Below are 131,801 nucleotides of genomic sequence, written 5' to 3'. Positions count from 1 at the left end.
ATCAATATATTCAATCAGACCTAGGCCATAATTAAATTCGAAATCCTAATACTTTAGGAAGATTCTAATTGTGTTTGTAGGCTCTATTTCCTCCCAAATATTGAACGTTTTGTTCCTCTGAAATTCACTTTATAGAAAATTCTCAAACGGACCCAAAACCGGTTTCAGTAACCTAAGTTTAAAGATTTTTTTACTACCTTTAGAGGCTCTATCTGCATGTAAATGTTCTATGTTTCGAAAGTTTGAAATTCATTTTGCAAAACTTGGGGATTGGATGGAAATTACTAGTAAATAAATGATCAAAATCTTCAATCAGACCCGGACCGCAATTAGATTTGAAATGCTAAGACATTTAGAAAGTTTTTAACTGTCCTTGGAGACTCTAATGCACCTAACTGGTTAATGTTCTATTCTTCTGAAATTAGCTTTATAGAGTCTGATATTAGGGGATTTATTTGAAAACCACCAGGAAATAAATTAGCAGTCTTTAAATAGTTATTTTTGTACGAACAGAGGTGTTCCCTGAGTTATTTGAAGGCAGTAATCAGACTTAATATGTACATCGTTTTTATAAAATTTGCCAGGGGCGTAATGTGCAGAACTCCAACATGCTCCATGGTAATAGATAAAATACAAAATCTTCATAAAATGATGAATTTCCGGTAGTAACCTCAAATATGTTTAAGTAACGAATATTCACAAAATGGCGAACTTAGTGCTTCTGTGATTTTTTCGTTCCACTCACATTTATTGAGAGTTATTCCAAAATTAATTGTTTACTACGAAAGAATGGGCCTTAAAATGTTCGGAATCTCATAGGGGTCAAGTCCGCCACTACATCTAAGTCAGAGGCGGTTAACTCAATTAAAAATATGAGGCACAATTTATGTTCAAAAACATTCAAGAACATTCTGGAAGGTTCACTTTTTTAATCCGCCTGCGACAGCCCTCCATAAATACACCAACTTTTTAATATTCGCGCCGTCGTTATAACATTTTAAAACGGTGGTAATATTTTAATATGTCCTTAATAATAAGGGGGGGATAATTCGGCAAATCCCCGGGGGATTTGGCCGTCGAAGTAAATTCGCCCAAATTTAAAATATGAATACGGCGGGATTTGGCAAACATAATGATATAATCCCGCACGGTAAGCAGCCTTAATGCTTCAGAATTAAGGCCGAATATAAAACGGTCTAGCGTTTCCCGGATTACTGTCGTCTAACTTGCCCGGAAGTTGGTTTGTTTTTGCCTTTATTCGTCTGAAGCCCAAGGAAAATGGAAGGCAGATATCGCTGCTAAATATAAAGGGTGATCGTTAGAAAAACTTTCAAGTAGGTAGTGAATCGTAAACGTGGGACGTTGATTGAGCAATTTACTATTTACCATCAAACATTTTACTAAGAAATGAATCGATCCCAGACGTGACTCTGATATTTCGACGCCTACTTGAGGCTTTCTTTAACAACCACCCTTTGTTATTCGCACAATTTATATGGTGCTCTGGATAAACATATCAATAATTGGCTAAATATAACAATAATTGACGTTGTGACCTGTTCTCGATCGAAGAAGCAGCAAACGCCCATTTTAAGTATAGCTCGACTCAAATTTAATACAACAGACAAGCGAATGTGGGCTCGTTAATATGTAAATAACTTCTACCGATACGTGTTACATTCCCGTTTGAAATGCTGCTGCGATATCCACACCGACAGAATTTCCAGGTAAATGGTAATGAGCTTTGTCTGATAGTAACGTGTGTATGTGGAGAAACAACAATAATCCTAGTCATAAGTAATTGTTTCCAGAAAAAGGAAATATTGGAAAACTCGCGACCTTCATCGCCCTATAGAGTGCGGCGATATTGTATCTGAAGCTATAAATATTTCGCAATCTGAAAGAGGCGAGATCTATTGAGGAAGAAAACCTTTTGCAATAACATGATAAGACATTTTATGTCTTTTGGATAAAGAGTTTTATTTAAAAAGGCAGCATGTTGTGAATATTTCGAAAGAATTTATTTGCTGTAACATTGTCCCCACTTGCGCCAACATGTAAGATATAATAATAAAGCGCAAAAAATAGTAAATACCGTCCTTTAGTGGTATTTTTTTGTCAGTAAAAAATTTGTACTTCTCCTTTGACATTTCTCGAAAAAAATTCAAAATTTTCAGTGTGCGGTTAGTTCATCGGTCCAATAGACTCATATGGATCCCATATTGACAATTGATACCTCAGTTGTGATCATGGAGCTTTGGAAAGGCACTTTTTTCAAACAATTTGCAGCATTTGATAGAGGGCGTAAAGGCGATTTATTTGAGATATTTTAGAAGGCACTAGAACTCCACACGTTCTCAAATCATAAAACCTTAATCGCCGACATTTCGGGAACAGTTGGAACAATTGCCCTAAAAAATTATTCAAATAATTAACCTTCTTAATGCGCTCTATGACCCTACGCTAATTTGCAAAATCTCTTTTGGGCTCTGAGATGCGAATGAATCCGAAATAATATTTACTTTTCTTGTCTTACAGATTATCGTTAATACTCCGGTTTCTATCAAACGTTACTTTATCGAAGCGGAAGGGCGCGGATTTCAATCTGCTATCGGCGCTAAGAAGAATGTCGATTGGATTCACTGCAGTAGGTTGAATAATCTCGGTTAAGTTGTTAGTAATGGTAAGTGTGTTAGTGCAGATGATCAAAAATCGGAACTACGGTACAAAAAGTAAATTTAAAAGTTTTAACACTCTGTACATCTGAAACTAACGGCTTCCGACTTAGGTTTATATGAGTTACTTGACTTAAAATAAGGTACTCCATCGAATGGTAGAGTCCTGATGGTATACACCGACTCACCCTGCATACATTTCGGTGTCATCTTGGGCAGAGGTTTGTTATAGAATTCTTAACCCACATCGCCGCATAGAAATGTGAAACTTTTATTATATATTTTTTTAAATCTTGGTTCATTAGGAGGTAATAAAATATTGGAAAAACTTTGTGGTAGAACACGATGTAGCTACATTATGTTGCATAAAAATAGTCTGTAAATTACATGTTGAGTAAAGTTTGGTATTATAAAAGTCGCACCCTCATCATCCTACCGAATTCTAACTTTTATAGAAAACTATGAGGAATTTCGTGAGTTAATGTAGTATATTAAAGGTTTTTGGGCAAATGCATGCCTGCCCATAAACAAGCAATAATTTGCCAGTAAAGTGCATTGTACCCCGACACGAAGAGACATTAGCCCTATCGGCATGATGGATTCCGTCAGCATATTTTGGCGCGCGACGATATGCTAAAAGGAAATTAAAGATCCGGCGATAAACTGTAACGGCCCTGAGGCTGCAACTTAAGATATCGGGCACGTAGTGTGAGATTAATAAGGGGAACTTTTCTTTTTTGCCCGACTATCGATCCCCCCTTGGAAAAATATGAACGCGCCTTTGCCATCAAAATTAATTAATTCATCCCCCTTCTGCCCACGCACCCCGCACATTTTTGGCCTCGCGATGGTGAAGAAATCCGGGGCTAATTTTCACCCTCTATTTAACTATTCGGCAGACAAAGGGGCTGCGACCCATAGATAAGCGGCGCCACTTTGAACAACAAACTCCGAGAAAAATGCCCCGAATTCCTCGCGCAACTCGCACGAAATAATTTATAACCGTGTAAGCATAAATAAAATTCCTCGGAGAGTTGAAGTTATCTGGAAAGGGGAAATAACGACAAGTAGATAGGGCAGCGTGTGAAAATTCCTGTGGTAAGTTAAAATGCCGCCAACCTTTGTCCTTTGATGCTATAGGGAGATTAACTAATTTCTACGCAGAGGCGGAGCAAAAATTGCTCAAAGCTTCGACTTGTCCAAACGGTAAACGCGAATATAACATCTCTTTTGTAGTGAGATATTTATCGTAATTCCAAGAAAATGCAAAACTGAGACGTTGGCTCCGCCACTGGCAAATTTAGAATTCCACCGACTATCGTCGATCTTTTGTGTCGTATCCTGACCGATTTACCGGATCATTAACTATTGGACCCCTCGGCGGTTTCGGAAAGCTTTCGCCAGAATCGCTAATAATATTTCGGGATCGATAGCGGTCAAGGCATCAGTATGTCCATTATAAGCCAACTGACCGGAGAGGCAGTCAATGCATGTCCGGGCCCGGCGTTTCGGTCCATTATGCCAAGATGACGCCTTTAATAGATATTTATTCGTGGCAATTTGTCCCTTCGTTAAGTCTTTTATATTCCTATCGTTTTATGTTCTAAGCCGTTTAATACCGGGGGATGCAACTCCGCTCCGTCTAATCCCCCGCTCTGAGCTCGGATTAAAGTATCGGTCAGTCGGGTCTTAATCCATTTGACGTCTCAGCTTGGATGGCCACTTTTTGGCCCAGTTCCTATGCAAAATGTTGCAAACGAACACTTCAGAAAAATCCTCAGCAATTCATGCACAATTTTATTACCCAACTGATAAAAATTATGGGTCAAAATATAGGGAGTTGAACGTATCTAAGTTGTGAGTTTAACATTAATAAGGTTTTAGGTCAAATTTGATAGAATTGTTGGTAAAGTGTTGACGGAAGTGCAAGCTGAAACTTTATGGTGGTCTGGAATTTCTGAAGATTTTAAACACGGAGTTGTAATCCACCAGTAATTTAGTTACGCAACTACTTTATTTATTTACTTTTTTTACTAAACGAACTCTCAGTTGATATTTAAGGGCTTGCAAACAAATTTGGAGCCTGGTTTGAGTTTGGGAACCGGGCACAAAATTTCACTTATATCAAAATCCCACAAAACCCACCCTTCGCGGAAAAAACCTACTCGACCTTGAGTGCGTCCTAATTATCAAACCTTGCCGGACATCGGGCCGGACTTGAGGAAAAAAGGGCCACTCGAATCCGTCCGATGGTGGCGCGTTAAAAATAAAAACTTTCCCCCCTTTTTAAAAAAGCGGAGCACAAAGAAATAACGCCCGCGCTGACAGCCCTAAAGGGTTTTCCTTGAGAGGGTTTCAATATTTGTCATTCGTCGTTTGACGAACTCGACTCGAATACTAAGGAGACCTTTTTATTTTATTTTATTTATGTCGATTCCACATTTGGCACCGGGGAATATTTTTTATCCCTTTTGAAGTATTGCCTCGAGTTTGCCCTGTCGGCAGAAGTTTATTGCGATATTGACTTTAAAGGGTAAAACCGCACTTCTATAGGTGCAACGTCTCCATTGCCTTCACCCCCTTCATCCTCTACAAACCTTACTGCTCGTTCGATTGAAATAACATGTGTTTTAAATAGCCTCTTTTATATTGGAGAAACTACCCTTTGCGATCGCACGAGGAAACGTATATTTGCCAGGCTGCATCGGGGATAAAGCTATACAGGGGGGTTTCGAGACTTCACGTCATGCAGAGTCGATAAATCATGTCAGTCTTAAGGTTTAGGCTGAAGTTTCTAAAACAGCCTTAATATCAATAAACAAATTGGGGCTTCGCCCGGTTAGGCAGAAACTGTGCTTACTCACTTGAAACTGAACAGACTTACGAGTCGCCTGGGTACATAGCGGAAGCCCTAGGTACACATTTGATTGCATAGAGCAGAGTCAATATAGAGCAGCCGTATACCTGAAATTGGAAAACGGAAATTCCGAATTGATTGTCCGAAAACTATATTTTCTTTCCTGTTATACGACAATATCGAACCGCAGGCTGTGGATGTTGTAGGTAAATTCAAACTCTCTAGTTAATTGAATGAGTTGGCCTATCTTTATAAGGGTTAAATGAGAGGAATTTGGCATATTTATGGGGAAAAGTGCGCCTCATCCATATAGGAAATCCCTATGAAGGTCCCCGAGGCAGCTCGTGACGAGAATTCCCGAACGTGTCGTAAGTGTGCAAGTCACCCCTCATGATAAATATCAGTAATGGAAAAATAATAACTGAATGCGTACGGGGAACGCCCCCATAACTCCATGGATAAACATCATTGTTGTCGAGCACTCACAGACACGATTTTTGAGTTTCCATCGTAAATCTCAATCGTACTTATAGGGCTATAAATTCCCACTCCACCGCAGTTATTAGCTGTTTACAAGATGGCATTTTTAATTCAGTTTCAGGCTCAATTTATAAACTGCGAACGCAGATTTTAGCCCCCTTCCTAATAAATAATCAGCGAGGTCAGATTTAACAAAGCGGCTCTAAATTTAATTTTTACCCCGCGCTTATTGGCCTCAAATTTCACGCCTGTTTGAGCCTCCTGCCGGGATTAATTGCTAATGGCCCTAAAATTGGCTTGGGGAACAAAAAAAACTCCTCGGAAGATCAATGAGCACATGCTTTATTAACTTATTGCAAGTTAGTTTAAATTTTCTTTCGTCTCTGACAAAAATAGTGAAGGCACCAAATCAAAAAATGCCTTAATATTTTGGGGAACATATCCCATTTATCTGAATATAATATAGCTACTGGGTCTATAAATGATCCACACATTTGAGAAATTCGCAGATAGAATTGGTCTTAATCTGGCCGAAATAGTGAATGTGCCATATCATAATATACTATAACATTTTTGGAAAAGACTCAACTCAAATAAATCTGAATAATAATGAAAATCAACAATCTCTTTCGCCACTTGCCGAAATTTCCAAACTTCGTGTCCATTTCTGCATAATTATTTATAGCCCCTAATGGAGTGTTTTCGCCCTCGAAACAAACATTTCGTCTGCCATTTTGTCAAGATATTTTTAATTCGGCGCCAGTTGTGTAAGTGGTCATTTGAGGCCTCTAATGGACTATTTTCGCCGCTAAAACTCTCATAAACAATGCCGATCGTGTAACATTATGCAAACGGTCAAATTTCCGATTTACGAGACAGATTTCGAACATGCACAAGCGGCGATATTGCAGGGTGCGTGCGGCGACCTCGATTGAAATTTAATTTAGTAGAAATTACACAAATCAGGCCTCATAGTGCAAAGCACAATTTGAGGCCTACGAACATCCATTTTTCGACACGACAGATTGAAAAAATAAAAAAACAATTTTTCGAATTTTCGTTTATGCATTGAGGCTGTTGCCAGTGCTTTAATGGCATTTTTTTAATGGTACGTAACTAATAACGAACTGGGAACACACGCAAGCCTGTAATAGCATAACTAAATTTATACGATTTCCTTCAATTGATATCAGGTCCTTGGTTTTATTTGCTACAAAACGTGCCAGGCAAAACGACATTGTTTTACCGGTGGTTATCACGATTATTAATATTTCTTTGCCACCTTCCCTCGTTGCATGCACGAGAGATATTAGTTTTTACACAGCATTCGTGCCTTATGCCTTCATTTCCCTTCAAGTACCGCTTTTTATCGTCATAGACACGGTCAGAGAGAATTTAAGCACTGATTTGTCGTAATAACGGAAATATTCGCTCTCAGTGCTTGAAGCGGTTTCACCATAAAGTGGCACCTTTGTCGCCCTAAAAGATCCATTTGTCCGGTTAACTCGGTTTTACAAATTCCATTAGGGCGGTGATCGATAAATCAAGATCTCCGATCTTTTATTTATTTTCGCTCCATTTTAATTCGAATTTAATTGTTTTCCGAACGTGCGGACGTCTGCCATTAGCAGCCTCTCCGACCTGAATTATTAGTTTTCATCGCTGGTTTTAATTGAGGTTTTTAAGTACTTTTTAAATTATTACTCCCGATGGAGGCGCGAATCGAACACATCCAATTAAAGCGCTGTGACAGTGACGCTTTGAGCCTCAGCACCATAAGTAATCGAGCCTCAAACCAAACAAAGCTGTGGATTTTCGCGCGCTAAAAGCCCACAAATAAGCTTTATGTGCTGATTTCCAATTAGTGATGAAAAGTGCTGCTGGTAGATTTCATTCGATGCAGTGAACAATGACCCGGCTAATTGAAATTGCACCAATCACTATCGCCTTTTTTTGAAATAGTAAAACCCCATTACGGCATCGGGGGCGGCAGCCCCCGCAATTTTTCCTGCACTTTATAACGGCCCTAACGAGCTAATAATTGGGCCACTGATTGTATGATGTAAGTTGTAATTGAAAGATCTTATCGGAATTACGGCCTCAATGCGGTAATATAATATTCTCGATGATACCTCTAATAGAAAAGGGTCGAAAATTAGAAAAGGAGCAAAAAGTAGGCACGTTTTCTCCATCCTTTCTATATAATTAATTTATTTCGATTATGTATGAGTCCTGGATACCTAAATGAGACTATTCGATAAAGCTCTCTTCCTTGTTTCACGGTATTTTCAATATAAAATGGAAGTAAACTTACACATAAAAATTGATACATTTTTAAAAAATTTAAAACCAAAAATTTTACAAAAATTCGAAATTCCCAATGCTAAAGGGAGCACAGGAATTATTGCAAAAAAGATTCATAGTTCAATATGGCCTTCAATGTAAAAAGGGGAACCTATTTCATTTACTTTGGATGACATGGGAGAAATTTATAGGCATCCTTTCCCCCCAGTGCAGTATAATTGGGCCACAGAAATGTTTCCCTATTATAACATATTGCGTGGGACCGAAAAAACCATTCATATCAATTTAACTTCTGCCGGATATGGAGAAGGGAACCTGGGGAGCAGTGAGGTATTTAGAAACTTTTTTCCACCAAAACCGGAATTTAAATGATCCAATGATTCGTCGTCAAAACTACCTCACAATTTATAAATCATCCAAGGAAATATGTAAAAATTGAAGTTCACTGAGGTATTAGGGGGTTTTCAGATATCTTGTGGCTAATCCGAACCTGTCCCTTGGGCCCTCTATCATACATTCACCAAAACGAAAAGGTAGCAAACGGGACGTTACCGAAACGGACATCCGCTCGTTCCGCAAGACACTGTAAGAAACAAATGAATCAAGAGCCAAAGGGCGTCATTTCTCATATATGCGATCCCCTAATGGAATGCCACAGTTGTGCGATTGAGATGGGTTAGGGATAAAATTAAATTTGAATGGCCGTAGACCCTAAGGAGGACGCGACTTGCATTACGCCACGTACAGAAATTTATTCAGTTTTCGAATAATTTAAGAGGACGAGCGGATGCTCCGAGAAGTTGTCAACAACGGCCGGCGGAGCCCTTAATTTGATTTAAAAAAGTAATAAGGAAACTTTTATCGTCTTTGTAAACTTCAATTTTTGTTTAATTGGGCAGTTTGCTAGTAAAAATTTATGGCGTTTTTCAACAAAGAAGCGCATGGAAAGGGAGTTTATTGATTGTATGCCTCCAGTCGTTTTTGGAAGAGTTTCGTGAGGTCTGAAATGTATAGAAATCAAATATGTTACGGTTAAAAAAAAATCCAAGAACGTGAGAAGTTTTACTTTTCCCTCATTGGAGGGTTTCTGGTATATTAACAGACCTATAAAATAGGTTTGCAGTGGGCGCTCCTTCACCACCTCCTGATCCCTTACTCAGTTTACATTACCCTTCAAATCATTTGGAACTGAATACTTTCTTTGAAATCACCTTGTATGTGACGCATTTCCGGTAGGTGAATCATACGTTGTCAATTATGCATCACGCACCGCTTTTTCCTCTCTGCTTCATTTCTCATCGGTGTCTCGAAATAGAGCCATTACAATATTCAGACAAAAGACCATCGCATGATTATTAGCATTATCGGGCCCGCCGAAACGGAACAACCTGTCTACCCTCTGACAGTTGACGATCGATATCTAGTTGTAAATTTAATCCTGGCGTGCCGTGAAACGACATAATTGTTTCCCTCTCTGCATTTTGTATTGTTAAAGGTATCTATTGCATAAGCGATTTTTGAACGTCGGTTCATACACGGATAAGAACAACAGAAAAGGAGACATCATAATGTAAAATCCATAACCAAATGAATGAATCATAAGGGCCAATCGCCGATACGGGTCGCATCAAAATATATTAAAAATGCATCAGAGAGGGGCTCCCAAGAACCATTAGCTTAATCCCTAAGTCCGTCATTATGGTTTAAATGAGCGTCTTTCGTGACTATTCAGAAAAAATTGTACCATTAAGTATCTTCCTAGGTTTAAACACTTTCATTATTTAAATAATTATCTGTCATCGGCGAGCAGTCGTTGAATAGTCTTTAGGTTGCCCTCTTCAAACGAACTGATAAATAAAACAATGCGAAGAAAAAAAAATTAAATTATTTCTTGGAATCCCCTTATTCCTTGGGAAATGACGTAGAGAATTGGAAATTTAAAAAAAGCGTCAATGAAAACTAAAATTCATACAATTCTGCCACTTTTTGAGGTTTCAGGACGTACCTGATTTTAATCTGCGACAATCGGGTTCCTTCCTCGAAAGCTTCCGCAGTATGTCCTTACCTTGAGAAATGTGGCAACGTTGAAGATGCATCAACAGATTTACCTATAGAAACATTGGCATCGCCGCCACAGACAGGCACCACAACAGTTGAGCCTCCAAGGTCTACTACAACTTCATATGAGTAATGTTATTGCGTTTCCACCGCGTTACGCACTCGCACATTACGCATTAACCGTTCCCCGACACTCTTTTACCGTGTTTCCTTTTCCGAAAAAGGTTTTCGCGGGAGAGTTACGAAAAGTCCATGAGGTAAAACGCGAAGAAATTCGTTCGTTTGACAATCAGCGCCATTTTACGCTGATTGTCAAACGCTGCATTCCGTGCTGCGATGCGCGAATTTTTCCCCGAGCCGCGTGCGACGCATTTTGAAAAATGTAAGCAAGAGAGACAGAAACAGTGCGCCCGATTTGTGCAAGCTGACGGAATTCATCGGGAGGAATTTTTGTGTTAATTTCTTCAACTGCATCCTTTATTATGCGGATATTTATTCTCGGGTAGTCTTGACAGAGCTGAGGGTCAAAAACGTATCCGCACCTCCACGTGGTGACCCCTAGATGCCTTCTCCCTCGAGTCCGGCTAACCAACCTCGGAGGATGGAGAGAGAGAGATAGTAGACGTGGACGGCAGAAGAAGAATATGTCAATGGGTAAAATGGTGGAGTGCCTGGATGCGAGTTTGCCGACGGAACAACCCATTGCAGGAACAGAAACGGGCCCTTGGGATAAACACGGCAGGAAAGACCATAGAAAGTTAAAAAAACGAACTGCTAGCACCTGAGGACGGCCACACACGTATAGATGCCACAAGGTAAAGAGAAACATCTCAGGAGGCAATCTAAATACGCAAGAACCATTTCCATTGCCGGAGAAAGAAGCAACATTCTTTTAGGATGTGTACAGCAGGATTGGTAACCACACAATAGGGGACCAGAAGGGTTTAGACGAAGTGATCGGGAGGAGGAGGAATGGCGTTACCCCGCAACTTGAAAGGACACAAATCGAGCATAGGGAAGCGCGGAGCCATCACGAAGACCCTCTCGATTGCACGAAGGGCGAAGAGAAATACAACAGCACCGAAATGACTCAAAAGGACATTAGATATTCTAAAAACATAATAACAGATCAGGAGAGCGCGGGATTAACTACAAGAAGACGAGTGGAGTAGCTAGTAGCTCCTCTCCGATAGTGACCATTTATTCCTCAGGGACAGGTCTTTAGTCGAAGAAGATTCTTTATTTCCAAGATTTTTAGTGGGTAGACGCTTCGGCGAATCCCACATTACCCGGTTTTGCAGAACACCAGGCCGGGTGTCCTGTGTGGGTGTACAAATTTTCCTCCCGACAAAAAAGTTCTGACAGAGCTAAGGACGCTCCCTGTGTCCACCGGCTCAACACATAATACTCGTAAAATCCTGGATAATGCAGCTTTCGAAACCCTACAGGAATGTTTGCGTTCAGAATAGCTACATGATGCTGATTCGAGCAGTTCTACAAAATAAATCAGGAAGCGCCCTTAATGTAAACTGCGCTCTATCCATTTTTCTCCGTTAGAGGAAATAATGCGTTGCGTAGGATTTTTTTGCTCTCTGATTCTGCTGCCTTAATTAATTTAGATTGCCCTATTTCATTAGGGATGTGCCGACCTGCAAGGTCAAGCCCTTATAAATAGAGCCGTCATCCGCCCTCCGAATAATACGCGAACATCTGTCTTTATTAAGTGAACCATTTACCTTTTAAGTAATAACCCCCGTTTAGTTCCTTATTTCCCAAACGTCAGCGGCAAAATTCAGGGTGGATAAATTGCGCCTGTAATTAATTATTTCCCAAAGTGCACCAGTTGGGAGTAAATTTCGCAATTATGTAAAGTCTTTAGGGTTGTTTTGTTGTGCGGTTTTCGAGATATCGGCCCTGATGGCGGCAGCAACAGGGGCACCGGGGGAGGCCTGGGTAGTCGCGTTTGTAAGGCGAAATTGTGTTCTCCAATTCAAACATCAACTGTTGCCAAAAATGGGAAACTTTTCATTAAAATATAGAAACTAAAGCTCCGTTCTGTCAGATGAAATATCACAGAGTTGTTTGGATTTTCCAGTAAAGTCAAATATGCAAATTTAACTTGTATAGTTGGTGTGCTGGGAATGAGCTCATGAATAATGCAGCGCCGTACTTTAAATTACTTGCTTTCTCTCTCTCCCTCTCTCTCTCTCTCTCTCTCAAAAAAATTACGAATTAAAACCTTTACTTAATAACCTTCTGAATATTTATTTAAAGGTAAATTATTCCCCTTAAGGGCCTGCTACAGGAATCTTACTTAAACTTACTTAATAAGGTCATCGACAATCGAGAGAGGAAGAGGGAGAGCGAAATAAGGCAAAAAGGGCTATAGTTTTTGTCAGAAAGAGGCCCATTTAGAAAGCTGTTACACATAGTTGTTGGCAAGTCAGCATATCTGCACTTGACACCGGACAATTTATATTTTCCCTCGGTGGCGGTTTCTTTGCCCCCAGTCAGTGGGCACTCTTATTTGACCCAGAAAAACACCCTTTAAAGTCGTTATAAAATCATTATCGAACATCGAAGGACTTTGATTTAACTGCCTTCCTCTATTAGTTCGCATCGTGTAATAAAAACTTTTAATTTCAGGCTTAAAAGTTACGGCTGATATGTCGGCTAAGGAAATTGGCTATATTGTGTACCCCAGGCGATTAACGCCAAAGAAACTGCCGCATAAAACCATAATAACGGTGCCTATGTGTGGATATGTAAAATCGTTAAGTGTCCCCATTGTTAACGTGACATATTATTACGTATTATAGTGAAGTAATAATTTGTGCTAAAGCAACTGATTAATGGTGCATCGTACACAAAATAAGCAACAGCGTTTGTTTGCGTACGGCCTTGCTCATAAAAGTGAATTGAGCCTCAATTTGTTGTGTGCCAAAGTTGCAAAAATTGAGTCAAAAATAATGCGCATTACTTAAATAAGAGTAGTTTTGAGGGCGACTAAGGTCTGGAATTTAAAAATGGCATAAAATGCGGCAGAGTCGGCCTTAGAAAGTCTGGCGCCCAGGGCGAAATTTTTAATTACCCAAGAAAAATCGTCGACCCAGAAAGTCCGCCACCCTTCCTGGTCTGCCGTCCAGTGCCGTCGCCGAACCTGGATCTTCCATAAGGCCGGTACTGAGGAGGGGTACCCAAAATAGGAACTTTCCGCCTCTATTGTCCTCCCAATCTTTTAAATTTGGATAGTTCCAATTCAATCAATTTTATTTGAGGAAATCGGAACCCCCACAATATATTGATGAGTTAATCTAACTAGCCTCCGCCCCTGTTATCTGTTATAAAATTCAAAAAGAGACATTTCCCGTAATCCGCCCGTACATATAGATACATTTGTCCCCATGCTGACATTACCTGTTAAGGTAGCTTCCAAACTTAGAAGCCGACTTTTTTTCAAAGGATCCCTCAAATATTCATCATCACATCCGAACCTCCGGTGAATATATAAAAACCTACCCCTTCCCCCTCTTGACAATACGGGTCGCCCCTAATCGTTCACTCGCGCTGTGCCGAAGGCCGATCCGAACATTATTTATGAATCACTGCCTGGAACAATTTTTATTATTTATCTTAGCCAAACATTTCACTTTAGTACACATCCCTTTCTGACCCGCCAAACATAAATCGAGCAAATAATATATTTTTTGTTTTTTGGTTCATGCTGGTGCATTCACCATTTTGGCCAGGCTAACGAGAAATACAGACACCTAAAGCTGCAGCCGAGCAACCCGCAATGAAACATTAAATTGGCTTAGTTAAGGGCTTTGCCACATGTGCATCCCTTTGCATCTTGCACGCCCCATTATTTTTAGCCGCGAAATATTTTATTTATCCGGACTTTCTCGCTTGTCTATTGTGTGCCAGATTAATGTCCGTTTTCGGCTTTATTTCATCTGTTAAAGGGGGGATTTAGCTCGCTAAAACCTTAATTTAGGTTATTCATAATATGTTTTCTCTACACTAAAAAAAGCAACTTAAGCCCTCCCTCTATACCTAAGTAAACAAAACACTAATGACACGTTAAACTGGGACCTGTTATCAAAGAAAACAAACGGAGCGCACGAGGGAAAAATACGAAATGAGATTTTTTTTCGGTAACCGAATATTACTTTAATCTCCAGACCGGAATGGGTGATGTAAACTCAATTTAACGAGATATGAAAAAGTGTGTTTTTCCTTTGAACTTCTTCGCGACATTCCTCGTTAGCGCCCCCTAAATTCCGATGCCAAATGGGGTAATTGGGCATTGTTTCATCGAGAGAAATATCTTGACAAAAAGGTGGAAATTGATTATCTATTGACGAAATGGTGGACGTGCAAATTATTTTTTTATGGCCTAGTACAATTTACAGCAAAACCAGACGGTTGTTAAGCGAATATAAAACGAGATAAACAGTTTGCTGTTCTTCTCGAATTCTTTATGTAAACTGGAGCTGTCTGGATACGATCTGCGCTCGGTTACTTTGGGCACATTCAACAGGAAATTTCATTTGAGGAATAAATTAAATAGTCCAATTCGTTTTGACAAGTAGATAGTGGTCGAAATTCGGGAGAATCCGGCTCGGTTTTAATTAAAAATTTCGCAGTATTGTTCGCCTCAAATTAGATTTTTTTCTTCTAGAAATTAGACTGTTGTCTTATTATGCGACTTGAAATGAACAAAACAAATTAGTTTTAAATGAGACCCTTTGATAAAAAAAGCCGAATTATTTTGATCACTTTGAAATGGAACAAGAATTGGGGAAAATCAAAGTTGAGTTTCCATTTGGACAGTCAAGAAATGGCCTGTTTGAGTCCGGTAATTAACTAAATGGTTTCTGTTTTGAAGCAGAAATTATTTGCCTGTATTTACAGGACAACAAGTTTCATCCACGTTAACTGGGACTAATCCAGTGAATATAGCACTGGATTTGTTATCCTGACTACTCTGAGTTACTAAAAAAATTCAATCAAGTCAGTTCGGATTAATCTGGTAACTTCAGATTACTAAAATATTCACGTTTAAATAATGCAGTTACAAAGTTTCGTTATTTATTCACAATGTTCTTGAAACTATTCACACCGGAATACAGTGACGTAAATCGTCTTTTTGAATGGTTAAAATTTTTTTCCGTGATGTTACTTCTTCGTTATGTTCCGTTTATCACTTTATTTTTGTTAAAAAGCGTTTTCCTTTATTAAATGCCACAGATTCTTGAAGAATCACCTTGTAAATTGAATGTCAAAATGAGTAATCTTGGTTTTTAATAGCATAACTCAGTTAGGACCGATTCATTTTCGATCGAAACAGTTTGTTTGAAGAGCCTTTACCATTTTGTCAAGAAAATTACAGTTCATATTTTTACATCATCGAAACGACCGCTGCAGTCTCTTTTATGTCAAAATAAATGTCAATGGTCGGTAACTTCGTCATTTTTCAAAGTCGATCCAATGGAGTTTCCGGTAATTGTTGACTAAGGAAGTCCGTCACTATTTTGTTAAGAAATTTCGCGAACACCTCAACTCACTTAAGTTTTACACAGACCACTGACAAGCGATTCAAACATTCCTTTATAAACGAACGAGCGGTAGAATTCTCCTTTATGCTAATGAGTCCCCATTGTCCCCCGATTAATTCCGACGCCATTTTCGCGTGTCGGCATGTGGGGTATTATTCATTTTTTTATTTACCAAAATAATTGTTTATTTTGTCGCCGGAAACATGGATGATTGATTTATAATCCGGTTGTTAGGAAAAAGCAAAAATTTCGACTTTTTACCGGGGATTTCCGGCTAGAGCGTTTTTCTCCCACTTACGTTAAAAGTCAAACTGCGAAACTCTCCCTAAGTGAAGAAACATTTGCATGATTACTGAAATGATGTTGATGAGTGGAAAAAACACCAGGAACAAGACAATTTCGACGAGCTCTTCCGCATTGGAACTTCTTTACAAGATTGCAACTTAACAAAAGATCTAAAACCTCCGAAATTTAGCTGAAATGAAGGGGGAAAGTGGGGCGTACTGTGTCCACAGACTGGACATACTGCCCTGCTAAGCGACTAAGCACCAGCTCAGAGTTTTCGAAATTCGCCCAAAGCATAAATTACCTATTAAATTGCAAACGGCAGACGCATGCACCATTTTGTCAAGAAATTATTAGTAAGCTTTTATTGCAACGCAAAGGCCTTGTTATTAATGAATCCAATTTAAACGTTTGAGCAGGCAAAAATCACCAACGTTTTAAACGATGTACTTAATGCATTTACCCCTTTAATAATTTATTTAATATTTTAATTAAATTCGCGACATGCGAAAGCGGCATTTATCCTTGACACGAGTCGTCGTAAGAAGTTCGCGTTTGCCACCCTCCTCCTCTCACCCCCTCAACCGGGCTGGGAAGTCATTTTTCAATATAAACGCACTTCTTGCTGTAGTGTAGTTGTTTCCTCTTTTATTAAACGAGTGTCGGTAAATTTTAATAAATGCTCCGGGCTTTAAGAGGAAAAATGCATTTTCTTCAATTTCCCCCATATACTGAAACCGCCGAATTCGGTTGTAAATTATTTACGATGTAATTCTGAAGTTGAACGAAACGCCTCAGGTGTCATAAATACCGTTGTTTTTATACATTTTAAAACAGGCATTTCTCGAATTCCACCCTCCTTGCCGTGTCTTGCATTATTTATCGCATTGTAATAGGACTGGGAGTTTTTGGGCCTCCGATAATAGTCTAGGGGTGTGCAATATTAATTTCTAAATCGGGGGCAGAAATTAATATTTACCGACGAGGTCGAAATATGGCTTACGGTTTCCCCGTTTATCACCCCCAGGAAGGGGTAAAATTAAAATATATTATAACCGGAGCAACCCTCATCAATTACCAAATATTAGCTACCGAAGTAATCGATAACGCTTTAATTTCTCCGACTATTCGGACGCAAGAACTAATCCAATCTACGGGAGAAAATAAAGGTTCAAGCGAGACAAGTCTATCTGTTCCAGAATTAGCTGGAAAACGTAAAAGAACCGAGGTATTAACCGGCACTTTTCCAAATTACATTGAATTTTCATGTTTCTGACCCTGGTCCCCATCTAAAATTTATAAAATTAACCTCGAGGACATTAGTGGCACTTTTATTACGCTTAAAACGAAAGGGAGGACTGGCTTTATCGTGCAGAAGGCTGTTTTCCAGTCGGACATAAACGTCAGTTTCGTGGCCGGAAAATTGACCATCTTCCATCGGACAAAATTTATATAAGCAGACATAAAAACCTGTTCAAATAACTATTTAACATTTTAACAATTTTGCAAAATTCGCTCTGATCGCCCCCTCGACTTTTATGCTTCTACAGAATGGGCTGAGGAGGATACGGTTTTGATAAATTCATTCTGGGATTTGCTGTTAGAAGAATACCGAGTGTTTTCAAAAATGTAAGGATACGCTCCTGATTATTGAAGAGTTTTCCAGAGGTAAATTTTTTATTTTACGAAGGGTGTTAGATCTTTAAGATTTGATCGAAGTCATAGACTAATGTCAGTGGCTCGTTAGCTGGCGTGTCTGAGTGATATTTAATAGTTCCGATCCGATCTAAGCAGTGCATAACTATACTTTATAATTTTCACAAATTGGGTAGACCCAGTAGGAGGTGGCAAGAAAATTTCAATTTCCTGAGATGGCTCTTTTGGAAGCATTCAATTTTTAAATGGGTGAAAGGCTATTTTTCGAAATTTCTGAAATTAAATGCTCCGGTCCTGATACCTACTGCTTTTAATCAAGGCAGGACTGTATTTACAATTTTTGTAAATGATACAGACTTAGTGCTAGTTGACAGACAATTTTCAATTTCCTGAGACGTTTCCTTTGGCAGTACCCAATTTTTAACTAGGCCAAATCCCACTTTACCAAATTTCTGAAACCAAACATTTACGATTTTTGCTAATGGCCCGGAATTACTATTTCGTATCTAATCTCTTGTTAGTCAATATCGACGTTCTTCAATTGAATTAATGTTCCCCTCTATGCTTTTTGAACATCTCTATTCCGTTCACTCATCTCAGTCGATTCCACGATTCGCCACAATCATTGTCCCTTGTTTATTCGACCTGAAAACGTTCACTTCTCATCAGACCTGAAAGCAATCCAAAGATATTATTTGTGCAATATCGAGGCCTGCCACCAGGGACTCTTTTAAAGTTGACGGTCATCTATAGATTCTCTAAAGTTCTTCTATAAGTGGACACGTGAGGGAAAGTTTCGGAGCAACGAAGTTACGTTTCTCATTTCGGCAGAAGCTCCGCAATAAACCGCTTAATTTTTATCACAATTTCCCATTCAGCAAATATAGCAAAACATTAAAATATGCATAGACTTCCGGAAGCGCTAATTCAATAATTTCGTCGCTTCTCCGGCTCTGAATGGCCCCGCTCTAGATTTAAATAAGTCGAATGTGGCGACGTATCTCTATTACGTTTACGACTTTGGAAATTCAGTTCTGGAATAAATCCAGCGATGGGTTTCGCATTAAAACTGCCATCGAAGCGAACTGCAGTTTGCCAGTTTATTTACGCCTCGCCTCACTCCCCGCGAAAAGCTCTTCTTCGCGTCTGATTACCGGCGCCCTTAAAAACTGCGGCGTTAGAAAAACCTCCTTTAGGAGTGTCTTCCGCTTGTCTGGGCCTCGTTTCCCGGACTTTTGGCCTTTGACAACTGCTTGAATTATTTATGAACTTGGAGACTCGGGTAACTACCAAAGGTATCAGTGCTTTATTAGGATTTCCCTATTTTTGTCCATTAACCTCATAAATCTCCGCGCTTCAGCTTCTCGAGCTTTATTGGCTTTTGGGTGGCTGTTCAATATGTTTCAATTTAGCCGTTTGATTTAAGGCTGATTATTAGCCCTAAGACGCCACCTTCCAAAACTATTCTTCGCGTGTTGCCGAGGTATCTGGAGGAATGCAGGATGTCGTCACTCTATTGCGGTCATCATTGCGGGGAAACACGCAAGTCTGAGGGTCAGTGGATCATTTATCAATGTTCTATTTTCGATCTGCAATGTTTAAGACGTATTCGCCGTATCCAGAAGTGGATAAATCCCTCTTTCGCCTCTATGCTTTAATAGCGTTTTTAGCGATTTTGGAGTGCCTTTAAAATGGAGATGCCTGAAAATGTTTTTCCAAAGCTTCAGTACCTCAGCCCCATTATCCAGGTTTTGTGGAAGAAAATGAGAAATCCACGAGCGTAGTAAACAGAGCATGCGTAATCCAGCAGCTGGCACAACACTTCTAGATATTGTTCAGTGGATATCAGTGTCGTACGCCAATGCATTAGGAATTTTCGAAAAATATTTCAAATTAACTTAATCTTCATAAAATGAAAGAAATTGAGTGAATTTTCAGCATAAAGAAAATCCAAGGGCAGAATACATGAATATACGAACTCCGGGTTCTTCGCAGTCGAACTCTCGTACGCGAATAGATTGAGGGACTGAGGCGTGCAGGAATTTTTACAAACACTGATGAAGTAGAAGGGGAAAACTAGAGGTGTATTAAGCTGAATTTTTCCTGGAGACGATTTTTTTATATTTCAAGAGGGGCCATTTCTGCGTTGTTTGCAGGCGAATTTCTGACTTCGGCGGCAAACCCGAATTCATTTTCGCTGTTACGCATTTCCAGCGTTTCGTTTCAGCGGTGCGACATATCAGACTCTGCAGTTCCATAACTCACACTGATCTACTCCGTTGCATGTCGTTTTCAATGGAAATTTGTTAACACAGTTAACCTTAATCGAGCCCTCTCCAAACATCGTCCCTCTAATTTTTCAATCGAAAACCAGATAATCAGCACATTTGTCGGCGGTTAGTAACATATCGCCGCTAAATTTGGGCAATTTATTCGGGCCCCTTTCTAAATACGTTCGCTTAGAGCGAACGGGTAATGTTTAGCCCCTTGTTAAGCGGTTTTGTGTATTGGCACGCTGACAAATGGACTTTGGGAACCGATACAGGGGAGGTTAGACAAACAAACGGGCTCAAATGCACCCCAGACCGTGAAGCTTATTATTTCCGAAACTTTCGCTTTTTGTTAATTTGAGCCGAGGCATTTTCCCTTTTAATTTATCAGAGCCCTTTCGAGATACAGAGGCGCACAAAACCCGAATGCGAAAGCCATTCAGGCGCCCACGAGGCAAATAATATATTATTTTCCGAGCAATCAATTACTCAAACAGGTAAATTTGGCCCGAAAAACTTCCCTTTCTACCTCCGAACAGATGGGTTAGAAGATAATAAATCATTTTTGGGCAAAAAAGGCAAAAACGGGATAGAGCAACAGTGTATACAGGGCGCAAGTCGCAGCTCGTTCAAATTTTGCCGCTCTGATCAATGGAGAGCCGAACCACGAACGGCTTAGTCTCATTCCGGACGTTCTTCTGCGTTAACGCGTCGCTGTGTTTCGGCCTTTAGATCGACACTTTACGACCGACTGTGGGAACTTTCACGTCTCCCATCTCCGAGTTTCTTCGGTAAGTTTTTTTCCATCCAAATCACCACTTAGACAACAAGCCTTAACAATCCAACGCGATGAAATTATGAGAGTCATACACACATGAATTATGTTCCTGATATCAATAAAGAAAATATTTGCTCAACCCCAGAAGTAATTTCCTCCTAATTGCCCCTCATATTTCATTGAAACAAAAAATGTCTAGCGCAAGCTCTTAATGACTTCTTTTGTTTGAAGTTTGTTTCCAGAGGGCCAAGATTTAATTGGTTTTCAAAGCCAGTCCTGTCAAAATGGCGAATGTATTCAAAACAATTTTGTACTTTAATAGTAGTAATGTGGTCGTCACCACAGATTCCCCCGGCCTAATGTGCTTGAAGCAGTATAATTGAAGTCCCGATAAACTAAACAACAGAATAGCAGTAATTAACGCATACCGGACACTCAATTAAATTAGAGGATTACAGATGCCATTTGGGTGTTTGTCAAATTGCGCATTGTGCGCATACTGTTGGGGGTCGTTGCTGAGAACCCCTCGCAATTGTTCAAATTCGAAAAAAGAATTATTTTGATGGATTCTAATGATTTTTACAAATATTTCAGTGTGAGATGTCTCGGGAACTAGTGGAGTAAATTCCAAAATTTTTCTAGATTTGTTGAGGAAAATCAACGCCACCCTATGTTTAAGCATAAAGAATCGTAATGACTTGAGTCAAAGCCTCAAACTGACGTCATATTGATTGCCGACATTATTAATATTGCAACAATATTCATTAAGATCAGAAACGTATTGGGGGCGATTTTGTATGGTTTTCGAGGTTTTTGACGTGCTGACATTAAAAGATTGCTTAAGACCTATGGGGGACGTATATAAAGTGCTTCTCTAACCGCTAAAAGATTTTTGAAGATGTTAAAGAAATAAAAATGAATAAGCCCATGGTGGTTAACCTTGGAAGTTCCACGTCACTGACTTTCATCAAACTTGAAACCCCCAAAGTTCTTTTCAGATTTTTCAGTTTCGTGCCTTCAAAAGTCAGTGGCGTACTAAAGAGACTTATCGAGAAACTAGATAATTTGCGAAATTTTCACAAAATTATATTAGAAATTTGGTCATGAGTAGTAGAGACAAGTAACGGTACCGGTGTTTACACAGCACAAAACCAAAAGTTCTCTATAGATTTGTCAATCTAGAGCACTATTGCTCAAATATCAGGGGTGTACTGAAAAGATTTTTCAAAAACTAGAAGCTCCTAAAGATGTTAATAAAACCATATTAAAACAGTGCCTCGCCAAGGATTTACATCTTGAAATTCTTAGAAACTTCTACAGACTTTCACGCAATTTCTCAAAGGAGAAATGAGACTTACTGATCACTTTTCGAGGCAAATTTACATATTTTTTCAACTACGTACTAAGGGTTCAGGGGTTGTTCCAACATCAGACGCGAATGCTAACTGCAACAGGATCCGGTGACCCTTATAGGGCCGCAGCAAACGGTTGTTTTCACTTAGAGAAAATAGGGCCTCCCCATAACATTCTTGAGGGGTGAATAAAACATCATTACTGCAGCATTGCGGGGGTCGAAACGAGTTTGCCTGAGTGCTGCCCTATCGTAAATTTGTTCGGGGGTCAAGTTTTTGACACCGCGATCGCGATTCTCCCCCGAAAACGACCCCTTCAGGTGATAAATAAATAGTTTCTTCGCACGCTTCGCTACCGGGGTGCATTTCTCGTGATGGCACACGCATTGGGGGTGTGAAAAGTGCCGAGGGCGACACGGATACGGCTGATTTTATTTCCGCCCTTTCGGGGGCCAGAGGGATGAAAAATTAAATTTCCCTCGGCTTTATTAAGTCGAAACTGAGAGAGTGAATTAAACTTTGCCGCGCAGTTTTTCTTTATTAACTTGCGTTAGGAGTGTTTACAGGGATAAACATGCGTCTCAGTCTAAATCCGGAGGGTTGCTAATTATGTAAATGTCGTCCGCCGCTGCTTTCAGTTCCAGGTAGCATTTCTTTTATCCGAAAACACTTCAATCATCGCCTTTCAAATATTAATCGAAACACATTTACGGAATAAACCGTTCGACGGGCGTAATTACCAAATCTGTAATTAAACTGCGCCTAAAAACCTCACGGGTTAATATTTCATGCGCCCCTTTCTGGGCAGGTATGAACCCCATTGCATGTGCCATGATCGATCTTCGTGTTAAATCGACATAAAGAACCCTCGGTATTTGCTGTGGGTCGCCGCCGTTATCGCGCGGTTGCAGAACGCCCGATGCCTAAGCAAATTTTCACTTCCCAGCGTGTGTCGATAGAGGGGCACATACCTAGTGACCAGAAAATCCGGTGACTTAAAGTCTTCAAATTTATCGAAATCAATGAAATTGAAACAATGGCCCTAACTGCTCTGGTTTGTTCGCGCCTGTAAGGCTGTGCCCGCGATCGACCCTTAGATCCGGCCTATGTTTTATAGGGCACATTCCTAGCAAACATACCGGTAAACTTCGCTTGAACACAGGTTTGAATGGAACCGAATTACATATCAATGGTGCATTTGAAATACGTTTTGAACAATTACCACGGGCGCTTGGAAAATTTAGATCAAGTCTTTGTCGCCTAGCGAGGATTTACATACATGGCCGCGGGGGTTGGTCCCCGGGGATGAAATCAATTTCACCTTTGAATATATTCGTTCCGTAAATGTTATCTTAGTAACCGACGGATAGCGTTAACCGCCGGACAATTAAACGGCGCCAAACAAACTTCCAGGCGAACGCACTTGTTAATTAATTTCGAATCGCAGGTGTGTGTTCATTAACGTTGTCGGCCATGATTGCCGGGGACAGTCAATTATTTCGGACAATCGTGGTGACGTCATACGTAATTGCGGCGGTGGTAGTTGATGGATTAACTACCCTTTTTTTTGTCAGTTTCGGCCCTAACGAACTCGCAGAAACGATTGCAAGTGAAGGTCTTTTCGGGGTCAACGCGCACCTTAACAAAATCCCAAAACGGCATTAATCAAAAGTTGGCCTATTCAAAAATTAATTAGGATAAGTGAGCAAAAACCTGAAACTTGGAAGTTTCGAGCGGCAAAAGGTATTCAGCATTCGTTTGGCCGTAGGCAAGAAGTTCCCTCGCTTTCAGAAACAAATCGTTGCTTAAGTTCGATAAACTGTCAAACAGCGGTGCAGAAAGGAGGCCCTTTTAGCGTAATTTGAGGCAAATCCACATCTCCATTTTCCTCCTCTTAAAAGGCGACTAGTAATCTTCTAATTACTGGCTAAAATGGCGAATGCGATGGCGGAGAATGTCGTCAAAGATATGTTGTGCAGAAATGGAGGTAAATTATTACAAAATAACACACATTTTAATGGCTTCGTTGTTTTTTTGGGTTTCGCATCAAAACAGTAAAATGCAAATTCGCGTTAGTTCGAACATTTACGCCATGCAGACGGTATTTTTGCATTTGAAATATTCACTTTTATTAGCCAGTTTTGTGCGATGTATGGAATCATTTAAATTAGAAAAAACTTTTTGAGCGCAAAAACCAATAATTTTTTGGTATAGTCGACGTTGCATTGTCCATAGAACAGTAGCGGGCATAATTTCGAAGAATTATTGATGACATCGTCTGAACTTTTTTCCAAAGGTTGAGAAGGAAGGATTTCGAAGATCATCGAGGACGACTAGTAAAATCCCCTAGTGTACCTGCTCGACTACCGCGGACACCATCACGGTAGACCCAGGCGATTTGTAGTCGTGGTGCCGTTTCGTCTTTGGCTGGGGCTTTCTCGGTCAGAAAGCTCCAGAGCGGGTCTTAGAGCCCTAATAGCGTCGGTTTTCAGAGGGTGCGGACCACACACCGCCTTGGCCCTTTCGCCTCGTTAAGATCGGCGAAAATTGCCTTTGCGTTTCAAATGGAATTATGAGGGGTGTTTTGTGACTTCGCCTCCGAATATTTCGTAATGCCACGGGAAATTTCGACGGCCATTTATCTAAATTACCGCTGGCGGGGCGTAAATTACTCGGTGATGAATTTATGGGTCCGGGCCTGTTTCACTTAAGCAAACATGTACGAAAATATTAAGATATATTCGAGTTTTCTTGGGAAATGCACGAATAGTAGCTAGGCCCTAGGGGAATAATTTCCTACTGCTGGTTCACCATTTTGTCAAAATTTCCTCAGAAAGACAGATGAGCCAGGGGACCATCTTCCGGAGAGCCTGAGCAAAGCCTCGAATTCTACAGGAGGCTTATTTAATACGGCCCTGACTTCGATCTTTGATGGAATTTTTCATTAGTGTCATTCACCATTTTGTCATCATTTCTTGACGAGCCAACACAACCTTGGACGAACTCTCAAATACTAAAAAAAATTAATCCTGCAACTCGGTTTTTTGATTAGACGTTGCAAGGCACAAATTACTCGATGATGAATTTATCGGTCCGGGCCTGCTCAACTTAAACAAACATGTAAGAAAATAAATATTAAAATGTATTCGAGTTTTCTTGGGAGAATGCACGAATGCTATCGATTCTCGGGCTATTCGGCTGGAATTACCATAAAAACAAAATTTAAATTTATTCATACTTAGATGGGCCCCTAAAAACAAGCTGCCGCCGCTGACTTGTTCCATATTCTTGACATTTTTTCTCCAAACATCCATTAGGCCCGAGGAGAGCGTATTTATAAATAATGTTTTACCTTTCGTCGCAAAACTCCAATTCCTTTAATAAAGTCTAAAAGAAGACTTTCTTAATAACACAAGTTCCTCGGTATTAAGTAGAATAATTATTCAAAACTAATTAAAACAAACGCCGTTCGGCGGGGAGAAATTGTAGCAAAAATGGCCAAAAAGTTGACAAAATCCCTGTGACATGAAAACCTAATTGAAAGCCGGCGTTGATTAAACACAAGTTTTGCCAACTTTTAATTATACGGCCCTGTGTTCGGTACACAGACACACACCGGCGGGAACACGTATTGTTAGGGTGGATGTATTATAAATTTGGGTCGCAACTTTGGTCGTTATCCCACTAAATTTAAATATACAAACATCAGAGAAAAACTCCATAACTCGCTGTCTCAGAGCCGAAGCCCCCACCAGCCTTTGCGGCTGCTCTATGCACTTTAGCAACAATTTTCCACCAATTAAAAACCTCCCACGCTGCGTACTTATTAATATTTTAAAGTAAGCAACACCGAAACTTCTTAATGACTTACCGATGAAGGTGCGCCTCTCTTCGCTGCACTAATCTGCCTGCATTTTAATTGATAATTTCGATTAAGGCTTAATACACATCGACAGCCTTTCGAAGGCGCCTCAAAAGACCTCTTGGGATGGAAATTTAATTTTGGCATTAGAAAATTATCGACTAAAGGGTGGAAAACTGTGAAATTATTCAGGTAAAAAAAGCGGACTGTCTGTTCGCCATTTTGTCTGCAATGAGTGTGCACAATGCACTGGCGGATCCAGAGCAGGGCACCCAAGACGTTATAATAATCAGTAGCGTGGCAAGTTCTAAGCTTTCTAAGGAGGTTACAGTTTTCGCCTTGGGATGTTCCGACTTTTCAGGCACCTATATAAATAAATAATTCAAAATCCCAGTGACCTTACAACTGGAAAGAAGGGTGAAAGCCATGGCAATTAAGTCCCACACTTAATTCCCGGCCTCCGTTACCCACTCGGGGTACAGTCTCGAACTTTTAAGTATCTTCAACACGGAAAACGGGTTACAAATGAACTAATTACCGTTACGAATGGGCAGGGCCGTTCCAGTTTCAGCCACGCGAATCTGGAACTTTTCGCGATTGAAGCATCATCATTTCCCCCCAACGTGAAGGGGGGGTGGGGGTGGTTACGGAATGTGGATGATAAGTCAGGGATGCTTTTTAATGTATCGGCGGCAAAAAGAGGATGAAAAGTAACCCGACGTCATGCACTCTCACTCCCAAACCTCGCAACTTGGCTTTTATCCGAAAATGTGGAAGCAAAAATGGATAAAAGCGGAGCGGGGTGACAGCGAAGGTACGGGATTATATAATTCATGGTGCCAGGCCAGGTGGCCGGATTCCCGGAATATTTCAAGAAGTGTTATTCGCGACTTCCCCCTCGTTTCTTTGACTGCATTATGAAATAACCATTTTTTACGCTTTGTCCAATATCTTTTATCGACTGAGGGTTCTGAATCTAGCGCATATTAGTTTGCTCTCGAAAGGCCAAAACCTCAGAAATGAATTCCCCCCTTAGGGAAAAATTTAGTTGCGTAAGAGCCGAGATTTCAACCCGGGGGTAGACTTTACATATCGGCCCTAAATTGCGCGAAAAAAAGGGCCCTCTCAGTCCAAACTAGGATTTCTATATGCAAATGACAAACATGGGAATTCCCTTCCGTAATACAAAATTTTTCCATCTTTATTAAGGCAGATAATTAAATCTAAAAATACACGCATTAAGAGGGAGGGCACACCTCTCAACCATGGAGAATATAATTGCCAATGGAGAAGCGTGTCAGTCTCGTGTCATGTTACCTCCGTATTTTATTAAGCCCAAATGGAGAGATTTCCACCAAGTTTGCGGCTTTCATTTTCACGCAATGAAATGTTTATTGTCCGCCTTTGGAACGTTTCCATTTTAATTTAAAATGTACGTATGGGAGGGGGCGATTTTAGGCTCACTCGGTATGAAATGCGGTGTGCGATATTGTTTGTTTTAAATGTATAAATTTTATATTCTGACACCGGAAACGGTGGGATGTCAATTAAAATACGCGTGTGTGTGAATTTATGTATGCATATGCGGATATTTTCATTTATATAATAGAAAGTATCAGTATTGAGGGATGATTTATGGGGAAAAAATTGCTTTTTGAGGTTCTGCAACAACTTTAATACCCTTTGGAGCTGCAATTTTAAGTCCCGCACAGTAAATGATAGAGGTGAAACTCCGAAATAACGCAATTTTCACGTATTACTAAAAATTTTCAAGTCTGTTTTCGAAATATCAGACCGTACTGAATTTAAAAAAAAATGTTTTTTTCATATTTCACCTCATCCTTATACAGGGTGTAACATAGCATTAAAGAGATATTTCAGGGGGCGATGATACTCTGCAAAATAATAAAAAAATGCTAATAGATCCATGGTCAAAAGCGCACCATTTTTCATATAAATGGTGGCAAAGTTTCGCATTTTTTTATCATTTTCTTTTTGTGTAGATTTATTATTATTTTAAGAGGTTTGATTAAATGTTACAAATTACTTCTGGTAATTGATAACTGTTCAGGACGATTATTTTTTTCCTTACCTCCTTCACAAGCTTAATTGGCATGGATAGATATTTTTGCAAATTCTACGAAAACGATGAAAGTCACGAATACAAGAGACTAAATAGACGGAATTTAAATTCCAGAATCCATACAGGATGTTCTAAAAAGAGATACAAAGCATAAAATAATATATTCTGCAAAAAACAAAATGCCCTGTATACAGCTATCGATGATTTTGACATATTGTTATAGGTCTTAAAGAAAATGGGTGTGCGCAATTTCAAAAATTCAACTCAAAGCAATAGGAGAAAAAACAAAATATGGGAAAAAAATGTGAAACTTTGCCACCCTGTATATCGAAAATGGAGCATTTTTGGCCATGGATCTATCAGTTTTTTATTACTTTGCAGAGTACTATCGGCCCCTGAAATATCTCCATGACGATATGTTACGCCTCGTATAAATTTTACACTATAATCCATCTTACGAATATAAAATATCCATGTAAACAAATGCATGCCACTTGCACGTGTTTCCACTCAAGACGAAAGTATTGAACAGGACCGTAGTAAGGCCACTATTACACTGAAAAAGTTTTTTAAACAAGTTCTTTTAATACATTATATTTCGCAACGACTACTAAAACTAAAATCCAGTATACCAAAAGGGTATAATAAGCTAAAATACTGTCCACCTTGTAACGTTTGCAATAAATGCTCTCCATTCAAAATTAAACAAGTTCGGCCCTGTGAAACCCTGTCGTACTTGTGCAATATCGGTCATTCAGACGACACAACCAACCAATCAGCGTCGACCAAGCTACTGATCACGCGTTTGGTTTGTTTACATGGATATTTTATATTCGTGAGACGGACCATAATTCTACGCCCCTGATATGACTATTCCACGCCACTGTCTTTCAAAACATACAGATTAACCTACCGAAAGAAGATTTCACAATCCTGTAATCGATTAAATTTTCAATTAATACTAAAACCCGTACTTCTCAACTAGTTCGAGCAACGTTTCGAAGGTCGAAACTTCCTCAGCTAAATAAAAAATTCGCAGAGCTTTTCTGTTAAAATTAGTAACATGCTAATCTCCTTTAAAATGTTGCTAAAGTTCAACTGTACTATGTCACGACACTGTCATGACTGCAGTCTTAAAGCGCAAAGCTTTCGCTGATGAACCAACGATTGACAGCTTTGACGTCCAAAAATCAGGCACGTATTCAATTAATTTTAAGAATTTCAATACAAATTTTCAGTTTAACAGTTTGACTTTATTGCAGATTTCTCTAAACATGAATGATTGGGACTCTTTGAAGCTGAAAGTTTCCTCTATAGGAGCAATAATTGCCAGCACTGCCTTCCAAGTATCAGGGTCATAGCGAGACCTCAGAGACCCACTAGTTATAACTGCTAAAAATGTCCCCATTTGCTCCCCTGATATTGCTCCGGTTGGAGAAGGAGTACCCGCTGATATTGCCGCATGAATTTCGAGCTGCAGCAATCCCGTGTCAGCGCCGTACTTAACAATTTTTCCGATTCCTCGAGAAACTATTTTAAACTCTGTTATTTAATGCACAAATCTCTCCGTTACCCAGAAAGATAGTTTTGCATTGAAACGGCTCTATCCGATGCTCAAATTTTAGAGCTAATCCCCAGTGCTTCGAATGGAGGTATTTGGCTGCTCCTCGACGAAGCCGAGCCGGGTGTTAATTTTTAAAGAACTAAATATAGGGAACGTATGTAACATTCAAGCTAGGGACTTACTCTACTTTATTTGTTATTCATTAAAGTAATTGCCGATTTAGGAGCGTAGCTGGAAAACGCTCCTCTAATTACGTGCTCTAAGAAAATGTCAGGAACTAGGCGTGAGCAAACACCCATAGAGCGGTAATTTGCACGTTTATACTTTATTAGAGTAATTACTCGAGGGTTGTTTCTTGGATTGCTTTATTTACGCATGTTGCAGGATAAAAACAAACGAGCCGTGAAATAATCTCTCTCTATACGGGAATACTCGCCAGCACCTGCGGGGGGCCCCGATCATCACGAGAAATGATAAATTTGTGAACTTAATCAGGTGGAAGTTGCCGCTCTCCGAAAGCTTTCCCTTGTACATTATTAAAACTTCCGGGCTTGAAATGAGTTTCGTTTTTTACTTTTAAATTGGGATTAATGCCGGAAATCGGAAGTTTAAACCTCCTTAAATTCTTGCAATTTCTCGCAATAAATCTCTATAATATGAAACTGTTTCGTTGCAGGTCAATGTGTGGCTCAACATGCGGATTCTCGGATTACATCTGATAAAGGCCATTCTTAGCTGGAGTTTGTGGATCGACGCGGCCAGGGGATTCGATATAAGTAAGTAGTGCCCTTTTGTCACTTCTCTGAGAGGAAGGACTACAACAATTTCTTGAATAAAGACAAATTTCGCTAGTTAGATTCTCCCATTTGCAATTCCCATGAGTGCGACCCTGTAATGAATACAAAGTCAGCGGCGCATCAAAGACCTAGAAAAAGTTCTTGACGGTAGAAGGTTGCCCATTTATTTAGCTCTCCAGCAAAACCCCTTAACCCTTTTGGAAATCCTTCGAGCGTAAGGCTCTGATTTCTGGAAAATAAACTGGAAAACTACTTATTTTGCGGCGCATTTTTTAAGGTTTGAATACATGCAAATATCAGTGGCGCGGCCTCTGTTCAAAGACTACGAGAAACTTCTGAAAATAATTTTGAAAATCACCAGTTCGCAAAAGACTTTTTAACATCTAAACAAAATAAATATCAGTGGCGCGCACTCGATCCAAGGACTGCAAGAAATTCTTGAGCTTATATATTACCCCAGAAGTGCACGATTCCGCTTAATGGAGAAAAATTTCAAACTCCCCAATTTTCTGTAACACGTTCATGGGTGCAAATATCAGCGGCGTAGTCTCTATCGGAAGACTGCAGTAAATTCGTGAGTGAAAGGGGTTTGCATCTTAGGAATTTTACTCTTCAGAGATCTCTCGATGGTACGTAATAACGCGTTTTAGAATACATTTTGTCGCATCTGAATGCCCACGAACATCAGTGGCGTAGCAATAAATTTCGCCCCCTCAGGACTCCCTTGAGAACGGCCCTGATAATCATAAAACGCATCTGACAAATAAATAATGCCAATGAACGTTGTCAAAATTAGTCGGGAAGTGGAAGCCTCAAAGGTAAATAAAATCGAGTTACTCAGTATTCCCCCTCATTAGTTAGCGAGTTATTTTCAAGAGTGCTCCCGAGTAATTTATTTTTTTACCTCATTAGGTGCTTTCATAGGAAAGTTTTTGAGGTCGATTCACTATTAAGTTTGTGTAGGATGAGCCGCCTCTGAAGAGAGCTCCAGGGGCGGCTCCTTTTTGCCTCTCATGCAGCTTGGAAATTTATAATGCACTCAGCCTCGGTTTTCGCATATCTTTATTCACGTTTTTGTTCTCTTTTTAGTCAGCGACGCTATTTGTTGGCGATACGTCCTACAACGAGATAAATTTAACAGGGCCGGTTACTTTATATCTGCTGGGAACTTCTTGGATGAAATACGAGCGCGGGTATATACGTGTGAAAAATGGATTTCATTTTCGATGGGAATACACAACTTCGCATTTTTTCCAAGTGCACCGGCGACTAATTTGCATCCACCAAAGCAAGACGATAGCACGGGCCCTATCGATGTTGGATCTCGTGAATAGCGATATTTAATTTCGGATCGAGTCACATTGCATGCCCCGAAACGACCTTTAGGGCGGGCAGATCACGATAAGGGCGACAATGACCCATCATTAGCAAAGCGAAGGAAACGACAGTCATTTTTAACGTCGGATAAATACATGCAGAGGCCGATAAGGCACGGTTTTATGGTGTTGATATAATAATGGGATGTTTGGAGCCAGCCATCAGCGATTGTGCTGAGCCTAGGGGATGTGTAATTATTCAGTATATCACGATTCCCTTTTAAAGTTTCTAGCAGATTCCACATTGGGCTATTCGTCTTTTGAAAGTGACACGCAATTTACCTCGGGTTTCCATGGTGGATTCGGTCCGATGTGCTCTGGGAGCTGAAAACTCACCTTAAGGGAGGCTCGCGGGGATGTAGGGGGCACCGTCAGAATTGCATTTCCCCGATGCACGGCCAATTAAAAACTCATTTCGCGCAGATTGAGAAAAAAAACTGAAATTGGCAATTTTTCTGCAGAGACTCTATTGACCCAGTGACAAAATTAAAGCCTCCTCGATTTCTAATATCCTGCTTGATGGACCTGCGACACCGGGAAAAATCCTGCAAATTCGAAGCGACGTCGCGAATAAAATTAGCTAAACAAATACATTCTTTAGCTTTCAGGAATGATAACGATTTTAAAGATGGAGAACGGGAATTTTCGTGCAACACAAAGAATGCCGCTCGCTTAAGTCTAATACACGTTGGAAGGCAATATTTCCCCGAATGCCATTTCAGTATAAAGTGAAAGGCATTATCTGCATTTCGACTACGGTATTAGTTTTTGCTTTGTTGTGCTGTTTGCCCCTTTTAACCATACACAACTCTCAATTCATTAAAATCTCTATTAAAATATCCAGTTTCGACTCTCTGGCAAGTTACGCAGGAAAAAGCGTGACAAAGAGTAAGAATCTTGAAACCCGATGGAGGTATCTCATCCACCTTTGCCTCTCGACCCACTTCTGTATTATCAGGTTTGATTAATAATATTACCTAAAGAAGAAATCTTCTGTGTTCGTTATTCACAGAGTTTTTTTATAGTCTATAGATAGACTTTACGCCACTGATATTTATTCCATTTCAATCCTAAAATTTCATCAAATCTCGGATCCGCCAATGACTTCATTGAGAACCTCGGAGATTCTCCTGCAAAGCAGGAGACTTGCCATGGGGTTTTACTGAAGCCAGTGGTGTTCCTAGAAGGCTCTAAAAACTGATGAAATTGAATAGGAACTTGCAAGTCTGGATCTTCATTTTTTGAAAATTTTCAGGAAATTTTAAAAAATGATACACGCCACTGACCTGAATGGGAATTTTAAACCCCGAATACTTCGCACAAAACCTTAAGCTTATCAGTTTATTTTGCTGAAATCAGTAGCGCTCCTAGCACTTGAAAATTGAGAAAAACGAGCACTCTATCGGTAAGCTGTCCGTCTACAAGAACAGTTATTTTCCAGATTAAGACAGTCTGTAGAGCCCATTAAGTGTTTTCTTCTATCACAAGCCTTAACTGACCATGCACACGAAACTTTGGAACATTTAACCGGAAACTTCCCCCTAATTACCACCCTCTTGTGACACAAAATCTAAACTTGCCCCCGCCCTAATCCCCAGAGCCTCCGAAAGTGACGCCTTTCCAGTTAGCTAAACTTCGCACGAAGTGCAAATACGGCAAAGATAGACTTCTAATCTTTTGAGTGAAGCTCCGAAACTTGAATTGATTAGGGGAGCCCTAGGGGTAAGGAGGTGGAGGAATCTATTCATATACACGAAGTTTATCGGGACTAATAGTAATTAATGGGCGATTGTTAGGTGATGGAGAAGTAGCTACGCCGCTGACTAAATACTCGTTCAGATTTCGCGTGTCGCCCCAGTCACGCCAAAACTTCTACTCCCACCCTCGAACAGCCCTCGGAGCGAACTTTATAAAGTGTAAATACGTTTACGTAAACGTCTAATCTTTTAAGTGAAACTGCAAAGTGATTACACGAAGTCTTAGGATTAGTTGCTTTCTGGTCCCAATGGCGGATGCGCGGGAATTTTTTTAAATTAATTAATCTAAGGGTAGTTTCAAGCATCATTAACCTGAGGGAATGTGTCGTGACTGGCTAATCGCCACGTAAATGCATGTAACGGTTTTAATTCCGACACTACAGCGATAGCCCTATGATCGATAGTTTCGGCATTGTTTAGGGCGCGAACAACCCCTTCTCGCGGGCATCGAAAGTGGCGTCGTGCACCCCGCTCGTATCCAAATAACTTATCGACCTTTTATAATAAAAACCTTTGACGGATATTAATGGTCCGAGTGCACGCCACCAGACGACAAAAGCCATGGGGGGTGAGTTTTTTGCATGCCCCTTTTTTAGTTTTTGGCCAATTGATTCGCTCCGAACTATACACTAATTAATATTGGCGATTAATTAAGCCCGATAAAGACTGTATTAGCAAATTAAGTGTCTTTCGGGGAGGGAGGGGGGCTTTGCAATTTTCATCTCCTAAATTTAAATTTAGAATGAAATCATGGCAAATTCATATAGGCTGGAAACTTCTCGTCGGACCGTAAATAATGCATAAGCTGCCAACTCCAAGTGTGAGTGAGGTATAAATTTTAAGTGTTATAACTTCGTGGGACTAAAGAAGCTGGTTGCTCAAGGGACGCGGGAATCTTGCCCAAAATTCGAAACGGGGGAAATTATTGGTAAACTGAAGCCGACAATTTCCATATTAAACAGAACGAGAATGTAACATCCTTATCTACAATAATCTTCCGGCTCCGCGAAACTCAAACAAAGCCCCGATGCCACTTCAGATTTAAACAGTTCCACTCCAAGTTTGAAGTGCGGATTTTCACTTCGATTAGTATGCTTTCCAGAGGATTGATGTTAAGGCTCTTGCCTGATTACCTACGTACGGAAAATGACGTAGAAACTTCTAATGGTCTGCGGCGTATTAAAACTTCGCACCCTGTCTTCCACACATCAAAACAACCACTTTAGTTTGCCTTGAACCACCAATAACGAAAAATAACCTCTCAAAGTATATTAATCCATAAAAAAACATGACAATATTGTCAAAATACAACAGTGTCGTAGCATAGGAAGGGGGCTTGACCATGGGTATCGAGACACCCCAGCTACGGAAGTAGACACCTTGCATACAATACTAGGTCAGTTGATGGGCAAACTCCGCAGCTGTACGTAGATGTTTGAGGCAGTTCAGGTTAGATTTATGAGATTCAAATTGTGGTGGGGCACAAGCGCATCCGCCATTTATTCCAGAAAACATTGCTCTTTTCGAGGCAATCATGGATTGTATATACTGTCTCTGGTCCTTTCGTCTTCTAGAAGATCCGAATGAACACCGCGTAACCGCTCGACTAATAAAGGTTTAATGAGGCCCTTGACTCGAGACGATCCCCCGACACCAGAAAACGATATTATCTCGGAAAATTAATCATTCCGGCACGGTTTCAATTATAAACGTTATAGTACGGTTTCCGGGCCGTCAAGAACTCCCGGTCCGGACAAGACTGCGTTTCAGACGTTGGTTTTGTCCTAATTTAGTGGATCTGTCACTTAGCCGGCCTCGACCTGCCTGCCGAGTTAATCTATTATGGTTTCTGGTCCTTAAACTAGGAGATGCACGAGGCACGACTTTGTGCATCCATTTTTCGGATTTATCGGCGCACCCTCAGGTTAAGGATTGCAGATTTTGCGGCAGGCGCTGCGTGTACCAAAGTCCCGAATTAATATGCCCCGCTAGGTATATTATACGCGATGAGAACGGGCGCACGTGAGGAATATCCGGATACTTACTGCAGTAGAACACGTTTCGGCCAAGGTTGCTGCCAAAACGGACCTTATTATTCCATAACATTGGAGGAAAAGGGCAAACAAAGGTGTACGAAAGCCCTCCATAAGGGCACCGACGAGAGAGTGTATTTAAGAAAATAAATATGATAAATCTACCCGAGGCGGCTTTTCATCCCCCGCATCCATTATAAAAGGGCATTTACAGACGGTCCCCGGTCTTTAGGAAGCTTTGTTTGGAAATTGCGTTCGATTAAATAAAAAAAATTTAACTCGGATCATTTCTCCATTAATGAGACAATGGAGGGCTGTTTTGGAGCTTGAAAAAAGAAGGCATTTAAGAGGCTTAAGTAGCATGTCTTTGCGATGATTAATGGTCACCATTAAAAACGAAGAATTTCCTGCAAGTTTGTAGTGTAACAAGATTTATATTAATGGAGAAATAAATACCGAAATGTAACCAATTGAACTGAAAATATGGGGATAATTGAAAAGCTGCGTAATGGAGGGGCAATTGATTATATGGAACTCTCCAGTCCATTATTCTAATGCCCAAAAATGTCCCACTAATTTAAATAAAAAATAGGTATTATATTTTAAAAAAATACAGGGCTTTCCAAGACTGTCTTAATCGACGTTGAATGCCCTAAAAATTTAAGAAGTAGTGTTAATTCCTGGAAACTAATTCTAACACTGTTTATCTTGTAAAAACCCAATTTACGATGTCCCGAAGTGAGCTACTTTTAAGTAGAGACCTAAATTTTTAGTCGCGCATCCACCATATTGTCTAGATGCCTTACACTATTTATTATACAACATATTTCGCCACACGACTTCGTACTATGGCCACTGCCAAACCAGACCGTAAAATGAGCACCTAGAAATTGTCTTTCACACTCCAGGCAGCGCATATCCGGCAATATACAGGCGCTTTCAGGTATATGCATAATACAAAATACACGGTACAGTGCATGTACCGTGTATTCATAAACCACAATCTCCTCTAAAGTGGAAGATATTTATAACGCGAGAGGTAATAAACGGTGTCGGTACACGACCATGTCGGTAAACGCCTGGAGATGGATTCGAAGAATATTTGAGTGCTCCATTATGTTTTTTTTTTTTGAGGATCGAAGCTGATGAGCGAAGCTGTGTACAGCTGCACACAGAGCCGTGGTAAAGGTTAATTAGCTCATTGAATAGAAACGCTTCCACGTACTCAGAGCTTAATTGAAAATGCACATTGTCTAATGGGTTGAGAAGGCACATACAGAGTCACACTACAATCGAGGGCTTTGTCTATTGTTACCCCTTGCAGAAGCACACAATAAATGTGTTAAATTGCACGTTATGGATTCCAGCTAAGTGGCGTGTTTTTAATAATCTTCTATGGAGAAGTCATAAGGGTTGAAACGGCAAAAATCCAATTTCCTAGGAAATTGCGTCGTTCCATTTAGCAGCCGGTTTTTCATGAGTTAAAGGTGCCGCCCGAAGGGTCATTTAAGCGTTGCAACTGTAACTGGAACATTTACTATTATCCCCACTCCTGTTTTCTTTGTTTTTGAGTCAATTATTACGTAATATATTAGCTCACCCTCAATAAAAATCGATTATGTACGTTTTTATTAGGGCGAGAGCCCCCTTTTATTTTTATTCGAAGCCAATCTTCGTGACCGTTCTCCAACTTTATAAAAGCCATTTTCCCCCGATTGTGACGTAGAAATTCGGGTTTTCTTAACTAGAAGTGGACGAACAAGCAGTAAAACGTTTTTACTTGCCGTCTGCTGGGGTTTGACTAAAGTCTCGATTAAATCAGTGCCTCGGTTAGGAAAAGTCCCAGTAAGAAAGCAGGAAAACTGCAAAGCTTTTCGACACGAAGCACTATTATTGTGAAGGCCGAATTTGCTGGGGATTTAGCTGAGGACGAAGACATTCCCAGTTAAATGACAGAAAATGCGGGGAAAAGTACAAAATTCAGGCAACAAAAAATATGCTATTTGAGAATTCCCTGCCTATGTCGGTCTATAGAATTGAGTGATTTTGCATTAAATATTTATTATTAAAAATTTTCGAGTCTTTGATCCAAATTTGACACGCCACTGTCTTTGAATTTGAATGTTATTACTTAGGCTGATTACTCGATTTTTCCTCTTATTGCGAAATTTTACCCTGTATTTGCATATTATCGAGCTCGATTATCCTCCAGCGCAGCGTTGCACAAATGTTGTAGAGTTGCGAAGGTCAGATATTGAGGAGGAATTGTTATTTGTATGTGATGTTTCAGCAGGGATAATCTCCCACAAATTTTGGTTTGATAAGCGCAAATTTTTATTGAAAATCCCCAAAAAAAATTATCGTCTAAATTCTTTCAAAACTCCCCTTTTATGCCGCTGAAGGTGTACATATTTTAAACATATTAAACATATATTAAAAACATATTTTAAAATTAAAATAAGGACCTTCAACACAACGGCGTATCCAGGACTTTTTTTTAATAATAAAGTCCCAGATTTACGAATTTAACAACTGTATTCAAACTCGTCTTAAGGCGCTCCACCGCACGCCACTGAATTTTAAAGGTTAAAGTGCAATTTTAAAAATTGGCTCAAGGATTTTTATAGGAAAATATCGGATATTGTAGAAGCACCTTTAGAGGGTTATATGTTGCATAGCACAATAGTGTATTTTGTTTTTCATTTTTTAATCAGTAAAAATGTGTTATAGACTGTAAAGCTGTACATTGCTGTATTGTAGAGTTACATTAACGTATCATTGGTTTTATCTTCATAACATAAGTGCAATTAATAAAATTTAAGTATCTGAAACTGGGAGAAGTTGCGTGTTTTTAAGGCTTCAATATGCAAATAAAAATTGGCAAAATTAGAGATACCGCATGTGTAGTACCAGGAAATGGCAAAATTTTAGAGCTCTGGCCCTACATCACTTTGAACACAAAAGCATTGTCGGCAGGGAGTGTACAAACAACAATATTTGCTTTTTTAGCTGTCGCTGCTCCATATTCTCCTATTTTCCTATCCGAATTCCGGGGCTAAGTGGCCACAAATCTTAATAACATGTCTAAACATGCACTTGTTCCATCGTGATTAACGATCGAAACCTGGAAATTTCGTCTAGACCGGCACCGTCCTAAAGCAGCCCCAGGTGGCTGACGATTAAACCATATCAGAGCCTGAAACAATGATTACAGGGGGGGATTATGTGGCATCGATGTAGCCAGATGTTGCACCTGAATATGTTCAGTGGCGGACGCGAGCGTCCGCCCTCCTGAAAGCTGCATCTGCGCAGCGATGCACGCCTCTGGCTGTTATCTACGTAGCTCTCTATCAGTTTAAAGAATATTCTGAACGGGTCCGCACTTATATCAATCACAACCCCGAGAGGGGGGTTGAGATGTGTTTTGACAAGCATAGATTGATTATAATGCCGGCGCGCATATTTATTAGATGTAAGCAAGGCATTAGACGCTCTTGTTCTCTTAAATATCCCCAATTGAGCAGGGGGAGGGAGGGGGGTAGGTTGATTGATGGGATAGTTTAATGCTAAGAAAGCAGCTAAAATTCACGCTCAAACCTGAATCAATCTCTCAACATTTGTGAATACAAGAAAGGACGGGAACGTAAAGCAAGTTTGGACGCTTTGAAAGACTGTAATACGGGAATTGAACTGCGTTGACGTCCCGAGTAATGCTGCCAGAAACACTTGAGAAATTCGCCGATCGATGTTAAATTTGAAGTGAGATTTAAATTTAGGTCTGGCAACGTGGATAAACATTTGACAGCTGTCTAATTTCGCGTCTTGTCACAAGCGAAACAAAAGTGGAGTGCGGCATTGCCAAATCTGGTGACAAGAGTTTACACGTCCCTTTAAAATGCTGCTGATCTGGGACATATCCTTCTAAAAAGTTATGAAATTTTGACATGAATATATTGCGTCATTTTATTGTGCAATGTTGCCGAATGTTTCAATAAATCTGTAGTTCTAAGATGAGATATTAAAGTGAGAAAAGTGAAATGAAATTACCGTTGCTTCACGAGTGCCCTATTCTCTGCTAGGACTACAATTCCAGAGTTTTAAGGACTTTCCTGCAAATAGACCAAAAGGATTTGCTTTCGGTTCATTACAGGACGTGTTTCTCTTAGCGCAGCATGCGGCTCAAGACCAGGCGCTAAAAAGCTCTACATTAAAACAGCAACTACATCCGCCACACGCAGCCCAATTTATTATTAAAATAACATCACGTTCAAGTACCTTCAACAGAATACAAATAGTGAAATATTAATTTTGAAATAAAGCGGCCTTTCCTTTACATTCCGGCCTTTCAATAGGTCCATGGCTAAAATTGTATAAATATTTTAGCCAAAATTAATTCCCAAACATTGGACTACACGTCCCGGGGCTGAACAAGCATTAATATTGTATCATTTTTAAAGTTCTATAACGGACGGACTAGAACAGACCACCACATAGAATTGAAATACATAGTGTCGGGCCACGTCAAGGCTTAATAAATTTTTGAATATCGGTTTCACCGAAACGACGCCCCGGCGCCCTGTTTACCCTCAAATACCATTATCCAATAGCGCCATGTTTGTTTTTATCAAATATTAGTGTTTGGATTTAATAGGGTTAAGCGTCCCCGAGGCTCGTGCCATCAAGATTGCATTAAGCGATATCTGCAGAAGAGCGTTTTTTGGCCCATCATAATCCGGTTCTGGAATCCGGCGAGATGGATCGTAAACCGGGGAATTTGTTTCACCTAAATGTACCATCAGAGAAACTGCTCGGAATAATAAATTACTCCCTCCAAGTGTAATCCGACTTTCAGTTAAAAGTTTTGCGAAATGCATAATTAGAAATACTTGGAAGTTCTTTCGGCCTCAATGAGGACGAATTCTCGCTGTAAAAATCCCACGAAATTGAAAATAGTTTGGAAATTTGGCAATGTGGCACCACGCAATTGTTTTCTCGATAAAACGCGGAAATTACCCAGAGTTGCCGGATGGAATTAAAATCGCCGAAATTTGGGACGCCCCTGTAAAATTCGGGAATTTTCGTAATTCGTAGGCAAAGGCATAAATCAAACGAGATTTCCCTCGGCGAAATGGCAAAAGTGGCACATGTTAGAGCCGATATTGGCCGTAGAAACGTCACGAGACGATATATAAAGTTTCAGGAAGGTAGTTTTATATTTACGAGCATATCTTTATTCCGATTTGTTTTGGATCTGCCGACGGTCGTAAACCGAAGGCTCAGCCCCCCCATCCAAATCTTGGATAAAACGACGTCAGTGATTTTTTATTTGCTACCCCGGGGGATGTCGTCAGCAACTATACGGGGATGTAAACGTCGTTATTGATAAGTCACAAGTATGTACATTTTACGAGTAGTCATAGAATTATTGATAATAGATTTTGTGACATAATGGCGAAGGCACGTCTGATAAACGTGAAGCATTTTGGTTATAAAAATTCTGATATAGCAATGTTCGTGAAATAGCCTCCATTAAAAACATTGTGTGAAACGGCAGTGCATTTGTTTGATTTTTTACTTTATTTGACCAAAATGGTGATTTAATTGCTTCAAAAGATAAACGGCCATTTTGAACATGAATATCAGCCGTACTACGGGCATAGTTTTAGTGTTTGTTTTTTGGAGTCTACAAGTAAATGTTCGTCAAATGATTTTGGACCAAAACGGTGTATTGAGAAAAATTCAAAATGGTCGTAATGCAATAAATCAGTAGATGTAATATCAATGGAAATGTAAATAAGTAAAAATTGACAATATTCCTTCAAAATAGCAGGACACTTGTTCCGTAAAGTACGGCGCCATTTTAATTTTTCGCACAATTTTTAATTCGGTTTCAAAATTCAACTTGTAATGCTTGCAGTGTTTCAAACGGACAAAAATGGCTCATATAGAATAAACAATAATAAGTTGTGTAAATTTGGAAACGAGGTGCGTATGACGTGAAAATTAATCAAATTAGCGATATAACTTTTTGCAAAAATGCATCGCCATTTTGATTTTTGGCAGCTATTGTAAACGAGAATTTTGACTCACAATAAGTACAGAATTTTAAAGGATATTTTGGCCAGAATAGTAGGCATTTTCCATTGATATATTCAGCAGGCAACAGGTTTGACTTCATCGTTCGTTTTCGCCTTTAGCGCTGTTTTCTTGAATCAATAAGCGTTTGCTGAGGTATTCCGTCACCTCAAACCGATTAGACTAAGGTTACAAACAATCTCTCCGAAAAATTGAAAGGAAAATGTTTATCGGCCCTATGCCTGGCACCTTTTCACCCACGTGTGCTCTTCCCTCAACAAACTAACTCTATGAACGTTGTTCTGTGCCAGGGTGCGGCGCTAAAATTTGATTTACTCGAACCTCTGAAAACTCAATTTAACTGGGACTTAAATCGATTCTATAAGTGTCTTTTAGACATTCTTTCGGGGCAAAACGCGAAAGAATTAGGGCGAAACAGCACTTCAAGCATTGTAAAATTTAAGTCTAGTTCTTGGTCTGGAAAACACTTCACACATTATGTCTTTCTTTCCAAAGAGAATTCGCTCTACATCCCAATTTGATTTTTCTGAACGATATAAAATATGACCCATAAAAGCATTCGAGGCCTAAACAACTTTAGCTTTTTGAATTGAGTTCCACTTACTTCAATTCCCTCTACATCAGTGTCGGTTCGGTTTGAAATTATTTTAAATGAGTTAAAATCCATTTTTGGAAAATGACCGAAATTGGCAGTTTTTAGAACTTTCTTTCTAAGTCATCTTACGCTATTGCAATTTTTCGCATTCGCAGATACACAAATTTCATTTAACTTTTTCCACACACTCCACGAACTATTGACGTTTTATGTAAGATGGCTAGTCATTTAAATTGCAAGAAAAAGCAGAACTACTACTATTGGAGATATTGTTGACCTTTAAATAAGCTTGTCTACGCCACTGTCTTTTTGCATTGAGAGCAGTAGATTAGGAATATTTGTCTCAAGAATTCCGTGTACGTCAGGAATTCCGTGTCTCAATGAGAGAAAAATCGAAATTAACAATTTTTGAAATTTGTTTCTTTGCTCGAAATGAAGGTAGTTGCGATTTTATAAATCATTTACAAACAATCGGATTTTATTTTATTGTTTTCACAAATTCTCATCCTTCATATCTCCTTGTTTCTAGCTCATCAGTAATATAATGCATTAACACACGTTTTGTGTGAATGTTTCATTTATTGCCTTCCACAAATTCCCAGAAACCAGTGGCGTATCACGTAGTCTTACTGCTTCAGTGTTCGACCATTGGTTGAAAAAAATTTGCCCCTAAACAAATTCACCTACGCCACTGTAGATGATTTTTATACTGAGTATCGTCGAGAGTGTTTTAGATCTCTCGAAACGTTGAGGTCACTGGTTAACAATAGTCGCAACTTATAGATAATTTCGCCTCAAGAGGCAAATTTGAGTTTGTTTATACGCAAACTAGAGACGTCGGTACCGTTTTACGCGGCATCGTTGAAAGCATATACAAGTATCACCAGTTCAAGTTGTAACATAGGAATCGTGCAAGTGGGAGAAGGACCGCATAAGGCTTAATGTGCCTCCGACAAAGACCAACAACGAAGTAAGCGGAAGCAGTTCGGCAGGCGTTTCCACTTTCATGTTTAGATTAGTATCGATTTCGCTGCCTTCGCTCTGGCTCAGTTTTGAATTCACCGAAAGATCATACATTAATGTCAGCGAATTCAGATCGTCATATTAATTAATGACATAACTAGGTTATGTTATAATGGGAAAATGTACAATAACTTATAAATCGAAACTAATTTAATCCATCACTAGAACTTATATCAGTAAAAGTTTTGAAACGGTAAGAGATCTGGCAACAGGATCTGGATTGACTCCGCCCACTTTAGCCGCTAGTCACAACCCACTTCGTTGATCTTTGTCGGAAGCATATTAAACCTTACTCGGTCCCTGTTCCGCTTGCACAATTCCTATATTCCGAATTGAACTGGTGATACCTGTACATGCCATTGCACTTTTTGTGCATTTAAAAAATGAACTTAATTAAGCCTCTTTACAAAAAAATTTTGTAGGCCAGTGGTGTGCCCTCGGTGAATGTGAAAGCTTTGAGGTAGCGCAATCTGCAAATGCAAGCTTCAGGTCGGCTACCGATGTCCCTAGAGGCTTGACAATTTATCCGGGATTTTCTGGCTAAATCTGGAAAATCGAGCTACCTGTCAATGATGCCCCCAAATAAACAATGCTGCTTAAATACAAACTAGTCGCTGCCCTTTCCTGACAGTCACCGGCACACATTTATGGAGCCCCAATGAGAGTTTTACTATTTAATGAGGTGGAAATTGAGCCCATGTATTTTTAAGGTCGGTATTAGCCATCCAATGTTGGCCTACCGGTAATTGTAAGCCTTCAATTATAAATGAAGGTATAATATAACAGTCTGCTGCCAGTCCGCAGTGAATAATCCATAATTCTCGTGTTCCTTTATAAAGTTAAGACCCTTTATTGAACATTTGATAATAATTATTATTAGTTCAATTGCAGCCGCATTAATCCGATTCGGTCGATAATCGGACAGTGTTAAATTTCCATTAATTACTAATTAGGGTTCTGTTTTAGACCGAACGCTAAGCCCTAAAAATAGCGGGAAATTCGTCATAATATCGAAATTAAATTTTGCATTTTCTAGTGGCGGTATTAAATATTGCCCGGTTTTATAAACAATTCCCGGTTTCGAATACAATAAAATCGAACCGTAATTGAAAATATCGGACATGTTAATACGGGCGAAATTGTACATAAGCCTGTTTATTTCCCTCTCGGAATAAGCTTTAAATGATGCATTTCGAATTAAATGCAGGCGAAAGATTAATTTATCACAGTCAGAAAAAAGCAATAATGTGTGTTTTGCGTAAGTATCGCTTACCAATATCCCGATTGATTCATTGCAGGACACTGCAATGTGCCTTTGGGCATGGAATCCGGAACCATTCCCGACGACTCCATAACTGCCAGCTCCTCCTACGTCTCCAATGTTGGCCCCAAAAACGGAAGGTAAGTGATCAAAGCTACTTCTCAGACGGATCCTCACCTGCAATTCCTGCCCCGGCTCGTTATTATTCCGTTTCCTCAGCTCTAAATAAATAAAATTTCTCTCCTCCATCCCTAGCAAATGGAGTTTCAGTGTATACGTCCACATATACAATAAGATAAGGCAGGTCTCACGTGCGCAAATCAACCGAGTGTCCTTTTTTCCTTTTCTTGAAAGCTTCGCGTTTCATGGTACACTTCCAAGCTAATCTGAATAATACTTTATACATCTGGAGTCGAAAGTTCATTTGCAAAGCTCTCTCGCAGTCCAGAAGGGGGGACAAAGCTAATTTAAATCCCCAAAACGTGACTGGAACTCTAAGCGCCTGGATTTTTCCCCAAGTCTAGACTGTTTGTAGCGGATGTTAAGAAGGATCGCTAATGGCGATTATGATAAAGACGTAATGTCCATTCTGTTCGGAAGTTATTTTGGATGGATCATCCATGCCAGGAACACAAGAGTTCGGAGTGATAATCATTTTTTACTGGTAAAGCGAACGCGGCGAGAGCTAGATGAAACTTGACTATTTGAAACCAGAGTTGCCTTCACATCCAAGAAAGTGATTCCGGGAAAAATGTAAGAGATTACAAAAATCTTCTTCAAGGTCAAGAAGTTTAATATACCAGGAAGTAAGCAGAAAAAAGGAAAAAAGTTTTAAAATCCTGTTATGAAATCTTAATAATGACAAATTTGTTTATGGGGCAAAGATTTTTTTTCACCGTTTTGTCAAGAAAATAGAAAGGTTTCTTCAAATAAATTACCTTAAACAATTTATTACGTCACTAGTCAAATGTATACATGCCTATGATTTTGCTCTTAAAATTGTGAAAATGTGATCCTTCAGCAGTGACTCAATTTCAAATTAAGTCAGTTAAAAATTCAAAAAATGTGAGTAATAATCAAAATTAAAAAATGCTCATAGTGCAAACATTAAAAAAAATTACAAAAATTAATAAGCCAAAAGTTGTAAACGAATACAAACGACGTAGAGAGGCTTGAGAGGTAGAGGAAGCATTTGATAACACTTCCTTTGATGTCATTTGTGAGACCCTCGCAGGGCGGGATGTGGAGTACAACTGATACTTTTTAGCAATAAAAGAAAAGAGATGTCACGAACGAAGATCACTCTCAATAAAGAAAAGTGTCGTGTTTAAACTTTGGGAAGCCATGAAAGTAAATAGGTCAAGAAATTTGGTAGAGTTTTTTTCAAATAGAGAAGAGGCGCTAAACCATTGTAAATCATGTAAAACCGAGCAAGGAAACTATAGAAAGCTCCTACAAAAAAGAAACTAATGGTCTTTAAACCTTGGAAAACTAAGCTAAGATGATGAGCAGCTTCTTCTCACGTGCTAATAGTTTTGCGATTTATAAATAGGCTTTTTTGAGATACTTTCCAAAATCTGGCCTGAAATTAGACTACACTGTTAATGGGCCACCTGTGCCTACTTTAGGAATAACATCATAGGCGTACGCGCTTTTTTCTGCTGGAATAAAAATGCGACGTAAGCAATTCAAGTTACAAGCACTTAACTTTCTTCTTGACAAAGTGACGTAAGAATCTCTAAGCCCACCACACATATCCTCTGGCTTTTTAATTACGTTTGAATTGAAAAACGCCCTTTTTCAGTGTTAATAGCTGCCCTTTCAAGGCACGGATCTACCTCAAAAACGGGGAAATTTAATATCAATCCCTGTAAAACGAAACGGAATAGGACTAGGCAAAAGCGCGGGGAGCGACATCAAACGGGAAAAACGCGGAATTGGGTTCGCGTAGCTCCCCTTTTCATTGTTATTAAAAAACAGTAAATATTTCATAAAAGGCCGTTTTTGTAGGAGCCCGTAGCCGCACAAAAACAAAGGGAATTACATTCTGTCAGAACTGACAGGAAAATTAGGCCTCCGAAAAGATTACCCGACGCCCAAATTTGACATGTCTAATTCGGCTGACATGGGGGGTAGTTTGTTTCGTTTTAGGGGGGGGAATGATGACAGTGTCCCAGCTTTATTTACGGGACGGAGCGGACCGACATTGACTTCTCAATAAGCCAAAAATTGAGAAGTTCTTGCTGAAAGAGAGATCAAACAAAGCGGTAATTAAAGGAAAGCTAACACTTCTCGGACTAAATTTTTCTTGTCCTAATTGGTCTGTAGACCAATCTCCTTCACTGTAGACATTCAAAAACGGACGTCTTTGTTTTTTTTTTAACAAACGGCAAACAGAGAGACTCAATTAAATTAAAAAGTAACTTTAAGGCTCGCTCTATTGCAGCGGAAAGGGTCCAAATTGGAAATTCGAGCGCAGAGAATAAGACTGCTTTACTTTATCCTCCAGTTGATTTAAATAAAACCAACAAGTGCAGCAACAACGTTCCCGTCGGCAAATTTACGGGAACTTCTCGCATTTCGATTGGGAAACGTTGGAAAACGAGTATTACGTAACTTCATTGCATGTGTAAACAGACCACGAGAGGATTTTGGACAACTAGGGGAAACCGTAGGGACGAAGCGATGAAGGCATTGTGATTTTTTTCTTCTTGGCCAAGAGACAGTAACACCTCACAACGGCATATTCATCTTTTTTTTTTACCCATCTCTTCATCTTCTAAAAATATCTCTGGTCCCTCGTGGATTCCACTCAAACTTCCAATCAGAATGTTCTTGACAAAATGGTGGTTTACCAGGCGACATTCTTCTAATCAAAAGCGCCTTAGAGTGTCAGAGATCTTTCCACCATTGAATCTGAAATTAAAGTAAGTTGTTTTAATATAAATTGTTAGTTTAGAGAATTTACAATGGAAATGTAGTCCTTTAGCACTGGTTCAATTTCAAATTAAACGAGTTAAAGTCAAAAACAGTTGGTAAAGTGAATGTCAGAGGCGGTAGAACTGATTTGACTGTAGCGGAAGTCCTCCGTTTTGTCAAGAAGGTTCTAACATTTTCAAATATAAATTAGTTTAGGTAATGAGACACGGTGTGTCACCGCCTTTTTGCAAGATTGTCTTAAGCAAGGTTAGTGTCCTAATAAGCAGGTTTATTAACGCGATTCGAGCAAAAGTTCCCTTTCAATCCAAACTCAATTTCAAAGTCAGTCTTGATTTATTTCCCCGAGGGTTTATCGGATTAAGCGTAGTGTAAATGAGTGTGGGAAAGCCGGTAGAAGTTTGCCAGAAATAAGTAAAACTCGAGGATAATAAGATTCCCCGTGAGTGCGAGAGCCAGTAATTCCGTTTGGACGCACCCCGATATGAGCACTAACGTGCCAGATTATCCAGTCTTTAATAAAGCATTCAACTTTTCTCAGAGAGAAAGAGGGAAAAAAGCGAGACACAAATTAGGGCCCTAAACTTTCATTTAGCCTCAAGTTCGACGACAGCGCGTGTTCGAGAAAGAATTCCAAGATTCCTTTCCAGAAACTGGACTTCATCAATTTAAAAAAGCCGTCCACTCACCGGCCGGCCATAAATCTGGATCTTCTAGGCGAAATAAAACGCCCACTGTCCGAAACACGTTGGAGAGCCATTTTTAAAATCGCGAAGTTAACAGGGGGGTAATGAATATTTATTCACTGCGGCCAATCACCCAAAAGCCCCCGGAAAGAAAACAAACAATGCGGATTTATCTGTTTCAGGTTAAGGGTGGAGAGAGCGGGAGGGGGCTGGTGCCCCAAACAGCAGATCGAGAAGGGGGTCCGCGAGTACATCGAAATTGACTTGGGAGAGGTGCACGTCATCACCGGGGTACAAACGCAAGGGCGGTACGACCGGGGCAGGGGCCAGGAGTACGTCGAAGAATACCTGCTTGAGTATTGGCGTCCAGGCCTAGAAGAGTGGAAGGAGTACAAGCGATGGGACGGAAAACACGTAAGTGCGATATTAAATAAGTTTACGTGCAATATAACGTGCGGAAACTGGAAACTTCCAGGGAATGTAAATTAATATTTTGCCTGCAAAGTAGAAACAATCCTTGAGTCGAGGACGTCGTGAAGGTAACCCCCCAGGGGAGAGGCAAAGGAGGATCACTGTCGAAAGGCATGAAGAGCACGCCAATGAGTTTTCATCTCAAGAATTCCTTGGTGACTTTGGGAACGGCTTTTCTGAGAAAGTTAATGTTCAGTTATTGCATGTTGAACATTGTTCCACGAAAATATTACTCTTCGGATTATTTCTTGACTCTAATGATTGGATAGATAAATAGTATTAGATTCTAATGTAAAATTTCTCAACATAACAATTCCTAATATAAGAGAGAAATCCGTGTTAATCTCTACATAAAAATTCATTAGCATGCGCTGTCAATTATGGCAGTAACTTCGTTAGAAAACTGATCCTGGAGATGCACTTCCGTACTTGCAAATCGCCCTTCTATGCTTCTGATTTTTCCTTCACTTTCATACAAAAGAATTCCGGGAAGTTCTTGTGTTGCAAGAGGAATTTGAGCAACTTTTGAGTAATAATTCATTGGCGTGCGCCTTTAGCTAGACTCGACAGTAACTCCATTAGAATTAGAGTTCAGGGAAACACAAGACAATTTTTGTATCAAAATTCAGTGGCGTATGCTGTTAATTTTCCCACGAGCTTCGCTAGGGAACTGAACCAGCAGAGACACTTGAATACCTAAGTGGTTTTCGTAGTAAAGTCGCCGTGCTACGCTCTTCACTATCGCTTCACGGTGGAGGGAAAAAACGGGGAAAATTTCCTGTAGTTACAATGAAATTTGAGGTAACATTTTTGTAATAATTCACTAGCGTACACCTTCAATCACTGCAAAAAATGCGTTAAAAACCTGCTCAAAAAAATCCTCTGGAAAAATTCTCCCACGTTCACTCCTAATTTTTACACAACTCTTTAGAAGAGAATTCTAAGAATTGACTGGGATTCGAGAGAAAACAATTTTTGTGTTAAAATTTATTGGCATACATTAGTGATTTTCATTCATTTCATCTGCAATCCAATTCATTCAACGTTACTGAATTTTACCCACTTTTGATAAAAAAATAAAAGTAAAGTTTTACTGGCCTTCAACATAAATAAATTGTGTCTCGTTACTTGTGCTGATTTACACGCTAAAGGCAATAAACGAGCGTCTTCGCCATTTTGGCCAGATTTACATTCTGGATAATACAAAACGTCAGCTAAAACACTATTAAATACGGCAAAATTGCAAACTTCTTGACAGCATTAAAAGCTCATAATTTTCATAAAAATATCCAAATTGAGTTTTTACCTACAATATCCGTCCTGTATAAATCCAGTTATGGTCCACGAAGTCTCTTAAAATCAATGTAAAACCACGGAACAAAGTTTATATCCTTTAATCCCTTTATGTGTTTTCATAATTTTTCAGAAAGGAAATATGTATAAAAATTCCTTAAAACTCAATTTTAAAGTTTTTAAAACTTTAGCTAGATGACGCATCTGGCAAACGACCTTGGGAAATTTATTCACGGATGAAGGTGCTGCAAAATGTAAACAAATGGTAAACAAACCGAAGAGAGCGAATGAAGGCTGATTTATAGATTCATGTAACGTATCGTTAATGTACTGTTAAGAAATTAAACCCATTTTACGTCAATTTTAATTTCACAATTACTCACTTCCTTATGGTTGCATTTTGCCGACCAGGTTTCGAATTCATTTTCAACATTCCCAATAAAGCAATGGCTGCTAACAATAGAAAACTGGGACTTAACTGAATAACAGTGCAATTTTCTGTTTAATTTGTATTGAGGTTATCACAGTTTAGGACGGTTGGTACCATCTTTAGTTGACAAAGTAATATCGGTTAAAAGAGATTTATAATATCTAAGTAGGCGTATTGACAATTTTATCCAGGTTTAACATGAGACCTCCAACAATATAGCGTCTTTAGTGCAATATGGTCCTTCGCCATTTTAGCCAGATTTCTCTCCTTTTGCTTCATAACTGCATTTTCTCTTATTGAGCAATAAAAATTTTTCAAACGTCGAAAACTCCCCATTGCAGTATAGTAAAAAGACGCTTTAGAATCGAGCAGAGGTCTGTTTTCGACCGGACGTGATTGGAACTGGGCGAGCCACGTAAGAACACGGCTTCATTAAAGTTGGAAAATTAGAAATAAAGAAAGGGCGCGCTAAAAATAAAGTGGCCGCAATGATAAAAATTCCGGGCGTGAATCTCCGGTTTGCCTTTTCAGTTTTGTCCTGGGAAAATCGGGTTATCTCTGCGAGCTTAATTAGACCGTTAGGGAATACGCGAAACCGTCTCAAAAACGGCCAAGCAGCTGTCTCTTAGAGCTAGAGCGACTCCTTATGAATAGAGCTGGTGCTCGGGCACGCGAATGTTGCCCTTAACAATATCGATTCGAGCAGGAAAAGATTGCGGAAGATTTATAACATTGCCGGCGGAATTAACCGAGGGCTGATGAAGACGTATGAGCTTTGAAGACCTTTTAAATATCCATACCTTGTCACAATAAGCCGGGCAAAGCTAATTCCACCTACTGTTTACTTTATCCCCCCTGTAAAAGACATCAATTAGCTGGTGTGTTCTGTAATTTCAGCCCCAACAAAGGACTTTAATTGGAGTAAGAGTATGTGTTTCTGACTGGCGCGAATTTAGGCATTAACCCGCTCGTGTGGATTAAATATCTCCGTCCGTTAAGCGAATATACGTTTGTTTGTAATTTTCATTAGCTTTACCCCGAAAACTGAAAAATTTCGTATAGTATTTACTTATCCCTATTTGAGGGTATCAATTACGTTACGGGTTACGATTTTGGGCCTGCTTCAAAGGAATTTAATTGCCGCCTGGATTCCGTATGCAAGGGCCGGAATAAACAAATTTCTTGTTTGCCCCCATCTCCACATATCTGACGCTAATTAGGCCGCTTGGTGGTACCCTGTAAACACGTCAAAAACACGGAAGACAAATACCTAAGGGAATTTATCAGCAACGTTGCATAGATGTCTCGAAACGTGAGTGGTATTAGTCACAGGTAAAATAGAAGTAGGAAATGGCAAATTTCAACCGGCATGTCACGTTTCGCCTTTAAGAGATGCAAAGTGAATACGTGGACTATCTTCGGGGCAATAATGCCCGGATTTTGCAGTTTTACTGCCTAGCCGTGCGAAATTTGCAGGGATGCAGATCTCACATATCATCTCAAGGACGTCTCCCTCTGCCAAAAACGGCGAAAACTCTTTTTCCGCTAAGAGACAATGGCGTTTTAGCAATTTTCCTGGCAAAATTTGCAGTTCGTTTTAATTGCCCGTAACTGGGGAAATTAAAGTAAACGGAACTCTTTCTAAACCGGGAATACTGTTACTGTTATTGCGGAGGGCCGGCTGGCTTACACCGAGATTAGGCCCCGATTTATGTCACTCGCGATTCGATTAGAGCCGCAGAATGGGCTCCATTTGCTCGATTTTTTGTCTCCTGTTGATCGAGGAAACTCGCCCGGCAAAAGTGGAGTTTTAAGTCTGATTTACTCACTTATTTCTCCACTCGGCCGATCGATGCGAGGCGCGAGGGTCAAAGTAGTTTAAAAAGTGCAGATGGTGCCTCAAAGTTTCCCGAGTTGTCGTCTGTTTCCTTTTTATGGAGCCGCCGCCTTATTAGTATCGAAAGGACCGCCCCGATTGCCATCGGAGCTTCTTACCGCTGGGTTTAATGTTTTTCGGGCCCTTGAACGCGATTTGCGAAAGGGCTCTTTGCGCCGAGGTTTGGTTAATTAATAAGATGAATTCCGTTGACGCTAAGTACGGTGTTAATTAAGAATTTTTGAATTTTATACTAGCGAATTGCTTGATAAACATGCCCAATTCGATTAAAAAAAATGGCTTTCAGAACTCGGAAAACGCATAACCAAATGTCAATCTTCTCAAACGATTCCAGCAACAATTGTCCAGCATGGAAAAATTGACTAAAAAAACTAAATTTTCAGTTCTACGCTGAAAATTTTAGAAATTGCTACGCTAGATTGCAGACCTATAAATGCTAAGCAAAAAAGTTATAGTCGCCATTATGTGTAGAATAATTCTCCATTGACGGTTTATGGCAATTTTAATCCAATAAATCATATAAAAGAGAACAAGCGAGAATCAATGAACGACATATACAGTACCTAGACAGCAATGGAACATTATTTTAAAAAGAACTTGAATGATATATTAAAAACCTCTTTTACCGCCGCCCTACCACCCGACGTACTGGAGCGCGCCCGCAATTTGTCATCCGCCATTGTGTCCAGAATTATCCATCACAACCGAAATTTATTTGCCATTTTCGTATCGGAAAGCCCGATAAAGTTCAAGACGAGTCAGAACAATACCGAAACTAATTTCCCAGTAAATAAACGAGCGCTTTTATTAAAAATTATCCTGTAAATGACGTTTCTCATACACGAAGAAATCCGCACAAAGCGGGGCAAGTTCTTTCTTGTTCATATTTGAGAAACTACACAAAAGATGCATAAAGATATCTTATCTGGGGCTCTCAAGCAAAACAATGCATTAAAATAGAACAAGAGTTGTCGTATTCCTCTGCGGGGACTTTCTCTTGGTATTTTTAATAAAAACAATGGGGGATTTGAGCGGGTATCATAACTCCGTTCTGTATGGGCCGAAAATTTAAATTAAATTTCCCCATTTTGTTCTTAAGGAGGAGCCTTTTGTGGGTCGCCCCTCTCTCTCCCCTTTGCCGAGCTTTTAGTGGTTAAAAATTCAAGACAATTGCCCCGCTGATTCGGACGTTTTAATTAGGACAGAAACCGCAATTAAGCTCCGCTAACTTACCTAAATAATATTTTTCTTTCAAATTGCAGTTCTTCCAACTCTCGAGAGAAATTAACTTAAAGTCATATATTTATTAGTATTAGAGGAACTTTTCTTTTTGCAGATTTTGCGAGGCAATACAGACACAGCCTCAGTGGAGAGCCATAGATTAATGCCCACCATATTTGCCAGCAAAATTCGTCTTTTGCCGTATAGCATCCATCGCAGGACTGTATGTCTGAGAATGGAATTGCTGGGGTGTGCCTACACAGGTAAGCTGCCACTGTTCTTTAATCCAATGCAAATCCATATATTATCTCGCAGAATCTTGCCGGGAGGAAAATGAACTTTCAGCCGCGAAGTTAGTTTTATAATTTAGCAGAAAATTAACCTTCTCTTTGAGTTAGAGAGATAAATCCCGAGTAAGTTTCAGTTTGCCTTCGCATGATGCGATGTTCTTCGCTAGAATTCTAATGATTAAACGAAAAGTGAGTGCCATGCAGGGAACTTGTCAGAGAGGGAAAATTCACCCTCTCCCCCACCCGTTCTCCAGAACCTATGACTCTTTGCAAATCCGAAATTAATAGCTGCGAATTGAGCTAACAAACTCACCCCTAATCCGTGCTGAGAGAATATTGTCGATTTGATTATCCCCTTCCCCCTCCCCTTCCATCACAAGGGTGGTTTTCGATTAATCCGTAACTTCTGCCAGATGTTTCTAAATATTCATTTCGGTTTGTAGGAGTTATGAGTAGAATTTACTGCCTCGCTCAGAAATTTCACGTATGACCGGTTGGGGATATTTTTCTTTATTAACCCCGTAAATTCTTCCGATCTACTAAACAAAATAAAAACCGTGGGCCAATTTTGAATCACTCGGATCACGTCCTGGTAAGATTTAAGCCCTCGGTCCGGGGAGTTTTGCCCTCAAAAGGTCAGCGGCTGCGATGGGTTCGTGAAAGGGGCGCGATAAGGGGCGAAAACTCCCTCGGTAATAATACAGGCATTTTCTCCTGGATTTTCCGTGTTCAGGAAGCATTTCGGGCGAGATTGCACTGCGGCTTGTATTGATAAATCATCGCTGGCAGCGGTCAATTGTTGCAGCCTGGCCTGGTCCATACGGCCAGACGTGACATGAAACATTGGTGCGTGCCTTCCTATACAGGGTGTTAAACCAGAAATTTTCCTTTGGACAACATTCTCTGAGGACAACTGTGCTCTATTTGGCGACAAGTCACTTCGAAGTTTTTTTAATACGCTAACAAATTTTGGAATGCTTAAATGCCTTCAATGTTAACCCTTTGGCTGAGTCTGTTCAGATCGATGGATTTCAAAATTTCATCTTTTTTATGTACCAAATACCTCATAATTTTGGCGAATTTTCGTACCATTTTGGAGCATCAAAAGCAACCAATTTTATGTACTTTTCACTGCCGACATTTTATTAACTCCACTTTGTCCTTGAATATTATCTTATTCAGACCGATGAAGGGTAAGGGTGTTTAAATTTTATTTCTTTTTTTACGGCGTCATGCAAATATTGGGCATAGAAAGGGAGGCAAATTTAAGATATCACTGAAGAGGCACTTTCAGTTCGAATACTTAAAAATTTATCAGAGTTGAAAGACACCAAGCGACGCCTATTGGTGCTATCTTAGTACTGCGCCACATTCTGAAGGTACCTCTCCTAGAGGTGAAGCATACTATATTTTCTGTGAAAATCCATAGGCTTGAAGCTAGGAATTTACTCAACGACACGATCTATTTCTCTGCAAATTTTCGAAAATTTTACTTAAAAACTCCATGTTACGCCACTGTGCTTGCAAAATTTAGCAGGTACTCTAAAGGTATCTTTATAATGTCAGAGGTTTCCATCTTTTTATGAGCTCAAAAGCGTGGAGAGCGGAGTAAAACAAATCGAATCAAAGATAAAAAAAACCTTTTCCGCTATAAATAATTGAGAATTTGTCTGCTTGTGCGAAGGAGCATTGTGAGAGGTAATAGTCTAAAGATCCCTTTACGAGACTCAAAATATTCACTTTGTGCTATAAAAACCTAGATATATCTCTTCAATATCTGTTTGTTTTAATTTTTTTCTATAAGATCACAAAAGCATAAACATTAATGTAAAAATTATACAACCAAATAACGCCAATGAATTAACAGAAGAAATTTTTAAAATTTTTAAATCCAAAATCCTCAACACAATGATACAGAGACGTGCTGGAAACAAGAGCAAAGTACCTATAGATCCAAGATTAAACCACTTTATCTCAAAATTTTTGAAAATGGGGACGATCTAAAACGTATGTATTTAAATAAAAGAGATACGCCAGTGACTTCTGTAGGTTTCGAAATCACAATTTTTGAAAAAGCGTCACGGCTAAAAAATTTAGCTGCACGCCAATGCTTTTGGCATTCTCAAGGGTTTACGAGTATAACACATACGAGTACTTGAGAATTAAATTCCCGGAAAACCGTCACAACAAAGGCATTCTAAGTAAGCCACTGTTTGCAAGCATCTGAACGCCCATGAAAATTTTATTTTCAAGTCCTGAAAAATTCAATTTTTACCTTGCCGCCAGATTTTAAGGACGTGGCTGAAGAGCTTTAAACAAACCAAGGTAAAAATGAGATTTTTGACTCAAAATCCTTGCACGCCTATTTGGTTATTACACTTCTATTCCGAAAACAAGACGGCGGTTGCGTAGTTCAGACAGTGGTTCAAAGCAATTTCCCGAAATTCCAGCTCTCCATTTTCCCCCAAAATGACAATGAAACTTCGCCTCAGCATCACCACATGACACGCTGCACTCACAAACCTAAAGATCTAGTCTTCATACTTCCCTTTCTTCTCTGAGCTGCAGCAAAGTTTCAGGCCTCAAAAGACGACTTTTTCCAGATGGAATGTTGAGCTACAGCTCCCCAGTAAGCGACGACAGTCAAGGCCTTTACGACAGCAGCTATGACGGTCATCGTTCCCAAGGAACTCTATCTAATGGCCTGGGGCGTCTAGTGGACGGCGAAAGAGGTCTGGACAACTTCAGAATGGACATCAGCTACGGAAAAGGCAACGGCTGGGTAGCCTGGAAAAACGACTCCTTCGACGCGGGTTTCCTGGAGCTGGTGTTCGAATTCGACCAGCTGCGCAACTTCTCCACGATGCAGCTGCACACCAACAACTTCTTCTCCAGGAACGTGCAGGTGAGCAGCATCTTCTCCCTCAACTTGCACGTTGAAAATTCTTGAAGTTCTAATTATCCATTATAATTAGCTGTTGTGAATGAAAATGAGATTTTGTGTGCTGATTAAAACAGGGTGGAAGTTTCGTCGCGTTCTTAAATTGGAACGTTAAATATTTATGAAGGCGTCCTTTACAATGTCAGCTTTGTGGCTCTGGATGAATCTTTAATTGCTGCGCAGCATTGCACCGGAATCTTTTAAAGTTGTCTTAATTGAATACGTCCCTGCATCAAACTTCTCGGCCTTAAGATGTAAAGTGTTGTCGAAGGGCATAAGAAATTCCATTAAGGGAGCGGGTAATTAAGTGACTTTATATGGCATTGGAAACGCTCCCCGTCGGCTGAATAATCTGGCAACTTTAAGCGCTTCCAGTGAGAGAACTTTCCGTGCCTCTTATCGCCATAAATTATCCCTAAGTAAAACGAATAGTTCTTATAATCCGGTCCTGGATACCTCCATTACACTAGTGTTTGATCTCGCAGGTGTTTTCGCGAGCCAAAGTGCTCTTCAGTATCGGAGGGCGCTTCTACAACGGCCCCACGCTCTCTTTTAGCTACATGCCGGATCGGGCCCTGGAAAACGCCAGGAACGTATCCATAAATCTACACCATCGCATCGCCAGGTTCGTCAAAGTGCGTCTCTTCTTCGCCGATCAAATGATCATGCTCAGCGAGGTCAGTTTCGAGTCAGGTAAGCACTACGTGTCATATCTACGATCTAGTTCATAATGGGGTAAAAACCAGGCGGGTAAACATCATAAGGGTTAAAAACGATGCGTTGTAAGCGCCGCCTGTGTGAGGGCTCTATGAATAGTATGAACGAGGTTAAAGGGATCCGGGCCATTACTCTGAACGCTCCTCATTGTTGAGGCGATGCAATATCAAAGCGGAGAACGTTAGTTCTCTTTAAAAACGTCAGCGTTCGCCGGTTTGGTTACAGGGAATTGAGTTTACATTGTTTCATTACAGCAGCTGAAATGCAAATTTAGATATTTTCTCCTTAAAGCCTTTCGATATTGTCTCATAACGTCAAGTTCTAGGTTAAATTAGAGGAGAACGCATTAGACGCAAGCGTGTTAACCCACAAACGGTTATTAAGGATAATTCGCTATTTAGTTAGGAACTTCCTTACTAAATCGCGAAGTCACTAAATTCGAAATAACACATGGGATACTTCGCGATTTAGTGAGGAATAAATTTCCGAAATCCTTGCAAATTCTTTCGATAAAATCTGGTTAAATTCGAAGGCGAAATCCTGATTTAAAAAGGAGGCATGAGCGGGAACTACACGTATGAAGTCATAATTTAGTGAGATAATGCCACACTTTCACAAATCAATTCTTCCACAGACTATAATATACGTCTATACTAGTACTACACACTGCCTGCCAAATATTTGATATTCGAACAAAAGATGCTTTAGACCTTGCTACCCTCATATTGAGACGTTGGCCCGCTGGTCGTGACCGAATTGCGCATTCGCCATTCGATCCAGATCACTGTGTTTGGTCTCGAACGCACGATTTATTATAGTTTAGACTAACTTTTGGCCACAAATAATGTAATCCGACAAGTGGAGTGCTCGTCTTTTGAATGAAATTCCGAAACTTGTAGAAACTTTGTAGCACTGCAGACGGTTTTTACATGCCGGTTAAACAAGCGGGCAAACTAGTTTTAAAGACAATTCTCGAAAGGGCCGGATTTGCATATTTCCGCTTTAAATTCAAAAACTCTTGCCGCGAGCGGGAAAATATCATTTTCCACTATAGCTCTTAATCGACCAACCTGCGATTCTCTTGTTGGCCGCTTTATGACTGCCGGATAAGATCTAGATTTTTAACGGGGAAAAACACACACTTCCTTTACATGCGAAAATCAAATTTGTGCGGCTTTATGCGATTAAACTCGTACCATAAGGTCGGATCGTAAATCGTTTATTATGTCGCCACGATATTTGCTTATGTTCTGTGCCATTGAGACGGGCTAATAGAGATTTTTTCCTCGGGTTTCAGTGCCGATATCTTGGAACGTAACGGAGGAAGACACCCTGGATTTGCAGGAAAACGAGGTTATCATCACGTCGAACGGCGATAAAATGCTTCAGGCCTTCGAAACAAGTGAGTATCCCCGGGAATTCCGACGATTCCGGTGAAATATTACTGCGGATCATATGCAAAATCGCGGCTTTGTGCCGAATACAAAACGTTTATTAACTGATAATACTCGGGAGTTTTAAAAAATACAAATTTATAAAGCGATTTGCGTGTAATCCCGGAATTTGTTCGGCGGGGGGGCAAACTTATCGGCCGCCGAATCGAATAATTTCCCCAAATAAAATACCCCCGGATACACACAAACTTTTCCCATTAAACTTATCGGCCAATAAATGAGGATTTTTGTTTGTGAAAATCCTTTGTTGTAATATTGATTTGCCTATTTCGCAACTTATTATTGCCGAATTCTCCCAGCTGCCGATGTGTCAAATAAAAGTGCCCTTATTAGCATCCTCCTCTCTCCTGGGAGGGGTAGGAGGAGGGTGAGAATAAAAAGCGAGATGTCCTGTGACAAAGGGAAGTTAATGGCGCCGATCGGAATAATGTTTGAAATTAAAAACCAGAAAGGCAGAAAGTTTTTCCATTAAAATTTTGTTAGTGAAAAACGATTGGCCCGGTGGTTTTTGTCCTCCTTTTCGATTCCCATTTCGGTCCGAAATGTTTTGACCTAAAGCGGCTTTATCCAATTTATCCAGATTTTGCTCAAAATTGTTATAATTACTATTTCGTCATAACTGACTGCGGATTTAACTAAAATAAACAGGAGATGACGCCAGCCTCAAGGGAGCTGCACTGTGGCATAAAATCTTGAATGTAAGATTCTTCCACCATCCGAATTCCAGACATTTAGAGCTTTTCACATTATAATTTTTGAAAATATGTTGGTTAAAAAAATCAGAAAAATCCTTTTTAAATTTTAAACTTATCCCCCAAAAATATAGACGCGTACTGGAACTTCAAACATTCAAATTTTTGAGAATGGACACAATTGAAAATTTTAAATACTGAATTTCTCAAAGCTATGTTAAAATTAAAGACAAATAGCGAAGGTGCGCCTTCGCCATTTCATCCAGGCTTCTTGAATTTTTTTTATTTCCACAAAATGTTTTTGCGCTAATATACAGGGTGGCACTTATTGCTAAATGTTAAATTTTACTAGACCATTTCAGGTTCCAGTTTTCGTTCATTTTTGGGCGCAAAATGACAAATTTCGACAATTCTGCTCGTGTTTTTGTCGGTTTTGTGCGCGATTCGAAAAAGATGATTTATGGCAACATAGTAATAGTGCTGCAATACGCGATTTTAAACTGGTCTGGAACAAATTGTCTATCTCGGGATTTAACGCGTTTTCTATCGATCGGGCTGGACAATAAATAAACGGTTTATGTTGAACGGTTTTAGGTAAAATCTAATGGATGTTTGCTGTTTTTAAACGTTTCGTTGAATTACCTCGTTTCGGTGCTGTTTTTCCGCGTCGAACGTAAATGGCGGGCCACTCGATTATTTTTCGGCCAATATTTCGACCGGATTTTTAATGGACTTTTTAATCGAAACCACGAGGCTCGTGTATGTTATCCGACCAAAGTGAATCAGCCGGAAAAAACGCACAATAGATAAACATTTAAGTGTACTAATCCATATGCAGCGCTTTCGCCATATTGTCCAAAATATGAATAGGCATGTTCCATTTTAGCGCATTCACCATATTATTCAGAACAAAATCAAAGATCACCTAACTTTTTTAATGCCAACACCATATTGTTAAGAAGCAAATAAAACTACACAGCACCCCTTTCACCCTATTTCCCACAGCTGTAGGGCGAAAGAGAGTAGATCAACACCGATCACCACTTTCCGGTGCCTTTACCATTTTATCCGAGAATCGAGAAATTAACCAAATGGTCCTTCGCCATATTGTCCAGATAGTTCTGTGTTCGAGTTTCTCATATTAAACAGTATCCTATGGCAGGTCCCAAAACTACGAATGCATTACCTTAATTGTCAGTGATGAACGAGGAAACGGTGGAATTAGATTAAGGACTTAAGAGTTTTTAACTGGACAGATGTGTTGCGGATGAGAGACTCGACTAATTCGATAAAAAAAATATGAAAAACTTTAAATTAGTACTTGTCAGAGACACCCATTTAATTCGTGTTATGTGTTTTACCTCTGGTTAAGAACGGTACAGAAAAAACAAAAGCACTGAAATGAAAATAAGCTTTGTTGCCCTTACCGAAACCGCAGTTACCTCCTGAATATTCCACATAATCAACTCTATAACAATTAAGTCCGCGAAAGCAAAAACAAACAATAAAAGCCGTGTAAACAATAACACAGCGGATTTAATTTGCCGTGGGAGGAGTGAGAGGCGGGGGGTGAAAAAAGATCGGTCTTTTATAATGCCAAAAAAGGGCCCCCACCATTGTTTCCGCTAAATGACGCGTTCTTTGTTGCCGCGTCTAAATCAAAATTATAATGGTTTCGTACTTCCCCGGGCATCATCAATCTTTATTCAAACACAAAGAAAACCACAGCCGAAGTTTTCTATATTATTCAATTTAAGTCGCGCCGGCGGAAAGGAGCGGGGACGCCTATGTAGAGATCGTCATTGGCGTGCTGACCGCCGTCATGCTGCTGCTGTTCATCATCTTTTTGGTGGTTCTCATCATCAACAAGCGGCACAAGTTGCAGGGCTCCCCCACCCTGTTCCGCAACCCATTCGGGGTAAAAATGAACATGAAGGATCTGCTGATGAACTTTTCATCGGGCCAGGCCAACACGGCCAATCAGAGCGTACCCATCACACCGGTCAGCCAATTGGAGACTGTCACGCCTATGACGTACGAGCAGTATCGCACGTCCCTGTCCGGGAATTATTACACGCTAAGATGTGCCGCAAACCCGGAACCGCCACCTCTGGATTCTCCAGAGTCCAGTGGCGAGTGCAGCCCTCCGGAAGTGCCGCCTCTGCCTGACTCTCCGGAGGTCAGTCCGGTGGTTAATTACAATAGGACTTTCCAGAATTGTTCCACGTTAAGTCCCAAGTCCAAGGGAGCAAATTTGGGGAACTATTTGCCCAGGGAGTCTGGCGAGAGGGGGAAGAAGTACTATACAGCTCCTAGGGAGAAACACAGGGTGAGTTGGATGACTCATATTCCTCTGCTAGTTTTTAGTAGTTTTGCGTGAGCATGTAATGTTAAACCTCAGAAATACATTTTTCGCCCACACTAACACCCGTTGAGATACGAGCCATTTCCAGCTAATTTGTTCTTCCATACTTCATTAATAAACTTAAATTTTGTGGATCTCATATGGGTGGAGTTCTGGATTTTTTTAATATCACTTACAGTATCGGACAAAATTAGAGCAACTTTTAAAATTCTAATCTATTTTTAGATTATTTTCGCCAAAATAAATTCTTTTATTATTATTGTTAAATCTAAAGTGGTTTACCCTTTTTTACATGGAATACAAATGTTTAAATGAATTTTTAATACAAAAAAATAACAATAAATGGAATGCACTAAATTTGTTTGCGACAAAATAAGAGCAACTCGTTTTAGATTTTGTTCATTTTTCATTATTGTTCGATTTATCTTCGGAGTAATAGTTGCAAATATGCCTCGAGGTGTTCATTATTCCGTTGACCTTAAACAAAAAATTATTACAGCCTATCAAAGTGGTAAATCACAAAAAGTAATATCTGAAGTGTTTGGCATCAGAAAAGATGTGGTTTCAAAAACCATCAAACAATATAACCAGCGAGGAACGATAACAAACTTGAAACGTGGTGGTCGGAAAAGAAAAACTTCAAAAAAATTAGATCGCCGCCTTATAAGACTAAGTAAAAATAATCCTAAAATGTCCCCTCGCCAGCTAATATCAGAAGTAGGGGAGGAAAACCTGTCATTTCGGAAAGTACAACGTCGGTTAGTGGAAGGGGGTTTAAAAGGAAGAAGACCAGCCAAAAAACCCAAACTTTCAAAAAAAAATAGAGATGATAGGATGTTATTTGCAACATATCATAAAGATTGGACACCGCAACAATGGAAAAGAGTTCTGTTTTCAGATGAATCGAAGTTTTGCTTATATGGAAGTGATGGAGCTCAATGGGTACGTCGTCCAGATGGACAGAGGCTCAACCCAAAATACGTAAACACTACAATTAAACATGGAGGGGGGAACGTTATGGTTTGGGGTTGCTTCTCCGCTATTGGGACTGGTCCAATTTATAAAATTACGGGCAAAATGGATAGATTCGTCTACCAAAACATTTTGAAAAATATTATGTTGCCTTATGCCGAATGGGAACTACCATTAAAATTTATTTTCCAACACGACAGCGATGCGAAACACACGGCTAAAATCATTAAGGCTTGGTTTGCGCAAAATAAAATAGAAACAATGAAGTGGCCAGCCCAGTCACCAGACCTTAATCCTATTGAGAACCTGTGGGAGATTGTAGACAACAAAATTCGAGAAAAAAATATATCGAATTAAGATTTATTATTTCAAGAAATTGAAAAAGCTTGGAAGTCTATTGATCCACATATAATAACCAATCTTATTTCTTCTATGCCCAGAAGATGTGAAGAAGTCATTCAGAATAAAGGGTACTGGACTAAATATTAATTTAAAGCCGTTTTGTGATAATTTAAAAGCGTATTATTGTAAATAATTATTCAGTTGCTTTAATTTTGTCGTGGTTTAATTTAAAGAATGTATGTTTATTTTGATTTTTTCCTTAAGGATTGTTATTAACTTTTGATTTATATGTATCAGTTCTAAAATACCTTTCATATTACATTTATAATTAAAAATCTGATTTTCAGAAAACATATTTTTAATTAAGACCAATTTTACAGAGTTGCTCTAATTTTGTCCGATACTGTATGTCCTAAATTTTAGCCCCAAGCGTTGCAAAAATTTCTTGGAAAATTTTCCCCATAATATGCAATGCTTAAATCAAATTTTATGGGTCACTGCCCATATGGAAGGAATGATAAAACTTTCTTACTTTCCTATGGAAATGCATCGAGTCACGACTCGTTTCTAGCTAACTTTTTCTGAAGATTTCATTAACGACATCTAACTTCATGTTCGCATGCCCCATATGGGCGTGACCCTGATTTGCTTTTTCATTAAGTCAAAAACCCCATTCGTATTCAGCCATACGTTCTTCTATAAGGAGTTAACTAATGACCTCAAAATCTTCGGCCAAATATAAAAGAAATGAAAATTCATCTCGTTTTAAACGTCCCCCCAATATTTGGGGGGAAAATAAATCACGAAAGCAGCCAATAAATTAACGGGCATTAGCGCGCGAAGGGATGAGAAACGAAGATTCGACTCTTGGAGATGTTAAGTAATGAAAAATGGGGCTAATAATAAATCCCCCCCTGGATGCTTTGTCACTCCGTTAATGACTAATGGCACTCCTTTTTCATTCAGGTGTGCCCTCCAGTGGTGTGCTGGAACATCGTCCCAAGCATGGGACAGCCGTACTCCTGCAAGGAGGCCGAGCTCCTGTCCATCCCCCGGTACTCGCTTAGACCCGTGGAGAAGCTGGGCTCTTGTCCCGCAGGGGAAGTAAGTGAAAAGGGGAGGACGAATTTGTTCCTATTTTTCCGCTGTCCAGTCTTATCTGCGTACACTTTACATGACAAAGAATCCGCTCAGGCGGCGACATAAATCAATAGGCAATTTAACTTGCAAGAAAGGACCATTGTGCTGACTTTCGACAAAGTTAACTTATAGGGTCCAGTGACTTTGTGAACTTTGCGATTCATGTATTTTGAGGGGATTATATTCGACACTATGGAAATTTGTAGCCGGGGCAGGGTGAGATTCACGCCCGCAAATAAAATCCGCCCCTAATCATAATCACGGGAAGAAAACTTATTCCGGAAAGTTGCTCAATATTTCCTCATTTCGAAGCTAGATAAGATCAGGGAATTTTTTTAGTACGTAACATCCTAAATCTTGCAGCTCTCCCTTTACGAAACGGAGAACCTTGAGGACCTTATACCGGGTGTTTGCAGACTGGTAGTGGTACGAACCTCCAATTTGGAGAGGCACAAAGGAGACCCCATGGAAAGTCTCAGAGAGGTGCGCTTCTTGGGCAGCCTCAGCGACCCCAATGTTTGCCGCGTTCTTGGGGTATAAATCGAGGCTTTTCTGAGAGAATAATCGAAGATTGTGGGTTGCAATTTCTTGCAGGCTTGTCCCTCCGAGCAGCCCCCATGGACCGTGATCGAGTACGGAGAGATGGGAGACTTGTGCCAGTATTTGCAGTTCCTGGTTAATCGGAACGGCAGCATCAGGCCCTCGGAGGATCAGCCAATAAGGTAAGTTTGTTTATTAAAGAAAAAAGAAATAGTTTCCGCGGTTGCTCTCGCGAAAGTAAGTTTAATATCCGTTCTGTTCGCTCGGCTTATCGAGCTTGTCTGGTTTTCTTTTCATGTTTAAAGTTTCCGGGCCTTTCTTGAGGGGAAGCGAACGCGGGTTTGATTTCGGCGGTTAAGGAGGACAAGTCGCGGATAAAACGCACTCTAATGTCATGTTTTTGGGATAAACTGTTCAAGCAAAGGCGTCACGAAGCACTAAAATTTCGAAACACAAAATTCCTCAAAGATTGATAGAATTTTAATATCCCTATGGTTTTATTATATGATAGTTGTTTATTCACCTACGCATAAATCGAAGTTAAATGTCCAATAATCACAGATGTTTTGTTTAGCGCAAAAGAGGCAAAAATACCTACGCCCATGATTTTTTCTCGATTCCCAATACAAACATCAAACGTTATTCTGAAAATGGAACTACGTTACTGTCTTCTATTCTCCGGGGATTTCTCCAAAAATTGCACAATTGTCAAATCGCTCTTCCTCCATATCAAAGATACAATGATGGGAATTCGGATTTAAAAAGAGCTTATTTAGGGTAAATACATGCTGCGCCACTGTGCTTTTAAATATAATAAATTGAAACGAAATCAAAAAACTTTTTGGAACTGCTTGAATGACAACTTTGATAAAAAACGATTTCAATTCGGACTGAGATTGCTATGCTCCAGGGGCGTGCTCAGAGAATTTTAAGTAAAATTAAAACCAAGGGAGTTTGGTTTAAACCCGTAATTCCGCCATAGACGTAGAGGGAATCTTAATGAAATACCCTCTTTCTCTAATTTTTAATTGGTCGGGATTAACCGGGCGCATTGTTTTAAAATCGGACCATGTGCGGGGAAATCCAATTAAAATCCTTTCAAAACCCTGCCGAGATAGTTCGGCTCATTTACCCCCTGCCATTGACTCCGTTATTTCGTTCGGGCTTTGTTGTGCACGTTCTCCCGATAAAATACCCCCTTTTTTTGTCTTTTGTGCCGCCCCTGAAGAAAATCAGTTTTTTGATGTCACCAGTCACTATTTATAGTAACAAAATTCGATTTGACGTTGACATTTTTGTAACACGACTTTGCATTGGTAAAAAACTCAAACTCTAAATAGTGACAATTTTAATGCCAAAAGGGCCATTATTGTTATTATGGAGTCAAGGGTCCTAAATTCATAATCTAAGGCAATGTCGTTACCAAAGCCGCAATAAAACAGGCCCCAAGACCGCGCGCTCTGTGTGTGTATACTCTAGAAATTGGGTTTGCTCGTGAATCTGGTTTCTTTAGAGACGTGCAGAATAACCCAATTAGGGTGATTGTAATTAGGGTCGGATCGATTTGCGCCCGAGACTGGGACAAGAACAAAGCAGGAATTCGAATCGATGCACACGTCGTTATAGCCTGTCAGAATGCATAATCATCAAAGTATTAGTTAGCAATTAGAGTAATAATCATATTTGTGAGGTTAACCGCTAGTTAAGCCTGCCTATAGATGGATAAACGCCGCCTAAGGGCCAAATTATTACTGTACCGTTAACTTTAACATCAAACTAGTTTCCACAGAAGTAAGGAAACCGAGCAATATTAGAGCAATATTTCAACGTTTCTATGTAAAGCAGCTTGCAGTTAAGCAAATTAATAACTTGGTCCTAAAGGTCCCCTTATCAACTTCCTTAAAATCTTCTTTCAATTTTATTGCAGCTAAGTTCAAAGTTAAACTAAGCATAAACTCCTTTTGTTGCATAACTGCCCCTCAGTACACTTCTGATTCTCTTAAAGAACGAAAATAATGAATCTTCTTGACAATTGATGAACAGAAGATTAATTTTGGCGTAATTGAAGTACCTATACGTAAATGGCGCAGGATTTTCACTTAAAGTATCCCCCGTTCCCAATTTCGGCTTCAATTCTTTTATGAATATTCGCTCCGTTTCAGCACTGGCAGCCTGATCTACATGGCCACCCAAATCGCCTCCGGCATGAGGTACCTAGAAGCCAAGCATGTGGTTCACAAGGATCTAGCTGCAAGGTACCTCTACTTCATTTTTCGTTTCGCTTATTCCCTTTTAAATAAATACCAATCTAGGAATTGTTTGGTGGGAAGGGGGTACATCGTCAAGATCACCGACATTGCAATGGCGAAGCCCCAGTACCGGAAAGAATACGCTGAAATCGGGGGACGGCCTCCAGCTCCAATACGGTGGCTCCCTTGGGAGAGCATCCTGCTGGTAGTTTTAACGTCCAAAAAGAGGTGTTTACACTGCTTATTTTCACCGAATTTAGGACCGATATTCGTGCTCCAGCACCGTGTGGGCCTTTGCAGTCACCCTTTGGGAGATTATGAATTTTTGTTGCGAGAGACCCTTTGCCAACCTCTCCAACGAGAAGGTGATCCAGAATGCCGAACACATGTACTATGGGGGAGAGCTGCAGGTGAGTGTTGGCCCTAAGGTCCCTTTCGCCCGTTGCTTGACGGGAGTTATTTCCAAGGTCTTGCTCAATAAACCTCCCAACTGCTCCACTGACGTCTACGATTTGATGTGCAGTTGCTGGTGCAGGGACGACACCGATCGGCCCTCTTTCAAATTCATTCACTCCTTCCTTAAGAGGGTGAACAAGGACTATGTTCCCATGGAATAAGGAATTTTATTTCAGCTGTAGGTTAGGCCCTTTATACCCTAAGGCTCATGAAGATATAGATGTGATCCCGCGGTGGTTTCTCTTTAAGGAACATTTCTACTTATGTCACTATAGTGCTTCCATTACTCATCATCATCGTTCCCCCATCTGACCTATTTTCGACAATCATTATCACGCTGTTTATTAATGATATAGAGCTATATTATTAGAGAGAGACGAAGGTTTATTTATTGCTGTGAGAGCGACTGAGAGGGAGAAATTGGAAAATATACTATGTATAGGTAGATATATAAAAGTGTAGGTATATTATACATAATCAACTGCTCATTGACGTCACTATGTGAATATTCGGAGCTCAATGCCTGCGCAGGGGGTTTGAAAGTTTTGAAGATTTTTAAATTTCAAAGGAAATTAGCGTATACTTACTATTTTTAGATGGACCAACGAAGTACATATTACTGTAACGATTAACTTTTGCTATTAAATTGAATATCGTTTTAGTCTTTAGAAGGTAATTTAGGGCTGTAAGGAACTATTGGACTGCATATCTTAAGGATAGCACACTGTTTTCCCCTTCTCCTTTCCCCCGTTTCCTGTGTCTTTCACTATATACTCTTATCCCTGAGATGTCTGTTATTAATGCTGTTAGTTGTTTGATTTGTTGTTGCTCCAGTTTCTGGAATTGAGTGGAAGTTTTAGCCGAAATCTCGTTAGAGCTGGGGAGTAGAGACATGGACGAATAAATGCCTTGAATATTTACGAAATCTATGCCACGCCACTGGCTGTGATATATGACCCGACCATACTTCTAGAGCATTTCAAAATTTAAGTAGAGACAAAATCAACGTTTACAAGCCTATGTTTTTATTTTTTGCAAACCCCCCAAAATCGATCCCCTTGGACTTGGTCCCGACTCAAAAACGAAATTTTCCCTACTAGTTTTAAAATTTTCCCTCTGCTTTCCAATAATCAGATGCGTGCGCACGATTTTTAACAGCTCTAAAACCGCAATTCGATGTGCCCAAACTTATCTAAAAAGTTATTATCTCTACTTCCCCATGATCCAGGATTCCGGCTGAACTTACAACCCCACATCCCTAGAGGAAGCTTGTAAATTATACTGTACAATTAATAATACTACTAGGACAATTAAAAACATTAGTTTTCTACCCTACATTATTACGTGTTATAAGTTGGCGCTAAAATATTTGTAAAGATAAACATACAGACCTATCTTGAGGCAACTAAGAAACCGCTTGTATCTTTTAAAAGTACATTTATAGTGCGAGAACTGTTCATAAATCAATAATTAAAGAAGATTTTAAAACACTTACTTGAAAGTATTGTAGACATCCCCAAACAAACGACACCATGTTTCGGTGGAATCCATTTGTAAAATCTTTAGAACGCACTTACACATGGTGGCGCCATCTATCGAAGGCAGTGCTAAGTATTCAATAAGCAACAGTTGTTAAATTAGGTATATACTTTCACGGTACACTGCTCATCACCTAATGGTCTACGTTGGTAACTGTGAACTGTAAAAGCGGGGGATGAAAACACCAATGAAGACATTGCTAGGACTTAGTAAATTCTGTGCACAATGAGAATTAGGCGCACTTTCAAAATTATGCAGCTGTGTTTGACAGTTGAATTCGGGCAGACTCGGACTGGTTCGGGCACCCGCACCACACCACGTAGGCACGCGCCATCCAACGTTGCCAATACTATCAGGAGTCACCAGACTCTGATGTACCTAATACTAGTATAAAAACGACTTACATCCGACGAATTACTGAATACTTCCATAATTTGGCACCACCGTCCGCATATGTATGTGCTATATCAAATAGGAGTAAATCACGTATTCCCACTTTTTCTACAAATGTTGACAACGAACTCCTGGTATATTATGGAAGCGTGAAAAGTTACTAATCGCGCTTTTTCGGCGTGTTTACAGCTTTACTGTTATTTGAACACATGTTGGTTTTGTTTACTTGTACTGTTTACAGCATAATTGAGTTAAAATCTCTATATATCAGTGCCCGAAGTGTTTTCTATAGGTTTTTATCATGGAGAAGCAAAGTAAGTACTGAAAAACCCAATTAAAATATTCAGAAATCTGTAAGTTTCATAATAAATAAGTGTTAAGTCTGATGTTTAATCAATTTAAAACCTATAGAACTGCTAAAAAGAAAACAGAAAGCCGCAGGCAACACTGTAGCCCTTCTCTCTGCCTGCACAGATCTTGCCTCATACTACTCATCAGTTGGTCAGTTCTCGAATGCTACCAAAGAGTATGAAGTGCTTTGCCACATCTACAAAGAACAGAAGGAAATGTTGCTCTATGCACAAGCCCAACGAGGACTTGGGGAAGCCTATATGGGGCTTCAGGATTTTACAAAGACATTGCAGCACTTTAAAATCTATCATGGTAATTTTCTGAAGAAGTCATAATGATTGAAAGTAAGATCTATTGTTTATTATAGAAGTGGCAGTGCAGGAGCAGAATGCTCTGGAACAGCAAAGAGCCTTGGCTCAACTAGGGCATTTATATTTAACCTGGTTTTTAGAGACTTTAAGTGAGGGTAATACAAAGCTTCTCAATGAGGCTTATGGCTATTTTGTAAGGAGCATGAAGAAATGCGAGAGGTTCGTCACAGTCTCTGAGCCTCAAATATTGTGGTTATTCTGTTTTTTTTAGCCTCTCCGATGGGCTAGAAAAACAAGATATGATTGCCCGTCTATTTTCCAATTTGGGCCTTGTCAAAGAGTACTTGGGCGACTATGACACTTCATTTCAACTGTATGAAAAGAGCATTAAAATCTGCCTGAAGCACGATTTTTTCGAGCAACTTTATCGTGGCTATCTTTCCCTGGCGTCATTATTTGAAAAGCAGGAAAACTTCCAGGACACCATAAAAAACTACAATTTAGCAGTGGAAGTTGCAAGCAAGCAGTCTAAATTTGGTGTTTTCATGGGATATCAAGAATAATATTTTTAGAGAAATTGAGTCACAAGAGAGTCGAATTGATCTGTGCAGCTCTGCTGGCTAAAGCAGAAACATTGATTAAACTTGCTGACTTTCAGGGGGCCAAGCAGGTGCTTCGAAAAGCCTATAAGTTTAAGACTCCTAATAAGAATGAGAAGACAGTTATTGAGAAGCATTTGAGAGTTGGTAGGAACCCACTTTTAATCTTAATAAAATAGGTATAACTTTGAAATAATTTTTAGTGGCTGCAATGTGTAAAATTGAAGACGAAATTATAGTATGCAATGAGCAGAAGCAACTGAAAGTGTTATATGAGAAAATGGGTGATGGGGCATGTAATTTAAAGAACTTCTCAAAGGCCATTGAGTATTACAAGAAGATGCTAGATGCGGCCGAGCGAACCGGGGTCAGCGATAAGGAATTGGGAGAGTGTTACTACAGTTTGGGTAAGTTTATTCATGTTTCTTTTGTAGGGAAAAATCTACTCAGAAGTCAAGAAAAATGAATTTCTTCCGTTAGCGATAGTGTGACACCACTGACTTTGATAAAACACTATTATTTTCAAGATACAATACTAGATATTCAATAAAATTTCCTTTTTCCCTCCAGGTGAAACATACAAAGACAATGGTGATTACAAGGAGGCAGAACTCTACTTTGAAAAAGAGTACGACCTATGCAAAAACAATATAAAAGAAAGCCTAAACACTATGTGCAAAATTGCCGATTTGAAAGAAATGGCCAAAGACGAGGCCGAGCAAATTAAGGCCATATATGAGAGGGGTTTAACTTATTGCAGAAAAAAACAAAACCTTAAAGAGGAAAAATACGTGGCGAAGCGTTACGTGGAATTTTTAAGAAGATCGTTTGGACATAAAGAGGCCTTCAAAATTGAGAGGCATTTGCAGAGACTGAATGAACAGTTGGAGGAAGAAGAGGAGGCGGAGAGTTCTTCCTCAGAATGCGAAAGTGAAGACTCAACTAAAGTTCCTATCGGTGAGGACATAGTTCTCAGTGAGATTACGGATATATCTGAAGAATCGGACAATGACGTACCAGAGAAAGGGGCGCAAATGACTAGGCGTCGCAAGCAAAGCAACATCAAATTCAAGAAGAATTTGAACGGAGAATGGCCCTTGCATGTGGCCTGTATTAAAGGAAATTTGAAAATGGTTTGTTAGCCTAAAAACCATTTGAGGATCGAGCACTCTTTACGGCCTTCTAGGTGAAATACTGGTTAGATGTGGACCATCCAGTTAACGTCAGAGACAACGCGGGATGGCTGCCTTTGCACGAAGCGGCAGTGCACGGACATCTGGATATTGTGCGGCTGTTGCTAGACCAAAAGGCGTCCATCAATGATCGCGGTGGTTCCGAATGCAATGGTACTTATATTTTGCCATTCAAAGATTAGTTTACGAGCTAATAATTCGACCTGAAAGGAATAACGCCCCTGCATGATGCGGCTAGCAACGGTCACTTGGAAGTCGTGGAGCTGTTGTTGAATCGAGGAGCTTACGCCGTTGCTAAAACCGACGACGGAAACACACCACTTTTTGAATTAAAACGATGGTAAGTTGAGTTTATAACGTAAACTTCATATAGTGAAATGGCAAGACTACGTCGCCTTAACTATTTAAGGCTTCAATAATATGGCACAGGCTTAATTTTTTAATAATGGTCAATCCTGAATGAAATGACACCTACACCATTTTCCATTTTCTTTTTACTTATAGTACTTCCACACAATATTAGGTTTAACAAATTTTTTTGCTTAACAAAATATTGCTATCTGTAAGATGCGATCTTTATTTCAAATTGAAATTTATCAAATAGACTGTTATTCCCTTCTAATTCTTTTATTGCAAAAATTAGGTATGATCGTGTTGAGGACAATTTACCCGAAGAACAATTAACCTTGTACCACAGCCTAATACAGCGGCTTCAAAAGGCACTGGAGAAGGCCGGACAAAAGGACACAATGAAGACGGCTTTTGATAAAGACATCGAGTGCAATCTAAACGTGAATGTGGGTTTTTTAAGGCGTAATATCCAAGAGGAAGATAGTTGTGATGATGAAGTTTCGCATGTGAGCGACAAGAGTATATCCGAAGAGTATCAGAGAGTGATGCAAAATCTACGTTATAAACCTCAAAAGCAGTCCCCTTCGACTTGTCCTAAAAGAGCCGCTTTAATTGATGAGGCCGAGTTTGTTGAGGCTGAAGATTGGTTGGAAGAAGATGTGAAGCAAACCAAAAATAAGAAGAGAAAAACTGGGGATTTTATTTTGGGGCATAACTCTCCAGCTAAAATCGCGCACAAATCACCAGCAAAAACTTCGCATTGCTCAAATATAGCTTCAGACTCACCCCTTGAAGATCCAATTCCCAATCAACGACGTTACTCTAACGCCAGTAGCGACGGCAACCACTCAACCAAGAAAAAACAGGTAACTTTATTGGATTCTGACTTCAACACAGGGGCAGCGCGCAAAAATATCTACTCAGCTACCAGAAACATTCACGCAGAAGCAGACTCCACGTCTGCACTTCCTTCTAGTGTTGTTCCCTCGCAAATTGTAGCGACTCATTCGAATCCTATGCTCTTTGTTGACGTAGAAATCAACAAAAAACTCTTTCGAGTGCCTCTCTTTCTGTCACAGCTACAGGACAAAAACATTAAATGGCTGGCGCAAGAGGCTGCGCTCAGATACGAAAGGTGAGTAATAATTTCTTCCAGAGACAGTTTGAAATAAACGAGTTTATAGTAAAGAGTTTATGATGCCCGTGCTGGAATTGGAGACCGCAAACGGGGCAATTTTAAACGAGAATGACCCATTAAATTTGCTCTTCCCCATGGGGAGTTTGCAAGCCGAGAGAGTGATAGGGACAGTAGTGCAATGGACACTTCCCTCAGTATTGGAAAAATACAAGGAAATATGCGCCAACATGGGAATCGGTAAGTTCCCACTAAAAATTAAAAAAAGTAAATCATATCTCCATATCTCTTAGATCCGTCCCAAACCATCAGCTCCTTTATTGAAAACCTCTCAGTGAGTCTAGATCTGTCCTCACGCGGCTTCTTATTCGACGATATCAATCCTCTTCTTAAGTCTGTGATTAACCAAAAATCACTAACAGAAATTAACTTAAGCGGGAATTTCCTCAATCCCCAATCAATAACTTTGCTGGGCTCCGCCATGGGGACTCTGCCCAATTTGGAAGTCCTCAATCTCAGCTGTACCGGACTCCAAAGGAACCACCTGGAGATTTTGGCCAATAGCATAGTTGCTCATGGATCCTCTCTGGAACGACTCTGGCATCTAGATATTAGCGATAACATTAACCTGAAAAATTCTTTTTTAAGAGATTTAAATATCATCGCTAAACATCTTAATTTGAAGCGACTGTGCATGCGGAACGTGGGTCTCTTTGAACCTCTATATTTTAAGGTGTCTTTGAAAACTGTTGAGGAATTTGATGTCAGTTATAACCAGTTGACGAATGCGGGGATTAAGAACACGATGCAATGGCTAGACGGCGGTGTGCTGAGATATTTGAACGTGTCCAGGAATAAAACTGAAAGGGCTTTGAGGCAGATTTTGGACATTTTCGGCAGCGACCATATGACTATGCAGAAGATCTACTTAGAGGAGTGCGGAGTGTGTGATTCTGATCTTTTTGAATTACTGCGGTGAGTTTTTCTTTCGATTTTTAATCTAAATATTGTTTCTTTTCCATTCAAATAGCTCGGCTCCTAATATTGAATCGATAAAGGCCTCTTACAACCCAGATCTGACCTCCGTTAGCTTAAGAAGACTCTTGGAACACGGGAACATGGATTACATAAATCTATGCTATTGCGACAATATTTGGACCTACTTTAATAGGGAAGACAATGGCTGGAACATCGACCTGAAAAGCAAGGCCAAACTCAAGATTTGTGCCTCCGAATACTGTGACTCTTTAGAACATATGTTTAGACAGAGCTGTGGAGAGGATTTGAAGGTAGTTATGAAGCGAGGGATTTTTACTGTGATGTTGAATTCTTAATATTGATATTATATAACTTGTTAAATTCCCTAGTTTAATGAAAAATACGCTTTATAATTTTAAGAGTAATTAATTATCATGTAAATTATTTTTGTAGTAAATAAAAATACTTAAATATCCTCATCTGTAGTGAATTATTCGAAATTAATTATGGTTGGAAGTGACGTTATCTATGATGTACTAAGTAAGGTATCATACTAATGGCGGTAAAAAAAATGTTTTCAGGGCATTCGTCATTTTATTTTTCGAATACAAAAACTCCACCAATATTTGTAATGGATTATTAGAAGAACTATTAGTTTCAGAAGAAATTTCGGATAGTCCTCAATAGTACCTTGGATATTTCATAGTTTACTTCACATAACTACAACGAAAGGCAGATTCCTTAAGATAAACATACTTTTATTTAAATAAAAATACAATTGAATTAAAACTTCTCCAAATTGTTTACAAAGAAAACGCGCCTCACACTCAAGCTTTAATATAACATTTTATTAACGAAAAGAAACTGTCCAGTACATTGGCTTCACTAAAACTGTAGCCAAAACGCAGCACAAGTTGAATTCAATAGCTAGACGGCGCCATGAATATTACATATGACGCATTCAAATTTTCATAGAAAACTGTATATTGATACAGATATTGGGCAATTGTAAAAATAGACTGAAAAGGACATACATACACAGTTTCCCTCGCTAAAAAACGATCAAAAACTACAGTAAATAAAGCTATAATGTTACAAAATGGTTGCACATTGAGCAAAACTGTTTTAGAAGCAAAAACTGTTCCGAATATCTCTTGAATGACTGTAAAGAATGCGAAAATGCATTCACAATATTCCTGCCTGCAAAACAATAAGTTACGTAAGCATTTGAATAGGCAATGAAGTCACATAAGCGGTCTTCAAGGTTAAGCTTCGACTTGTTCGGAAATTCCTGGAAGATCGCGTAACTGCATTGCTCACATCAGGGCGATTCCTAGATCCAGGTTTTAAGTAAATAAATGACTTAGCCTTACATAGTCCAAGCACTCGTACGGCTTAATAAATTAACTACATTAATTAAACATCAGCTCTCTCGAAAACACTCTCGATAAACTTTGAATAAATTCAATAGTAATTGCTTCAATTGACCGTAAACTACATTCCCTAAAGTGGCCGAAAAACCATTACTTCCCACCCATACTGTAACAACACAAAGCATCACAATTTCCGATTAATTACATACTAATAAGCGCGTTCAGTCGATAAAACTATTCATTCACACTTAAGTGAGGCCACTGCCGTCCTCTGCTCAGTCTTCAGGTTAAGGTGTTTCCGGTTCCCGATACTAAATGATATGCGCAGACGCCTAAAGCAGTCCCAGACATTCCCGTATTTAAACCGGATACAATCAAATTAACTCCTTTCCGAAGGTGCCATGACACGTCACAGCATCCCCGGAACCGGAGCGATTATGGCCGATCTAAAACGTCGCATACAAAAACCAATCACATGGGGATTATATTCGCGGTACGTAAACCTACAATTTTGGGCACATTTTTAAAATGCATATACAAAAGGAGGGGAAAATAAATAAATAATATCTCCGGCACGGAAGTCTTTGTCTCAGTTGTTGTTTGGCGAGCTCTGGCAAAGTGTCTGCACGATGCTATCGAACTCGTTCAGGTCACTCTCAAACGTTTCCAGCTGTTTCTGGAGCTCGGTTACCTCTACGGGGTGCACCTCCTTAAAGGCCTCAAGGGGCGGAGCCTGCTGCCACTCCCTAAAGAACTGGGTTAGTTCGAATTTCTCAGAGGGTGGTTTCGCAAACGGCGTTTTCTGCAAGAAAAAGCTTGGATTAAGTCTTTCCATTTTGAGATGCCAGCAAGGGGGAAACAAGGGTTATTTCAAGGATTAGTAATGTTTAATTAAAAAAAAAAACAACAACGTTAAAGTGATAAATCAACGACCAATCTTAGTTTCAACCTTTTGATGAAAACCCTTAATAGCAAATTACTAACAATTTCTCTTAAGTTTTTTGTGGCGACGTATGGGTATACTGCAAATTTTAGTTTAAAACACTCCAAACCTCACGTATTACTGGTTGCCTAAAACACGTAGTTTTCTAAATTGTTTGCATTATTTTATTCATAAAATTATTTTGCTCGCTGAGTATAGTTTTTCTTCAATTTTGAAACAGCGACTTATAGGGGATGATAAAGGGAAAATTCTAAACAAAATATGTGGGAATATGAATCTTAGGTGATTAAATTCAAAATTTACAATTTTTATTAAAATTCCGAAAATTAGACATTAGAACAAATGATTTATCTTATCTGTGACATTTTACAAGCACTTTATCACGAAGTTTAAATCCCTCTCGACGAAAAAAACACAAGCAATTACTCAACCCGGCGCCGTAGGTATTATCAAAAACCCCATTGAATTTGCAATTACAAGTTATCGCAAGAAGCAATATTTCCCTGCACTATAGCCTTGAAAATCTAAACAATGAATTAATGGCATCATATAATAATACTTCTCGGAGAAAACATCGTTAGATAAAATATTTTTTAGAAAAAATCATAAACAATTACTGACAAATGCAATTAAATTGCTGATAAAATTATACCACTCATTATGGCCTCTATAGAGGTCACGTAAAGCCCTTTAAAATCAAGACAACAACTGATATAATATTGTGCCCACCGATCTAAATTTTCCTTCCGATAATATTGGGTCAATCAATAAGGTCAAAAAACAAGTCTTCTAAAGCAGGAATAGACCAACATCAAATGTCTGATCATTCGAAATAGCAGGCTAAAAATACCCGACCCTGAACTTGTTTACAACAAATTTGGGTACATATTCGTTACGTAAATATTTGAGCAATGAGTGAGGCGTTAGTGGCATGCAAAGGAAAGCAAAATCAGCCAAAAATGAAAATTACCAAGTCTACCATGATAAAATCGTCGCCGGTGGACACCATGGACACCTCTGGCTGCGTGGTAAGATTTCCATTTTTCTCGTTTTTCTCAGATTCAGTCTTCTGTTGTGCACCATCCTCTCCGCTCAATCTCTCATTCTCGGGAGACGCCAACTCTTCAGTCTTGTTTAGGGCGAGAGTGTCTGCGAAAAAAGTGCAAAGGGGCAGGTCCAACAGCGGCTCTTCAAAATGTTTCATTTTCCTCTCGGCAAATGCCCCGACTTTCATCGTTTCGGATAAGGACGAGGTGCGATCGTCGCTGAAAAGAAAAACAGTCATCAATATCGACATTCCTTCACGGATTGGAACAAAGCTTCGTATGAACGACGAAATTCCAATGATAGTGGTCGAAAGTTTTTGCTGACCGAGGCCAAAAATAACGGCGAAATCCCAATTAGTCAAAGTCTGGCGGGTGCCCGGTACGCGGCCTTGGCTAATAATGGAAAGGAAAAGGCAGACGTACGGCACTTGATTGGAATTTTTATTCAATAGATCATTACGATTGAAGTGCATACCTAATCGAGTTCCGAACCTCCAAGTAAAAGGTGCTATTCAAACAAAGAAAAAAAATTTTATTTTAAAAAAACCTTGACCCAATGGTGAATGCACAACGGCGAATATATAATAAAATCATGTCAAATTCGGAAGGAAATTTAATTTAAAAGTCATCTTGGTAAGATAGTAAATGCTCTCGAGGGTGTCTACATGACTATAGGTCTGACTGAAATTGAAACCAATAACACTGATTTTATTTGTCATCCCGACAAAATGGTGAATGTAATATATGGTGCTTAACACCACCTGATAGTTTCAATTGAAACCAACACGGCAAAGTTTCCTTAAATCTTCCTGACAGAATGGTGAAAAGTTAACAAACTGCAGGAAATTATTGAGGGCCACTACTGAAAGTCTTAGCTGAAGCAGGTTTTTAGCATATACTATATAGCATATAAAGTCCTCCTAATGACACTATTTTTCGTAACATAAATTCTAGTGATGCAAAGTATTCAATTAAATTTTCTATTACATATTGAAGAAGTAGGGAGAAGTAGTTTGAAGCCACTACTGGAACTCTGAACTGAACCTATTTGAACCACAAAATTCCTTCTATTTACACGATCATTTATTGACATAAATTCTACTAAAGTAGATACTTTCAAACCCCTAAAAATCCTCGAACTGGAGAGAAATTTGATTAATCTCAAGACTTTCTTGCCGTCTAATGTCTAAAAAATGCCCATTCAGGACTTCCCCTTTTAGACTATGAGTAGAATAATAATGAGGCTTGAACATGGGAGAGTGGTATTATTCATTCATCAACATCCGGTATAGTTTGAGAAAATGGTTATGGGTAGTAAAGGTCGTTGCGTTTCCAACTAACGTCCTTGGTGAAACGTGTTTGGCTGTCACGAGCCCCGAGAGTAAAAGTCGACCGATTATGCAAAAAAGCCACGATTACTTAGATTTTATTGCAATCATAAGAAAACTGGTTGCTAAGGGTAACAACACACAAATAGCTGCCCAGCAATTTATTGATGCAATTCTAATAAACTTACATTATGTCCTATTCCTAACTGCCAAGTCATTGGTACCATCGTCACAGAGTGAATTAATTTTTTCCTAAATATTCAAAGCAAATTTGCAAACAATGTGGTCCTAATGAAACCTCAAAGGCGGTCAACGACCCCGCTTCTTCGATTAGATTAGTTACTTTCCATATTTATTTATCTAATAACAATAACAGTACAAACTTATCATTCGTTAACAACAGCAACATAGGACTAAATCAACTATAAAGCCTATTGACGATGTCAGATTTTTGGGCTCTTTGTAATGTTGCTTCTAATGCATCTAGAGAAGCCTGTAAATGCGGTGACAGCTGCCCTGGTGCTGACCAATAAGAGAGACACACGCCTGACGCGGCTCGACCTACGTCCGCGTTATCAAAGTGGGTACTTAAATAATGCCAAACGGCGGCGAATATGTTTTTCCACGTCCAACTGACGAAGCTTTAGATAAGGGAGTTGTATACGAGGACCGGTCTTTTAACGTACCAGGACTGGTCCATTTATATTTGTTTTATAATTGCTACTAACATTATTATCATCATTAACTAAACAACTATTTAGGTTATTTATTCCGGTGATCATTTGCGGCAACAAGGGCGTATCGAACGGGTTCCTTCCACACTCGATAAGGTCACTTAATCTTAGGATCAAGAAATAAAGTGTTTAAATCCCTCCACTGAAGGCAAATTGTAACAGCTTAGGCCGAGACCCATACTAACCGGAATAAGTATCTCATGGTGGTCCCAACCATATTCACCAAAGTCTTGACTTTTACAGGCCAAAAACCGCACTTTCAAAGCCGCGAATTGCGCTAAAAGTAACCGCCGACTGCGCGCCACAACTGTACTGCAAGAAGGAATGACTGAGACCTCACTGCCTCCCCGATCTAAACCGTATTGAAAAGCGCATACCGTGGACTTTGAACCGCGCCGCTATTCAAAGGGAAAAACAACGGACTTGAATGGTTTGTGAGAGGATATCTCTGAGGAGTTTTCGTTTTTACGCAGCTACACGTTAAACGTCTTTAATTTTTTAGATTTACGCCCTTGTCCGGCAACGTTGCATCTATGACAACTATCATAAATATTGTTAAAACGCCAGGTGATGTGTTGCCATTTCCCTGGGTTGACCCAAAGCTCCGCTGATAAACAATGACATAATCACGGGTGTAGAATGTTGTTTCAGAATTGATTACATTAAATAATAACGGCGTAACACGATTGAGGCATTAACTGCTATCGTGCGCGATGCAATAAACATAAACAAATAAAAATCCTGTTTTGCAGGATTTACCTCTGGGAGCAGGAAGTCGTTGCGCAAGCCTCTAATACAGCCGATAGGTGTGCAAATACATATGATTGCAATATCTTGAGAAATAAGCGTTACTTAAGAGAAATTTCTCTTTTTTAATTAGCATCCCAAAAGTGCAAATTGCAAACGCTTGATAAAGTAACCTTGCGGGTCGAAAATAGCATCGAAAATCGTTGAAAACTCGGTGAAACCGGTTTTGTATTGTTTCACCATTATAACTAGTAAGGCAGAATACTTTATTTGACAAATGGGCGATTCTCTCAAAAAATAAACAAGAAAAATGCAAATTTCGACGAGTAAAATCGTCGGAATCTCCTCGTAATACCTATCTGGTCACCGGCGCCAGTTGGCCGACAAAATAAGTATAAATTACGTCAAAAACATACATTTATAATAGCAATTGATTGACGAACAATATTATTGGAAAGTAGTCGTGTACGTGCACCATAACAGTCGGAGTTTGTCCTTGTGAAAGGTCGAATTTCAACTATTAGGAGGCCGTAGTAAAAACTAAATATTCAGTGCCGCCGCTGAGAAACTCAAATTAGGGTTATTTTTAAAGGCTAACGCTCCCTACAAAGAGTCTTTTTGGGCATGCAAATGTCAGTGAAGTCAATTATCTTTAAATCTAATTTTACAGTTCGATTTAATTTAATGAAACATTTCACTACTCAGGGGATTATGGAAAATAATTTAATTCCTCTACTGGAACTCTCAAATTCGAGTTGTTTCTTACACACTAAATCCCACAATAAAATTACAGCCCTTTCAGTGGCGTCCGCGTTTTAAAAAATATACTGAAGTTAATGAAAACCAGAAATAAATAAAAGCAAGCTAATGTTAGGCAACAAATGCCCCGGATATCACGGCGCATAGTTGCGAGGTACCCAACCGAGAAGAGTCCATTGCAGAACCACTCCGACAGGCTAAAAATAGCCCCAGCTATTTCACAACTCGGAGCAAAGTTCAGGGCTGCAAACTGCAAATTTTCGCGTTTTCAGAGCTACAACCGCGTTTCCTTGTAGTAAAGAGCAGCGGCAGAAACGTCATTTTCCACATTCCTAACGATGGAATTCCGATGCAAAGCCGTGTAAGAAGGCAACGACCTTTGTGGAAATTAATGACCGAGGCCTGCGATTATGATTTATCTGTAAAGGAATTTCCTTCTCGTGCACTTTAAAAGGTATCAATAACTAGGTCGAACATCTGACATGAGTCAATAGATACGATTTTAGACTTTAAGGAAGAAAACAATATTTTGATCTACGATGAGTCTACGTGACTCAGACCACAGAGTCCCCACAAACGGCCTTGCGTAACGTAAACAAGTTCCTGAGGACCGCCTTGACACGAACACGGAAAGAAAAACATATTTTGAACGTTTGAAAACATTCCAAATAAAATCCTGCACAACTGGCATTGTTCTAATATGATTCATATAACTGCAGTGGCACCCTTTCCTGTGGCGTGGGATCCTACCAATTACGTAGGCGACAGTGTCTCTGAACCCAAATAAAGGCAAACTCAAACCATTCAACTCAACCCAGGCCAGCAAATTTATGCATTAGAAAGTACCCAATCAAGTCACATACATAATACAGACGTAGGTGTGAAATCACCAAGGAAATAATATTCTCTACAAGCAAAAAAACTACTTACCTCTGGCTGTATCTTCGATTCTTGGGGCTCAAATTTGTGTTGAAATGGTCACTTTTCAGCATAAGTGAATTGTCCCTGCTGGTTTGGGTGGGCGAAATGGTCATTTTGGTGCGATAGGCACAGCTGAGCTGTAAGGTTCCCATAGAAGTACAAATCTGCCCTACTCGGGCTGTCTTAAAACCCTCCCCTAAACAGTGGTTCCGGGGCTCATCCATGTACATTCTATAGCACATCACATAAGAGTCCGGACCTTTAATACAAACATATGGTAATTTCCTGTCTTGGAGACCTCAGGGACAAGTATTCACCTTGCCTGCGAGATAGTTTATATGCAGGAGTCACCCTAGTTACTGAAACTAGAGACTTTAAAATAATACCCATTCGGTTGTATATGGTTTGGCTATTGGTGGTGCTATGATCACATTGCTCGTTAAGATACCTGGTACACCACGTCTCTAAAACCATGCTGTCGCCCTCAGCAGTACGTAGAGATATTTCCACACAAAAAGGAAACTTTCTAGAGAGCAATAAATCACCACTGTCATTGAGCACCCTTTTGGCTTCAATAACCACCTCTGGGACTTCAGTTATGTTTAGGTTAAACTGTAAAATTTATTTATTTTTTTGGTAATTCTATGTCTGTTTGAGTTTCACGGTAAAATTTGCACACAATAACCGTCTGTAACGATAAAAACAGATAAAGGAACTTACCCAATCTGGCCCACTTGCATGCAGCTTACAGGGTGTGGAGACTTTCTCGCCCAAACGGCTCTGGACGATCACTTCAGTGGCTTTCAGAGTCAGGAATTTGGTGAACTTGTCTAGCTCCTTTTTGTCGGTTCTGGATATCTTCATTTTGAGGTCCCTTTTCATTTGGAACTGTTTGGAGAAGTTTACCCGCCCGAAAACTGGCACTGCAACTGGCCGAGCAAACGACACGAAGTTGCTGATTTTTTCACTTCATATGTGAGCACTATAATTCTGGCACTTCCTGGAATATTTAGCAATAAAGATAACTATAGAGGATCTGGATTTGTAGCAGTTTTCTTGGAAAAAACGTGCAAAACCCAATCTAAACCCACAACTCAACAGCAGTTTATTTTGACGTTGACTGAACGAGCCTCTACTGCCAGGAATGTCAACTAAACTTTGCGTTATAGATACGTGTCGTACCTGGCATTGGTCAAAATATCTGTTAACTACTCCAATCAGGCGTCTCCAGCCGAGCATGGAGTTGTTATTAAACTCCGAGAACTTGAAGCTATTCTCTTGTCTCCCTTTTTACCATCATTTTGGACCAATTAGAGTGAGATAGGTTCATGTCCAGAGCACCCGGGAATCAGATATCATACCTCGAGATGATTCCCATTGAAAAAGCTAAGGTTGCACTACCGGCTGGTAGATGGTGGTACAAGTTTTTCCAAGAAAACCCAAAATATTTCTTAACTAATAATAGCTCTAGTATTTGCTTAATTATCAATTGTTATTATTACAAATTTGTCATAACCACTAATATAATTTTTTATTATTAATTAAAATTTAAGCATTTTTCGAACATTTATTTTTAAATCACCCGTCAAAGTTACCAGCCATGCTGATCTTTGCGTCAATCAAATGTCAAATACTTCACTTCATTGTGAACCATCATTAACGAGAGCCCCACGCCAAGAATTTCCCCAAAGAAATTGTGAATTTTTGTCCATTATTGCTTTCCCAACGACTTATGTAGACGATTTCCCGCTAGTTCTTCTAATAATTGAGCATTTACGGTGAAAATTCAATACGTGTTTGGCGAGGTAAGTTCTGAAAACTTCAATCAAATCGGAGCCTTATGAGGCGTCGAAAGTCGAAACAACAACATGGCCGTCGGCCACTTCGTTTCTAAACCTAACTGACTAGTACTAGTACACCTAAAACTGCATTGTTTACAGAATTGTGAATCGTTTTTGGCTGAATTACTTTAGATCTCCTATATTTAACTCACAGTTGTGGAAAAACGTGTAAGAATCGCTTCTTATTGCCTTTAGTGCCCACGCAATAGAAAGTTAATTTTATTTTTAACACACAAATGCCCTCATCCTTAGAAACGATCGATTTTCAGCCAGTTATCAGTGTCCTCAAGGTAATAACATGACCTTATTTGTTGTCAGATATTAGGTCTTGGCAACAAAGAATCAGTTGCATATTGAATTAATAATGAATCTGGCAAGATTCATATACACATCCAAGAGATTTACACTTTCTGGTTCATTCTGACTGGCAAAAGGATTGTGGCAACATAGTAAGTATTTTCAAAAGGTCTAATTATGCTTATTCAGAGGGAGTGAAAAGATTTTTTTGTGCATTAATCTGGTCAGATGTAATTCAACTTCCTATTCTATATGATAAATTTTGTCTGTGCGCTAACATAATCATTATTCCCTTTTGTATTTAAACCCTTCTTCAATCTCTACAAGGTTTTGTGATAATTACTAGCACATGAAATTTAGGGTGCCCAGTATATATTTAAACACATCAGCTTCATTGAGACTTTTTTTTATTCCCATGATTTATTGTTTGATAAGAGATATATGCACTCTAATAGCTAAAAGGTGGTTGATATGCTATATGTACGTTCGTTTATATCTTATCTAGCCATTCTTGTAAATACCTACAGGTTTGGTTTGATATAGATTACTTAGAATATGTGTTTTTTTTAATTTTGTTCAAAATGATGATTTCATGCAGAGAACAATAACAAAATCTATTAGATAAATTTCACTGAAAATCTTGAAATAATAGATAAAGATGTACCAAGAAGTTATCTATAAATCAATATCAAGTTGTAGGGTTATGGCTAGGCCTAGCCCATTTCGTTTAAACTCCTAGCATTGCAGCATTAGCTTTACATTTCTGAGACCCTAATTCAAACATGAAATTAAGAAATCAATAAATGAACTTTACTGACAACCTTTTTGGTAATGTGTATTACTGAGAAAATTATTCATCTTAAGGGATACATTGCAAACCTTGATTCACCATTTTCTGAATATCATAATTGAAAGTTTGTATTAAGCTCTTCGGTTGTCAAACCACACACAACAAATAATATTTCCTACCAATGGAGTTTAATAGGGGGCACCACAGAAAGGTAAAAGAGACATAATTAGCTGCTACCTGTTCACGTGATCTTATGGGAACTCCTGAAGTTGAAATGACCCTCCCCAATTGGACTAACTAGGTTCAAGGGCTAAAGAGAGTGATAGTTACTCCCGTACACTTTGGCAGAAAAATAAGTCCTATACACGTCCTGTATTCCCCCAACAAACTCCTTATTGTGTTTGGTCATTTTAATATGGATTTTTTGGCTAATGACAAATCTGCCTTCTGTCCATTGCAGCTCATGAATTCATGCAACTTTAGTGCACATATGACGGGGTCAACGAAGGTCACCTTCATCTCTACTACTCAAATTGGTATTTGACAACCATGCGTGTCTTGCGACAATATGTCTCCTTATATTTCTGATCGTTAAAGCCAACTCCTGAACTTTGACGTCGTTTAATGTTTAACTAATTGAAATTTGACTAATTGCCTTTTTCGCGAAAACGTACTTCCAGTGATCTGAACACTATTGTGTTCATATGCTAAGTACTAAGTGAGACTTGGAAAGATGTGGGTTTTACAACTGGTGTGGATGCGAAATATGACACCTTTTGTAAGACTTTTCTACGGGTTTCATAAGGTCTGTGCAAAATCTTAGGGATGGGCTGAAACCTCAAGGCTGGTTAAACAAGATTAAGCAACTCTGTCAACATATAAAGGACCTATACGTGCGGTATCAACAAACAAGAAGCAGTTAAGCCTATTCGTGCTATAAATTTGAGAAATATCTTTTAGAATTTAGAGGGGTCTCTGATGAAAACCAAATTATGAGTTCTAGAAACCAATTAAAAGTAGTTTGGAACATTTTTAACGATGTGACTAACAAACTTAAATCTCAATCCGAAATGGTTATTCAAGAGAACAAAACCCTCATACATAATTTGGAAAATATTTATAGCTTGTTTAAAGACAGATTTGATCTATCTATTGTGAATGCAAACTTTGTGCCTGTAACTGACACTTTTTAGTACCCGACAATTTTTTGTTCCTGCTACGAGCGTTTTAAGTCTTATACTTAACCTGCTAAACAAACATTCACTGAGCCTCGATGAATTTCCGTTCGTTAACAGTTCTGAAGAATGTGACCCAATCTATTTCTAAGCCATTGATTCACGTAAAACTTGAACATTTTGAGACCTCCACCTCTGTATTCTCTGTGGTTGGTAATGTATAAATTAAGCATCGTAAATATTTCCACCATATATCACTTATATGGTGCAAAGAGTCTCCGTTCCGCCTCTGAACTTAACTTTTTTTTCAACGGAGTCCGTTTGTACGAAGCTTCTAGAAGTTTATGATTCATAAGGGAGATAACAAGTTTTCCAGGCTTCCTTAAAGAGACAATATCGTTTTTTACCAGTAGTTTTGTGTTAAAAGTAAAGTCAGTGTTTGATTTGATATTTATTTATAGTATTTTTATTATCAGTTGAAACTGCGAAAAAACCTCTAACCGGCATATACTTTAAAGCAATTCAGGACATAGGCGTAACAAAAACTATATTTTCTGAATTATTATAACAAACAAATTTAGTATGGACATATTATTTTTTCATTAAATTAAAAAAAAGATTTCATTATTCTCTTCATCAGTGGAGTCGCTTAATAATTATTGAGGCAACAGAAGGTGACACACAATACTGGTTTTCTTTTTGTATAACAAGAGTTACACAGCTTTTCCACACTATGTTGTTTAATTCACTTATCATCTGCCGAATATTTTCCAAAACTGCACCGTTCAACCGATGACTTATTTATTTTTCGTAATATTTTTTTATAATCTCCCAAATTATTTATATAAGTTAAAAATGTAATAATAAGTCGATAACCGCAAAATTTTGTGTTTGTGATCGCGACATAGTTTGCCTGTTATATTCCCCTTTTTGAAATTTAAACAGTTTATTATGTCTAATAATTTTTTTGCCGTTTTCTGGAATATGCAGATTTTTGTACCTCATAAAATTGATTATGTCTTGTTTCTTTGTGCTATTATTAAAAGTCTTGACTAGTAACCGGGAATGATAAAGGGCGTTTTTCATTACAATGACTGAGTTAGGGGGGATGTTTGGTAGTAGTTGTTCGGTGATCCTTTTTTCGAATAATTGAATGGTCATGTGTTCGTGATTATCAACAGAGAATTGGCTTATATATTTAGCGGACAACAACAAGCCGTTTGGCACAAATCCATTTTCACTGCCAGCGTGCAGAATAATAATTCGTTTGCCTCTCGAACATGGAGTACTTAAATTGCATTTTTTTAAAATTATCTATCCAACCATATTCAATCACGTCATGAGTGTCGAACCACGTTTCATCTAAATAAAGCATACAGCTTTCTAACTGTGGACACTTCCTAATTTTACGTAAATATTCTCCCCGCAAACCAACTATTTGTTGTGACTCCATTCCCACCATTCTATTATCATTTTTGTTTATATTTAAAGCCGTAGTCCATCATAATGGCTCGCAACATTGCGAAGCAATTATAATTTCAACATTAGCTTTTCTCGAATCATTTATGGTGTAGATGCCCTATTTTCTTTACAAAAAATATGGATAATTCTTCGAATAACATCTCTACTATCGCCATTGTCTATTTGTTTAAATTTTCGAGGAATCCCTTCTCCTTTGAAAACTATGGTTTATAACATTTTTTCTTAATAACTCGATAAATCGTCGACAATAATTCAGTTATTTTGCTTATTCTTGTTATAGTACTTTTAACTGAATTATGCTTGTTTTCTTTCCTTAAACAGTCATAAATATTCAAAACGAGCCGTTGACGCTGCACATGTAAGTCTTTATGTTTAAAATCACCACTAGTTTCTGTAGAATCCATATTTACTTTACTTTACTTTCCAAATGGTCTTCAAAAGACTTTCAAAAAACCATACCTAACTGATATATTCAGGTCTTTTATTTGTAAATTATTAATTACAGTAACTATATGCCTACCAAATCAATACAGTCGTAATAGTACAATTATTCCTATGAGAAGAATACGTATAAAACTGCGAATGACTTCATTTAACTATGTAACACCACCAATGAACAAACAAAATTTGATTTTAAACACCCCTCGTCGGCACCACTGGTTCCAATTTTTTTTCACCGACGAGTACTGGTCTGGGTGCGAAGTGCCGGCGCATCTCAAATATTCATCGATTCACAACCCAGGCCGAGGCAATATTCACTTTGGTCCGCTCATTCGGACATTCGAAATGTTTCAGGGCCCCTTCGCCAGATAGTCGAGGAAACTTGACGGTTATGATTTCATTTTGCATCGTGTTATTTTTATTATTGCTTCTACAGGCGAGGTTTTCAACTGATCTTAAAAATACTATACGTGTATACATTTATTTATTATGTGTTTTTGATTTCTGTGTTGCCTCATTGTAATGAGAGGTGTCATTCAAGTGGCTTAGACACTGTTTTGTGACGTTGCTTGGTGAAGAAATGGACCATTTTGCTGGTAATAAAGGAGATTATTATTCGGTCGGCGTAGAGTAGATAATTCACAACTTGATGGTCTCGCTTGTAATTTCCGTCCAATAAACGGGACAGCGCTGAGCTTATCAGAAAAACACGCCACTGAAGTTCAGATAGATTCAGGTCATTATTGTATTGGACAGAATGACTTAAACGATCGCATTAATAAACCACATAGTCTTTGTTCTTTCAGAGGAACCTGCTTACTAAATCAAGATTTCGCCTAGAAATGTTTCATTAGTCAGATTATTGAAGAGACATTTTTTTATAAATTTCGGTGTTTTCAGAAAGAAATTGTATTTCAATTCCTAAGGAATCTCCTTACTAAATTAAAACTTGACTTACAACTTTAACCAGACTATAGTCTAATTATTGCAAAGGAAATTAGCGTGAATTTCAAGATTTTTAAATGGGAGAACTGAGCAGAAGGAAAGTTTGGATCATCCAACTTTGTGATTCTTGGTTCGCTCCCAGAAGAACCTCCTTACTAAATCGAAATTTCACTTTAAAAAAATTAAACGATATTTAGACGAGTTATTGAAAGAAAAATTAGAAATAACTATTGTTATTGGTATATTATGCCAAAAACACGAATGTCAAAAATGATAAATGTGTCTTTAGTGAGCTACCGGGCATAAAGACTCTATTTCCAGCTCTATTATTGGAAACAAATTTATACCTTCTCGACTGAATCATTGTACAGTCTCGCATGACTCGGTTTAACATTGAACAGTCCACATTCACACGTTCTTTCGAAATTTGTTCTAAATTCCCGAGTGTTCTCTGAGTGAAAAGAGCTCCTTTGCGTATGCCAATTAGCTCAATGCGTGTTTGTGGGTCTAACTATCAAAGGATTTTTCGCCACTTCGCACACATTACCGGATGTTTTGTGAAGGATTTCCGCGACGTGCCAATCTCAAGCAAAAAGGGGTAAGTGACATGTTTTTACTTGATTTTCTTCGAAAGAACGTGTACGGGACTCGGAACTTTGACACTAAACAATTTCTGTCTTGTTTTCAGATCACGGTGATGACTTCGCAGCAAATCTACTAAAGGAAATTGAACTAGAATGTATCTCTACAATTTAACGTTGCAAAGGGCTACGGCCATAACTCACGCCATCCATGGCAACTTTTCTGGGCAAAAGATCCAGGAGATCGTCATCTCCAGAGGAAAAAATCTGGAGCTCCTTCGTCCCGACCCCAATACCGGCAAAATGCACACCCTCTTGGCTCTGGAGATATTTGGAATTGTTCGATCAATTATGGCCTTTAGGCTCACTGGAGGAACTAAAGACTATGTGGTAGTGGGCTCGGATAGTGGCCGAATAATAATCCTAGAGTACCACCCTCAGAAGAATATGTTCGAAAAGATCCATCAGGAGACTTTCGGAAAAAGTGGCTGTAGGAGGATCGTTCCAGGACAATATTTGGCCACAGACCCGCGTGGCAGGGCTGTAATGATCGGCGCTATTGAAAAACAGAAGTTGGCCTATATTCTGAACAGAGATGACCAAGCGCGTTTGACCATTTCATCCCCCTTGGAAGCGCACAAAAGCAACACTTTGGTGTATCACATGGTAGGGGTGGACGTAGGCTATGACAACCCTATCTTCGCCTGCCTAGAAATCGACTATGAGGAGTCCGATATTGACCCTACCGGGGAAGCTGCGCAGAAAACCCAGCAGACTTTAACGTTCTATGAGTTGGATTTGGGGGTCAATCACGTGGTACGTAAGTACTCCGAGCCACTAGAAGAGCACGCAAATTTCCTGGTTACTGTTCCTGGCTGGGAGGACGGCCCCTCGGGGGTGTTAATTTGCTCAGAAAATTATCTGACGTACAAGAATCTCGGAGATCAGCACGATATTCGTTGCCCAATTCCGCGAAGACGCAATGATTTGGACGACCCAGAGAGGGGGATGATTTTTGTTTGTTCAGCAACTCATAAAACCAAGTCAATGTTTTTTTTCCTGGCCCAAACTGAGCAGGGGGATATATTCAAAATCACTCTCGAAGTGGATGGAGGGATGGTCACTGAAATTAAGCTGAAATATTTCGACACAGTCCCAGTGGCCACGTCAATGTCGGTTTTAAAAACAGGGTTTCTCTTTGTTGCTTCAGAATTTGGTAATCACTACTTATACCAAATTGCTCATTTAGGGGATGACGATGATGAGTTGGAATTTAGCTCTGCCATGCCTTTGGAAGAGGGCGACACTTTCTTCTTCGCGCCGCGGCTGTTACGCAATTTGGTACTAGTAGATGAAATAGAAAGCCTCTCCCCTATCCTTTCGTCGAGAGTGGCGGACTTAGCCGGCGAAGACACTCCTCAGCTCTACATGCTCTGCGGTAGGGGCCCTAGATCCTCGTTAAGAGTCCTAAGACACGGATTGGAGGTCTCAGAAATGGCAGTTTCAGGACTGCCCGGGAATCCTATAGCTGTATGGACAGTTAAGAAAAAAAGCGATGATGAATTTGATGCTTTTATCATAGTCTCATTTATCAACGCCACTTTGGTGCTCTCAATCGGTGAAACTGTGGAAGAAGTGCACGACAGTGGTTTCCAAGGCATAACCCCCACATTGGCCTGCGCAGCTCTTGCTGACGATGCGCTGGTGCAAGTCTATCCAGACGGGATCAGGCACATCTGCGCAGACAAGCGCGTCAACGAATGGAAGGCCGGCAAGAAGGCCATAGTCAAGTGTGCGGTGAATCAAAGACAAGTGGTGATAGCCCTTGCGGGGGGCGAGTTGGTTTACTTCGAAATGGACCCTTCGGGCACTTTGCACGAGTACAAAGAGCGCAAGCGTATGAACAGCGACGTTTTATGCATGGCTTTAGGCAGTGTAGCTCCAGGGGAACAACGATCTTGGTTCTTAGCCGTGGGCCTTGCAGACAGCACTGTCAGAATCATATCTTTAGACCCATCAGATTGTTTAGCCCCACGTGCCATGCAGCCTCTGCCGAATTGCGCAGAATCCCTTTGTGTGGTTGAAATGGGAGGGGGCAGGGAAACAGAGGGCGGCGGCAGCCAGGCGGGCAGTACTTTATATTTATACATCGGCCTGCAAAATGGAGCCCTGTTGAGGACGGTATTAGATCCAGTGACTGGAGATTTAACAGACACCCGAACTAGATATTTGGGTTCCAGGCCAGTGAAATTGTTCAAAATACGCGTTCAAAACTCCGAAGCAGTGTTAGCGATGAGCAGCCGCTCGTGGCTGAGTTACTATTATCAAAATCGGTTCTATCTCACTCCCCTCTCATACGAAAGTCTAGAGTACGCCTCCGGTTTTAGCTCTGAGCAATGCCCTGAGGGCATCGTTGCCATTTCCACCAACAAACTGAGGATTTTAGCTTTGGAGAAACTTGGGGCGGTGTTTAATCAAATTTCTTTTCCTTTAGAGTACACCCCTAGGAAGTTTATTATACACCCGGAGACTAATAATTTAATTATCTTAGAGACTGAGCATAACGCTTACACTGAGGAGACTAAAAAGCAAAGGCGATTACAGATGGCAGAGGAGATGAAAGAGGCAGCTGGGGAGGAGGAGCAGGAGCTAGCAAGAGAGATGGCGGAGGCCTTTTTAAATGAGGATTTACCGGAAAATGTATTTTCTGCCCCTAAAGCTGGTCATGGAATGTGGGCCTCACAGCTTAAAATCATGGACCCCATTAGCGGGAACTTATACAAAATCTTGAAATTCGAGCAAAATGAGGCGGCAATGTCTTTGACTTTAGTGAAATTCCATGGACAACCTGAACATCAATGGTTTTTAGTCATTGGAGTGGCCAAAGATTTCCAATTAAATCCGCGCATTTGCACTCAAGGCTTTTTGGACACTTATAGGGTGGATGTGATGTGTCGAGAATTAGAGTTTATCCACAGAACTCTCGTGGATGAAGTGCCGATGGCACTGTGCGCCTATAACGGAAGACTTTTAGCGGGAGTTGGAAAGATGCTGAGACTGTATGATTTGGGCAAGAAAAAATTGTTGAGAAAATGCGAAAACAAGCACATTCCTAATGGAATAATCAATATCCAGGCGATTGGCAAAAGAATTTACGTCTCGGATATTCAAGAGTCGGTCTTTATGGTCCGATACAAGAGGGCCGAGAATCAGCTAATTATCTTCGCCGATGATACGCACCCTCGCTGGATCACCTCCACTTGTATCCTGGATTACGATTCTGTAGCCACTGCGGATAAATTTGGCAATGTTTCTATTTTGAGACTGCCCCCCAATGTGACCGATGATGTAGAGGAGGACCCTACCGGTAACAAGGCATTGTGGGACAGAGGATTATTGAACGGAGCTTCGCAAAAGGCCAACACAATCGCTACATTCCACATAGGGGAGACCGTAACGTGGCTCCAAAAAACCACCCTTATTCCTGGAGGCAGCGAGTCATTGATTTATACAACTTTATCTGGGACCGTGGGGGTGCTGGTGCCCTTTACCTCACATGATGATCACGACTTTTTCCAGCATTTGGAAATGCACATGCGCAGCGAGAACTCGCCTCTTTGTGGCAGGGATCATTTGTCCTTCAGGAGCTATTATTTCCCGGTAAAAAACGTCATAGATGGGGACATGTGCGAGCAGTACAACTCCCTGGATCCAGCCAAGCAAAAAAGTATCGCCAACGACCTCGATAAGACCTCCGCGGAGGTTTCCAAGAAACTGGAGGATATTAGGACGCGATATGCGTTTTAAGTGTCTCAGTACCATAAGTTTAGAATTAAGAGTCGTTTTTGTACTTTGTTCTAAGTTCCTTTGAGAATAAATTTGGTTGGAAATTCAGGTTTGATTTATTTAAGGGGTGGGGCTACAGAAGAAAAATTCTCTTCCAGATAAAGTTGTCAATTCTCAGATTTACTTAAAGGCTTTTGAATCAGCAATAATGGAATGAAGGCTCTTCGGATGGTATTTTGTGTTAAAAAGTGAACGATATGAGACTTTAACAAATTAGTGTTTATGCGAAGAAAGAAGAAGGTTTCTGCGCGTGGATGGATCATCTCCAAGACGAGTCGTCGATCATCAGGCAGCTGATTGTGTGTACATTTACGCCATATGTGGAAGGTATTTATGCAGATAATTCCTTAAGGGCCTGTCCACATTAGCAACATCACTTTTTGTCCTCTAACAGAAATTAGTAATTTCATATCGAGTCACCATAGCGGCTCGCAAGTGTGAACGCGCCTTTAAGGTTTAGTATAATTATAATAGATTTTGGGTGACACTGTTTTAAACCCGTTTATTGTGTGGATCATCTTAGACTAATTATTTCCATACGATAACACTACCAGATAAAAATTAATCCCACAATTTAAATTATTGTGCATTTCTCTTTGGTAAATATTTTAGTAATAGTGCTTTCATGGCTGGTAATAAATACACAAGGGCATTTAATACTTCAGTGAGCTTACCACTTCTATTACCTCTTACCGTCATATGTCTTGATACGTCAAGGGAGGGGTGAGGTCAAAGAGTTCCGAGTCCCAAGTAGCAGCCCCATGGTTAAATTTGGTCATTTAAAGTCCTGGCGTGATTTTACCTGAAAACGGCGTAATATTTCGGCACAGGTGCTACGTAAACTTCGATTTAGCAGAAAAATACTTACAAACGTTGCTTCAGCTTTGTTGTAAATAAAAATCAAAGGCGTTTAAAAAACGCATCGATAATGGAGAATTTAATCCTGTTTGGAGGTTTCAGGTTTTTATCAAATTCTTGGCTTAATGCGACGCAACTAGTGACCTTTGTTTCAAGAGAAAAAATTAGCCAAACATTGCGATTACTTGCGGAAAAAGTTCTGTTTTAAAGTTTTAAAAAAGCTCTTGATTTGCCAGAGTAGTACTCGATTGGCTGTTGAAAAATAATCGTGTAATTGGAAGTAGCAGGTACAGGTTATTATTATGTCGAAAATCAAGGGCGCTCCTAGAAGGAGAAGGGTTCGTAGCTGAAATGACAAAATTTTTTGCGTTGTTTAAAGTTTTATGGCTTGAGAAATTTTGAGTGGCTCTGAGAAAATTGATAAATTGGAAAAAACTTTTAAAAAAGCTTGATATCGGCTGTAGTAGATTGTATGTCATTATAGATGTCAATTTTATTCAACTATTTTTATTCTACTATTGACAAATGTCAAAAATAGAGCATGTCAAAAATCAGGGGCGTAGAATAATTCACACCGTCTCAATGACGCAATTTTTACACTGTTCGAGATTTCTTGATACGTCACTGAAACCCTTAATTTGGACTCGAACCTTACTATGTAAATTACTGCAGAAATATTTCACCAATACATATAAGTCATATTGAAGTTGTCTGGAGATTACTTAATTTGACCGTCGATTTCAATAATGACAGAATAATTGACGTATGTGACATAAATTACAGTGACCCTTTGGCATATAAATGGCAAGCAAAATGCCGGATAAGTTATTTTGATTTAAGCGTCAAAATGTAATACAAGAATGCGGGTCTAGAGACGATCTAATGTAACGCAATTTGGTTTCTAAGGTTTTTCGATTTTATACTTGCTGCCTCGCTGAGGAATTTTCTTAATTAATTACTAGACAACCCGATTTTTGCATTAAAATGTGTTTAACTTAATGTGGTTGAAACGTGAAAACGCACGGGCGTGCGTTTCTAAAGGAGTTGTTTCGGTTTATTTTTAATCTTGGTATGCTACTGGTGACTTCAATTTTATAGTGAAAAGTCACTTGTGTGATCGATAACCGATTGGTAAATTATCACAGTAATATTTCACAAAGACGGACAAGGCATATTGAATTTGCTTGAAGATTTTTGAATTTGGCCGTCAATTCGATAATAAGAGAATTACTGACCTGTGACGTAAACGACCCCGACAGTTGACACTTTCGACATATAAAATAAAATTATCCGGTAATTTAACTAGCAAATTTCCGGGCAAGAAAAATACATTTTCTTGACTGAAATTAATTACTGATGATTGAAACGTGGGCGTGTCTAAAAAGGTTTCTGGAACGACGCCGCTTTGGATCTTATCCGCTGGAGTTTCTTACTAAAAAAATCATGACTGATGATCCATACAAATGATACGCAACTGAAGACATCAATTTTGTGCGGAGAGATTTTAATATGGAAAAAACTCGATTTGATGTTAATATAAAAACCGACGGGTGTCCTCAACAGGGTTGAGAAGTTGGCTACATCCGCACTGGGGCGGATGCTCGAATTCGCCATCTGTCTACCAGAACCACAGGCTAAAGGAACATGCTCTAAATGTCTAAAAACGCAATTCTATTTAAGTGTTAAAGCAGAGCGATGTGAATCTGAAAAGCTCACACAACCCAATTTGGTCCTGACGTTTTTCGATTTTATTTTAATCTTCCTACCTTTCTGAGGAGGGAATTTTCATCATGCGCCATTGAACACCTTGATTTTCACATTGAAATATCGGAAATTTAATTTGATTTAAGCGTGACAACGGAGGTGTGTGTGTGTGTGTCACTCGCAAAGTCGATGCAAGGCAGCTTGGTCTTGTTTTCCTATTTTTTTCCAAGCTTGAGACGCCACTGGAGGCCTCAATTTTGAGGCATAAAATGCATGAATTAAAAAAAATCCCGATCTCTTGCAAATTTCCGCGTATTTAAAGCAGGAAGGAATGGTATGTTTTTGGCAGGTAAAAACCACCTTCAAACCTTAGATTTTGCGCATCATGTGGCAACGATGATTCCGTGAAAACGATCTGCCATGTTTAAAAATAAAAGAAAAGTGCGAGATTTTCTCTGTGTTGGACGAAATCGCAGATATTTTCTGAGAAACGACGAATTCTGTTTTCATCTGGCAATGTTATCAGCGGAGTGTTTTTGTGCCCAAAAATAGTCGTGAGCGTGGCGTTGCCGCTCCTACTTGAGTCCAGGAAAATTCTTGCTGGATTTGAACCTCGGGGGTTAAGTGGGTGTCTTTTGTGCCTTCCTATAGGGAACTGCGCTGCGCAAAAATCAAAAGGGATGCCATTTTATCGACGTTACCAAAAACTAGCTTGGATAATCTGGATCTGGTAGGTAAAGTCGACCTTGGTACGTGCAAGTCGATTCTTCCCGTGCACTGTCGATTTTGCTCCGTCTGGAACTGTTTTCCCTTCCATAAGGATCTTGTTTCCAAGAATCTCATTTTGGAATCTGGAGCAAGCAGAGGTGCTAGGCGAAGTTACCTTTATGGCCTGGATGTTTCGAATAACTGGACTTATAGCGGATGAGGGCAAATAATATTAAATCCTCTATAAGTTTATCATCAGGATAATTTCTATATCTGCTGCTTCCATTTCAACGTTTTTAGGGATTTTTTTTTTGGCAAGCATCAGGACTTTAATGTGTCGGTACGGAAGAGATTTTAACTTGCCAAAGCGGGGTCATAACTGACTGTTAATAATATCCCATGTAAGAGATTGAAGATTGAAACGTCTTAGTGACCTTTCCCAAAAGCATATTATCTCGTGGAAATTACCTTCTAGGTAAAGTTTCCAATGCATTGATCTATTGGCCCTTAGGCCTGGTCTTTTAAACCTCTGGTAACTTCCAAGATTATTTCCATGGGAATTATCTTGCTGGCAGTTAATTAAGTTTAAAAGATAAGCCGAACTCATACAATTGATTCCAAAAAATGTTTTAAAAAAAACTTGCTCTTATATCCCACGAGTAATATATTTCGGATAAATTTAAAAGGAAATCAATGGGCGCAGGCTAATAGCTGATTTTTATCTAGTTTTGGCGGCATTTAGGTTACTAGGAAGTTACTTATCGCAGAAAAAAGCAATTTTTTAGCTGGATTTTAGTCAGGCATGGTGTTAAGTCAACAAGATGCCAATCCTATGACTACAATCCATTTTAAAGGAAGTTCTGTTAAATTTAGTTTAATTTAATTTGGTGCCAGATAAAGTTAACAAACACTTCTAAAACCCCCTTTAAACTCTGTCGTCTTTGATTTGGTTTATTCCCCTTGCCGTGGTGTTGCGCTAGCTACGGATTTCTACGAAATTAATAATTATATAGAAAATTGATGAATTCATAAATTTGACTTATGGTTTTAGTGCCAGACAAAGTTAACCAAGACTTCGAAATTCGCTTTAAACTATTTCTTGTTGTGCATTTGCATTGAAAAAATATTCGCATAAACTATAACTCGAGTTGTGCCAGATATGTATTCAACCGGTTCTAAAATTTTATGTCGGATAAAGTTATCAGGAAAATGCTAATCCCGTGAGCAACAAGAATCTTCTGATAAAATTGGGCTAGTTCTGGCATTAGTTGTGCCAGATAAACTTAACCAAAAGTTCTAGATCCTACGTCAGATTCATGGCTTCGATTTAAAACACATTCCCATAAACTTCAACTGAATATCTGCCAGATAAAGTTATCACTACATGCCTAAACCCGCCTTAATTCAACAAAATTTCCTAATAATTGAAACTACTAACGAATATGGTTGATTTCCACTGACAACACATGCAGAATGGTTAAAGACTCTCAAGGGCTCTAAGCCAGGGCTGTACTAGTCTCGTCAGCACATAAACCCAATATACGATGGAAGTATTCTCTCTTTCTAGGTCTGCGTCAAACACGTCTAATTAACGATCAAAATGAGCATTATAATACGGTTGCAAAATCTTCCTTGGTCAGCGAATGCCTTGGACATCCGGCAGTTCTTCGGCGGCCTTCAGATCCCCGAGGGAGGAGTTCATATTGTTGGAGGAGAGTTAGGGGATGCGTTCATTGCCTTCAGGTAGCTACAAATCACCACTTTTTACGTATTATATTTAGTTTAGTCTTGTATGTTCACATATACAGGGGCGAGTTGCATCTAAAAAGTAATCAGGATTGAGCCTCAAAGTCTCTTTCCTTTGTTAAATCGAAAACTATTTCTTGCGTACTACTTCAACCACAAATGGCCAGTCCTCCCGAGCCAAAGTATCTAGAGTGGGAGTGTTGGATGTTTAATCTGTGATTTCAATTTCTGAGGTGCTCGGTATATACTTGAGGATTCGTAAACAATCTCAAAAAGGTATCAAAGAAATGCCTAAATGCTTTTTTTGTATGTAAACAACGAAATTCAGGTATGTTAACAGGAAAGCTAATCGTTTCCCTTGGGGTAAGTGGCAGGAAGTAGAAGTCTTAGGTGCATGTATGCAAGATGCCACATATCATCATAGAGATATTTGAGAAGGCGATGATACTCTGCAAAATAATTAAAAAATGATAATCAACCCATAGTCAAAAACGCACCATTTTCTATATACAAAATGGCAGATTTTATGACTCATATTTTTCATTTTTCTCAAGTTTGATTTAAATCTTTGATATTTCGTACATCTATTTTATCTAAAACCCTTTATAACAAAATAGCAAAATCGTCGATAGCTGTATACAGGTTGTTATATATTTTTGGGTCATGTACTATTTTATGCTTTGTATCTTTTTTTGAGACACCCACTATGAATTCTGATACCAAATGGAAATTCCTTCTTTAATTCTTTAGCTTTTCGGTCTCTTGCAGTATTTTCGTAGAATTTGCAAAAATATCTATCGACGCAAATAAAGAATGTGGAGGAAGTAAGGAAAAAATAATCATCCGACTCAGTTATCATTTATCTGAAACAATTTGTAACATTTAATAAAATTTCTGAAAATAATAATAAATTTAAACGAAAAGAAAATAATAAAAAATGTGAAACTTTGTCACCCTATATATCAAAAATAGTGCGTGTTTGACCATGGGTCTCTTAGCATTTTTTAAATTATTTTCAAAGTACTATTGCTCCCTGAAATATCCCCGATGATATGTTACACTCTGTATAACAAAAATTGTTCCATTAATGGAAAAATGCGATTGGCTACAAATCAGTGGAAGTTGAAAGCTTCATAGAAAAAAGTCAATTTTTTATCCTTTCAAATGCCCTTTATATGAGTAGTTGCGATGGGGAAATGGATTGTTCACAAATCTGGGAAACTACAGCTTGCAAAAAAGGATACATTCAAGCATTTTTAAACACCATGTATTTTAATAATGATGGCGGATTTAAAAGGAAAACTAAATACGAAATGTTATTAATTTTTGTTTATCGACATTTTGTTTGCTTTTCGTTGATATACATATATAGGTACATTTATTGGTATTTGACCTACAGAGGAGTTACAGGTAGTTACAAGCTCGCGAAAATATCTACAATTTAAATTACATAATAAAATGGGATCGGTCTTTCAGCAACCATTACCGCACTAAACCAATTATTCTTGTTTTTTTTTCTTTGAGAGTAACGCCTGATACCCACAATAAGGGATTGTTGAAGTAGTGAAATTACACCGTATTCTCGATTAAAACGAACTGAGAATAACACTCGTTCTTTACTAAGGGCTCTGGCCAAAACCTTTGTTAAAAAAGTCCTTGTTCGAACTCATAGCAAAGGATGAATGTGGCTCTCATTGATTTTTAACTGAGAATAGTGAACAATTCCACCGCTCCAACAATCCCCATTTGCATGTCAGGCCTTATCCTCAAACAAAATAAAACGATAAATATTTTAATTTTTAATAAAAAAATTTAAATTCAATATTAATTTATCGTGCATTTGTGGCATCGGTCTCCGGGGACCTATACGTTATCGGTTGTCTACACTAACCCTCACAAAGTAGTTCTACTGCGAAAACTCCACTTTATTTACTTCATATCACTTTGTTTCAACATGATGAACAACCGATTCAGGGTCGTCAGACACGGTAAAAAATATGTGCAAAAAGGTCGACTGGTGATACACTGCGCATATTTCTAACTGTGCCTGACGATTCTAAATCGATTTGTTGGAACAGACCTCGTGTTTCATTTAGCTTTACATTGAGCGAACCGTTCCGTGCATTATCGGTCGTCCGTGACTGGTACGCAATCAACTTTTCGCGCTCCTACCAAAGTAAATAGACATGTGTAATCGGTTAACATCAGGTCTCCATAATAATCGAAGTCTATGCTGAGACCCAAGAACTTAAGGCTCCATGACATGTCTTGGTAATTTTTTCGGTAGGAAGGAGGTACTTAGGGTTGTAGTGGCGTTCAAGCTCATCCCATTGGTAATAAACCGGGGACCAGTCACAATGATCGAATCGGCCAACTTCTGGACATTACCAAGCACCATGGTGGGGTCATCAGCGTGTTGCATAGCAGATGTGATGGGTGTAAAATAGAAGTCGTTCGGTTTTTGCACGCGCAGTGCTCCTCTCTCGTAAATCCCTCTCCATGGTCCCTGCTAGTTTAGGTTAATTCGGGTTAGTGGGGAATTCCCCAGATTTAAAAGCGTTTATTTATGATCATGCAGAGGGGCGTTAAAGGGACTTTACCAAAAAATAATACTGCAAATCCAGGTCTGGAATAATATAAGAGATACAAGGCAAGCGCAAAAAATCAAAAACGCGGCTACTGATAAATTCGAAAAAAAACTGATTTAAGTAAAAAACAGTCAAATTTTTTTAATAAGTTATTGAAAAGGCTTTTTTTCCAATCCTGTGTAATTGCACATGCATAATTTCTTGCGCATGCCCGCTGCAATGACATGCGCAAAAACACTAGACCTAATCAAGAGGTGTAAATTCTCTTTTAGACAGGTATATCTAAAATAAATAAGGATGGCGCGTAATCGGTCATTAAATTGGCGATTAAAAATACTTCCAAAATGCGAAAAAAATTCGGATGCACATGGGGGGGGGGGGGATATCTTCGAAGCTGAACTTTAAAAAGATAATGTATTAAGAACCGGTGTGTCGGCCTCAAAAGCTAATAATACTTCGAAAGGAACTTTTCTTTATGAAACCGCCAACCTTGGGTTTATTTTGAAAAAACTGCTTTTCCTCCGTATTTTGTAAACCAAATAAGATTTGGCAGCACTGTTTTCGAATAATATTTTACCATTCAATTTAGCAACTTTGCTTCATTAAGGCCAAGTTGTATGGAGGCGGTTAACGGTGGTCGGTTGGTCAGCCAAACCAGAACTGGTACTCAAACCGTCCTATAGCAACAGCGTTGCAGTTATCAAAATCTGATAGTTAACAAATCCAATTTTCTGAAAAACTGCATTTTCTAGTTTTAGACACTTTATATAGATATCAATTGAGACGGTGTAAACAATCGGAAAAGACATGTCAAGGAAATCGATACTTCTAGGTGTGTGCTACGCAACAAAATTGGCCTAGAAAAATCTGATTGTTTACAAATCAATGGAAGCGGACGAGGTGTTTCCCTTGGGGATTTCTAAACAACCTGTTTACTAAGACTAAAAATTGGCGTCAATCGTCAATGTTATAGGCATCGAAGTTTTCTAGAAAAAGATGTTTCCAACGTTTGAAGATCTTGTATATTATCTTGGGGCTGTGTTCATTAACTTAAAATAGTAACTGTTTACAAATTATGGAAGTTCGAGTTTCCCAGGCAACGAAAAAACGATGATCCCCTCTTTAGCAGCTGGTATATGGGTAGTAGATATACTGAGTGACAATAGAAAGCGGGTATACCCTGTAACTTTTTGATATTTCATACATAAATTTGAAACTTGAAAAACTCGTACAAGACCACATAACAATTTTTCTGAATAATTTTAAAGGTGGGATTACTAATGATTTGACCGGAAGCGGCCCTAGTTCTGGTTCTGAAGCTTATTTTTTTCACATTTTTGGATTGTGAAATTTATTACACCCTGTATGAAAACGGCAAAATTTAGTCGTTTACCGGGCTATTTAGTAATCATTGAAACTCAAACCACTATAGGTTTCTGGATCCCAACGAGATTTGCAACTTTAAACCACCCTGGGTAATAAGTACGTAGTAGGTAAATCCTTGCAACGTTTGAAGAATCGACCTCAAAAATGTGTAATGGCAATCTTTCATTAGAGGAAAAAATTGTCCACCACTTCCACCTACCCTGTATATCGACCAAATACGCTGGTCTTGGCCTTGAAAATAACTTTACCGTTATAGTACCGACGAAGACGCCCGCCAAGCGTTCCTCCGCAGCGATGGCACCATCAAAGGCATCCAGATCAAGCTCATGCTCAGTTCGAGGACAGAAATGCAACGCGTCATTGAGCAGGCACGCACACAGAGCATGTCCGCCTTCATGCTCCCCAGCAACAATAACTTGTCCGTGGCTCCCGCTCCTGTGCCCGCAGCCGTACCACAGATGCTGCCGGCGGCAGTACCGGAAATCCAAAAGGAAGCTTCAAAAAATCGGAATAACGATGATGTTTCCGAGAAGAAGCGTGATAAACGTCGATCGAGTCGCAGCAAGTCGCGCGAACGTAGGGATAGATCTCGTGAACGGAGGAGGAGGGACCGGCGTAGCAGGTCCAAAAGCCGCGAGAGGAGGAGGCGCGGAAGGAGCAGGAGTAGGGGTAGAAGCAGAGACCGTTCGAGAAAAGAACGGTAAGTCTTGTGTTTAAATATTTGAGATTGTAGTTAATAAAATTCCATTAGGACTAAGAGCAACGAAAGGAAGGTGGATAAACCCAGGAACTCTCCACCCAATCAAAGAGACATCAAAAACGCAAACCCTACAGATATATGGAACAAACCAGTGCAACCAATGATAACCCCTCCCACTAACCACTTCCCTGGGGATGCCCCTTCAATTTTAGGTTCTGCCCCCTGGGGTCTGGACCAATCGGTGAAGTCCAACGTAGCGACCAGCCTGACGACCAATTTACAGGCGCGGAAAATGAACGGATTCCAGTCTTTAGCCAATCCCCAGCAGGCACGCGATCTTTTGAACTCGCCAATGGGGAATAGCTGGCCTGCGGCCAATCCCCCATCGGTGAGGGAAAACTTTGGGAGAATGGATTTCTCAGCTTCCGATAGAAATAGAAGGAATTTCATAGGAGATGAGGGAATGATGAGACCAGGGTTTCAAAATGATCAACGCTCCAGGAGGGATTTCAATGATTTCCCTCCAAGACTACAGAGGGAGGAGGGGGAACTGCGTTTGGGGCTCAATCCCCGGAGGTCGAGATTTGACGAGAATAGTGGCCCTAACAAGGGCCGCTTTGACAATACAGAGTGTCCTCCAAATGCCTGTGTGTCTTTAAAGCCTTTTAATGACTCATATGGAGATCTAAGACGCTTTTTCGGGGGACTAGGCATTAACTACAAAGGGATCAAGATTATAAATGACGAATTTGGGATTCGCACGGGAGTCTGTTTTATCCAGTTTCGAGATGAACAGACTAAACTAAAAGCCCTGCAGATGGATGGTTCGTCTTGTAGCGGCCAACCCGTAACCATAAAATCGATCAGTGATGAGGTTTTTGATGAGGCCATTGATCGGTACAACCCGAAAATGGGAAATTTCCACTTTCAAGCAGAAAATTTGGAGCGCGTTCGGAACACCAAGAAATTCTTGTCTAACGAAACGGAAATATCTGACTTTGTTTGCCTAAAAGTAGAGGGTTTGCCGAGTGTGGTCAAAGAGCAGGACATTTTGCACATATTCTCTCAACACCCTCTCATATCCCTCCATCTGGATATTAGGCCCAAGGGCGGCACTGTGGCATTCGTCAAGTTTAGCAGCAAAGAAGTAGCCAAGATGGCGTTGAAGGAACAATCTCATCACGTGATTAATGGCAAAACCCTTCAGGTGAAACCCTGCTCCGATGAAGAATTTAAGAAGTTCGAGGAGGTGACATCTGTAAGGCAAGATGAAGATATGCAGGAGGATCAATCTGTTTCAGAGGAATTAATCAGTGATTGCCTCAGTCTTGCACATCTGCCTGTTAAAAGCAACGATCGGGACATTTCAGACTTTTTTTCGGATATAGGATTGATCCCGGCCAAGATCCACTTGATCAGCGACAGTGCTGGATTTACTGGGCAGGCATACTGTGAATTTTACACCCCAGAGGAAGCGGCAAAAGCCGTCAGCAAAGACAACACAATGCTGGGGCACAACACCGTTCAAGTCCAGCTAATATCGAGAGCAGACATGGATGGAATTCTTAACAATTCACTGCCGCATCCCGGATTAACCCCTGGAGAGACTTTAGCACTAAGCACTCCCTTGCCTCTAATACAACCAAGCAATACAGCTGAGTCACCTAGTCCAAGGCCTGTTGATGATATAGTGTTAGAGACTGAGGAGAACGATCATCAAGAGGAGGCAGCTGAGCCCGATGACGACGTTCAATTAGTCGAAGATGATCCTGTGAAGGAGGGAGAGCCAGCTCGATTGAATTTCGAAGCCCCCAAGGGGCTGCAGGATATGCCGTTGAGGCCGCGATTCAACGGCCCGCGTAAGAGCCGCTTCAATAACGTCAATAACTTCAACGACAATAGAGGCCTCAACATCAATAGTGACTTTAACGACAATGATGGCTTCAACGACAATGATGAATTCAACAATTGTGGCTTTAACGGACCTCAAATGCGCGGCCCATTCGGACAGAGAGATCAACAGGGAAGGTTTAATCACTTAAGGAACAACGTTAATCCGGAAAATGGCAGGCCATGTTTCAACCTCCGAGAGGGTCCTCCATTTCCCCGCAGAGGTCTCCGATTAGATATGCCGGAGGAGGAAGGCGACCAGGACTCGATGCCTGGCTGCACCGTGTACATGGACAACGTCCCGTACAAGGCGGGAACCAACGAGATTCTGGACTTTTTCGATGGATATGGCTGCACCAACAACGTGAGTAGACGCTACAACTCGAACAACACTCCCAGCGGAGAGGCCAAAGTGACGTTTTATAACCCCAAGGACGCGTTTAAGGCTGTACGAGAGCTGCACGGTCAAAAAATTTGGAATCGGACAATATTTTTGAGACAAGAGTGAGTTTTCAGTGCGATTTTCCCTCAATGAGAGGGAATGCATGTGTTCCAAGATGCCGTCAGAATGATTCTGGTGCTGGAATATGTATGTAAGGCGACGCCCGAGAGGGTTAAGTTCAGACGTAAGAAAGTGAGTAATTCGGATACAAATGCCATTCTAAAGGTCAGCATTTTTGTGTCAATGCGCTCACTGATAACCAAATCATGTTCCCAGCGGCACTCTGGATTGATCATTTTGACGTCATCTTTGGGTCTAACAAAGAACAAACCGACCGTTTCAATTCTCGGTTTAGTTTGGGTGTCAACAGCATAATCGATATTGAGGAACTGTTTTGTATATAATTTCAAGTAGCGGGCACATTTGTATTATAGGTAGTTATAGTGTAATTTATTGCTGTTGTCTTCCTTTGTAACAAACATACTTCAGATGTAAAGTTTTTCTTATATAGCGAAGTTGTTTTATTTAGAAGGGACGCGAACAGGAATATGAGAATATTATATATTGATAATCACCCACATTTGTATATCACAGTATTCTAACACATCACATACACAAGTCAATAGTATGAGCACATGCGAGTATAAAATAATGTATTGTATACCAAAGTTGTCAAATATGACACATTATTATTACACGGACGACGTGCGTGTCATGATAATGTACTAGATTCCAATAAATTTTATAAAATTACAATAAATTAAATTATAATTGTATTATGTGCTTATTAGGTCCAGGTTAGAGCATGGATTGCTATCATGCTGTCCCACCTACGATCGCCGAAGACTTTCAAATTAAAGTGAAATTATTATTTCTAAAATAACTCATTTCATCATGTACCGCCGACATTTCCCACCCTTTCCAATAAAAGCAATACGTTCATCATGTCCGGTCGTTCTCTGGCCCGTTTCTGAACGCACATTTTCCCAATTGCGATGAACTCGCTGAAAATCCCCTGTCCCCCTTCGACCTTCGGGTCCTTCAACTGCAGCAGATTCTCCTCCGGGAAATTCAGTACGAAATCCTTCAAAAATACTCTGTTGTCCCCAGTGGGTGGGCGCGCCGTTGCTAATTCGAACAACACCACCCCGAAACTATACGTATCAATTTTGGTGCTAAACTGCCTAGATCTCAGAAACTCTTCAGGCAAATACGGTCGCGTACCGTGAATTTTGGTAACTTGAATGTGGGTATAGTGTCTTTCCGGTCCTTCCCGAGCCAATCCAAAGTCTCCAATTCGAGGCTCATCATTGGGGTCCAACAAAATGTTGGCACTCTTTATATCGCCGTGAATTAGGGGTTTGTTGTTGTGGAAAGTGGTGTGCAGGAACTGAAGGCCTCTAGCAGCACCCACGGCTATCTTGAGTCGTACTGGCCAATTCAAGATTTTTGATGGATCTCTAGACCTGATTCTACTATCAAGAGATCCGCCAGACATGTATTGGTAGACTAGACAGGGATGTTGTCCCCCTATTGTTGTCAATGATAGAAAATATTTGACTGATCAATTCTGCACTGAAAAACTTACCAAAACTGTAACCATAGAGAGGTAAAATATTGTCATGTCTGTAGGCATTTAAACAGTGCATTTCTGTGATGGATTGCCGAATGGGCTCATTAGAATCTTTCCTGCTGGTCTCCCTGATTTCAAGACGTTTAATGGCCACTTGGGTCAATTTCCAACTTCCTAGCTCAAAACATTTATTTCAATTATATAACAGCTTATGCTATGGAAAATGACCATTCATATTACGTCCTTTAAGAATATTTGAAACATATTTTAACTATCTTAACATACCTTTATACACAGTGCCAAATCCTCCCTGTCCTAATATTTTTAGCTTATTCCACCCCTCAGTTGCAATTTCCAATTCCTGATAAGGAATATGAGGCACCCCTCCAGCGCAGGCAGACATTATATTGGAGGATTCTTTCTGAGATGGAGTTTGAGGTGGGGCTGCAGGATTCAGATTATTAAGCCCCATATTTGATTTCACATTATTTTTCACTGGATTCACTACAGTCACATTATCATCCCTGGTTTGCTCTACATTTACCATCTTGTTAATTCCCTTCGTTTCAAGTTTATTAAAATTATCACTAGCAATTTTACTATCGGCTAAGACTAGCCTTTGAACTTGATTAACTATATTGTCCTCTTTTATCAAGACGCGAAGCCTCTCAATAATGAATGGTTTTAGTATTAACAGCCCCTTTTTTAGCCCCATTTGATATATAAGCATGAAGAGTTCTATAAAGGGGGGTAATAAGGCTTTGATATGAGTTATAAGTTCGGTGCATACCATCAGTTGTATGGTTGAAATTTTCCCATATTGTTAACAGCTCGCTTGCGGGGGAGTTTCCATTTAACGCCTTTTTTCTAAGAATACTTAAAGTCTTTTCTTCAAACTTCATTTTCTGTCCTAGGACTTCCCACTTATTATCCTCATCAAGCAAAAAGCACAATTGAGTTTTTTCTTCATAAGGCAACTCGTAGATGTACATTTCACCGTTTAAATTAGGCATTTTTAAACCTTCGTTATTACTAGAAAGTGGAAAACTATGCTTGTGAATAACATTGGGTTTTGGGTTGGGATTTCCACATTTATTTCGTATCATTCGAGTATGGAAATTGTAGTCTACATTCTCTACTAAGATAAACAAAACTAGGCACATGATCGATTTATTTAGCGATATATATGAATATCACGTGACCACTGTTTGAATCAGTTGACTTTTAATTGACAGTGAGCCACGAGGTTAACGTAACATTGCCAGATCCACGTTTTAAATTTTTGAAAATTTATATTTGCGTCGAAAAAATCAATAGGCAACCCCAAATATAGAGCAATAATACGTTACTGCCTTTATTTGAAATGGTTTTTACCTTTAGAATCATATAATTATCTTGTTAATAAATAAAAATTTTCGGCCTAGATGCAACTTGGCAAAACTGTCCATGAAAGTGAGAAACGTCAAGTACGATCTACCCTCACAATTTGTTTACGTTCAGTTTAATTTACCTTTCAGGTCAACGTTTTGATTATTTAAATAATTTATTTGTTTATTACCAAATCACATTAATAATAAACCCACCAAAGAACTTATCTACACAATATGAGCATTATCGACCAAAAGGAATACCTAAAAAAATATCTCGGAATTAACGGCGGTGATAAGAAGAAGAAAAAGAAGAAATCCAAGAAAACGGCTTCAAATAGGTCAGTTATTTACTATTTATCTTCCTTCTCACCTGCATAAAAAGCACATTACATTACAGATTGACGATCGTTGACCATGACACTGATGTAATCCTCACAGAACAGATAAAAGCAGACTTAGAAGGTGACAACGAAGATGCCCCCCAAATTGTTTCAGTAATAGATGAGAGACCCCCTTCATTGCGCATTGATGAGGTATCAAAAGATAAGTTATGGACTCCTGTAGGGTTCCCAAATCCTATGAATATCAAGACAGAAAATGTGTTAAAATTTGAGATTGAGAGTAAACCAAAACTTGAAACAAAGGTAAAAAAGAATAAAAGTTCTTTTTCAAGACGTTCTGAAAGTGCTGACATTTCCATAAACATTAACATGAAAAATGAGAAAAGTAAAGATATTTCACTGCCAATGAGAGAAAATGACAGTGAAGATGTGGCACTATTGAGGAAGATTAAAAGGGAGCCAAGTGAAGACAGTTCTCCTCCTAGACAAAGAAGCAAAAGATTTTCCTCTCCACATGATAAAACTTTTCAGAATAGTGACTCATTTCCACCAAGAAGGAAAAGAAGAGAAAAAAGTGAAGATTCTTCGCCTCCAAGAAAAACCAAAGGAGTTTCCAACAATGATTCTTCACCACAGAGGAGACCAATTAAAAGAGAAAAAAGCATTGATTTGTCTCCCCAAAGAAGAAACATAGACAGTGATTCTTCCCCTCCAAGAAGAAAAAGAAAAATTTCTCCCTCTCCACCTAGAAGAAAAGATTTATCTCCTCCAAGAAGGGAAAGAAAAGAAAACAATCATAAAAGTAAAATTAAAAAAAAATCAAGATGGGAGGGTCATAAAGAAGACCTTGAGGAGGACAAGCTAAAGAAGACTTTAGATGGTAAAAAAGCAGGGCTTCAGAATGCTGCAGACCTTATTAAAGAGACTAGTGAACTGCGCAAGAAGGAAGATGAGTTATTTAAAAATATGAGTGCTGAAGTGTCAGGGGCAAATGCAGCTACTGTAGTGAGGGGCAAGAAAAAAGATATTGACTGGGAAGAGGAAGAAAGGAAAAGGAAGAAAGAAGAAGAGAATAAGGAAAAATATCACAAGTGGGGCAAAGGCTTAAAGCAGGTAGAAGATGCCAATGAAAAGATTAAAAATGAGATTTATGAGATGAGTAAGCCCTTGGCTCGGTATGCAGATGATGAGGACTTGGAAAAATACCTTAAAGAACAGGAAAGGGAAGGTGATCCTATGTTGAAGTACATCAGGCAAAAGAAAAAAAAGAAAAATGTTATGGAGGAAGGCAAACCCCGTAAGCCTTTAATGTAAAGTAGCTTTTAAAGTTATTATTTTGATATTTTTTTCCAGTAACTCAACAATATGAAGGTGACGCCCCAGCTAATAGATTTGCAATACGTCCTGGTTACAGATGGGATGGAGTGGACAGGTCCAATGGCTATGAGAAGAAGTGGTTTGAGGTGCAAAATTCTCAACAAGCCAGTGTTGAAGAGAGTTACAAATGGAGCACTGAAGATATGTAATTATTGAATGTAAAATGAATTGTGCGTTATGAGAGAAATTAAAAGTAAATTGGTTTGTACCTCTTGGGAGTATTATTTCGATTTCCCCACACACAAGCAGACCTGGACCAGTGGGCATTGTCTCGGCCCGAAAAAGGTTGAAGTGGCTCTGAGACTGAATGTTCAATTTTTACTTAGCCACGACTTTGATATTTTAACGTCAACTAGTATTATGTGAAAATTATTTCATAATTGCCGCCATTATTTTCCGAAGCTATAATTCAGCTGACTGATATTAGATGGCGACGCGTTAAACCATCAAAGATTGGTGAAAAATTCATGTGACTCATTTCAGCCAATAGCTGGCCGCAAAGCAAATCCAGACGACCTTGGCGCCCTCCAATTGACACTGACAACAAACGTCATCTTCTTTCTTATTATTGTTCGAGGCGTGTTGTTGGAAGCCCTGATTGTAATTTTCAAAATGAAATATTCCCAAGGAAATTGCCACTAGTTTGAAAAGGTTATCTGTTATTTTTTGATTTTATGGTTTAACCGCGCATCGCTTCTGTTGAGGCCCTTGCCGTAGAAGTCTCCATGAAACTAGCCAGTTTATGTAATGATTTGTAAGTGAACGTTGCCTTAGATTTTTTCTTAAAATAGTAAAAAAGTTCTCAGTCTAATTTTATTATTTGCATAGGAATCAGTTGAGAATTTACATAAAAAAAGTCTGAATACATCTAGCAATTTGGCAACTTTAAAGGGAGGTCTCCCAAATATACTGGCGAGCCCTAAAGAGGCTTCTCTCATTGAGGCTCATTGATCCTACAGAAGAATATGCCCCCCCTAACACACACCCTGATTTAAGCCTCCTTTGAAATGGCTGGATCAACCAACTTTTGCCTCATTTGCAATGCCAGCTGTGTTTCCATTAGGAACTCCTTCCAAATCTTTACTACTGTAAGTACCCCTTGAATCACAAAAAACAAGATTAATCAGAGGAATGCTTCTAGAATGGTTCTCCCAGAGAATTAAATTTGCCACAAGCCTTAAGTGAACTTCTCAACAAAGAAATAAGTGAACCCACAATCCATTCGAAGGTAGTTTGCAAGAAATGCTATAAGCTTATCAATGAGTTTGAAGAGATGCAAAATCGAGTATTAGAGATTAAGACTGAAATTAGTGAGAATTATCGAAACACTGTTAAAGCTCAAGAATGTGCTGAGAATGTAGTGATTATTAGTAGTGAAGACCCATTATTACATTCAGGAAAAATTGGGGAAAGCTCAGGTGAGCTCCCTAAGAAAATTCTTGACATACCCTCTAGTGATGATGATGAATCATCTCAGGTAACTAAACATACCAAATATGCAGTAGTCTAGCAATTTTATACTCATTTTATTTAATCCCAATTAGGCTATTGAGGACATGGAAATGGCTTTGGTAAGAATTCATTCCAGTCAAGATAATGTCTTGGAGAATGAAAGTAATTTGTTCATTGCCCCCCTGGAGGAGGTAAAAGTGCCCGAAATTAAAAGGCCAGTGAAACAAGGGTCAATTCTATCCACTTCTGACAAACCCAACTTGCTAAAGCGTAAACCCCAACCAGGTGTCAGATACACAGACAATATAATTATTCAAGAACCTGTGGACAAGCTTAAGAAGATGTTTGAGGAGAATCCTAACACTCCCATAGTATCAAGAAATGACAACATTTATACCTGTCTCATGTGCACTGGAGAGGAAACTGTAGGTAGTTTTCAATGAGGTGTTAAAGCAGGTTTGTGGAAGTACCAACACTGCAGGTTGCTGGGGAACCCAAGGCAATAATTGCCCACGTCAAGGAAGCCCACGATACCCGGCTGTACATTTGCGACATTTGTGGGCTTGACTTCAGAAAACGCAACTTATTATCTGCCCATGTGGATGAGCATGTAGCCAATGAAGATGGAGATTTTCAGTGTGAGGTGTGCAACAGGATCTTCAACAATCTACGCCTATTTCGAATTCACAGAAGGTTTTTCATGATTATCAGAGTTACAAATTTAATATAACTAATCAAATTTTCAGGATACATCAGCCCAATGCCAAGGCTTGGGAATGTTGTACATGTAACAAGAAGTATAGCAGCAAAAACCTGCTTAATGAGCATATAAACACCCACCTGGGGGTGCGCCCATATGTGTGTCCCACGTGTGGCAAGGACTTCGCCAGCAAATACACGTTTAAATCGCACGAAAAGACGCATTTAAGTCGCCCCAGACCGTTCACGTAAGGAACCACTGTTTGGTTTAGAGTTGATGTTTAAAGTTAAGTCTTAGGTGCGATAAATGCGACAAGGCTTTTTTGTCACAGCAGCACTTGGTGCAGCATGAGAAGACCCATTTGGCAGTTAAGGATTATCAGTGCGTTTTATGCAATAAACGATTCGCCACTGTGCACAATTTGGAGGTAAGTAAAAGTAAAAAAACTCGATTTTAATTTATAATATTGGTATAGACATTTTTTATGTATACTGGGTGTTAATGAAAGTTCAGTGCGTAATAAAACAATTAGAAATTATAGAAAAAACGATAATACGATTTTTTTAGGTGCATTCGGTGGTGCACACCGGCTATAAACCCTATATATGCGGTCTCTGCGGCAAGGCCTTCGCTCGCAAAGCCGAAATTCGTGACCATGAAAGAACGCACACTGGCGAAAGGCCGTTTCAGTGTGAATTTTGCGGCGCTACTTTCAGCCAAAGGTAAATCCCGCTCTCAAAATTAAGTAGCAATAACCTCTAACACCTTCTATCTCTGATAGATCCAACTTGCAGTCTCATAAAAGAGTCACGCACTATGATGACAAAAGATACAAATGCGAGGTAATTCCATCCTTCTTTATCCATCGGAGAAATACACCTTTTACCAATTACAGGATTGCGGAAAATGCTTTAAACGCCGAAGACTATTGGACTACCATATTAAAGCAGCCCACACTGGAGAAAGGCCTTATAAATGTGAGATCTGCGAAGCCACCTTTGTGTATCCCGAGCATTTCAAGAAGCACCGCCGGATTCATACGGGGGAGAAGCCGTTTATTTGCGAAGTATGCGGCAAGGCCTTTAATTCCCGTGATAATAGGAACGCGCACAGATTCATTCATTCCGACAAAAAGCCATACGAATGTCTATTGTGCGGAGCAGGTTTCATGAGGAAGCCGTTCCTGTACCAACATATGCAAAGCTCGGGGCATTTGAACGATACCATTGTGATTAACCAACCAAAACTCACTTTAGGTAGGTACGGTAGGCATTTAAATGAATGAAAGAGTAATAACGTTTGTGATAGATGAAAAGGTGACCATGGACGCTGAGGGTCATTTGGTAACCATAGAAGAAGAAGAACCCGATTCAAAGATTTTCATTGAGGGTGAAGATGAAGAAGATTCAATAATAATCGATGACGGAAAGCTAACCTTTGCGGACAGCTCTGATAACGAGGAACCTGAGATTGTAGACGAAATTGAGCAGGTAATTGTTCCTTGAAAACGGCTTTTTGCAAGCTGAAATATGGATTCTCAGGTGATGGCAACTGAGGATGGGGAGTATGAAGAAATTTTGTCAACTGAGCCGATAGCCGCCAGCGACACTCAGATAATCGAAACAGAAGAGGGACCAGTTCAGCTTGTCAAAGTCAAAATCACGGAAAACGGGCGGGAAGAAGAGGCCTGGATCAAAATAGTGCCAGCAGAATAGTGAAACTTTGCAATTGAAACAATTGGATAGACTAATGCAATCGGAATAACTTGGTTTGGAATTTTTAGCGTGGAAACAATTACTTCATGTTCATTGTTCCTACTTCGATATAACCGTTAAGAATTCCAAACTTAAATTGTTTTCCGCTGAGAATAAATCTTCTATTCAATAGAATAGTTTTTGTTACGTTATAGGTGATTATTTATATTTTAATTGTATAAGAATTTTGATCAATAATGTAGGTATCCAATTTCACATTTTGTATTAAACATTATTTGTAATTATCAAACCAGTCATTTATTGGAAGTAAATACCTTTATAAGCGTTGTCAAAACAAACCTCGACCTTTGTTAAATCAATACACTCACCATCTTTAGATCAACCAACCTTTATCCGCGATATTTAGCACTGGTTACATCAAAATGTCTCTAATTTTTATCACTAAACATGATGAGAACATTTACAACATTACCACAACCCAGAAAATAGATCTCCAAAAGAAACCTTCTATCAAGCACCCTAGAAAGTCTGGCAGTCCAGAGAAACTTACCCCATCAACCCCTTGTGATTACCATGAACAACAAGAACCCCCTCAGCAGCAAAAGGGTCATCACTCCACTATGGGTTTGCCCGAAAGGGACCCTCCAGATCCCCGGAATTACCTAAGAAAACATACGGGGAGGCCTAGCTATACGGGCAAAGTGCACGTGAAACAAGGCAGAATTTGCAAAAAGTTGAATTTACCCCACAAGGGGGAGACTCCGCCCGTTAGGGAGTTAATTGATGTTGCTAAAGCAGTGAGTGTTGCTTTGATTAAAACTTCTTTCTCTGAGGGTTTATTTTGAAGCATGAAGATAAGTCGAAGAGAGACTTTATTAAGGACAACGTCAAAGCTGCAGGGCGCATGAAGCCGAAGGACCCGGAGCGAAGAGTGGTTGTTGATAGCGTCGGCACTAGAATATATCCGGAAGCTCAAGGTCTAGAGCCGGTTCACATTAAGAGGCCAATTTTTGGATGCACCCCTAAGTACCTTGTTAGGTTCGATTTCAAATGCAGGCGTTTAATTATTTGTACATTAATTGTGATGTTTGTTTAGATTTAATAAAATCAAAGAAAAGGAGTATCAAATGAAGAGGGACATGTCCGGAAAGCAGCAGCCAAAATGCCATTACGTCACAAGAAATGAAAGAGAGCAGCTTCTTGATGCAAGTGCTTGTGGACAGGGAAAATAAAAAAAAGAACATTTATGGGTTTTAGGGTTTGAAGAAAAACTGGGAAGAACTGCAAAAGCAATACCAGCGACTCCCCATTTTAACCGACACTATCCCCAAAAAAATTAAAAAGTCGAAATTAGAAGCCGATTTAAAACAGATAGAGAAGGATGTGGCGTTGATAGAGAGACACCCACACATTTATGTATATGACGACCCTGAACTTATGCCGTAATCTAGGGTATGAATGCATATGTATGTACTATCATTTTCTAATAATATCTAGAAATTAATAGTGAATTTTTATTCACAACAAAGCTAAATTACCCGATAATACTTACCGCCTCGGCGATCGAGATGGAATTTGCTTGTGTACAGATTCATCCGTGGTGCCATCTATTACCTATTATTAGAATACATGAACGTAAATAATAGAAATGTTTACAACAATGGCGGCAACAGGGCGCGATGTCGCCAAATTTGTGGCGTGCTTCTCTCTTTGTAAATTACGTTTTCGCAACTACGCGATTTTATTTTGCAGTGACTGTTGTGTTTACTTAAGCACCATCTGATTTTTCGCCGTATTCTATCAAATTTCCCGTTTTACTTACGATTTCTTTAACGCAAATTGTTCTTTTAAGAACTACTCCACGTTTATCATTAGTGTTTTTCGATATGCTAAACCAGTTAAATAGCCGGTGTAAGGAGCTTGTTGCTTCCTTAATAGACTATTTGAAACGGGAAAGGAACAACAACGGCCCTTTATTGACATTGAATGCTATCAGAGAAGTATGTTTATCATTTTTATTAAAATTTATACATTATATATCCATTTTGTTATTTGTGGCGATTAGTTCTAGCACAAGAAATATTGAATTAAACATACAACCGGCAACATCGCTGAATTTCAGCGTTATGACGTGCATCAGTTTGTGTCCTAGACAACATGTAAAAGATTTATATTCTACGAAAGATACTTTAAATTTGCAATTTTTAACGTTTACGCAGAAATAGAAACAACATATATGAAGTTAGTAATAAAATCAGCAAATCTACTTTGTAATTATTCCGTTGACTGCAGTTGATAGAGAATCAAATTGAACATAAATAGTCACAAAACAAAATTCCATTGGATCATTTTGATACTTAATTCATATTCGTACATCATACAAATTCCAAACTTAAATTATTTATTATGTATATCATTTCTTTTAATACCAATGAGAAATTACCATTTAGTCACATATCCGTTTTTAAAGATGGACGCCACTTGAATAATTGAGTTTTCTTCTTAACGAGAATTTTTTTTTTAGGTGTTTATATAGTGTGCAGAAGGGTGCCCATTAGGTCAGACATGGTAAGAAATGGTTTTTATTCAGTTTTAGGTGGTTTGTTATGCAAATATTTGAAAAGTATTTTATATGGGAACAAGCGACATTCCTATGTTTTTATTAAAGTTTGGACTCCCAAATTCTGACATCGTTTTAAAATTTTTAGTGAAAATATTAATAAATTAAAACACATTTTTCAAATTTGGACGCTATTGTACATTCTGATTTTTCTGTGATTGAAGCAGAATATATGTTACAGGGGGCGTAGCTCAGATGGTAGAGCGCTCGCTTAGCATGCGAGAGGTACCGGGATCGATACCCGGCGCCTCCAAAGCCTTTTTGTTTTTTTTCAATTAAAATTTTCTAAATTTGAAAATAAAAAAATCCGCAATTATCTTTTTTTTAAGAGTTATGACTGAATCAATATGCCTTTGAAGGTCACCAAGATTTACGTTATATATACGGATGGTTTTTCAAATAAAAAACATAAATATTTAATCATCATTTAATGTATTTACATTTGTTGATGCAGGATTGGTTTCTTCCTGAAGGAGGAAGGCTAGTAAATTGTATTTCTTATATTTAATGAAATTAGGGACTACCCCTAAAAAGGCGAAACCTCTAATGACTTCAATTATTATGGACACATTGGCGTTCTTCAAATTTACCTTATGTTCAAGGTTTTTCTCCTCGCCCGTTTTTGCGACACATTCAGCAATTATCTTTATAACCTCATCCCTTGACACACTATCGTTATTCCTGTGGTTGAACACTATTGAGTAGCTCATATTTTCACTACCAAAATACTTCTCACATAAAGGCTCAAAAGCCTTCTCTATATCTTTAATAAATGCCTTGCAAGTCGTCTCGACAGGCACTAATCTCAACAAAAACCTTGTTTCTTGAGTCTTTTTCAAAGAAATATCCTGTAGAATGCTCTCAGCCAACTTCACAGGTTCTTCCAAAGTAGTTTTGATAAACAGAAAATTCTTGGCACCCGAATCTACCACTTGAAACCTTTTCTCCTCAGTTTTTAACGCGCGCAGCTGCTTCAACTCACCTTCCAAATCCTCCTCGATTTCGGCAGGAGCAGTTCCCGACTCGAGGGGTTGCGGTGGCCACATGATGTCCGCATATTTGTTTAGGATGTTGTAAGTCTCGCGAACACAGTCTTTTTCCCTGTTGTTGCAGCTACAAAGAAATCCTTTGAGGTTCACATCGATGGTGTTGCGTTTTGCGGTTTTTTTGTAATGTTGACGCTTGTTGTAGGGCTTTTGCACTTTGCTCATTGTCGCAATTTGGTAATATGGTTTTCTAATTCTCCAAAAAGGGGGTTGTTTTTGATGCGACTACGAAATGAAAAGTGTTGTTAGGTTAGGTTGAATTTGTTTTGATGAGGATTGTGTTTAGTGTCTTCCAGACGTGGGGACGGGCGTTTCTGTCTAATACATAAGGAATCGACGAAGAGGGAAATTGTGTTATATGCGGGAGTACTGTTAGCTACTGCCATCTGCCACTAATGCTTCGCTAATGCTCTGACGTGCAGATTCCCCCTCAATCCAGTTGACGGTTGCAGCTGGTTGTTGGTAGATGGCATTTGTAGTGGCTTCAATTGTCTAGAAATGTTTGTATTTTGCTTATTCCTTGTATTTTTTTAAATGAAATTGTAAACAATTTTAGTAATTTTCAATTAATTTCGGTTAAATAATTTGCCCTATTCTGTATTGCGAGTGACAAGTTGCAGTGAATCATCAGGTTTCGTCGAAAATGGGAGAAAAACTGTTTTTTGATCTACCATCAAATGTAACTCTGAAGGAAAATGGCGGAGTAAATTTTATATTTTTAATAGAATGTTTATTCACTAGGTGTATAGCTTCAAGACCTACTAATAGCACGGATGAGCGCATTACCCGTTTGATAATGATCATTTGGTATGTATTCCCGGTTTTCTAGCACACGAAATTTTCCAGAATTTCCATTAGTGTTAATGCCGGACTTTGACAGCCAAAAAGAGCATACTAAGTGCGGCAATATGGCCAAGGAATCCTTTCTACGTCTGTTTAACTTATTACCACACGTCGTTATCAAACAAAGACAGTAAAATAAGTCGGTTATTTTGTCGCACTAAGTAGACATTGGTGCGGGTGCCTGAACGAGTTACAAACGTCATCAAAATGAAAAAGACCGTAGTTGTCTCTAATGCAAATAATGTCGATATTAGGTTGTATAGGTCAATAATTCAGTTTTGGGCAGTTAATACACCACCAGGTAGGTTAGTTCCGATTTTGAGTTTGGGGGTAGGCTAGTCAGAGGGGGGGCTGGGGGTAAAAATAGCAGTAAGCTTTCCAGTTTCTTTGATGCAAAATTAACTGTATGTAAATACTATGCCTACGCAATTGTCTGTTCTCTTTAAAATAACTACTGGGCATTACTTCAACTGTCGATTGAGATTTGACCCCTAAAGGTCGAAGGTGAGACAAACTTTGAATGCGCGAAGTGAATTTGTCCCGATTTTTTAATTTACATTTTTTAGTTTAAGGCAGCGTTTCACTGACTAAACTAACCCTTCCCAGACAAAAGCATTCCTCCCCCTTCCCTGGTGATGCGTAAAAAGCCACCCCTCAACTTTCAAACCCTATTCACGAGCGAAACTGACAGACTTTCAATAATACATACGAAATTATTACTATGTATTTGTTCGGATCCACTTCACGTCCGTCCTTGGTGAGCTCTCCGATTGACATCATCGTCATGAGTGCCCAACAAAAGACTTATCCAACATGGCGGCCGTCCAATGGGAGCGCGGCTCGGGGGAGAACAATGGGGCACCACAGCCAAGCGTTCCCATTGTCCGGCTATCTGTGCGCTTAAAATAACAAACGCGAATCGACGGTTGATGATGAAGGGGCGAACCGCAACGCAGCGTACCGGGGAGGGGTGAGAACGAGCCTGACAGCTAAATCCAGCGGTTTAAAATTACCACCGAAGAGGGTTCTATTTTCGTTGACAAGACTCCGCTGCCTGATGAGGTTTCGCAAATGTGCCGAAAAATCCTGCCTCAAAAATTAATCGCCGAGTATATCAGTCACGTGTCGCCCCCTTCTAATCTCTGTTTACGTTGCTGATTAGCCGCAAATTACGACGGTTGTTCGATGTTGGCTCAGTAGATGGGCCATAAATTTTAATTTGATGGGGGTTTCGCTGAAACGCACCGTCCTCAGCCCGTAAACTGTGGAGAAGTTCAATGATAATATATCGGTTAGTCTAACCCGGACGGCTTCAATTTCCGCTTTTGAGGCCTGATTGGAATTTCTTTAGTTGAGAAGATGCTTATAGCTGTAAGAGACGATATAAGCTCTTAAACGGTCTTCAGGTTCCTTCACAGGTACCTGAAGTATTAAGGCGGAAGTGTTGACAGGTGACTTTTAAAGGATTTTACTGGGTAAATAAGTTCCAAGGAGGTCCAGCTCTTGGAATAACAGTTGATCCATTTATGATACAGTATGAAAATATTTTCGTATTTTCCTCGCATTAAAAATAAATAGAAATTAATCATTCAAATGATAACGATTGATGGCTACGTTTGTCGACTTTTCATGAGACGTTTTTAGTTTTCAAACCGCTAAGTCTCAGATGATGTCCAAGTTCGCATTATTTCTTCTCTTGTCAACATTTTTTATTGAAGTTAAAAATAATTTATTTCCTAAAGAAAAAGTAAAAAACTTCGATTTTAAAAGGGGCTTTAAGGATGCAATTATTACACGGTCCCAATACATTAGAAAATCTCGGGAAAAGCAGTCACTCGAAAACAGGTTAAACGGAAAAAGTTCTTTAAATATGATATCTTGGAATATCTTAATGTCCATTGAATTAGAACTATATTAGGAGCTCAAAGTGTATTAGTTTCAACTAACTATAGTAGGTTTCCAGTACTTTCTAAAATTAGTAATCATGCCTGTCGCTGAGTTCGTTACAGAATTGATATTAAGGCAATCATTGCTGTAGATTGTAGTTATAATAAAGTATTTAATTCCATTCCCACCGTAATCTGGATCCCCCCGTCGATCACATGCCCGATTTCAATTAGAGTTCACGAGGCGAGTTCAATATTCACATTGATATTTGAAATATCTGGACTACTGACAGATTGAGGTCGTATTTCATCGGAATAGTTAATCACGTCCTTATTGTACTAATATCGGAACGACAAGGGAGAAAATATAAGCGTGTCACATTGTTGTTTTAAGCCGAACAGTGTGTCAGGCGGTAAAAATAAATTACTCCGTAAGAAAAACATTTCGGAAGCCCCCGTAACGAAATTCGGGGGGCTTTGCCACTTTCGGCCGATTTAATGTCCCCGCACCGCCCCCGTCCTCCAGAGAGGGCTTTATTGGAGTGCCGTAACCGAAGGGGAAATCCTTAAAACAACACTTGCGGTACGTCAGCCACGACTCGGCGATCTAAATTTAATTCCTCGAAAAGTCCGTGAGAATCTCTCAATGTATTTTTGCCTCAATTTTCGTTTCGAATTCGCCATTGGCACCTACACTCGGATGATTAACGTGAAGGCGCGTGTCCACGAATGTTTATTTTGCTTGAGGCGATTGTATCACGTTGTTTTAAACAATAGCTCGGTATTCGGTTGAAAAAACAAGCGGCGAAATGAGCGAGCAACGTTGAATAAAAGGGAAGAGTACGTAAAATAACAAATAAAATAATAGGAGAGTTTTCAGCAAGTTTTGACACCTTTCCGATTTCTTGTCCATTCATCTTTCGTAATTGTGATTGATACGTGAAGAGAAATCGTAAATCGACACTCGTTACCCAATAACACGAGTTTGACCAAATTTAGTAATGAATGTAGTGTTTTTTTAATGCGACGTTTGGCAACAACGTGAATTCAAATTGACAGCCAGCGTCATGCCGTTCCTTGTCAAACTAATATGATATCGGATATAAATAGTTTGACAAGAGAGGAACGCGGTGTTGCCATTCACATAAGATCAAAATAACCGTAGCCCATGTTGAAGTTCGGGCTAAGCCCTTTAAATGACGTTGAAAATGTAATTTGAAATGACTATATATAATTGTCCAGTTTCTCGTGATTTTCGTTGCTTCCAGAAAAAATGCGTATGTTGCAAATACATTATTATATCTAGAGTACAGAGTTTACATCAGAAATCGGATTTTTATACCATTTGCGTGTACCTGCTTGATCTCGCATTGTTTTCATTACTTTATCATAATGATAAATAAATAGCTTTGTAAATTTCAAAGTTTTTTTGTGCCCTCGTAATGTGTCGTGATGAACTTAAGCTCGGAACTGCTCAGGCATCCCGCGGCGAACTTCTCAGATATCCGCAGATGTTAAACGTCAACGTCAACCAGTTGACGGGCAAGTATGCACTGTCCGGACCTCCCGTCGCCGAATATTCCCCATCGTCAGTAACTTAATATAATCTATCTTCTGGCATAATCCCAGTGGAGTGTTTTCGATCGATTTTCGTCACCTTAAATCTCTCGAAATTCTGCATACCCGCACACCACTGTATTTTTTCTGTCATATCATAATCCAAACTTGTCACTAACAAAGTAAATCGTAAACGTTTGGCAACACAGCCAGGCTCGATTGACAAGCTTCATTATTCTGTCACACACATAGAGGTGTCAAATGGGATTTAATTGCTTTTGACAAAAGAGCAACACTATTGTGCCATAACGTGCAATTTGTGCCGATTAGATGCGAATAATGTTTTGATTATTTGGTAATGAAAGATTTTAAATTCTGGGCAATATAAGAGAACCTTGAAACCTAGGGCGGTTTTTGTTTCGGTTAATGTTACTATTCAATTCGGAAAATCCAACAACCAGAAGTCGTAAAAGCCCTCGATAGTTGATTGGGGGCCTTATTTATCCATCGAAACCGAAAAATAGCCCCCTTTGGGCAGCTAATAAAACACACGTCTCGCATAATGCCCCCGTCTTCTGTTTACTTAAGTGCCGGATTTACTTCGGGTCATTGAAAAATTGGATCGGCCCGTCCGCAGTTCGGTTCCGGCGTTGTTTTCTTTTCGTTTCGTCTGATGTGCGGGGCCTCCTCGAGCCAATTTTAATTACGGGAAGAAAATCGCCTGAAATAATATTTGGACAGGCCTCCTCCTCCGTAAAGGAAGTGCGAAAGGATATTGGATAAATGCGGGACCCGTTTTGTTATTCGTTGACGAGCCTGACGGATTAACTGTCACAGACACAGTGAAAGGGGCAAGGATGCACCGAAAATGCCACTTTTCGGATCAGTCTCATTTTTCAGCTCTCGGTTTCGGAAAAAATTCCCTCCCTCCCATTTATTGCCTTTGGCACTTATTATTTTGTCAAATATGCCAAACATGTGGGTTCGACAAAAGAAGAGTGTCGTCTTAAGTACGAAGCTGCTCCTGCAATGGTGGAGTTTAGACACTTTGGATGCTCCTAAAAGCTCCTGAGACACGAAGAATGTCTTCCTGATTCCTAAGATCGAAGGTGATATATCATCATGGAATATGCTTGAATAACTGATTCAGCTCTCCCTTTCATGAATGACGTCTCACTGACGGTACGATTGTTGATATTGTCAACGGCCTAACTGTTAAAGGCTAATAGGTCATTTCCATCATAAACCGAAAAAGTTTAACCAAGGCATTCAGGGGAATATCGGTTTGACAAATTCCGGCCATATTGGTTTGACAAAAAAGCGTTGCAGTGTTGCCATTTATTGTCGATTATCTCGGTTTTTGGGTAATAAAGTTTTCCATGCGGTATAGTATAGATACATATTGACTAGTTACTGATAACTGATTATATTCCCCCTTTGGGTGAGCAAAAACGCGTGACGTAATTTAATGCATGCAAAGAAGCAGTCGAGGTAAAACAAAACAATAGAGCGGGCGGCCCCGAGGGGGCGCTCGCGCTGCCGTTCGCGAAATTGCTTTTCGAAATGGATATGTCTTATCAAAGCGAACAGCAAACGGCTTATCCCATTGTTATTCAATATCGTATCGAATATGGAATAAGCGGGCGGTATAAATTCCCGCAATTTCCATCCAGATGGGGCTTTTGTCGTATATTCGGAAAGGATTAGGCACCGCCGATTCCCTCTTGCGCCCGGCCGTTTTAATTTGTTTGCGTAATGGATTGCGCTCTTGTCGGATGTCAGGAGTTAATTGTATTGATACTGTTTTAATTTTGTTTGTTGACTGAGCCGGGATTAGAGGCCTTTTTGCGGGCTCTTTAAGGCCCTCCTTATTGTTTCGTCTGCGGTAGACTTCCTGGCGACGAAACACACGAAAATCTCTAAGCTGGACACAGGTGTGCATCGCTGCCACACCCGATAATCGAACCATGACCGAAGTCGCTTTTTGAGAAGTTCAAATAAGCTTCTGAAGCACCGTCAAGGGCTTTGCCGGACTTCACTTAAAATTCCAGGCGGCGAGTGTTATTGTTATTTGCTCTTCTAAAACCGGCCATGATTGGGCAAACCTTCCAAATCCGGCCTAAGAAAACCGTCTCTCTATTAGTCCAGGGACACCTGTTACTATAGATTAAACCGACGGGGAACAAAAAAGTGCTTGAAGGCAGTGCCGTGCAATTGCGTCTTGTCAAGTCGCCCGCCATCCAACTGTCAAAGAGAGCTCTTGTGACGACGCATACGGGAGTATTTTTACTTGGGACCGCGACGACGAGTTACTTATCAAAATAGGAGAACGCCCTGTGTAAATAGATCGGATCCGATTTTTATTTGTTTTCCGCGCCCTGTCAAAACAAATGCAGCGCGATTGTTGTTTCAAACAACAGGCGGACCTGTTTAAAAAACAGTTAAGTCTAGTAGGCCTCGTATACGTACCTGTACATTATCGGAGTATAATTAGTTTTTATTGGTTTCGACGGCTTCTTGGTGGGTCCAGCCACCACTTCGAGGGTCCTCGAGCTACTGTTTTCATGATGACATGTTGAAATGAAACGAGTTGCGGTGCAAAAACAGCGGCTTCTTGCCGGTTCCCAAGCCTCTGAATCGCCCCAGACATTCCTTCAACACCTTCTTTGTTTCGTCTTGAGAACTGCGTTTTTTTTTTTTTATTTCGATTTGTATTCTAAATTTACCCCGAACGTGTCATTTGAGGCCTGCACTCTTGGAACTTCATTATATTAGAAACTTTCAAAATCGCGAAAATAGGTCAAAAGGTTCTCTTATCTTGGAATTTAAAAGAAATATAATCCCGTTTGGGGGCCTCAAAGTTCAGTGGATTTTCTGTTTACTTATTAAATGGATCGTTGCCGTTGGAAGTTTGACGTTTTAAGTATATCTTCTTAACATATGCAAAACGAACATAGACAGAAAAATGGGGATTTCAAGGTTACTAAGGCACTCACAGGGTTTTTTAAATCCTGTGAGTTCAAAGAGCTTTCGCTAGTACGATGACTGGGTTTCCATTTAGACTGACAACGCTGCCTGTCCGAGTTTAGCATGTAAGACGATGAAAACGTATGCATTTTGAATATATACTTTTTTGGGTCTTAGACCGATTTTCATAGCATAAAATTGACGTCAGTAAATGAGAAAGAAGCAATCTGAGATCTCTGATTTTGAAGTTACGGAAATGCCTCTTCTTGCATATGAGAGCCGTCGTGAACAGAAGCAACGTTGCTATTCATTTACAATATTTTCAAAAAATGCCACACTTTTCTGATTTTCGTTTCTACTTTTTTACATTTGCACTAGATGCACCTAAAAAAAATAAAGTGTAAAATGCACTTTTCGATTATCCAGAACCTTTTAGGTGCAATCAGAGTACTTCATTTATACAGCCTGATGAGGACGCCCTGTCTCTTGCCTAGCCCCTGACCCTCTAGGTTTAATTTAAGATTTAAATAATATACGGTTTTCCCATTAAACTTCAGAATTATATTCTAGTTCGGTTGTATTGGATCTCTTACCATTTACAAAATATGCGGAGGATGGAGGAAAAATCGTTATAGATAGGAAAGAAATTAAATGCAAAGATTTATTCGTTTTTTTAAGTACTATAAACAGAAAATTGTTTTGGGCGCCCCATAATCACCGAGTCGTATTCAAGTTTCTTTTAAATTTTCTTCACACCCGATTTTTTTTGAATTGACAAGATTCCTTGTAAATTGTATCGAAACAAATAATTCATATCATTCAATATTATCAGGACTTGACGGATGTTATGAAACTCATGCATTCCTCATGCAACGATGCCATGAAAAAATGAGCATAATTGGTACTGTTGCAAAAAAAGTCATAAGACTGTACGATGTCGGATGATAAACATAAAATAATTTCAACTTTGTTTATTCGATATTGAAGGTGCGTTTTTTACTTCAATGTTTAGTTTTTTTGTACTATAAAATGTTTAGGTTTTTAATAATAATGTTTTAACAGAGGTCATTAATAATTCATATTTTCCTAGGTCCTTTTTGGGCGATTTCGAGGTTTTCTGAGTTCTTTAAAAAAAAATTGAAACATTTCGAATTTCTGCAGATACAATTTTTCAAATTCAATAAAATTCCAAAAGTGACATGTACACTTTCGAGAGCCATATCTTACAAATAGTTTGAATTGTACTGAAATTACTAATATTTCGATCTTCACTTTTCAAGACTAATAGAGGTGTAAGATCTGAAATCTGTCAAAAACTTTGACATGTGTCAAATAAGAGGTGCAGAAGAAACCATTTCGGCACAACCGTTCAAAAAACGCGATTCTTGCAAGTGCCACAAGGGTGTTTTGTTTAAATTGTCAGTGATTGGAACAGTTGTCTCATTTACTCCTAAATTTTTTAACGAATCGAGTACGTAAATTACCCTGGATAGATAAAAAAAAACTGTGAAAAGAAAGGTAAGAGTATGAAAATAGGTGAATTCGAGTTGGTTCCTATCGTGATATGACGAATATATGAAATAGAGCCTCAAGCCTCTGTGCCATGCATCCGTTATCTGACGTTACGATAATCCTAGACTAGAACTAAGAAACGTATTCGATATGACATCGGATAAAAGTTAAAATCATTTCAACTTTGTCCGACGTCGCCCGGCCTGCTTGTGGCCAATCAGAGTGCTCGTCGCATCATCGGCTCGTCGGATGACGGATGCATGGAACAGACGCTTTAAGGGCAAGGAGTGGAAAAAAACTAGGACTTAGTGGCACAATCTCGACTAGAAGTTTAAGCTCCCCTTTCGACTATTGAGGTTTAATTCCAAAATTGAGTTTAGTTTAAAATCATGAGGGCACAATTGAGATGAAATTGAATTGTATTTATACCTACGTGGGCATATAGGTACCTACATACAGTCCGACGGAGTCAGGCACGTAAATGAGTAAATCCGATGGGTCGATCGTCGTCAATAGGGGCGCCACTGTCCTCACTTCTTCATCCGCTAAACCAACCTCTTCGACTCACTTTATGTATCTTAAACGTCTGATGGAAACCATAATAAGAAAACGACACGAGCCACTCTAAAGTCGCGTCTCGTGGTGGTTAAGTGCAAGAATCTGAAGACATTGTGTATATGATGATGTCAAGAAGAGATTCGCGGATTTTTAAAAAAGGGGGCCCCCTTTAAAGTCGCTGGGAAAAAAGTCAGCGATAAGTGTTCCAGGGGCGTGTTCGGCAAACACTCGTCCATGAGCCGGGTATCGATTGAGGCGGACCCCAGGCCCGGATTGGAGTCGGGCACAAAGCTGGGCCGGGCCCCGGCGAGCACGCAGGCCCCGCGTCTGGCCCCCTAGTTCGCCCGAATGTTTTCACTAGTAACATTGCGTCTACCCGCGAAGCAACATACGGTGTTTTTACTTATACCCTGTGTAAACTACGGTGTTGTGTTTAATAATAGTCGTCGGGCCGCCCGGGTGTTTTTACAAGACTGGATCCGGCGAAAACATCGTGCCGGAATAACATTGTTTGTTGTTCTTTTGACGGCGTTCGCCCCCTTGACCCGAAAAAATGCACACATTCCTCACGGAGCACCAAAGCATGTACAATAGATACAACACCGGATACGCTTCCTCCACCGTCGCCTCCAATCCATATTACGACCAGTATCGATACGGATATGCTGCGGCCGCCTGGCACCACCAGCAGCACCCCCTGGCCACTGCCAAGGACATGGTCAAACCACCTTACTCCTACATAGCTCTGATTGCCATGGCAATCCAAAACGCGCCTGAGAAGAAAATTACCCTTAACGGCATCTACCAGTTCATCATGGAGCGGTTCCCGTATTATCGCGAGAACAAGCAGGGCTGGCAGAACTCCATCAGACATAATTTGAGCCTCAACGAGTGTTTCGTTAAAGTTCCCAGAGATGATAAAAAGCCAGGCAAGGGCAGTTATTGGACCCTGGATCCAGATTCTTATAACATGTTCGATAATGGGTCGTATTTGAGGCGCCGACGGCGCTTTAAAAAGAAGGACGCCATGCGAGAGAAGGAGGAGGCAATGAAGCGACAACAACTGCCTGAATCCCCCAAACGGGAGGACTGTAAACCACTGGACGAGGCCAAGTTGAAGCTGCTCGGGGAGTGCAAACCCAAGAGAGAGCCCTCCGCGGAGCTCAGCCAATGCATGAATCCCAAAAGCGTGATAGTGCACCAAGAGCATGTGCTCAATGATGTCAGCGCGTCCTTGCAGGGCATGGACAGCTCGGCTGCCTTCACTGTAGATTCCTTGATGACAGCGTCCAGGGACCAAAGCCTCTCTTATGGTAATTCCGCAAGACTTCACTCCTCGGGAGGGATGTATTCATATTGCGCAGGAGCTACTCCCCAGCACCAGTACAACCTGGGGGAAGAGACCGCCCCCCGCTACAGTCCCTGGTACAGCCCGGAGACTTCGCCGGAATCGGCCAGCGCTGCCACCAGCTACAGGGACATCATATTTGATGGCACCACTGCCGCCCCCAGCTGTCAATTGGCCAATTTCAGACACAGCGCCGTTTCCTCTAGCCCCCCTCACAACTATAGAAGCGCCACCTCCACCCCGTACTATCAGACTGATTGTGTGACGCAAAAATACTGAGGGTACGCCAATTTCTTCGATCATCCCCATGTAAATATCAAGACTGATCCGTTTTAAAAGTGCCGGTATAGTGCTTTGGCGTGACATCAGTGACACTATTTAATTTGATGTACTGTAACGGTGAATCGTCATGAGCGTAAAAGTGATGACGGAAGATGTCAGTTTGGCTTAAAGCGACAAATGCGCTGTCATTTTTACGCTCACGAGGATCCAGCATGATGATGACTGTCGGTCCTCATTGGTTTCGAAAACGCCCCATATGTCAAATTGGCATTTTCCACCAATGGAATTACTTATTTGTCATAATATGGAATCCCACCATTATGGTGGACCCTCATGAGCGTCAAAATGACAGCCCATGTTCTATTGGTAGAAAATGTCAATTTGGCAGCTGTGCTATTTTTGAAAACCAATGGAATGGCTCGATTTCAGTTAGAGTGATAGAATATTTGCACATGAGGATCCATCATCAATGTTTTCTTTACCTATATACATGTGATTCGGCCGTATGAGCGGAGCTTTCTACCCCATACCTAATTAGTTAGTTAATTCGAAATGAAAATGTGATAATAAATAAGCGATTTGTTGTGTAGCTGACATAGGCGAAAGTTAACTTTCCTTATTGCAATTTTTCCTAGGTTTTAAGTATGTAGCAGTTGTTCCTAATATGACGTCAAGGAGCCTCGGCATCGAGACGCGCCTCGGTGCGGACGCCGCCTTAGTTTTCGCCATTCCTGTAGACTGTTCCATTAATCAAGCATTTTGTGCCCCCTGTATAGGGGCCAACGTAATTTCTTGCCGGAATTCCGAGAAATTATTTAGCCCTGCTCAGGGGGCTTTTGTACATTTTTGTAGATAGTAACCAGTTCAGTGGATGTGTTAATGAAATGACGTATGTATATTATTTATTATTAATGATATTACAACTATTATATTATCGAGAATATATGCGACATTTGTGAAATTTTATTTCGTTTTTTATTCAAGTAAACCTAAATAAGTAAATAAGAAATAAAAACTCGAATAACATTCCTGAGATTTCGTATACGGGCGATGTTCACGATTTATGTATTTTGCTGTCGGAACTTGCATTTTGCATGTTTTGCACATCTTGCGCTTCATTCAGGCTCAGTCGTTGTCAACGGGTAGTATATTATGGTTAAAACCCCCGACCCACCTCTGCTATACCGTTTCAAAAAATTAATTCCTCAGCTTAAGAGGACTTTCATTGTAATGATACGCCCCTATTTTATATAACATTATTTTTGTGTCACTGTAAAGGGGTAACATTGTCCTTTTGCGCTCTTTCCACGTTTCTGGAGACGCCACTGTTTTATCATAGTTGTGACGGAAATTCTTTGACAATTGACACTGCCCAAACCAATCTACATCAAAAACCCATAATGGTTTCATTTCAAAAGAAGACGACGTTCATTTGTCTTTTCGCTAAACCCTGAAACAAATGGCAATCAACCGATCAGTGGCGTTTTCGAAATCGATTTTACAACGAAAAACCATTATTTTGATGGCGTTTTACCTAATATGGCTATTATCTGCGGGTTTAAGTTTGGATGGCGGATGTACTTAACCTCGTCTTCCCGTTCCTTATTTTTCGCCACACTGAGCACCGGATTTTCCAAGACAACGTAAGTTTCCATTCTCCCCCAGTTTCTCTGCATCAGGAAATTTGAATTTTAAATTTTGGGATGGTTTCTGTCTCAAAGCGATGCCGTCAGTGGCGGCACCAAAAATACGTTTTGCAGCGCTGATTTTTTCCCAATCGTTGTAGTAATAGTTCATTGTAAAATAGTAGTGGTAGTGGTGGACTGCTCAATTCCTATAACTAGAATCGGCTGCAGTACTCTCGCGATACAGGGCAACTTGTGAGGAAGTGCGAATTTTTTTAAAAGGCCCTGTAATTTGTTTCTTGTATACGAAAAAACTGAAGACACCCAGTGTGCATCACATTTCTCTTTACCCTGTATATTATTAAAAAATATCTTATTTGAGATTGATCTCGACCCGGAGACCCTCTATGCGTAACCAGACTAACAAAACAGTCCCACTTCCGACTCCCCAACACAATCCTATTCGAACATTTTCGTAAATGCGCTAAATAGTCCAATTTATTTTATGTAAATGTACTCGTTAATATCTTCAAGGGCAGAAAGGCTTAAAGGTCGGTAGCGCGCGTCTACTTGTAGAGGAAAAGACTTAAATAAATAAATAATCTCGGCCCTTAATCTAGAAGAAACGGCCTTCGTTCTGAAAAACTTCTTGAATTTTTGAATTTCGGCTAAGGTGTTTCCGACAAACAGGCCCTAAAAACGATGAAAAAATTGCTGTATCGATCTTGCTCGCGAGCAGTTTCGTTAACAAGCAAATAATAAATAAAATGGCTGTGAATCTATCTCGTATAGCGCAAGGGAAAACAAATAATTAAAGCTGGCTTTATAGCAAATATTGCTGTCCAATTAAAATACATTAAATAAGATATTTATTTTCCAAAGGCGCACATATAATAATCAAACACCAGTAGTAGCTATTTTGTCTTTTTCGCCGGGATTATTTTGATTGGACTCCATTTATATAAAATCCTCGGCCACCGGGGGTTTATTTATTTGTAAACCGTTGTTCATTTGTTTTCGCGTTACGCCTCTGGAAAACAACCGCCGCCGCCCTCGGGCTGCCCGAATTGGGAAAACAACGGGCATTTGTTT

At 39.6% G+C, this 131,801-nt stretch overlaps 11 protein-coding genes, 2 long non-coding RNA genes and 1 other non-coding gene across 18 annotated transcripts; 10 read left to right on the top strand and 4 right to left on the bottom strand.

Annotated features, from left to right (window-relative positions):
* Positions 1 to 20,813: 20,813 nt before the first annotated feature.
* LOC136411389 (discoidin domain-containing receptor 2-like) lies at positions 20,814 to 68,409 on the top strand. 2 transcript variants are annotated; one of them, XM_066393933.1, is made up of 16 exons: positions 20,814 to 20,937; positions 30,462 to 30,561; positions 44,761 to 44,863; positions 48,529 to 48,760; positions 53,774 to 53,921; positions 56,552 to 56,853; positions 57,375 to 57,582; positions 58,904 to 59,008; positions 61,510 to 62,081; positions 64,398 to 64,535; positions 64,935 to 65,105; positions 65,166 to 65,293; positions 67,274 to 67,366; positions 67,424 to 67,565; positions 67,621 to 67,770; positions 67,828 to 68,409. In XM_066393933.1, exons 2-16 carry the CDS (start codon positions 30,480 to 30,482, stop codon positions 67,975 to 67,977), a joined length of 2,724 nt encoding a protein of 907 aa, XP_066250030.1. In that variant the 5' UTR covers positions 20,814 to 20,937; positions 30,462 to 30,479; the 3' UTR covers positions 67,978 to 68,409. The 2 variants fall into 2 exon arrangements, with proteins under 2 accessions (XP_066250030.1, XP_066250029.1); XM_066393932.1 differs by having other exon boundaries at positions 67,621 to 68,409.
* Positions 68,410 to 69,934: 1,525 nt separating this feature from the next.
* Positions 69,935 to 75,117, top strand: LOC136411384 (tonsoku-like protein). Its single transcript, XM_066393927.1, has 13 exons — positions 69,935 to 70,062; positions 70,160 to 70,411; positions 70,467 to 70,629; positions 70,682 to 70,929; positions 70,983 to 71,156; positions 71,213 to 71,416; positions 71,580 to 72,142; positions 72,196 to 72,355; positions 72,413 to 72,542; positions 72,846 to 73,688; positions 73,738 to 73,928; positions 73,982 to 74,663; positions 74,719 to 75,117. The coding sequence occupies exons 1-13, from the start codon at positions 70,050 to 70,052 to the stop codon at positions 75,020 to 75,022; spliced, it is 3,927 nt and encodes a 1,308-aa protein (XP_066250024.1). The 5' UTR covers positions 69,935 to 70,049; the 3' UTR covers positions 75,023 to 75,117.
* Positions 75,118 to 75,407: 290 nt separating this feature from the next.
* Atg13 (Autophagy-related 13) lies at positions 75,408 to 83,735 on the bottom strand. Of its 2 annotated transcripts, none has more exons than XM_066394694.1 (5): positions 83,238 to 83,735; positions 82,835 to 83,129; positions 82,527 to 82,776; positions 77,962 to 78,247; positions 75,408 to 76,841 (listed from the first exon to the last, which is right to left on the bottom strand). In XM_066394694.1, the coding sequence occupies exons 1-5, from the start codon at positions 83,397 to 83,399 to the stop codon at positions 76,629 to 76,631; spliced, it is 1,206 nt and encodes a 401-aa protein (XP_066250791.1). In that variant the 5' UTR covers positions 83,400 to 83,735; the 3' UTR covers positions 75,408 to 76,628. The 2 variants fall into 2 exon arrangements, with proteins under 2 accessions (XP_066250791.1, XP_066250790.1); XM_066394693.1 differs by having other exon boundaries at positions 77,953 to 78,247; positions 83,238 to 83,732.
* On the bottom strand, positions 79,479 to 80,517 carry LOC136411897 (uncharacterized). Its single transcript, XR_010752363.1, has 2 exons — positions 80,276 to 80,517; positions 79,479 to 79,917 (listed from the first exon to the last, which is right to left on the bottom strand). It is a non-coding gene; the product is annotated as an uncharacterized lncRNA (long non-coding RNA).
* On the top strand, positions 81,615 to 82,283 carry LOC136411898 (uncharacterized). Its single transcript, XR_010752364.1, has 2 exons — positions 81,615 to 82,050; positions 82,103 to 82,283. It is a non-coding gene; the product is annotated as an uncharacterized lncRNA (long non-coding RNA).
* A 416-nt stretch (positions 83,736 to 84,151) lies between the features above and the next one.
* Positions 84,152 to 106,447, top strand: LOC136411388 (RNA-binding protein 12). The gene is made up of 4 exons (XM_066393930.1): positions 84,152 to 84,322; positions 98,753 to 98,928; positions 103,162 to 103,605; positions 103,657 to 106,447. The coding sequence occupies exons 2-4, from the start codon at positions 98,786 to 98,788 to the stop codon at positions 106,001 to 106,003; spliced, it is 2,934 nt and encodes a 977-aa protein (XP_066250027.1). The 5' UTR covers positions 84,152 to 84,322; positions 98,753 to 98,785; the 3' UTR covers positions 106,004 to 106,447.
* Positions 89,829 to 93,963, top strand: Sf3b3 (splicing factor 3b subunit 3). The gene is made up of 2 exons (XM_066393928.1): positions 89,829 to 90,086; positions 90,177 to 93,963. Exon 2 carries the CDS (start codon positions 90,226 to 90,228, stop codon positions 93,874 to 93,876), a length of 3,651 nt encoding a protein of 1,216 aa, XP_066250025.1. The 5' UTR covers positions 89,829 to 90,086; positions 90,177 to 90,225; the 3' UTR covers positions 93,877 to 93,963.
* LOC136411395 (serine/threonine-protein kinase pelle-like) lies at positions 97,740 to 108,546 on the bottom strand. 2 transcript variants are annotated; one of them, XM_066393943.1, is made up of 5 exons: positions 108,301 to 108,546; positions 107,796 to 108,248; positions 107,526 to 107,684; positions 106,822 to 107,467; positions 97,740 to 97,749 (listed from the first exon to the last, which is right to left on the bottom strand). In XM_066393943.1, exons 1-4 carry the CDS (start codon positions 108,521 to 108,523, stop codon positions 106,830 to 106,832), a joined length of 1,473 nt encoding a protein of 490 aa, XP_066250040.1. In that variant the 5' UTR covers positions 108,524 to 108,546; the 3' UTR covers positions 97,740 to 97,749; positions 106,822 to 106,829. The 2 variants fall into 2 exon arrangements, with proteins under 2 accessions (XP_066250040.1, XP_066250039.1); XM_066393942.1 differs by lacking the exon at positions 97,740 to 97,749 and having other exon boundaries at positions 106,496 to 107,467.
* Positions 108,547 to 108,971: 425 nt separating this feature from the next.
* LOC136411394 (BUD13 homolog) lies at positions 108,972 to 110,796 on the top strand. The gene is made up of 4 exons (XM_066393941.1): positions 108,972 to 109,218; positions 109,278 to 109,810; positions 109,853 to 110,518; positions 110,575 to 110,796. Exons 1-4 carry the CDS (start codon positions 109,115 to 109,117, stop codon positions 110,745 to 110,747), a joined length of 1,476 nt encoding a protein of 491 aa, XP_066250038.1. The 5' UTR covers positions 108,972 to 109,114; the 3' UTR covers positions 110,748 to 110,796.
* A 355-nt stretch (positions 110,797 to 111,151) lies between these two features.
* LOC136411543 (zinc finger protein ZFP2-like) lies at positions 111,152 to 114,754 on the top strand. 2 transcript variants are annotated; one of them, XM_066394150.1, is made up of 12 exons: positions 111,152 to 111,352; positions 111,427 to 111,686; positions 111,740 to 112,075; positions 112,143 to 112,475; positions 112,532 to 112,743; positions 112,797 to 112,997; positions 113,048 to 113,177; positions 113,318 to 113,472; positions 113,532 to 113,592; positions 113,646 to 114,006; positions 114,059 to 114,240; positions 114,292 to 114,754. In XM_066394150.1, exons 2-12 carry the CDS (start codon positions 111,606 to 111,608, stop codon positions 114,463 to 114,465), a joined length of 2,226 nt encoding a protein of 741 aa, XP_066250247.1. In that variant the 5' UTR covers positions 111,152 to 111,352; positions 111,427 to 111,605; the 3' UTR covers positions 114,466 to 114,754. The 2 variants fall into 2 exon arrangements, with proteins under 2 accessions (XP_066250247.1, XP_066250246.1); XM_066394149.1 differs by having other exon boundaries at positions 111,405 to 111,686.
* A 133-nt stretch (positions 114,755 to 114,887) lies between these two features.
* On the top strand, positions 114,888 to 115,911 carry LOC136411654 (enkurin). The gene is made up of 4 exons (XM_066394306.1): positions 114,888 to 115,262; positions 115,313 to 115,503; positions 115,562 to 115,670; positions 115,723 to 115,911. The coding sequence occupies exons 1-4, from the start codon at positions 114,888 to 114,890 to the stop codon at positions 115,909 to 115,911; spliced, it is 864 nt and encodes a 287-aa protein (XP_066250403.1).
* A 1,354-nt stretch (positions 115,912 to 117,265) lies between these two features.
* On the top strand, positions 117,266 to 117,338 carry TRNAA-AGC (transfer RNA alanine (anticodon AGC)). The gene has a single exon. It is a non-coding gene; the product is annotated as a tRNA-Ala (tRNA).
* Positions 117,339 to 117,501: 163 nt separating this feature from the next.
* Positions 117,502 to 118,366, bottom strand: LOC136411653 (THUMP domain-containing protein 1 homolog). The gene has a single exon (XM_066394305.1). The coding sequence runs from the start codon at positions 118,294 to 118,296 to the stop codon at positions 117,502 to 117,504; it is 795 nt and encodes a 264-aa protein (XP_066250402.1). The 5' UTR covers positions 118,297 to 118,366.
* Positions 118,367 to 127,319: 8,953 nt separating this feature from the next.
* LOC136411795 (fork head domain-containing protein crocodile-like) lies at positions 127,320 to 130,029 on the top strand. The gene has a single exon (XM_066394510.1). The coding sequence runs from the start codon at positions 128,008 to 128,010 to the stop codon at positions 129,079 to 129,081; it is 1,074 nt and encodes a 357-aa protein (XP_066250607.1). The 5' UTR covers positions 127,320 to 128,007; the 3' UTR covers positions 129,082 to 130,029.
* Positions 130,030 to 131,801: the final 1,772 nt, after the last annotated feature.

This window comes from Euwallacea similis, chromosome 10 (assembly GCF_039881205.1).
Source record: "Euwallacea similis isolate ESF13 chromosome 10, ESF131.1, whole genome shotgun sequence".
NCBI classification, from domain to species: Eukaryota; Metazoa; Arthropoda; class Insecta; order Coleoptera; family Curculionidae; genus Euwallacea; species Euwallacea similis.
This window is presented reverse-complemented; position numbering and strand designations above follow the sequence as displayed.

What these genes read in the sequence shown, in the direction of transcription:
- LOC136411389 (XM_066393932.1), top strand. Translation starts at nt 30,480, where the DNA reads ATGCGGATTCTCGGATTACATCTGATAAAGGCCATTCTTAGCTGGAGT. An exon ending in GTTGGCCCCAAAAACGGAAG is followed by an intron (nt 44,864 to 48,528) that starts GTAAGTGATCAA and finishes TATCTGTTTCAG; the next exon opens with GTTAAGGGTGGAGAGAGCGG. An exon ending in GCTCTTGTCCCGCAGGGGAA is followed by an intron (nt 64,536 to 64,934) that starts GTAAGTGAAAAG and finishes TAAATCTTGCAG; the next exon opens with CTCTCCCTTTACGAAACGGA.
- LOC136411388 (XM_066393930.1), top strand. Translation starts at nt 98,786, where the DNA reads ATGAGCATTATAATACGGTTGCAAAATCTTCCTTGGTCAGCGAATGCC. An exon ending in GATGCGTTCATTGCCTTCAG is followed by an intron (nt 98,929 to 103,161) that starts GTAGCTACAAAT and finishes TTACCGTTATAG; the next exon opens with TACCGACGAAGACGCCCGCC. An exon ending in GACCGTTCGAGAAAAGAACG is followed by an intron (nt 103,606 to 103,656) that starts GTAAGTCTTGTG and finishes AAATTCCATTAG; the next exon opens with GACTAAGAGCAACGAAAGGA.
- LOC136411384 (XM_066393927.1), top strand. An exon ending in TGAGAAGCATTTGAGAGTTG is followed by an intron (nt 71,157 to 71,212) that starts GTAGGAACCCAC and finishes AATAATTTTTAG; the next exon opens with TGGCTGCAATGTGTAAAATT. An exon ending in GATCTTTTTGAATTACTGCG is followed by an intron (nt 74,664 to 74,718) that starts GTGAGTTTTTCT and finishes CCATTCAAATAG; the next exon opens with CTCGGCTCCTAATATTGAAT.
- LOC136411795 (XM_066394510.1), top strand. Translation starts at nt 128,008, where the DNA reads ATGCACACATTCCTCACGGAGCACCAAAGCATGTACAATAGATACAAC.
- LOC136411394 (XM_066393941.1), top strand. Translation starts at nt 109,115, where the DNA reads ATGAGCATTATCGACCAAAAGGAATACCTAAAAAAATATCTCGGAATT. An exon ending in AAGAAAACGGCTTCAAATAG is followed by an intron (nt 109,219 to 109,277) that starts GTCAGTTATTTA and finishes ATTACATTACAG; the next exon opens with ATTGACGATCGTTGACCATG. An exon ending in TATGGAGGAAGGCAAACCCC is followed by an intron (nt 110,519 to 110,574) that starts GTAAGCCTTTAA and finishes ATTTTTTTCCAG; the next exon opens with TAACTCAACAATATGAAGGT.
- Sf3b3 (XM_066393928.1), top strand. Translation starts at nt 90,226, where the DNA reads ATGTATCTCTACAATTTAACGTTGCAAAGGGCTACGGCCATAACTCAC.
- LOC136411543 (XM_066394150.1), top strand. Translation starts at nt 111,606, where the DNA reads ATGGCTGGATCAACCAACTTTTGCCTCATTTGCAATGCCAGCTGTGTT. An exon ending in TGTGCACTGGAGAGGAAACT is followed by an intron (nt 112,476 to 112,531) that starts GTAGGTAGTTTT and finishes CCAACACTGCAG; the next exon opens with GTTGCTGGGGAACCCAAGGC. An exon ending in ACAAAAGATACAAATGCGAG is followed by an intron (nt 113,593 to 113,645) that starts GTAATTCCATCC and finishes TACCAATTACAG; the next exon opens with GATTGCGGAAAATGCTTTAA.
- LOC136411653 (XM_066394305.1), bottom strand. Translation starts at nt 118,296, where the DNA reads ATGAGCAAAGTGCAAAAGCCCTACAACAAGCGTCAACATTACAAAAAA.
- Atg13 (XM_066394693.1), bottom strand. Translation starts at nt 83,399, where the DNA reads ATGAAAAGGGACCTCAAAATGAAGATATCCAGAACCGACAAAAAGGAG. An exon ending in TAAACTATCTCGCAGGCAAG is followed by an intron (nt 82,777 to 82,834) that starts GTGAATACTTGT and finishes TTTGTATTAAAG; the next exon opens with GTCCGGACTCTTATGTGATG. An exon ending in AATCGAAGATACAGCCAGAG is followed by an intron (nt 78,248 to 82,526) that starts GTAAGTAGTTTT and finishes TTTTCTTTTCAG; the next exon opens with CGACGATCGCACCTCGTCCT.
- LOC136411395 (XM_066393943.1), bottom strand. Translation starts at nt 108,523, where the DNA reads ATGCCTAATTTAAACGGTGAAATGTACATCTACGAGTTGCCTTATGAA. An exon ending in ATTTGGCACTGTGTATAAAG is followed by an intron (nt 107,685 to 107,795) that starts GTATGTTAAGAT and finishes GTTTTGAGCTAG; the next exon opens with GAAGTTGGAAATTGACCCAA. An exon ending in TCTCTATGGTTACAGTTTTG is followed by an intron (nt 107,468 to 107,525) that starts GTAAGTTTTTCA and finishes TGACAACAATAG; the next exon opens with GGGGACAACATCCCTGTCTA.
- LOC136411654 (XM_066394306.1), top strand. Translation starts at nt 114,888, where the DNA reads ATGTCTCTAATTTTTATCACTAAACATGATGAGAACATTTACAACATT. An exon ending in ACCCCTAAGTACCTTGTTAG is followed by an intron (nt 115,504 to 115,561) that starts GTTCGATTTCAA and finishes ATGTTTGTTTAG; the next exon opens with ATTTAATAAAATCAAAGAAA. An exon ending in AAAGAGAGCAGCTTCTTGAT is followed by an intron (nt 115,671 to 115,722) that starts GCAAGTGCTTGT and finishes TATGGGTTTTAG; the next exon opens with GGTTTGAAGAAAAACTGGGA.